Raw genomic sequence first — 113866 nt, 5'->3', positions numbered from 1 at the left:
GTGTGTGTGTGTGTGTGTGTGTGTGTGTGTGTGTGTGTGTGTGTGTGTGTGTGTGTGTGTGTCACCCTGGATTCTCAAATGGTTGTTCTGTCCTGCAGCTCAGGGTGTCCCATTCATCATGTTGAGAGGAAACGGAGAGGCCTGGGATATGAGCACTGCTTTATTCCTCTCATAATCAAAGGTCATATTGGAGTCCAGTGTTCAAATTGCTTTACCTCACTGAAAAGACAGACACACACACACACACACACACACAGAAACACATACAAATTAGTCGTTATGCCAATGATACCATGCCAAATATGCTCTGCATTTTCCAAAACAATCTGGTGTAACACCTGCACAGTGACCTCTAAGTATAATTTCATCTTTAAATCTCCATATGCATCGTTCTAACTTTATTGTTATAACTCTGAACTGTTATGATTAAAGGTTTTCATCCAACAATGTGTACTTCAATTATGTTTTTACTAAATTCAAATTCTTTCTGAGACACATGCTTGCTGCACAACCTCTTTAAGAACACGAGACCCAGTGCTGCTTTTGCACACTAACCAAAATTTATATTCATGGATGAGGAGGGTGGAGGGGCTATTTGGATGTTTATTATACTTTAAAATGAAGTAATCCGCATTTCGCTGCCTGCGAGGTAATTAATGTGGGGAAATCTTGAATTAAAGATGTAAATCCTGACACTTTGGCAGGGGGGCCGGTAAGGGACAGTGGTCTCCAAGGTCTAGATTATTCTTAGCGTATACCAATTAACACCATGTATCTTCTTTTATGTTCACTTCAATTAAGAGCCTTTACAATTTTTAAGTTCTTTTCTTCTCAGTAGTTAGAATGTCAGAGAGACTGATCAAAGGCATTAGCTGCCGTCCGCGCACCATAGGTAATGCTGTTTTGCATAAAGAAATCTGCATATTGCTAAGAAGGTTTTCATTTCATTTTGCATGAATTACAGAACCAGGGATGCTGTAGTAGATGGAGATGGAGAGATATGATTGTACACATTCACCAAAAAAAAAAAAAACAGAGAAACCTTTCAACACAGAATTGCCAAACTTTGTGAAATCTTGGAGGATTTTGACTTCAGCATCAAGGTGCCACTGTCGAGATGAAACAGACCAACACCAGTTGAATGCATTACTTCTTTTTTGGTTTGCTGTTGTTGTTCCACCTCATTCGGGTTTTGCAGGACTTCTGTTAAAATCTGTTCCTCACTATTAAGAGTGTTAATAAGTTAAAGCGCGTGCACAGCAACGTTAACACCCAATAACTCCAGCTCCTGAGGTAATCACGCTCTGATTTATGTGGGTGATTTTGGTTCAATTGTCTTACAAGGTTCCGCCTGCTTTCTAGATGACCATCTTTTAATAGGCCTGAAAATCAGGCTGTGTCCAATAGCTTTCCCCTCCATCGGGGATGCTTTTGTTTTTCCTGCTCTTTCATTTCTCTTTCTTTTGTATTACCTAGTTTTTACCCTGTCTAATAATAAATCACATAACATACATTGCACTTTGAGACCTTTCTCATTTTGTTCAAATAGTTCAGTAGGACTTTGAGTTTTCGTAGATCTATTTACGTGTCCGTAAGCACGTGTGTAATCTTTCACCTGTGCACAGCTAGTGCTGAAACTCTGCAAACAGATGCAGGAAGAACAAACAAACAAATAACCTGTTTGCTTGTGATAATCACTGCTACTTAATTCCATTACACTGTCAGCTACCAATAAATCAATGAGCAAATGAACTGACCGGCTATGAGGAATAGCCATCTATTGCTCGTCTGTGTTATTCTATTGATGTTCCACCAACGGCCGTCCTGGAGATATTGAATGCTCTTTAAGCGAAGTGCTGACATCATAATAAAAGGCCACCATGAACTGGCCGGCTGTGTGGTTTGGGAGCTTCAGGCTAAAGAGACGGACGGCCTCTGAAGAAGGAAGAAATGCAATCTTCAAAGTCAATACAACCAAGTGCTCTATGTGGTCCCATTTACTGCACATAATGAAACTACAAATAGCCTCTTAAACAACGCAAACAAAGCACATACACAAATGGCACTGCAGTCAGAATAATTATACGATAACTGGAATGATAAATTATGTGTTTGGTGGGTTTTTTGACATTAGCATTACCTCTGACTTGTTTTGAAATCTGTCAGCTTAGTTGAAGTCTTTCCTAAACCACATTAAAAAGATCGAAATATGTGGAATATATATTAGAATTGACATCGCATAGAGTTTATTTTTAAATGCACTCAAATGCACTTTCACCTCCGTGTGTGCGAATCTGCAACTGACTTTTTTGATGACAGTGTATTTAATCCATTGCTCGTGACATCATAAAAAAAACGAAGGGCTGGCAAATTCAAACATCAAAACATTAAGTTGGGTGCTGTGTCTGTGCAGCCCTGTGTTTTCATAACCCGAGTGTCTCAAAGCATTATTAACAAAAATCTTTTGCTCAGCCTTGCATTTCTAAGGCCAATAAAAAGCAGCATGAAGAGGCTGCACTGGTGCTGACACAAGGCATACACAGCACAGACAGCCATCTAGTGTTGGAAATGAGCACATGCAGGAATCAAGTAAGGAGGAAAGGCACTTTACTGCATCCTATACGCTATGTTTACACCTCCATTTAGTTTTAAGGGCCACAAATGATGGATATTTTAGTTAGAGCAGACAAAGGGAAAAATATTTCAATGAACTAACAAAGACTGGATTAAGCGCCGAGTTATTTGTTGTGTGTGTCGTCATTACACCCACAAATTGGAAGAAAAACTCTTATGCGCTTTTGTACTCTGCAACCAGGAACGGGAGCTACGCTAATGGTCAGAACTCGTCTTTTCAACCCACACAGAACACAGCGCACCCTGGTTTAGCCTAATAGCAAGCCTACTGCAAGAGCTTAAACTCTCCCATGGATAGAACTGAAATAACAATGCATCAGCTCTTGGAGACTGTGTCCACCTCTTTCGCGAGAAACCTTTCCTTACCTTTTACCTCCTCTTTGAATTACAGCAGCACGAAATGGGAATTTGTTAATGTATGCAACCCAAATAAACAAAGATTATAAACAAATGTGTTGCATATTGCTATTGTGTGCATACTGGGAGCATGAATATGGATTTGCTGAGCTTTCAAACAAAGACACAAAGGGAGGCCCAACCTGTTGTCGGCTCAGCCCCTTTTTTTTCCCCTGCTGTGAAATCCCTGCTCCCTTAATAATCACACATCATTATGACAATAGATGTTAGGCAAAACACAATAAGCCGCACAAGGAGACAGAAGCAGACAAACGCACATAAATACTGTACTACACTAAACAGATCGTCACAGACTCCTTCAGCCTTATTCACTTCTTGCATAAAGGCTGAAGGAGATATGTTTATTCGCTCACTCTTCTGGCTGTTGTAAAGGTCTTGGCCCCTGCAGTCATGCGCACGCAGGCCTGCTCCTGCAGACTTATCATCTAATTGCTTTTCATTGATCCTGTCTGATCAGGTGCCTAATGTTCATCCTTTTCCTGGCGCACTCTCCCGAGAACTTCTGCCAGTCCTAATCTGAGAAGTGTGCATCCTTTTCAATGCTTATAAAACACCCAGGCACAAAAAAACTGTGAGACAACAGAGGATTGTTTTTCATACTGTTGTACCGCATACATCTACAAAGGACTTGTGTGTGTTTATGCGCTGGCAGCACGCATGCTTTTCTGAAAAGGGATATCTCCTGGCTTTTTGTCAGTTCCCATGCACAGCAGATGAGGACATTTGTGTTCACTTTGCTCTTTTAATTATTTTCAATGTGGATGGGCAGCAAAGTAGAGAGACTGCTTCACCTAAAGACAGGCAAAGAAGTCCGTGTGCCTTGGACGAGAGAGAATACAATAACGCGTCTGTTTATTTTGGATTAGAGACAAAGAGGCTCGTCCTGTAAGGTGAACCAGATCAAGGATTTGGGATAGAAACTTCAAGCTCCTCCTAAAGATTAAATGATGTCAGCATCAGAAGCGAAGGCCAATGTGTGTTGGCAGGCGCTGAGCTGGACTTCTGAGGGATATTATGGTGTGTATGACTATTAATGGACAACAGCAAACGCTGAATAGGTTTTTTCAGCTTTTTTTTTTTTGTAATAATCCAAACCTGGACCGCAGCCACGAGCCCACTAAAACACACATGCACCGAATTCATCCGTCTTAAAGGAGATGTATCGCAGCTTTGGTTTAATATGCAGGCCAGTTCTTGGTGGTATCAGATCAATCGAGAGTTTTAAGTTAGACACAGCCAGTGAGGCAGACAAAAGAGACCATCTTTGGCGCACATTAAGAGAACACTTTTCTTCCCCTTAACATCACAGTTATTGCTTTTTCTGAAGGAGGCATTGAGTAAGACTCAACTGTCTTGTGATGCCCATTAAAAATATTAACTTTAAAGGTGGAGAGTTTTTTCCCCTCCAGATTGTAGGTTTGGGTTATTTTGAAAGTAATAGCCTAATTAAAGTAACTTAATGTATTGTTATACTCGCATGTCTCTGAAAAGATCTGAAATAATAACCTTGACTTCTTAGAGAAACTAAATCTGCTGTTAATACTTGCCATTTTTCCAAGAATAATCTAATGTGATTTAATGATACAAAACAGCAGCACATTTCACCCACTTGGCTCAACTCTTGCTTATATTTTCCATCTTCTTGGTCTTTTTTGATGTAAGGGGACAGGACACAACATTTAAGTGTGATATATCATTTAAAAAAGTCAACTAAGCACTCTTACTCTACTGCATGGCCCAAAAACAGCCCACCTACATTCCAGTTTACCGTGAAGCAAGATTCAAGACACTGATCTATTTACCTTGCTTTGTGTGCACCCTAACTGTGCCATATATATGTATAGTATAAGGAGGCAATCATCTCTTCTGTTACAGACCCCCTTTGAGCCTTTCCCTGCCTTCTCCCGTGCATTATTCAGTCTTTTCCTGAAGTAACAGCCGCCCTCTACACGCAGACAAGTCGACCACTAACACACCACACTAATGTGATGTAAAAATGAATGATGAAATTCAAGCAGGCCAAATGAAAGAGAAACCTACGTGTGTTTGCCTGTGTATATGTGTGTGCCCGTGCATGAGCAAATGCTGGCTCTGGTGTAAGCCTATGTGTGCATGTGTGTGTTCAAAGGTGAGGCCTTGGGTGATGGAGAATAGGATTCTCTTACCTCCTATAAGTACAGAGGAGGATAAAAGCCAGATGTAATGACCTTGGTATAATGAAGGCCTTGCTGATTTCCATGATTTTCTTGCTTTCATGCCACGAATTTGCTTGTTCCATAGGAGGGGCAAGAAGGGAAAAGACGGAGCTCTGTCTGGCCAAACATTAGCGACCAACAACATCAGCCCAGAATCGAACACGAACTCTCGTTCCCATGTTCAAGCCATTATTGAAACGATTACTATCTCGAAGCAAATTAATAGATGAAACACATTTTTCTTAATGGGCTGGTGTTTTACTTTTTTTTTGTTTTTTCTAGGTGACCAATTTACTTGCAATTTTCTTCATTTGTAAAGTTATTTAGAAAGTGATGTAATGCTTGCTTCTTTTTATCTTGAAAGCAAAGGCAGCATGTTGTCTAGGGCTGCTCAGTGCAGCTAATATGGCACAACGAAATGAAAGGCTTCAAAAGAGCTTTTTCACTTGGAGCTGATGTAGTGCTGTGGCCGACCTCCAAATATGATTAGACTGCAGTAAACACAACAATAGCAAACAATAAACAACTGGTAATTGGTGTGATCCTCTGTTCCAACAAAATCTTCCTTGATTTGCTATGAATTATGAGCATTAATGTGTCTGCTCACCATGCCCCTCTGAGGATATCAAAAAGCTCCCGCTCCGTCTTGATGGGCCTGTCTCATTAAAGGAGAAATGGAGGCCAATGTGAGAAACTGATGTACGGTGCATTCAGCAGAATAACTGGCATGAACTCACCTCTGATTCATGCTGTCTGTGTGCCTCATATAAGATCATTACACTTGAGTGAATTGTTTGTGTATGTATCTGTGTCTGCTTAGAAAGCAAGTGAGAGGAGTACAGCCCTAACACATCCCAAGTGAAGTGCACCCTCTACAGGCAACTGTTACACATTTTACATCCTTGTATAGCATCTGCAGAACTAGACTGAAGAAAATTTGCAAAGCATTTCACCTGAGAAACAACATATAGTATACCAAGTTGATTAGACACACTATAGACGACTCCATTAAATATATCTATATATCTGTCGACTCTCTTTGGTATGCTCAAAACCAGGTTTTCCTGCTTAAGCTTTGCAACTCCATACATGCACCTCTTTCATTAATATGTGATGAGAGAGAAAATCTCCAAAGGCCCCAATAGGCAGATGCATTGTTTCTCTTTTAAAGTCATCTCAGATGGAAGGAGTGAACTTCAGAGCCTCAGTGAAGTGTCTAATGAAAGAAGTCTCCTCCTCCGCGGCTCCATTTCGCACAGCATATTAGGAATCTAAATGTTGACTGAAGACAGTTTGATTCTGCGTCTGTGATTTTCTTAAGGAATAAAAACAGCGTTGCGTGTTTACAGTGTAGCCATGAAAGAGCTACGAGAAGGCTCATCACTACCCGATGCCATTTTGGGAGGCGGAACGTGAGGTTCATACCACAGTTCATTTGAAAGCCATATCAAACAGAGGATTGTTTAAGACCAAGATCAAAGCGATTTCTGCTCAAAAAATATCACTAGACTATAGAAACATCCTTGTAAAATTTCTGCTTTATGCTAACAATTATTTCAGCAGTGTCTGGAAATAAAACAAACACAGTGCACGATGGGCAGAGGCAAATAAAAATGACATTTCAGGACTGTTGTGGTAACTCGTGTACCTTGTTTTGTATTACATGCCACAGGAATCTGAGAGTTTAAATCACCCTGTCAGCCAGAGTTTCATCACTTGCTGTGCAACAACAACAGCAAAAAAATAAATAAAAATTCTTATAATTAATCTAATAAAGGCTAGTGAGGATGGGAGCAACTTTCTGATTATATTAATGCCCTTCAGAATAGAAACTTTGTGCTTAAAATATTTCCAGCTAAGTGAGTTCCTGAGTAGTTCCTGCATTTAAACAGTTGCAACAACAGGCACTGTGATCATTAATCTGCTCGTAAAAATAGTTTTGATTTAAATCTAATGATTAATCACGTCAATACTACTCCTACACTGATTTACATTCATTATAGTCCACCATGTAATTTGAATATACAATCATTTGGACTTTTAATAAGACCTCTAACATTAAAAAATGTAAATCTACTCTTCTAAAATGTTAAAAGTCCCATCGACAGGCAGAGAGGTTGAAATGTGTTTTTCCAGCGCTAACACTGGCTCTTGGTTCAGTAGGATTGTATGTTTTTAACTAAAGCAAGTACACTTGTGTTTTCTACGGAGCGCAGATAAAAGAAGGAGATGCCTGGGGGAAGATAAACCCATATATGTTGCTCTAAATGTTGAGATATTGAAAAGAAGCAGCGTCTGTATCAGCATTAGTTTTTACGCATCTACTGCTTACTTTTACTCCTGTTACTCCAAGCTTAAAATCATTTCTTATGCAGTTTGCTGTTTTCTGCAGCACACATTTGACAATGTATGTTGAAGCAAAGTCTGCTTGTGTGTCGCTGAGGAGAACAGTGCCACAATGAGTTATATTAAAGGTTAAAACAACATACGCATAAATTGCAGCTGAACAAATAGTTTAACTACATAATGAAATACAGTTTGTAAGAAAGCACTTTCTACTAGTTTCTGTTGTGTTTGCAAAACGACTGGGGAATAATATCACCGTAACTTAACAGTAACTGCATATTATTTCCATTTCACAATCAAAATCTTTTCAACTCGCTGTTATCATGTACTTATTTAGTTGTTATATATTCAAAGTCATAAAACAGAAAAGAAAATATTACATTGCTATTCCACATATCTTCTGGGAAATATGTTAAAACTATTTGGGTCATTTTGTCAAATTTCAAGCAGATGGAGAAGTCATTTGTTTGTCTGATTGGGCCTTGTTCTTATCTCTGCCTTGTACAAAAATGTACCAAATGAGCTGGTTTAAAACAAATGTGCAACAGAGGTTAAGACCACTTAGAAGCAATTGAGACAAAGGTGGCAACGTTGCTCACAAATTTGTCACTGTCTTGACTTTGCGTTGTAAACGTCCCTACTGAATGAAAGCCAAAGTCAAAGGTGAAGATGTTTGGATTGGTATCAGATCCTGTAAGATGTTCAAGAAAAAACAGCTTGAGAGAACTATCAGATTTTCTTTGAGTGTAAGTAAAAGCACTGTAGACACTGTTGTCCGTCTACAGTATGTTTTAAAGCCATTTTTACACTTTTACACAAGAAAAGTTACCCGTACATTACTTATTCAAGACTGCTCTCTTTCTATGTAAGTAATTTATGTGAAACTTCAGCCACAAAAAAATCTCACATTTCAATCTGGATCTTTTAAATGAAGAGAAAATAGTAGTAGCTAAACGTACCAATGTCAAACAAACTTAAACCTTAAAATAACCATGGCCCATTGCCTTTTCTAGTATGTGAGTACGGTATGGTCCAAATATTTCTCTACAGCACATAACTACAACACAACACTTTTAACTTTATTCACTCCCCTTATTAGAGCAGATTGCTTATCGTCTACTTCACAGAGCGCCCATATAGCATAGCTGACAGCAGTAAGGGCGAGCTGCACACATAAACCCCTCACTAACACTTTCCTACGCTAACCAGCTGTCCCCCTGTGGTTTCAGACTCGGCCAAACCTTTGAAATGTCCTTCAAGGCGTGAAAAAACAACATGCACACTGCTTTGGGTAAAATCCTATTTGTACACTATAATTACACTTTGAAAAGTTGCAAAGTCTAAAGTTTCAAGACCTTGACTTTTTCTCTTCTCATTTCGGATATTGATTGGGCTCTAAAACACATGTAAGGTTCGCTGCTCTACAGAACAAAGAGGTTTCTCATTACGTGCCGCGCCTCAGACAACTTTGGATGTTTCAGATTTGATTTACTCGTGTTATCAAGGGAAGCAATCAGAGGAATTCAGTCGATATTTTTCACAACTGCGGAACCGCCGTTAATGCGCTCTTAAAAACAAAGCTACAGGCACTTTGAATGTTCTTATTAACGAGATAGAGGTTTGGAGTGATAGGTGTCCCCAATGTCTTTCATGCCGAAAAGAAAGAGAAACATCAGTAAAGCCTGTCAGCATACCACTGCGGTATGGGTTCCATCAAAAAGTAACTTTTTAAAAATTCAAAATCACCTTCGAAAATACATCCGTCATGTCAGAAGTCATAAAGCTCCAGTGAAGTAAATTAAAGTCATTAGAAACAAATAATTACACACAGGGGCTTTTGCCAAAAAAACTGGTGTTTAGAAAAAATGTTTACAGGCATAATCAGTCAATGCCAAAAGAGAAAGATTAGTCCAGACAAAATTTGTTCTGTTGGCTGCATAATAAACATAATTACCCAGCAACATTGTTTTCACAGAAACAAACAATAACCAACATGTTAGTTTTGGCTGCAGCGCTTGTGTAAATGAGAAGAATTCCACGTGAAATTGGTGTACCATTAGTACCGACCCTGTGATCATGAAATCAGTTTTACTAATGTAGACAAGACTCAAGTACAAAAAAACCAAACCATTAAATCAGTGGTTGAAGCCTGGGTCTTAGGTCTGTTATAAAGCATGCCTTTCTGATGAAAAAAAAATAAAAATACTCCACTGTGCTTTCTTTTATTGCAGGTGTCATATATGGTATCAATAATCTAAACTGACCTTTTCCTGTGTTGCTTGTTTTCTATGCTGGGGGATGCAATGAGGGAGCCAGATGTCTGGGGCCACTCCTCCGCACAGTAATCAATAAGTATGTCCAGCTCCATATACAGCAGGTGCTCAGTCCAGCTGCTTTGAGTAGACAGAGTGAAATTGGACACACATGCATCATTGTTATTCATGCACAGTCGGAATCAGGTTTGTACGATGCTAAACTGGACACACAGGACTAGTTTCATGGAAATGAGTAGTGCACTGATGAACAGCTCTCGCTGGACATCATACAAACCGACCATACATTATCAAAGGGAATGTAGATGTACAGGTTAAATGAGAAAAAGACTGAATGAACGCCTGTATTAAATTAGTGTCTCAAGATGCACAAGCAATAATAGCAACCTCATACAATTTATACTAATCCACAATATATCGTAAACTTACTATGTATTATATTACATGCTTATATATTTTTTATCACTATAATACTACATACTACAGTCATAAAAATGAACTTATTAAACTTAGGAGATGAAATCATTGGACGTTAATAAGTCCAAGTCGACGGGCTACGGCCTAGTTTCTTTGAAAACACTTCTAATACTTACTGAGACAGACTTGGCAGTAATGCTTTTGTTGTTATTTATAAATGAGAATTCTACAGTGTTAGAATAGGCTTATGTAGCGGGGGAAATAGAACCATTATATGAGAAATACGTCCACACTTCTATATTTTAACAGGTGTGCGTCAGCTCAAGTGCTTACTGACTCCGCGAAGAGTGGACGATCTCGCGATAACGCTGTGTGGTTACCAGGGGAACGAGAGCCTGAAAAGTTGTTCCTGTCTGCTGTGTTTTCTCCCAGATAAATGAATGTCACCGGATTTTCGATGGTGCTTTTATTTTTGACTGTTAGCCGAACGTACGCTGAGTATCATCGCTTATGAAGGAAATGTAGAGTCATATTAACGTGTTTTGCTTTGCTGTCCATTCACGGCAAGGTGGGTGCATTTATTGGCTAGTTGGCGCTAGCTGCTAAAGCTATAGTAGCTAAACCTGTTGTAGTCCCCGTTCTTCCATAGAAGGATAGGTTTAATTGACAGAAGCTTTTGAAATGTTTACTTTATGCAGCCGTTTTTGACGTGTGGTGGGTTAAAATTGGCTGGAAACATTATTGAAGTCATATGGGTTTTCCACTTTCGCCTATGGGCTAAAGCATTGACGCTTCGCGCTAAATTTCAATAACACGAGTGAGTGTTGGTTTGTACTCAAAGCAAGGGCTACTGCTCGTGTCATGTTTTTTTGCTCAGTGACCTACTCAGCGCCGCTGCTCTGACAGTTTCGTGTCATCTATGGACGTTGTGTGGGAGGCAGATATTGGTGGTGTGAGTTTAAAGATGCTTTTAATTCTTCGCAGGTACGGTCATCAGAGGAAGCTTTAGACGACATTGCCCAAGATGCCGTCACCACAAGTTCTCCAGCCGGTTCTTAAAATGAAAGTGGACGAGCTATTTCTCAACTGGTTGAGTGATCCTACAACTCAGTCAATACTCAAAGATTATCTTGATCTAATCAAAAGTGGACAGCCTATTGAATTAGGTACTGGGGACGCTCCTGATAAAAGGTCGTTAAGCTTCAATGAAAACAACAATGTGGCATCACAGAAGAACCTGGCAGAGAAGAGGCCTGCTCCCTTAAGTACACCTTTCGGCACCCCATCTACCAGTACCCTGCCTTCCCGAAGTAGCAGTAACACCAGAATGACTGGACCAAGTGGAAGAGTACTACGGAGATCTCTCAGCACAAAGAAGGTAAACTGTGTATTCGAACAATAACTCCAAAAAATATTTTCCATGTTTTTTAGTAAGCATTTAACTAATTGTTGAAAAATTTAGCCAAAAGGTCTTAAGGTGCCACAGGAAAAAATCCACAAACATACTAAGATCCACTAAACAAGGAGTTCTGCATTGTGCCAGCTGTTAGTCCGTTTTTGTTTTGTTTTTTTATCCTAAAGGCATTACACTGCAGACAGTTTTTGATTTACTAGTATGAAAAACAAGGTGTGCCACCCTGTTCTTTTTCTTCCTGAAACCACCTTGAGGTACTTGAGGGTGTGTTGCACAATGATTTGAATATTTTAAACTCTTTGCATACCGATAGTAAACATGTATTTAAAAGTCGAAAGGGGAACCTCTCTTTGCTTTCTGGTAAGCCAACTATAAAGCAATCCTGGCTTGGCATTTTTTTACACAACAGCTTATCAGTCTGGTAAGTTTATCTTTATAGTTTTAATGCACTTATTTGTATGTTTAACTGGCAGTTTATCTGCATATCTTTTTAGTATTGTGCAATCCATACAGTAACCTGAAATTAAATCCATATTTGCACATTTAAACCAAGGTCTTCGTGGCACAGAATGGGCCTTTTGGTGGGGCAGCAGCAAAGCGAGTATGATGTGGAACAGGAAATGCAGTCACTATGTGTCACCTTATTTGATAGAAAACTATGGGTTTTCTTGTTATTTCTGACCATTTTAGGATCAAATAATGTTTATCTGGCTCATTAAACTCTAATTAATTAAACTAGCTGAAATCATAAACTGTTGATTTTCCAGTCAGTAATGACCCAAACAACTGCTATGCTATTGTGAGTTAAATGAATGACGTACAAATTTAATGTACTTGCAAAAAGGACAAGTCTGAGCTTGAAATTCTGGGTCAGTGTTAAAAATGCTAATTTAGCCAAAAGTGGTAGAGTTTTGGGGGCCTTTTTTGTTGTTGTTATTGTTTAGTTTTCCTTTTTGCAACATGGAAACAAGGGAGAAAAAAGAAACTTCCCTCTTCATCACACTTTATTAAACAAGATCTAAAACAACTTTTAACCAGTGCAACACTGATGCAACACACTAGATAAACATTTGCTTCTGCCACTGATAATTTACTTTAGCATCGAAATATCTCACATGAAAAGTTCATAAACATTAATGTTATCCTCCTCCTAGTTACTTTTTTCCAATCTAAAAAAAAAATTCTGTTTTAGTCATAAGTTGAGCTTTGTCATACAAAGCATACATGTCCAGTTTAATGCTACTTCTAAATGGACATAATGTGGATTTCACTTATATTTGCTTAACATCTGTCTTTGCAATGTTTTTTTTGTAATTCTTTTTTCTGTATTAACACTGATTTAATTGTCAAGTTTCCCTTACTTGTATGTTCTGGGATCTCTGTTTGCTCTCACTGGCCACAAGAGGATGCTGAGTGACCTACAGCATCAAAGACATTTAGAGGCTGTCCACTCTACCCAGTCACAGTGGAGCCTTCTTGTCTGTAGGCGTATGTAGTGATTATTAGTCAAATACTTTCCAAATGTTCAGGCCTCACCCACGAATTAGTGTGGTATGAGAAGTGGGAGTGTCTGAACCTAGCCTGTCCCTGGCGCTCTGGTTACTTCTTTCAGTCTGTGTGCTGTACTTCTTACTGTGCTGGGTCCAAGGTGCTTTGCTTTGGATTGTTTAGATTATGGCCTAAAAACAATCTACACAAAATAGTTAGCTGCCCGTAAATATTTTGTATATCTGCTCAAGGACTCATAATCTGTTAGGATGAGAAGTGCAACGTGAAAGCCTAGAGTAGTGATAGATTGTGGACATTAGTGCATGTGATGACAGTGAGACAGCCTGAGACAGCTGGAGGCATACGGTCCTCAGGACCCCACCTCCTACATGTTAGTGACATGCTAAAGAGGTGCATGAGGAGATCTTCAAGTAGACATGTAAAATAACAGAGCAGGAGAATGAGATCTAATGTTTGTTTCAACTTACATGTTTATATATTAGAAACATGACTAGCAGGACCAGTTGTAGCACTAGTGGTAGTATGTTATAAAATAAATAACTATGCTTAACTATGGTCTTACAACTTACTGCACAGCCTTATAGGCACAGATAAACAGCGTATTTCAATAGAGGACAATAAAATGAAATTAACTAATTAAATGTCCATCAGTTTTATCTATTATAAATTTTGGGGTTGAGGTAAAACCTCATTCTTCATAGCTATAGTTGATTATTTAATAGCCTGACCACAAGAGGAAGTGTGGATTGTAGAGTCACTCTTTGAAACTAGAGTAATCGATTATCTTTAACTGTCTATCAGGGGCTTTCTTTGTTTCTGTTCTTTATCTTGAGCCTTAATCATTTGAACAGTTGGAGGGTTGAATCTAAACTTTTGGATATTTGCATACATACACACACACACACGCACTCTCACACACCACTGTGGAATTTGCCCGCTAATGCCCTCTCTCCGCTGATCAATCAGTTATAAGGCAACTGCTGGGCAGTTTGTATATTCTGCTGTGATGTGTCATGGCATGTGGCCACACTGTGTCACTCAATATTAGAGGGATTGTGAGGGTGAATAAATGCAATACTTCTATTTTAAGACAACAAAATGAATTCCTGCATACAGATGCATTCTTCAAAGGATTACTAAAAAATTCGATTTATGTCACACTGATGCAGCCTGGAACAGCTGGTCTGACTTTGACATCAGACACTGATATAGATAGCCTTGGTTCCCTTGTGCTGGCATTGGATACCCAGAACTCTGCCAGTGAGATGAGGTGTGGCAGCACATTCATCTTCTGCGTAATTTCCTTTGAAACTGCTTCCATTAGATGCTGCTCATTGTCAGGATATGTAGTCGCAGGTCTTTTATTTACACTATGTACAGTAAATATCAGCTCTCCCGTGAATGCTTGGCTTTCAGAGCTGCTGTGTAGCTCAACATGTAAAATAACTTCAGTGTTAGGAGTCCAATTGGTCAAACAGTGAGTTATTGAAATATAGGGCAGTGAGAGCACATTGCATTTGAGAGTTTCACTTTTTTTCTGTTTTCCGCATCTGCATTTGGTATATCGTGCATTTCTTAAGACATCTTTTTATAACATGCTTGGTTGCACTCAGCAACATAGAAGCTATTTGAAGCAGGGGGTCTGGGGTCACGTTATCAGTTGTCTGACCTGTCAGAGAGCACCAGGTGTTAAAGTGTTTCCCGCAAGTGCTATTATTTTGGAGTCTCAGTCATTTGTGCGTCAACGTTGTACAATAGCAAATGTTGTTTTTAACTAGTACTGTGAGCTTTCTGTAAAACTACAGGATGCATTTAAAGCATATTTCTTCAGTGGTGGCATCTCCTACTTTCATGGGATTTGAATATCTTGATAAAAAGTGTAATTGTTTGACATATTAATTCCTATTACCTAGTTATGCCATTAATGTCAAAAAAGTACGGTACATCAACATTTTATCATCCTGCTTAAATATCTTATGGTGCCAATAGAAGAAAAAACTTTACAAACTTCCTTTACAGCCTAATCTTTAAACAGACTGCAGTGCTGTTATACAAGTACCGGTGTGCCTGTGTCTCAGCTACAGTTTCTTCCTTTGCTGTTACAGACCCTTTGCTCTACTTCTTGTTCATATTGGTTACATTGATTTTCATTCAAATATCTAGGTTAGACTGCTATGACATTTGTTACTCACATCATGTTCTGTCTGTGACCACTGTGTTATCAGTTACTCAGTTGAATGTCTGACAAATATTCACATGTATCCCAAATCCCCATCATAGATGGTCTAACTCAAATCCCAGTTGTGGGGATTTGAGTTGGAGCTTTCTGGATTTCACTGCAACACTGGCTTTGTTCTCATTCTGTGAACAAGCTGTGGCTCTACCAAAGGGTTGTGATGGTTTAAGTCGCCACTGATTGGATGTAGAAATCATGTCACTGTCAGATAGGATTGGTGGGTTTGGTCTCTTGAATATCATAGTTGTAGAGTATGAGTCTGCTGAAGCCCATCTAAAATCCACCTTCATCTTGCCATCTGAGTGCTTGAAATGCTAACACGTAGATCTGCCAGAGGTCTCTAACAGTGAACAGTGTGTTTCATAATCTCATCTGTAATTCGGTTAAGTCAACATGACTTAACATATTGTTGTGTACAAATCAGATTTCACAGTTTAGAGATTGGACACATTATGGGGTCAGCTTGAGTTTTCCTGCTTTTCTGTTTACTAAGTGACCCATCAGCCCGGGGATGTTTAGCAGCTTGTCTGTAAGATAGTTGCCTCTCAAGGTGCTGTTCAGACAACTTTCCTGGAGTGGCCCTAAGATGATTTAGTTTGTTATAGCGCCTGCTGGAGCTCGTCTTATCTAGTTAATTAAAAAGCACAAACTTTATACAGAACCTGTGCACCATCACTTCTCACACCCATGGGGTTATTTTTACATGTGTAAAACAACACATTGTTATCCCTGCTGTGTCGTGATGGCTCTGTTTATGGAACAGACTTCACATTTTGTTTGCTTATGCAAAAATAGACTGAACAGTAGATGAGAGTTCAAGCTTGAATCTGGTCAAGGGTTTGTTGGAGTGTTTTTGTTTTGTTTCTTTTGGTTGTGCTTTCCTTTCTACGTTTCATTTGTATTGAGAGCATCAGCAAAAGGCAGCTGATGTGAAATGAATGTATACAAACAGCTTATCAAGCAGCAGCAGCATCCTGTAGGGAAGACGCCAGGGACTGGGACTGAGCAGAAACCAGTGGAAAACTGTGGAGTCCTGTCATCTAAAAATACAGTGGGTGTGCTTTTAGTTTCTATGGACAATGCCATTAACAGATACAGGTTTATTTACATAGTCTTCTGATGCGGACATTTCTATGACATTTCTGTTTGATTAGCTACTTGCATGAGAAGGTGTTTAGGCGTTGGGCTTTGCCCTGTCTACAATCTCTGCAGTCAACGCAACTCTACAGCTGTTAGATCAGTGCGTTTATGGAGAATTGATGTAATTGCCGTTATTTCAGGATAACAGCAATCGGAAGTAGATGTTTGTTTGAGGACTAAAGATACACTCATGTTTTTCCAGATCTAGTTTCTTGGATTGCCCAAACAGTGCTTGGTGGTGCTTTTAATAGGCCCAGACTGGTTCGGTCATCAGTCTTTGAATTTGGCATGTCCCGTTGCCTCGCTCTGTTGCCCATCAACTATAATAAGATGTGGAATGGCTGGCAGCCTAAGCTTGCGAAGGGAAGGCAAAAAGAAAACACCAGAAGACAGCATGCAGAACGTATGGGAAAATGTATGGCTGTCTAGATATGATCTGATGAGTGGACCCTTGTTTTCTGTCATTAAATAGTAAATACCCTTCTTATTTACTTTACATACCCATGCATCAGTAGCTTGTTCTGGCTCAATCTCTTTTTGTGATCTATGCTTGGAGGCAAATTTAGTGACAGTAGAAGTAATATGCAGCTTTCATTATATTCCATCACTTCAGGGGTTTATTCTGAATTTTCTCATTAGCACCCTGATGCCTTTTAAAGAATAAGGGGGTCAGTTTCCCAAGTTTTTTTGTTTTGTGGAAGCGTTCAGAAGGAAAACCAGTTAGCTTGAACAGTGTGACATTGTCATATGGAGATCCATCCTGTAGTTGAACTCTGGCGACTGCTAGCTGCAACAACAGGTCTGTCTCTTTACATAACCTTCAATGAGTACTCAGGAATGCAAACTGGAAAGGGCAGATCCATTGAACCCCCTCCCATCCCACACATACACTAGGTGACTCCCACACACATGCACCCAGTTCTTCCTTATCTCCCCAGCAGCTTTGAGGCAAGGGCTCCCTGACACTGCTGCGTCTGTGTGTGTGCGTGTGCATGTTGGGTAGAGGCTGGGACAGAGCAGCAGGCTGAGCTGAAATTGTGAGACCAGATCTGGAATGGGAGAGAGAGTCACAGTAGCAGCTGCTCTCATGCATTAAGTGGCTCTCACTCAAACGGAGGACAACCACAGGGACATACGCACAGAGAAGCTTCACTGCTTCCACTGCCTTTTAACTTACAGTGGTGACTGCATGGTCAAGGGGATAACGCTGGATTGAGTGTTGTTTATGTTTATGTGTTCCTCGTCCTGTGTGGAGCGAGGATGAGGATGAAGGAGCTATCCCTGCGTCAGGACCCTGACCTGAGGAAGGAGCTGGCTCTGCTGGCACGTGGATGTGACTTTGTTCTGCCCTCTCGGTTTAAGAAGAGGCTGAGAGCCTTCCAGCAAGGACAGGCAGGTGTTTGTGTGAGTGTATGCTGTGTCAAACAGGCTTTGCTGGCCTGTCAGTGAGGGGACAGGTCTATTAATGTTGACTGGTATTTATGGGCTTACTTTCTTGGTATTCAGATGTCACTGTAGCACAATTACATATTAAAGTACAATAACGGATTAGGCAAATAAAGGCAAAGTAGTAGTTAAGTCTTTTTCTGGGCATATTGTAAACTTTGCTTTCACGCACAGCTGTGTCATGTGAAATGTTGTTGTGCAATCAGTTCTTCTTTTTGTTTTTGAGTTTAGAGTTAATGAAGGTATTCTTCATTTGTACGGAGATGTAGGGAATTTGAGCGTACTGGATGGTGTTTCATCTTTTGTGGTATGTTATGCACAGCTGCCTCTCTGTCCTCTTTCAGACCACATCATGGGGAATATGTAAAATGTCATGTGGCTTAGCAGTTGTGCTCAAGAGCTTTGCTAGCGGTTAGCATGAAGTGAGAGAAAGAGGGGACAGTGCGGGGCAGGGCAACGGGAGATGTTTATGTCCTTTTATAGCCATGACTCACACCAACACAGAGGACAAGAGCGGAGGATCAGCAGCATTCATCATTTATTAGAGTACAACAAAACATTTTCAGACAGTACTAACAGTAATATAAGTAGAAGCTGGCAAGGAAAGATTTACCATCCTGTTATGTTTAGATCTGTAATTTAAGGCCTTTCTAAGCTATTGTTGAATGTTTTATTGTTACAGTCATGATGTTACATGGAGACTTAGTCTAATAAACTTTGGGTAGAATACATGTTTGACCAAAAGAAACAGCAAGATGTTATTTTTGGTGTCTTAACTGAGCAAAGTGTGGGTGTGTTTATGTAGTTATTAGAGGCCTCACAAAATGATTCGGTTAGAGCATTGTTGACTCATTTGAATAGTCTTTGAGAATGACGATTGAGAGCAAAGTATAGTCTGCTCAGGCTGTATTTAGTAACTGGGTTTTTGTCTTGTTTTTTAAATGTAACCTTTATTTATACAGGTAGTCCCATTGAGACTCACTGTCTCATTTACAAGAGAGACCTGTTTCAAACAAACATTAAAATTACAACAATAATAAAATGGCAATAAAATAGCAACAATAAGAAGTAGTCTAATGTTTACACAGTCATTCAAGTTCCTAGTGATGATTTTACAAGGTAATTTGTATGTCTTTTAAAGTCTGCATAGTGATAAGTGCAGCATAACAACTCATTTGGCACTGAGCGCGTTGTGTCTTTTTATGTGTAAGGCTCATAGCACCGTGTGAGTGACACAGTGGTCATTTTTATCAGTGAGTTTGATATCTTCCTAATATGCCAGCTATGCTCTGTTGGTGTGGTCAGTTGGATTCACTGTGACATTCCTGGACATAATATTATGTCTCCATTGTTAGAATAGAGAATGTTATTTTCCATAGTCAGGAAACACATGTTTTCATGGTTAAACAAAGCATAAATGAACAAAATAATATTATACAGCACAAGCAACCAAGCTCTGACAATAAAAAATGATGTTTTCTGCCTGGGATCATAGTAATAATAACAGACACAGACGTATGCAAGCTCCAACATAAAGGCAGGTTTTTATATCACTTAGGAAACTGCACAAACACAAGCATCGAAGGTGAATACATTCATTTCAAGCCACTAGCCTCTGCTGTGTTCAGAGTATATCCCTGACTTAATCCTGTTTCAGTTTTGTTTCTTGCCTATAATATCCTGCCAATAAAACAAATAAACTTTATTTGTATAACATTTTTTTCAAGACATAACTCTAAAGTGCTTCGTAGAACAGAATAAAATAGATCACAGTCAATAATAAAGAAGAAAAATACCCGCAGCTAAAACAAAAACAAATAAAAAAGGCAGGCTTTCATTTTTCTGTTTTTAAAAAGCTGTTGCTCTCCTTTTGAGGCACACATTCATAACATTGCAGTCCGAAACTCATTTAGTTCCTCAGCTGTGTTTCCCTCCACTAAAGACAACCATAGTGGCCGTAGACGAACTGCACTCGTTTAAGTGATAACACTGTCACTCGTGATTTACTTGGGTACTTGAAAGAGCCATCCATAACATCTGCCATGAACCATGTTTGATAGTGTGCCTCTCCATTTACATGCATTTATTAGGAAGCTTGTAGTAAAATCTTGCAATTATTTTTTTCACTTCTCTTTACATGGATCCTAACATTTAAGATAAAATCTTGAAATTCTGTGTTTTCCTTAAGTGGAAACAAAAGTAGAGCAGTTTTAAAATGAGTTATTAAAACACACTTGTTGTTTTAAGTCACCATGTTTACATCTGAATCACAGTGCACAAAGATTGCAAGACTAAATTTAGTATAATACCCTATTGTAGTTGGTCACAGGTAGCCTGTAATCATTATTCAGTACAAACTGCTCATTCTCCATTAAGATTTCAAACAAAACACCCTTTAGACAAATCATTTGACTAATGTAGCACAAGTTGTCCACATCATGACTATAGACTTCTACTATCTGCAGATTGCTATATCCAGTCTAAAGCCCTAAATTCTTAAATCCTTTTGACACTGTTTCATAAATAAATGATTATAAGTTACAAACACTGGTAGATATTATTTATCTTTTAGTGAATTTGTATTGGAGCAAAATGTCAGTCGCATGAATAATTGTGATTGCTGAGTAGTCACAACTCTTCCCTGATGGCCTTTGGGCTGCTGAGAGGTATAGTTACATGAATGCCAGCAATGTGTAGAGTTTGTGTTCAGACGAGCCTCGAGCTCATGCTGGAATACTTGAGCTGAGTGGTCTTAGCCTTTGCTAGCATCAGCCGCTAACTGCTTGTTTCTCTGTGTTCATCCCAGGCTCAGGTGAGGACGGAGGAGCCAGTCACCACAGCACTGAGTGAAAGCATTCCCAAGTTTTACTTCCCACAGGGCCGCCCCCAAGCCAACCTTAACATTGACGGCCTCATTTCCAAAATTGAGAAAATATTTTCCCAATTCCCAAATGAAAGAGCCACCATTGAGGATATGGGGCAGGTTGCCAAGGTGAGTAGATAATTTGTAGCATGGAGCTGCCACACAGCAAATTATTTTCATTAGTGCCATTTAGCTCCTGACTGTACGAATGTTTGCTGATGTTTAAAACCTCCTGGAAAAATATTATTTCCGTGACCTTGAAGAAGGTTGGTGATGGTCAGAGGGGAACCTGAGTAAAGAGAGCAATGACAGCTAGGTTTCCTCTGGGAAGTCTTTAAACCGTGAAACACTCATTCTGATTCTGATGTCTTTTCACTATTCATTTCTGCATTAATGGTCACATGTGTTTTGTGGAGTTTGCATTTCTATTTAATCTTTCTCCTCTATCTTCTCTAAATCCTGATCACACACTACCCCGTTTCTTCTGCCACCTTGTCTCCATAGGCCTGTGAGTGTCCCCTCTACTGGAAAGTGCCATTGTTCTGCTCAGCTGGAGGCGACAGGACGGGCTTCGTGTCCGTTCACAAGTTTGTGGCTATGTGGAGAAAGTAAGACAATAGCTTCTCTTATTGTCACTAGACCACTGGTGCATTCACTCACAGCCAAATGGCTTAAACAATCTCCTTTGAACAATGATGACCACTCGCTGGGAATAACATACACTGCTATTATCTCTGCTGTTATTGCATTTTCCTTTTCATTCCTAAACAAAAATCTTTGCCCTCATAAACATCACAAGGGGAAAGACCCTCTGTATACATACAGTGTATAAATGAAAACATCCTTTCAGTGTCTTTCTACGTGAAACTGAAAGGAATACCAAGGGGCTTTTATACTGGTGATTTGCACTGAATGTGGTTGTGTGCAATAGGCATGCTCTTGTATTAATATCTTAAGCCTCCAGAGAACTGGACAGACTTGCCCTTTGACTTTAGCTCATGACTGAGCCATTCTTAGAAGAGGCCACAACAGACACTCCCATTATTTTTGAGTTGCTACCATAACACTCCATGCTTATAATCACCCAGCAGCGATACAGAATCTTAATTTCAGAATGTATTATACTTTCACATAAGCACTTTTTAGTACAACATTGTCAAACTTATGTTTTTGAAGGAATGATAAAACAGACAGAGGCAACTTAACAGCCAAAGTGGGAGTAACCTTGTAACCATCTGTTCTCTCTTTTCTCCTCCAGAACTCTGCTGACCTGTCATGATGACGCTTCTAAATTTGTGCACCTCTTGGCCAAGCCTGGCTGTAATTACCTGGAACAAGATGACTTTATTCCATTCCTGCAGGTACTGGCTGTAGCACACCCAGGGAGAGGGCTGGATTTGGCAGTGTGGGATGGCAAAATAGCATTGGCTTGGGTGGTGCAAACTGGACTTATGTTTTTAGACTGCCCTGCTGAGACTGTGCTTTTTCATGTGGCGGAGGACTAATTCAGCCACCTTACTGTAAGCTTGGAATATAGTGTTATGAGAGAAGAGTCCCCTGATAGAGATGAAAATGTGGCTCATGTTATAAATGCATTATGGTACTAAAATAGTCACAAAAACCTGGACTTATGGTTCATTTATTGTCCTCAAAAGAGAGATTTAATTGACTGTTTGGAAATTCTTACCATGTGGACCTGCTGTGGCGGCTATTTGTATTCGCATCCCAGCTGACAAGCTGTTGGTGTGCCACACACGCCCCACCCTACACCTGATTCATTTTCATGCTGGCAGAAGTGGCGATCTGAGCTGAACGCCCGTTAGCATACCACCAGAGATGCCTTGTGGCTCACGCCGTTTAATTTGTATGGTTCCACTCAGCGAATCGCCTTTGACTGTTTTGATGAATGAAAGGCGGATTGCAGTGGAGTAGATTTGACTGTCCCCGCCTGTTTCCTGTGCCCTGTGATTTATGTGTTTCTCTATGATTTAATTTCTCACAGTAAGAGTCAAAGAGGCACGACGACTGCCCTGAAATAAGGCCTTTTAATTTCATTGCCGCCTTCACATTTATGTCAACAATTCTTTCCTCCAGTAGAAAGACGGGGAGTAGAATAAAGAAGCGACATGAGGGAGTTTCACGGCAAGAATATAGCTGCAGTGTTCACTTGAAATGCAGCACCCTCACTGTGACTTTATGGCGTTAGAAAGGAGAGAAGGTCACTCAGTAAACATATTCTTTTTGGCCTTCCTAACACTTTGTTGTCAGTTAAAAAGGGCTCAAGCTCATCCCAAAACAAGTTGGACGAGAATTTAAAAAAAAATTGTAAATCAAAGAAAATTCTGACTTCCTAAAAAGGAGAATTTCTTTACATAGCACTGTTTATAAACTATAAACACTGGCAGCTACTGATGTGTGAATCAGTTTTGTTCATTTTCATTCCTTCTTTGAAAGTCATGTGCTTTGTATACCTGTAAAGAAAGACAGATGTTGTCTGTCATTTAGCTGGTGCCTGGAAATAACTGCAGAATTTAACTGAGCGTATCTTTTTGTTAGTGCAGAAGGCATAGCGTGTCATCGGAGTGATCTTTATCGCTTGGTTGTTTGTTTATTTTGTTTTTGTTTGGCTTTATAAATCAAGCAGAGTAACATCAAAGTGAGCTGGTTTGTTCTTTATGTTCCCAGGATGTAGTGAACTCACACCCGGGCCTGGCCTTTCTAAAAGAGGCACCAGACTTTCACTCGCGATACATCACAACGGTATGCCTTAATTATACACCACTGCACTTTGTAGTGAAACATGGAAATGGCATTATCTCAAAGATAAGACTGTCCATTGTTTTTCAGGTGATTCAGAGGGTATTTTACAATGTGAACCGGTCATGGACGGGGAAAATAACATGTTCTGAGCTCAGGAAGAGTAACTTTCTCCAGGTATTTATTCACATACTCTGCTTTTTTTTTTTTAATTTAAACAGATGTATAATAACCATTTCTCTCAATTTGTTTGGACTCTAAAACATCTAATATGTTTTTTTTCTCTTTTCAAAAAATAATAATGAAATCACATCAATATGGAAATGCATATTAACTTCAATTTTTGGGGGATGGGACTTTATAAACTGTTAAAAGAATCATTGTCAATAGTAACTGGCCTATAATCATAATGAGAGATTTTTCTACTTTCTGCTGGGTAGAATGTGGCGCTGCTGGAGCAAGAAGAGGATGTGAACCAGCTGACAGAGTTCTTCTCCTACGAACATTTCTATGTTATTTACTGCAAGTTCTGGGAGCTGGACACCGATCACGACCTCTACATAGACCAGAAGGACTTAGCAGGACACAATGACCAAGGTGCACAAACACACCCCTGCCTTTTTTAAATCATTAGTTTGGTCAATATAGTTTTTTCTTTATGTCCCATCAACATGTATTTTGTAAAAATGCATACAGAAGATAGAAGAGGAGTGCTCAGCCTCATCAGAACCAAATGAACTCTGCTTAAGTCTTGCTGCCAGTGGCAGCACAGTCAGTAGGCTGAAACTACATAGAACAAAAAAAGGCATTTGTAAATGTTATTGGGTCCGTCCGGGCTTACTCCTCACAAAACAAACACACAGCCAGGAAAAAAAGATTTGTCTTTGACACTTCCTCCCCACACACTCCACACCACATGTTCTTGGTTGATGGTCTGTGAGTGAAGCAGGGGAAATGAGACACGAGATCAATAAGAGAGCAGCATATATACTCGATTCCAATGACGCCAAGTCTGGAACAATTTCTAACACCGTACAGTCGAAATGATGACCAGAGGATTTATAGCATTGTCAAGCTAAAAAAGAGCTGCACTAGCCAGTCTGGATTTACAGACTGTGAGAATGGATTACATGTGTTGTGAAAAAGTTGTATAGTAACTGAAGGAGCTGTTGCCTAAGAGGGAAAAGAGATATTTCTTCCAAACACAGTGGATTGGAAGTGACCCCTTTGTGTATTTGTTTTCCAGCCATTTCACAGAAGATGATTGAGAGAATATTCTCAGGAACAGTAACAAGGTAAATGTAATCAAGTTTAAAAAGATGGAAGTCTTATCTAGTCTCCACTGCCAGCTTTAATACTAGTTTTGTGTGTTTTCCGTCAGGGACAGACGAGTGTATAAGGAGGGGCGGCTGAGTTACGCTGATTTCGTCTGGTTCCTCATCTCTGAGGAAGACAAGAAGACTGACACCAGGTATCTTGACACTCAGCCACACTGATTGCATCATCCTTTTGCTTAGAGGTTTCATCTGCGCTCATGTCTGGCCCCTCCTCTTTCACGTTATCTATGTCTGATTAGCATAGAGTACTGGTTCCGCTGTATGGACCTGGATGGGGACGGGGTTCTCAGCATGTATGAGCTGGAGTACTTCTACGAGGAGCAGTGCCAGAAGCTGGAGGCCATGGCTATTGAGCCGCTGCCCTTTGAGGACTGCCTCTGCCAAATGCTTGACCTTGTCAAGCCTGAGGTCGAAGGTCAGACCTGTTTTACATTAATACACACTCAGACATTCACATTGTAGTTTGCACGCATGCCACAATCACAGTGGCATGCGTGCACACACATTTTGAAGCCAGGTCATTGATCATTATCTGAGGGGACACTGATAGATGAGAGACAGCTGCTGGTGTTATCCACAGTGTGATAGAAATTCGCTCCATCACTTTGTTTAAGTCACCAAGCAGCACAGCTTACTTAGGTGAAATTAAGTTTATGACCTGAATTGCTTTAAAAAAAAAGTTTTGTTTTCAGATTTCTTCTTTCTTAATTTAATATAATCAAACAGGAAAGTAAACATTAAGTATAGTTTACCTTTTAAAGTATTTATTGTCCAAATAAGCAGTAGGGAAATTGTTATTTGCAGCCAGAGTTTGAAATATTGTCACCAAAGCCATACTCTGTTTTAATCTGCGGACAAAACACCACGCCCATCCCTCCCTCCGCCCCAAGATGAGGCAAACCGTAAAAAGACTTAGTAGATGTTGTAGCTGGGTTACCAGTACTACTTCCTAGGCTAAACCTCATATAGAAAGATACAAGTTACCTAATATCATAAACATAAATGTTCCATTTGAAGTAGCTGATTTTTGTCGTCCAGGTAAGATCACTCTGCGGGATCTTAAGAGGTGCAAGATGGCTCATATCTTCTTTGACACGCTCTTCAACATCGAGAAGTACCTGGACCACGAGCAAAAGGACCCGTTCTCTGTCATAAGGGTGAGCAAGATTGAATTCTGACTGGATGCCACCACATTTGACACAGCATCGTGTCTCGTTTTCCTGCCAGTGGATCATGTAACTTGTCGTGTTTTTAAGGAGGTGGAGACGGACGGACAGGAGCTGTCAAACTGGGAGAAATATGCTGCAGAGGAGTACGACATACTGGTAGCCGAGGAGGCAGCCAATGACCAGTGTAACGATGTGTAAGTGTGATGTTACTCACAGGTCTGTCAGAAATGGCAGCAGTTACAACCCAAGGTTCAGTTTTTCTCAAACATTTAGTTTTTCTTAAGCAAAGATAAAAGAAAAAAGGATTCACTTTCATGTCCACTCGTAGTCTTAAAAAAAAGTTCTTTTCTTCTTACAAATTCAAAATGCTTTTACATTTAGGACGGCACCAGAGGTCTGAAGTTTGATGATGAATAGCTGATGCAATATGATAAATTGGAATATGGTAGCTTTAGCCTCCTTGTTTGCAATTGGATGTTTTTTTTGTTCTCATTGGTGCAAAAAATGAGAATAAAACTGGGATTGATTTTGCTTGCAAGCCTGAACAACAGCAGCTGAAAGTCGTAGTGCCTCCAGTTTAATTTGAACTTTTCCCCTTTGAGGCAATTACTGATTATTTTATCCTTATTTGAGTATTATTAATGCCATCTGTACGATGGTTCTTTTAATGTAATCTGTTCACATAAGATGGAACATGAACTGTGGCTATTAGTAAGCATATATCTGATTACTTAAAGTTGTTTTGGACAGCAGGCACGTAACCTTAAGCTTGACTATGTAAATCTAAAATTCATCATTATTATCAGTAAAGTCATTTTTCTGTGTGAAGAGTGAAAGTGTGCTGTAAAGTATTCACAGATGGCATAGATAAAGTCATAAGAGGAGTGAGAGTGCACTGTGTTGTTAAGTTTTCAGGAGTCATGGCTCAATGCCGCCCTGAGAGCGAGTTTGTGATAAATGAGACTGTTGACAGCTATGTTGTGTGGCGGTTTTAGGAACACTACCGACTAAATCTAAAGCATGGCTGCTAACCAGAGCAGGTAAGAAACTGAGGGTGCCACCAGGGTTCAGCTGTTCTCCTCTTCTTCCTCTGGGAAAGTCTAGTCCTAAACCCACTCCTAGCGTCTACCTGTCCCATCACTGATCTGAGCATAGGGCAGATAATTGTAATGTCAGCCAGCAGGGTGTCATGATCGTAGCCACTGCCTGGACCTGGGAGTCTGTTTTTGAACCGGACACCTTCTGTTTTTATCCTTCTTCCTCTTAAAATAAGGGAATGAACTTTTTCCACCTCTGTTCATGCCTTGTGCTCCTGTTACCCAAGTTACTGAAAAAGTACTTTGACATTTTTGGGGAATATACTTTCTTGCTAAGAATTGGATGGGAAGACTTGTTTCTCTAAATAAAGATCCAATCACCCTCACCCCTAAAGCTAATAAACTGATAAACTTTACAACTAAATCAAAGGAAAAATAATACAAATTTCTCGCTTGTTATATTGATATCCTGGTACATTAACTTCATCTAGCTCTCTGAAAGAAGGCAGATATATATATCAACCATGTCTCCAACGTTTCTGTAAATGTTGGTCAAATTCAGTTTTATTCTTGAATGACTTTGAATGACTTCTATGGGTCGAGGCCAGTATAGAAGCTGTGAAGAAGGAACAGGTGGAGGGGAAAATTGACTGGCCTCAGTCAATGTCAGAATGCATTCTGACGTTTTTAGAATGGAAATATGAGGCTTGATCAGCTGTTCTTTCCAAAGTTTCACTGTCACTGTTCTAAACTTTGCCTGTGAATTTTATCCCACATTGCTAAATTTGAAAGAACAGGAGGCCTGACAGCAAAGAAAAACTGGTCTGACTACTTCTGACTTCTGTTTCGTGACGGTTTAAAATGTGTTAAAGTATCTTTTCCCTGATGACACTGAGTGTTTTGTCTGTGTGTATTTTTGTTTAGGTATGAAAATCCGCTGAGCCCTTTAGGGCAGCACATCTCCAGTGAGCTGGGTCTGACAAAGAGACACTTCTTTGAGATCCCCACCCCGCACTGCAACCTGGACTTGGATGAATATGAGTATGATGATGACTTCGAATGATTTTTGTTTTTGTTTTTTGTTTTTTATCCTGCAGTGTAGCTGCTGAGCACCTTCCACTCTCAGAAACACAAGTCATGCACCTGGGTTAGTGGACAAACATCACCAAACAGAGTAAACCAGAAAGATGCAGTCAAGCACTGCCAGAGTGCCATATTCTTTTTCTGCAAACAGATGGAGAAACGTGCATGCTGACACAGATTTGACAAAGAAGTCGTTAAAGTACAGACAGTAGTTCAATACTGAACCAGACGTTTTACATTTTCACACTTACAGTAAACAGCCCGGCAGACAAGATGTCACGAGTGAACACGTTAGACCTTTGCTCCCTCCCCACACATTAACAAGTTGTTTTCTGCATGTAATGGTTGGTCATCAATAATGTTTGGGGCAAGTTTTGTTTCATCTAAACATAAATGTTTTGAAATCAGTCACATAAAAATCACACACTGGAGCTCCGGGAGTTTTGGTTGTTTGTTTGTTTTTTTTCATTTTGTTTTGTATTTTGGACAAAAACCATGCTGATTGGATTCAGATATCGAACTTATTGGCTAGTCTTACATTCCAGTGATCACAACAAAGTGTTTTCTATATTGCTGTAAACTCGTCAGTGCAGTTAGAGGTTGCTGTAAATGCCAAACAAGCCACCGTTAAGCCTTCTGGACACACACACAGGCACACACACACACACACACAGCATCTGTTGTACAGACCTATATTCGTTATGACTTTAATGTGTGTGCGAGATGGGGTTATAATTTATTAGAGATGAATTTATAAATTAATGTAAATATTTATTTTGTGCTTGCTGTGCTGTAAATGTGATTTGAGCAAGTATTTTAGACCTTTTTTTTCTATGTCACAGAGTACTTCAGTTGACTACTTTGACAGAACAAAAGGAACCATTTTCAAATGTTTTGTGTTTCTTTAAATTAATAATAAAGCCTTGGTTAATGGAAGACTAAAGAAAACAGAGTGTGCAGTTTAATGTGGTGCGTGATGTAAAGAAATGCTTTTTGTTACGTTCAGTGTTGTACTTTATATGAAGGAAACATTTTTCCAGTCATCTGTTGTCCAGTTTGGGGGAGGTTGTGCAAATCATAGCTAGTTTTAGCTGACAGGAGTGGTCTTCTGCTGCTGTTCACAGATGCTTTTCTGCATACCTTGATTATAACAAGTTATTTGCGTTACTGTTGCCTTCCTATTCAAAGCAGTGTGGTCATTCTCTTCTGACCTCCGATATCAACAAGGAAGTTTCGCCCAGAGAACTGTGACTCACTGGATATTTCATCTTTTTAAGACCATCTGTAAACCATAGAGACCAGCTAATACTGGCACCAGCCTGTCTGGCACCAACAACCACGCCACACTCAAAGTCACTTAAATCCTTCCCATTCTTATACCCAATTTGAACTTCAGCAGGTTATCTTGTCCAGGTCCTGCACACACCGAATTGCTGATTTGGAAATTTGAATTAACGTGCGGTGAAAAAGATGTAGCTAACACAGTGGCTGGTAAGTGTATCTGTACCAGCTGAAAATTATCTATATCACATTTCAAGTGTTTGCGCTGTTTGTTAGTGATAAGAGAATATCATTTACTAGATTAACCAATGTTTCTGTGCACAACAATACATAAATGTACAGCTGTTTCAAAAAGTAACAAAGTGCTTGTTAACTTATTCCAAGTATAGAATATATTATTAACTTGAAGGCAATATTTTTTTAATTTACATTAATTGATATTAAATACATAAGTAGCAGGTATCAAAATAAAAACTACAATTCTTAACTGACCCTGTGTCCAATAGGAAAACTAAAAGAGAAAGTATTTAGTGTCATTTTTAAAAATCAAGTATTTTTTACAGTAAAGCTGTATGTTTAAAAATAATAATAATAATAATAATCTATGCACATACTGATACAAATGGTCCTCAAATTAAAGTGGTCTGTAAATCATAACACCAGATTAATCCTGGTGTTGGTCATTATTTTTCCATTAAAAGGCCAAAACCAACAATTTGTACTTCTGGTCCCTGAATCAGCCAGTTTGTATCACTCCACTCAAATCTCATGTACAGTTTCAGAAAATGTTCCATCTTTTTTTAAATTATCCCAAATTGGATTATCTTTTTTTTTTTTTTGTAAGACAACCTCAGTTGTTTACTATAGCGCTATATAAATAAATTTTACTTACTTACTTACTTACTTAAACATCTGGGAAGTCCAGTGTTGGGGAAACTTTACTGAAACAGCAGTTTGTTGGTAATAATATAAGGAACTATTTTCAGCTGTGGATTAAAACACATTTGTTGTGGTTTTGGTCTTTGCATGGCAGAATATTGCCACCTTTATCCTTTCTGATCACATCCTTCTGAAAACATGACATGCTGCATGATCACTGTACAAAAAAACCCCACCAGTTTCTATCCACACACAGAGGACACTGGTAACAAGGTGCATCATAAGTAAAACATCTGTTGAGGTCTCGTCATGCAGACGGCAGCACCGATTCTCCCGACCTCCTCACACTCAGAGCTCAACCTCCACGGTACCATCACCATCATCTGGCTCCTTGGTGACACAGATTACAGATCCCTCAGCGTGCAGTCTTTTGGGTGGAGGATCCAGAGGGACAGAAAATGGATCTGTATCAGCTGCTTTCTCCTGATGGCTGATGAGAGAGGTCAGGTTACAGTGATTCATGTGAGACCTGCTTCGTAGCTGGTTTGAAAACACTTCACTTGGGCTCACCTTGGGCTGCAGCTCGGTTTGCGCACCTTGCTGACTTTGGACTCACCAGGGCTAAACAGACTGGGGGACTTTCTTCCTGAAAATAAAAAAGGATACACACCTGAAGCAGCTGGTGATGGTGAGGAAATCACTCTGTGCTTGACTGAACTCTGCTCTCCTACCTTCCCATTTTTGTTTGGAGAAGGGCAAGCGATTGGGCAGGTTGGCCTTCCTGTCCGAGCTTACGTAGGATATGGCGTCCTCCCCCTCGGCTACAGCCAACAGGGATGCGCGATAGTAGATGAGAGGCTGCCAGCACTCCTCCCTGAGGTCAATAATGTGCTCAGCAGTGTGTTTTTGAAGGTAGGAGAACCTGCACAGACATGAGCAGCCTTCAGAGGTTTTTGTTTTTCTTTAAAAACCATTTAAACTCCTGCTTGTTGCTTTCAGCACTCACACTGCTTTCTTGTCTGGTCTGAGCAGTTTGCTGGAGAACTCGCTGAGGATAGTCAGGTAGGAGAGGTACAGTGGTGTAGATGAGTCTGGAGTCTGAGTAAAGTCTTGGAAGACAAACTCGATGCCGTTCCTAAACATGTATACACACAGACTTTAGGAACAAAAAGGAAAAATATCAGCAAAAAGTAACACAAAAAGAGAAATTAGGTCACGTGCCAACCTGTGGACCAGGACGACACACTCACGAAACTTGACAAGGTCCCCAAAGGTGAGGGCGAATCGCCTGGCTAGCTCTTTAATGCTGGTGAAAGTCTGGACTCCTGGGTGAGGCCTGCCGCCGCTCTCTTGCTCCTGCTTAAGGCGCACAAACAGCTAGGAGGTGCACACGACAGCACATCAGTATCTCGCTGCCTTCTAGTGACAGTTTGGGGCTGAAGTTTATATTTTTCAGTGACAATACCTGCTGCAAACAGAGCACCAGTGTGCGAGCACTCTCTATTTTATCCATCTGCCTGGTGCGATACACAGTCTCCTTGATGATGTCTCCAAAGTCATTGTAATACTGCGGACAAAGAGGGAGACGATGACACTTGACGTTTAATCCAAAGATCTTTAGTGAAGCAACAGCAGCAGCATTAAAGCGCTACATTTGATTAAGGCAACCCAAACATCCCTCCATAAATAAAAATGGTTTTTAAGTGCACCTTTATGTCCTGATTCAAGTACCCAACCATATTCATCTTTTGTAAGTCACAAAACCACATGAAGCTAGATGGTTAAAATAGTATTTTGGGGATTTATTGATCATGCATTAGGAACACAAACTGAGGCTGAGTTGAATATCTTAGCACAAAAACAGAGGGAACAGCCTTGGTGTGGTTCAAAGGCAATAAAATCCACCCAGCAGCACCCTTAAAAGTCTCTGTTTAACATGTTATATCATGTTAGTTCAATACCCACAACGATTTGTGTTTTTTTCTAGTTATGTGCTAAACTACTTCTTGGATAAGTTAGTAGAAAATCTTCTTACAAAGTCTAGACTGTATATAAAAGATGGATGCCACCCATTGGTTTGTGGATCATCACTGTTTTGATGGATCAAAGTTAAAAAAATTTGGCTAGCACCAATTTCTTTTTTTCCAACCAAATTTGCCCAAGAGGATAAAGCAAGGGAGTTATTGCCTAATGCTGCCACTGGCTAGTTAGCTTTGTCAGCAGATGATTCCCTGTGATATTAAATGAAATGCTTATTTTGGCTAATATGAAACAGGCTTAACACAAAACTAACTGAAGAAACTGAAAAGGTCCTTTAGAGGGTTTTAAACCCAAACCCATCTGGCTGCTGAACAAGGCCAAACAAACCACAGATATTCCCCATAATGCCACACTACTCATTTGAGGAGTTCACCTTTACCTTCATGTAGTACATGAAGACCTCTGCTGCCATGCTCATCTCCAGCACTCCGTGTATTATCAGTTTGCAGTAGGCTGCGAGCACATTTCTCCATTTGTGAAGGTCCTCCAGTTTCTCCACTTGAGAGTTTTCACTGACTGAGAGCCCAAAAGCAGGCAGGGCGTGCGATCGGTCGCGAAGTGGTGGAACGCCAAAGAGTGATTAATGATGAGAAGTCATATAAGAGAAAGAAAAGAACAAAGCAGACACAGGAAAGAGTGTTTTAGTTGGTTTCAGGACAATGGCTTTAGCAGGTGGATATCAAAGATAACATAACGCTGGAGTTATGGTTGTGACACCATGTGGCTTCAATCTTTCACAAGGCTAATAAAATAGGCTCGGAGGTGAGCCAGAGTTAATGGAATTTTCTCACGGAAAGAGATTGCCCTGATTTTATGATTTAACTCAGTGCCCTTGCCCTCCGAGTGATCTCTGATCCAGCAGCTAATAGAAAACACTGTCTATAGAACAAAATCGTTACCAGGCAAATCCAATAAAACAATAGCTTTTTATTACATGTTCAAAAACCAATAATCCTGTATCGTATTTGGTTGAACATTTAAGAGATTCCCACCAGGACAGTTATTGACTTCTCTAGACTATCCCCATATTTGGATGCAATATGTCTCTGAAAGCAGACGCTATAGTAAAGATAATAAAATGTTTTAGATATAGTGAGCTGTGGATGAATTCATAAGTTTACTTGCAGGACTTTATAAAAGGGAAGAAAAAACTATGTATTTCCAAGATGTCAATCTTGTTTTTTTCATTTCACAGCAGACATGAGCGTGTCGCCGTCATCCGCTTACAAGCTGCATCGCTTTGCATAACAAAGTCTAACATCCCTTCTTACAAATTAGTCAACCCTGTTTCAGTCTGAGGACATTAACAAGGCTTCTTTTCTAATTGAGGGTCAATTGTCAGGTCAGGTTGGAAATCAGACCCCATTTACAGTCAGCAGGCGGCTCTGCAGCGACTTATTAAGCCAAATGTGTGGCCGTGCATTTAATATCTACATGTTTTTACCACAGCGGGGCCGGCACACTCAATCAGCGGCTCGCTCAGAGCAGCGGCAGAGTGAGAGTGCCATCTACCGCGCAGCGCTGCAATGAGCACGCTTCAGTATTCTGTTCTTTATTCCAAAAACCAGCTGTAGTTACTTTTCTTGCCATAAAAACGAACATTAAATCCTAACTTTGTATTGGTTAGAAGAAAAATGAAAACCAATGCCTTAGACACTTTTTTGGCTTTTTGGGCCCCCCTGCCGCTGGCCCCCTTGTCGTGTTTCAGATATCCATGAGTTGCTGAGCCGTTTCACCAGAGAGTCATTTCCCCTTTAAACTTCTCAGATGGTTTCACTTAACTACATGTTCGAGACCCAAAGAGGTCAAATTATCCATTGCCTTCCATCCGCTGCATCGAAGGATTAAAGAGAAATGAATACAAATTTGGAGCATCAGATTTTTGTTTTCTCCTCTTTCCTGACCCATTAATCCTTTTTTTTACGATCCCCAAAGATTCATGCTGCGAGCCTTCAGAGGAGGCCTGATTAAAAGTAAACTTCGACCAGCTAATGCTGCTCAGGCTTTGATGCATTAGTATTAACAATCCAATCATGCCATAAATAATACTCCATCACCGGGAGAGTACTTAAGCTTATTTTGCTAATGATACTTTTATTCCTCTGCTCGGGTCACAATTTTTAATGCAGGACTTTTTGCTTTCACTTCTCGTACTTCTTCATTCCCCTTCTCTCTTATTTCCTCTCTGCTCACAATCAAACATACACAGAAATCTTAAAGCCTGATTTAAGGTGAGCACAGAGAGAGCCACCCACTGCCTGTGGACTTACATCATTCTGAACAGAGAGGCTAAAACATCCTTTAAAGTGAGGTAAGGATAAGAAAAAATAAAGCCACTTAAACAGGCTGGCGTCTCACCCCTGCTCTGGCTGTCATAGTCTGAGCCGACAAAGATGTGCAGGCACACAAAGGTCAACAGCGCCCTCTGCAGTTTGGGGCTGGGCGTGTAGAGCAGTGGACCGAAAGAGGTGGGATCCCACACGCGTAGCTGGTAGGAGTGAGCCGTCAGGACGTCACACACACCCAGGAAGGCCTGAAATTGGAACAAATGAGAAGACGTTAGAAAGGCCTGAAGAAGAAGAAGAAGAAGAAGAAGAAGGAAGTGTCGAAATGGTTAGCAGGCGTACCTGCTGCCTCACACTGAGGTCACCGTGGGACAGACAGTGATGACTTCTCTCGCAGAAGAGACGCAGCTGGAGCCTCTGGGCTTGCGCCTTCTCCTAAACACAAACAGTGTTGACTGATTAACTGACTGATCATTTCAGCTCTAATTCTTCTGTTTCTGGCTGCTTGTAATAACTTGTAAATGTGATTTTAAACTTCTATTGATTTGCATAATAATACAGTAATAATTAATGAAAACTTCCTAAGGTGTTGTTAAGATGTGAAACTGTCAAATCAAATTAAATTTGTTCCTGTTTTTGTCAAGAAATTAGCATTACTGTTTAAAGGTTCAGGTTCATTTAAAAATGTCATTTTTTGAAAGAACATTTCTAAGAAATAGATTATTACATCTGCGAGATTGCTACTAGACTGCTACAGTGTGTACTGCTCCTTTTATAGCATTAGCATTTTGCCTTATTAGCAGAAGGTAAAACGATCAGCTCACAAGTACATTAGGGCTTGAGAAACTGACACATTACTGCTTCATCACATTTTACTCATAGAAGCCAGGAAGTAGTACACACGGTTGTATAGAAACTTCTTTTTTCAGCAGTTTCCTGCATGGTATAACCTTCAAACCCTCAGAAATGTATTAAACCCACAGAGTTTGATGCTACAGAGTCTCAACAATGCAGATTTTATTATTTTGTGATCAGTAAAACTGTTTCCAGCTGATAAATCAGCCTTTCAAAAGATAATCCTGAATTAGGGAACACAAAACAGCACAGAAACGCAGAAAATGAGCCTCTGTAAGCCTAGGTAGATCCATCAATCTTGTTCCATTTATCCAATTCAGGCTCACAGGGCGATTGGAGCCTATTCCAGCTGTAATAAGATGGGAGGAAGGGTACACCATGGACACAATAACAACCGGTTTTATATTATTTTTATGTTATTTTAGCTTAAACAGTAAAATTGAAATCCTTAATTTACAGGGAAAAGAACCCAAAACCTCTGAACAGTAGTATACTTTTATTTGCAGTTTATCTTCCTTCACTTTTAATACAGCTGTTCTGAGGGGATGTCTTTTGATTTTGAGTGAGAATTTTACTCTGACCCAAGCATCCAGACTCAAAAAAAACAAACAAAAGCAAAAAAGAAACACTATATATGACTTTAAAATAAAACGCGGTCTTTTTAATTATCAAAAATGATTAAAATGTTGGGAACACATAGAGTGTTTTCTGTGTAAGTGCACATACATCGCTGCTAACACCTCATCTCTATATCACTACATTCACACAGGTTAAAGACTGAGCTGTAAAGCGGATGTAGCTCACCCTGCAGGTCAGAGTTTGACTGCTGGTGCTGAGCGACCACATCATGGAAAAGGACAAACACTGCAGTACTTCCAGCAACACCTGCAAACACAGTGAAGTGGAAATACACTGAAGACGTGTGCGCAGTACAAAGACCACATTTGTCTACACAGCAGGCGGGGATGATACCTCAGGTGGAGCTCCTTCCAGGCTGCTCTCTACTGACAGGAGAGGAGACAGCACATCAAACAGACCCCACTGGCTCAGGTCATGGCAACTATGGAAACACGAAGAGAAACAGCCACATAAATCCACATCAGCAGCACCATACTCACGCTTGACTTTAAACGACTGTCAAGTCTTACTTGTTGAAAGCTCTAAGTTTCTTCAGCATGGCTAAAATCTCTCTGATTTTCTCCTCATCAGCAGAGAAACTTTCACCCTGTGTAAGAGAAGTCAGACTTCATGAGAGTTGCTTTCAGTCTCTAACATTTCGAGGATTTCAGGCGTGATGAGTAAAAGTAAAATCAGAATAGAAGTACAAGGTAATCACTCTTTTTTTTCTGGATACATGAATACAAGCCTGACACACAATAATTGCGTCCACATAAATCCAGCAGTACTCACCTTGAGCGATTCCCCCAGCAGTGCTGTCAGCCGGTCCACCCAACGCTGGACCAGAGAGTCTCTAGCAGCTCGGGCGGGGGAGCACCAAGCTGTCTCCTCGCGACAGAGAGAGAGGAACACGCGGGCCCCTCCCTCCAGAACAGCCGGGCCTGAGTGGACGTCTAAAACAGCTTCCAGTTCTGTCAACAGGCTGGACACCGCCTACAGGAGCGACACGACTCACGTTTGAAAACATTTGGTAGCAAAACTCATTTGCAGGCTTTGTGATGTATAGTGAAAGTAAAAAGCTAAGACGATAGCCCAGCTGAGTATTGGAGTAGTGTCATTTCACCATTAAGTTTACCAAACAGAACTAGTAGTAGTATGTTGAGAAATCGTGTGTTGAAAATCCCTCGCTCTGTTAAAAAAACCACTTGAAGGTTATCTTCTATTATGAATCATTTGAAGATATTCTAGTACAGCGGTGCCCAACCTTTTTTGGATCACGGACCGGTTTAATGTCAGACAATATTTTCACGAACCGGCCTTTAAGGTGTCGCAGATAAATACAACAAAGTAAATTAATACGACTAAGACAAAAACGATGGTATTTTGTGAATATAATAATAAATGCAAATTCACTGTGTAATTGTGTAACTTTATTAGCAGCATCCTGACAACACTGAGAGTAACATCCTCCTCTCTGCCACTTAATGCTCTCTGGTTGCTAAGGTAACGTGTAAATATTTCTTTCAAAATAAGACACAACTACAACACGGGAAAAGACCCAGGGAAACCAAGTTAACGACAAAAACCCTGAAAACCATAAATTTCACACCCGACCCTCGACTCTCACGGCCCAGTAGCAAGCGACTCGGCCCAGGGGTTGGGGACCGCTGCTCTAGTCCGTGAATAAAAACACATGGATGGAAATGAGCGGAATAGGCCTCCTTTCAGGATAAGGAAAGCACATTACCACATTCCCATTTCTGTATGATTAAATAGTGTAAACTGAGTGCAGGTGTGCACACCTGTGTGTTTTCAGCGTGCAGACACTCTGGGAGGAAGTACGGAGGAATCCTCATCAGGTAGGCAAGGATGTCACTGCTACTTGAAAACTGCAGAGAGAATAGAGACATTACAATATAACAACCAGAATTCAATAGTGCAGCACAGATGCCTGGATACAGAATCACACTGATTTATATAGCAACAGCTACATGTGGAATAAACACCTTAGACAGCAGCTTTGGAAGCACCGTCAGGAGATGTTCAGTGAGCTTCAAACAGTCATCGTTCTGAATCTTCTTATCTCTGGCACTCATTACCTGGAACACAACAAAATAAACACTTATGTCTTTTAAATGATGAGTTATCAGTGTGCTATCTCACATACAAAGAGAGGACAGAGATCTTCCACTGACCTTCTTCGCTCCACTCCTCCCTGCCAGCACAGGTCCCTCTGAGGCCTGACGCACCGACGCTACCAGGATCTCTACAAGCACTGCTTGTTCAGCAAGGGTGAAACCTACATACGCACACACATACTTAGAAAAGCAGGAGTTCACAGAGGATCTAACATGTTTTTTTGTGGAGGAAACAACTGAAAACCAGAATGAGGAAGATGAAGGTTGTGGATGATTTTAAACGGTCTTTTCAAGCCACAAAAAAATCTTTGGTGAGGGAAAATTATTAGGAACTGACAGCACACACATTTCCCTACCTGGACTGCATGAGGAAGAGTCCTGTAGCAGTGCAGACGTGAAGGAGGGCCAGTCCTTCAGCAAAGCTCCACCGCAGTCCCATAGACTGTCCACCAAGTACACCACGTGGTTGTGCAGCTGAAAGCATAAGCTTTACATGATTCACAACATCACAGATGTAAACTAGGTGATAACACAATAGAGAAGAAAGTCCTTTCTTAGCTCAGACTGGAGCTTCGACTTGAAACAGCCAGTCTGTGTTCACCTCAGATTCCTGGTAGAAGTGCAGCAGAGCCTTCAGTCTGGCAAATGTTTGCTGCTTACACGCTTCGTCTTCATTCGATCCATCCTGAGTATCAGATGCAGGGGCTACAGCATTGAGAAGCCTGACCGAGACAATCTATATCATATGGAAGCACTAATAAACCGCTAAGTTGTTTTTCAAGTGACATAGGAAGACATACCTTGAGAAGAGCAGCTCCCCCGCAGTGGCCGCAAGAGGGCGCTGTGAAGAGTAAACAAACTGGAGGAGGTGTTTGTAGTCTTCTGGAGTGAGCACATCGTCAGATGTCCTGAGGAGTGAGGAAGGAAGTGGATGTGAAGAGGAACAGAATGAAGACATGAGTGAGAAGATTAGATGACAGATCAAACAGACTCACTTGGAGATGAGCACCAGGAGTTTCATGGTCTGCACTGCCACTTCACTGTCCTTATCCAGGGTCATGGAGATGATCCGGTCCTGGAACACAACAGTACAAGAGCATTAAAGCACTTTGTGATGTTTGTTTTAATCAGAGCTATACAAAAAACCCTATCAGTTACTATTACTATTATTATCAGTAGTAGAAGTAGTTGCAGTATTATGAGCAGCGCTTTATTAAAAGTCTTGTCCAGATCTCCAGCTATATTGAGCTCTTAAGGCTCGAACATGACATGACAAGCCAGTGATATTTGAAGGCAGTGTAGGTCATTCAGATTTCACCGGTCCTGATGGAGGCTGGATTACCTTAAAGCGGCTGGTGAACAGGTCTAGTTTAGGCAGGAAGAGGGGATCTCCGTACAGACCCTGCAGAGCTAACACACACTTGAGACGCACATCTGGCACCTGAAAGATAAACAGCAGCCAGGCGGCGTTGTAAAAATCATCCCATGATGATTTTTTTGTTGTTATTTTGCTGCTGGCTACCTTGTCGTGCATCATCCAGCCCATGTATTTGAGGTAACTGTCGCTGAGAAACACAGAACTGTAGAGCTTCATCCACAAACCCAACTCTTCCATACAGACGCAGCGGATCTCTGGAAGCACATCACTGCACGAGCACGCAAACACCCACAAACCCGAGTTGAGTTAAAATAATAATGCAGTATAGATTAAACATTTAAATAACGAAGCATGTCAGAGAAAACTGTACCGGTATCGCTTAAGGAAAACTCCCTTGAAGATGATGTCCATCATGCTCTCGATCTCTGCTCGCTTCTCCTGCAACTAGAGGAGCAACAGGAAGGTTACACAGAAGCCACACCGTCAATAAAAGGAAAAGTCCTTTCAGTTTCGTCCTGCTCATTCTCTGTGTACCTCTGCGATCTTCCTCTGTACTTTCTCCAGCTGCTGTGCGCTCTTCTGCCTCATCGTCTTCGTTTTTTGCACCTCATACAGCTTCTGACTGTTTTCGATGCCAGCGCTCAAGCTGAGAGCCACGCCCACCAGAGAGCTCAGCAGCTTCACCGCTGATTAGAGAAGTCCACATCGAAAGTACGGGTTAGTTTATCCGCAAGTGTGTCTGAATGCTGATTCACGTAGTTTCGCTCTTACCCGCTAGTGTGCAGGTGTGTCTGAACGCTCGCACGCAAGAGTTTGACAGCTCGGTGAGCAGCGAGATGAGGGTGTTCATCAGGTAGCCGTCGAAGATGATGCCGTGCTGACACTGAGCCACCAGCACAGACACAAAGTCGCAAAACTCGGAGTGAAACCAGCGGCCGTACGGTCCAGACTGCACCAGAGGATACTCAACACTGTCCTACAGCGGAGGAGAGAAAGAGACAGCAGGTTTAGCAAGTTTAAGACCTTTAAGTATCCAAAATGTTACTGAAATGCTTTTTTCCAGGTGATTAGTATCATACAGTATATCAGATTCGTACTGAAGGTTTTCATGAACAAGAAAATTAATGCTAATAATTTTGCAACATGTATAGAAAATCATGTAAAAGCTACATTTGTGCAAGGAGTCAAACATTTTTATTGTGCTTTTTTGTCTCTTTTTTGTCTAATTGAGCAGAGCATTAGCTTAGGAAGTCAAGCTCAGCCACAGTCCCGGCAGACCGGCTAATCTCAGTGCCATACAGCCGTACTGCATCACCCCTACTACTACTACAAGACTTTTCATTTTAAACACGGGTATACGCCACTTTTAAGCAAAACCAGTTTGCAGTTGTGCTTAGAAGTTTAAATACACTCATGATTCAAAAACAAGAACTGGGTGCACAAGTTTGAATTTTATCAAATGTATACTTATGCACAAGTGCATAAGTATACACAGAGCCTCAAGTATATACCTACACTTACTAAAATCTTTTAATGAGTGGTGCTGAAGGTTCTACAATCTCTTCAAGCATTTCTAAACAACTGTAGATTCCAAGATCATCACTTCAAACTGTACGTAAGTACTTTGCCAAAGTCTAGAAGAAGACTTAAATTGTGACCCTCAAATGAGAGAAAATTTGTCTGTAAATATGCTTTTGACCCTGTGTATATTCAAGAAAATCCTAAACAAATTCAAATTAGTGCACCCAGTTCTTGTTGTTTAAAGTCATTAAAGATGCATACTGTACTGTAAGTTGAAATAAATCACTAAAGGCCAAATTGCCCTGACATTCATGCTCATGATGAGTGAAAGTAAACCTTTGACCACAACTGTAACCCTGCGCTGCCGCTGTGGTGGAACCGCTCAGTGAATTATATGTGAAAATGAAAGTAACTCAGCCTGACATGTAAACAGTATGTTATTGCAAAACAGGATTCATGCTCAGTCAATCCACCACGTGTGAACAAACGAACAGCAACACTGAACTCAAAACTTCCACATTTTGCAGGTTTATTGTCGGTGTCTGTCTGAATCCCAAGACTTCAACTTCAAAGATTCCTACATTAAAAATAAAAAACAGCATCCTTGTCATTCTGTTTTTCTTTTAATGAACACCAAGAGAAAGCTGTTCTCTCTAAAAAATAACATGTCAACACAGCTTAGGTTTGCAAAGTTCCATCCGAACAAACCACCAGACTAAGTATAAGTGTACCAAAGTGGAGATGTAATGCACAGCACTACATTCGATGAACACCAAACTCAGCATATCAGCACAAACACCTCATAGCAGCTGTCAGCACAGTGGTGGAGGCGTGATGAATTTGGTTTGTCATGCAGCCACAGGAAACAGACGCCTTGCAGTCACTTAGTGGCCTGGAACCGTATACCAAAGTACTCTAGACTCAAATATAACGCCACCTGTCTGCCAGGCTAAAACATAGCTATAGTTGGGTGACGCAGTAGGACAATGATCCCAAGAACCTGTGAAAATCTACAACAGAATGGCTGAAAAAGAAAAGAATCAAAGTGCTGCAGTGGCCCTGTCACTGAGACCTCAATCTGATTAAAATGGCAGATTGAGGTCTCAGTAAGAGAGCTGTCCATTAACGAATACCTGCAACCCTCAATGACCTGAAGCAACACTGTAAAGATGAGCAAGCCAAAATTCCTCCAAAGTGATGTGAGAGACTAATAAAGTCATACATATAACTCTTACTTCAAGTTACTGCAACTAAAGGTGGTTCTACAAGCTACTGAACCATCGGCTTTACTTGACTGATTGATTGACCGTTTTATTTCAAACGTGTGAATGTAGCTGAAATAACAACAAATATATTGGAAACAGAAGAAAAAGCAAAGTAAAAAAACACCAAGATGCCACAAATATGTCTATATACCACACTACTTTGTTTGTCACTTTGTGTTTAAAGCTGATAAAAGAAAATAAAAGTTCATTTACAAAACAATGGAAGAGCAGTAACTGGCCATTGCTGACATGAAGTGCTTAAAGTGCAGTGAGTGGGTACTGACTGTATCCATGGGCCACGTGACTGTGAGGATCCACGGAAAAGCCAGAAACTTCTTATACTGCAGACCAGCAGTCTGAAACACGCAAATACAGTTTCTCTTCCACAACATCCAAAACATGCTTCACATAATAACACGACAGAGCGCCGAGCTGAAATCGTCTTACCTCATCCAGCTCCTCGACCATCTTGCTCATGACTTCGCTGTCCTCTTTGCTCTGACACATCTCCGCTGTGACGACACCTTAAAAAAAAAAAACAGAAAGCACGCTAAAGACAAAGCCCTTTGTTGGTATGCTGCACGTATGTGCGCGCTGGCAGGTCTGCTTGCCTTTGCACCCAGAGCACTGGATGAAGAAGCTGATGAGGTCGAGGAGAGAGGAGTCTCTGTCTGACCCATACGCCTCAATCCAGTCATCTATCACCGCCTGCTCAGGCATCAAAGAAGACCCGGTGAATCATAATATTATTGTACACAATTAAGAATCTTCCATTTCTACACTGAGGATGTGGGATTTTTATAGCCTGTTATAACTGCTCAATAGCCAGGGTGAAATCAGCAGCTCTGACAGATAGCAGAGATTACTTTTTAAATTCAACAAAGCGACACAATGTGTACGAAGTTACCTGCATGGCACTCCTGCCCATGGTGATCACTTCAAACAAGGTGACGGCCTCCACGTGCTTCTGTTTGCCGTGTCCTCTTCCTGCTCTCCTCGTGCCGCTGCAGCTGGCTTTGGGACTTTTGCACTTGACATTCTCGGAGCTCTCGTGTGTTCGCCTCCTTCGTCTCTGCCGGGATTGAAAACGTGACAGGTGAAGAAAATACAGCCGGCTGAAATAATGTGCAACGATTTCCAGTCGAGGTCGAGTGAAAATCAGTCTGAAGGCGCAGACACAAATTTGCCTCCACAGCATTAGAACGCCTACGACTTCTCTTCTCCGGACTACGTATGTAGTGGCTGGTTTGTAGCCACATACACTAAACTCAATTAGGCAGAACACTGATATCCACTTGGGCCACTGTATTCATGTTGTGGGTCAACATGGCGGCTTCCACCAGCTGGTGCAAGGATGGACAAGATTACAAATGAGCTCAGGTTTAGCATTTATGAGACAAAGTTAGGAGATGGTTTGGAGATGTGAAGAGGAGGACTAATGGATATATTGGACAAAGGCTGTAGAATATAGAGCTGCCAGTCAGAAGGAAAAGAGGAAGACCTCACATGTGGGGGGTTGATGTGATAGAAAAGGATGCTAGGGATAGGTGGAGGTGGAAGCAGGGGATCAGATATGACAACCCCTAAAGGGAGCAGCTAGAAGAAGAAGAAGAAAAAGAAGCAGAAGAAGCGTTTTTCTTGTGTAAGCCTGCATGAGCATCAGTGGATAACACATACCACACTCTTTCGCCTGTTCTCATTCCCAGAGTCCTCCTCTGAATGACTGACGGCTTCAGAGGTGTCTGCCTTGGCACAAGAGCTCTTACTGGGAATTCAGAAACAGGAGAACTGGTTAACAGAGGGAAGCTGGGTTATTATAGCAGGCACTGTCAAATAACGACTAACTTTGCTAACTTACTTCTGCTCTGAGGACCTGGATGCAGCTGCAGCTGTGGCCTCTGGTATCATGATCCCCTCAGACGTTCACGCAGGGCTCAGCTGTGTGACTCTGCATCTGCAAACACAGTACCCGACAGTCTGTGGTACCAAAACTAAGCAATGCATTGGAGGGTGGGGGCAGAGGCTTGCGTTTAACTGATTTTCTGCGTGCCCCCTCCGCTGGGAGGAGCTACCGCGGTGCTTTAAAGGGTAAGTTAAAGACACTTGGGCATAGTGGCCGCTTTGGCCCCCATGAAAGTTGAACAGAGCACTTTCTTTTACTAAATCAAAAAATATAAGTAATAATTTACAGCTAGCCTAATTAGCAGTGCCTCGGCTTGCAGAATATAACAAGCACGGATTAAAACTAAAAGGTAAGACAAAGACTCAAAGGTCGCTGCTAAACTTTTCAAACTTACCCTCTTCGCATAAACGCATACGCCTCGATGTTTGTCAGTGTATGCCTTTGAATTGGAAGCTTGTCAGACTCATTTAATTCAAGTATTTCCACTGATATCCTCCGTCTTTAGCCCCAGCTCTCACAGTCAAGTTGACAGACAGCCTAACAGGTCGTGATTGGCTAACGAGCCCGAATAGAATGATGCGATTGGCTGGCGGGAAACGTCAGTGTGAATTGAGTCCCTCCTCCGGCGGCGGTGACAGAAGGCTTGCTGTACGGAGCGGTTTTCGTCAGGCCACAGCGCTGTAAACATCTGTAAGAAGAGCCTCGTCGACGTATGAACTGTTAGCGAGTGAATAACTGGAAGATTGTGCCTTTTTGTGCTACCACAAAAATAATGCAGCACATTTAGCTATCTCGCTGGTCCTGCTGTGATTTTTAATGCAATGTATCCTGCACACCTCGGTCCCAAAAGCGCTTCCCGTGTAATTTAATTAAGCACAGTAGCAGCTGTCAATTCAGAAGGGAGATGTCATGGCATTTCCTGATTTTAACTATTTGAATGAGCTGACCAGCAGGGGGAGCTATTCACTCATCTTATGTGAGCAGCTTAGCCCGCAGGCAAAGATTTAAGGACGGGAAGGATTTGAGAAGCAATATTATAAATGCAGCAAAGAATAGAAAGGCCTCTCAGAACCCCTGCATCACCTACAGCTGGAGTATCAAACATAAGGCCTGAAGGCCAGAAACACTGCGGTTTCCTCATGACAAAGATATTACACCAAATAATTAATAATCAAATAGCACAAATGTTGCTGGGTTTTTTCACTATCTACTACAGAAATGGGGGGGAAATGAGTTTCTGTCAATTAACAAAAACCTTATGTTTTATGACAGTCTGGCATGACACATTTACTTCTTACAATTTAAAGTTTTGGTGACAGATTTCTTTCCTTTAGTACATCAACATTTCTTTGTCACGTTGAAAAACTGTATGTATTGTTGAAACTACACTTTCTTTTTCTTATATTAAGATATCTCAGAGGTTAAATGTGTACTTAGATTTCCTTACTTCTGATAGAAATGTGAGTTTTCATTGGTGTGGCCCATTTAGCGTGGGCTGTATTTGCTTGACATCTCTCACCTACAGACTGTAGCGCACCCCTGCCTCTCTTTCTCTCTCTCCCTCCCAGTAAGAGATACCTGCTTATATACACGTGACATTAGTCAACAGATGGGGAGAATAAAAGCTGCTGCAGCTAAATGCTGAAAGCCAGTCTCCACCAGAGACAAAGTCAGTCAAAAACACTCTAAAATATGCACAGTTAACCACTTTTCCATTGTTACAGCTCACGTTTAGTGTAAGTAAACATGTTTCTAATTAGTAAATGTGAAATACTGGTTTGAAAGTCTGAGCTCACGCTCTATCTCATTCTCAATTTAAAAGATGTAGACTGATTGTTCTGTATGTGCTCTGACTGGTGTATTCCTGGTGAGTTTTTAATGGGGCACCTTTGGCATTTGTGTATTTTGACAACTTCTTTCTGTTAGTCCCAAGTATTTTATACTTGTAATATGAGTAACTGTTGTCCAAACATAGTGGATAGATGCCAGACTGAGGGGAAGTCACCAGAACCAGAATGTAAGTAGCTACTTCAGCTCACGATCTATGACAATTTACAGGTCATTTCCTGTACAAAACAAAAAATGTGACCTTGACCATGATCTTAAACACAATTTGGTTGAAGAACCTTTAGGTCAAGAGTGCCAAATATAAGGCCTGGGGGCCAGAATCGGCCTGGCACGACTCCAATCCGGCCCAAGGGACGGATTTGGAAAATGTGAAGCAGTGCATAAAGATTTTTTTTGTAAATTGACGAAAACTGTTTGAGTTTCATACCTTTTTGTCCAAATTTAAACATTTATCTCGCAGTTTCGCTGGTCCAGCCCACTTAAGATCAAAATGAGCTCCCAACGAACAATGAACAAAGCATTCAGTGGACCTGTACACATGATTATGTCTTAGCACAAAAGCTGAGGTGTAACCAATAACATTATAAGCATGACAACTCTCTCCGCCGCAGATCTGATGACACATAGTAGCTAGAAAGCATAGGTGTAATTAATAAAATTAATTATTGATGGATGCAGTCGTCCCACATTCACATTCCTGGCATCATCGACAGAAGTGAAACAGATGCAAGATTAATGTGAATATAACGCGACCTCTTCACTTGTTTTTGAACTTGAAGTTCTGACATTGTGTAAAATGTAACTCAAAAGCAAAATGCAATAATTTAAAGCCTGCATGTAACTGAAGATAGTTTTATGTTATTGTTTGATGCTGGTTTTTTGTTTTTGTTTTTAAAGCTTTTCATACAGCAACACTTTGTGTTTGGGTACTCGAGAGAGCAGATGCTGTGGTTTTGAAAGCCAAATGTCCTCCCACTCTTGCTTGAGATAGGATTTCATCTGCTCGCTAGTTCGGGACCTCTTTTAATGGAGTCATGCTCTTTTTACAGCAGCTCATGTTACTTTCCTGTTGCCAATTTACCTAATTAGTTGGGGTTATGTGGCCTGATATTCAAAACAATAACAATCCTCAGGGTGCACCAATGACTGAAGTGAAATGAGGGTTTTGAAGGTTTTTCCGTCTTTTTCATTTTCATGCTGTTAATAAAAACTGAAATCACACGCTCATCCAACGTGAATCATAATGTGGCTCAGTGTGTGTGTGTGTGTGTGTGTGTGTGTGTGTGTGTGTGTGTGTGTGTGTGTGTGTGTGTGGCCTCCACATGTCTGCATACACTCCCAACAATGTCTGGGTATGCTTCTACTGAGACAGACAATATTGTTCTCGTGGACCTCACAGACCTTCAGGGCATCAGTGAGCTCCTGGACTGTCTGTTGGCAGCATTGGATGCACTGACACATAACATATCAGAGGTTCTCAATTGGATTCAAGTCTGGGGAACACAAGGACCTGTCACTGACATCTGTGTCTTCATCATCTGTGAAGTTTTTACATATTTTGGTGTTGGTGAATACATGGAGAGCATGTGGTCCCAGATATTGAATGACCCACTGCCAAATCTGTTATGCTGGATGATGTAAGCAATGTAACATTCACCACCATGTGCTCTGTGGGAACTTGCTCCCATGTATGAAGAGAGTGGTGATGCCCCTCTACTGCCCGCCTATCTCTCCTCATACCAGGAGAGATGGTCTCCTAATAGGACATATTATGTGATGGCCCATGTCCTGGTATGTGGCCCATGAGTTCAAGGTAGCGTCTCATGCTATTTTTGTTACCTTTGCCTTTTTTTCAGGAATTTTTGTTACTTTAGGGTCATTTTGCATGTGTAGTCTAACGCTACTTTGTAGTCACTGTAGATGTGTGGTTGTGTGGTTTGACTTTGTGGTTATTTTGAGTCAAATTGTATCAATTTGTGGTTTTGTGTTACCTGGTGTCCCTTTATAGCTGTTTTTTGACTCTGACACTCATTCATCAATGAGTTTATCAGCCACAAAGAGCAAACATGTCATACAACTTGCGTTCATTGCATTCAGTTTTATTATTCTGCTTTAGGTTTAAAAAATGTAACATTAGTGCAAGATGGGATTCAATAAGCTTACATTCAGCTCCAACCAACCGATTCAGCACAGGGACTAACAAGGGCCGCACTCCAAAAGACGATGTACAAAAAACCTATGTGGTTCTAAACAGGTGGGCTATTCAACCCCACTATTATTCTGTAGAATCGTATTGTGTAGCACCTTTTAATGGTCGTAACATAATCAGTTGCTTTTGAAGCGGGAGAGCCCTGGAGAAGGATTCATAGATACAGAGGCGTTCCTCAGCGTGAGTCAGGACAGGAACTGAGACACGAAGGTCACGGCTTGGTGAACATCATCTGTCAGCTCGTCTGGCAGTAACAGCACCATCGATGTTAAGCTTTGAGTTATTTCTAATATCCTGCACAGAGAACAGAACATGTTTGCCATCAGATTCTTGCTGAATTAATCATCACCTCATTCACAGCTAATTATTTCAATGTAAACCCACCAGTTGATATAATGAACAGCCAGCTGAGGCTCATGCCTTGAGCCTTCCTCTACCACCAGAGACTGTTTCATCTGTTTGAAGTTGGCCTCAATATCCTTCTTTATTTCTGAGAAGACCTGAATTCCCCTGAAAGAGCTGAGGACTTGCTGTAAAACAGAGACATTAAATAGCACAAAGCAAATTTTTGTGGAATGAAACAAAATGCACACATTTTGCAAAAGGCACAGCTAAACAGAGGATGGTTATAGTTCATCACTCTTACATATATAACTGAGAGCTGGTGGGCAATGTACTTATGACTTCCAAGGTGCCTGATATCCTCTTCTAGCTGTTGACTCAGCACAAGGAGCTGGTTCAGTTTGGCAATGTGGAAGTAGTATTCTGCAACAGAAGTATCAAGGCAGCAGAACTTAAGAGTCAAAAACTGCAATAAAAGGAAAAGTCCTACAAAGAAACTCTCACATGCTTGTTTTTTTGTTTTATAGACATTGTTAGTTAAGAAGCATCCACGTAGTGGTGCAACGGATCACGGTTGATCCGTAATCCGAACCGATCCCACTCCACGGTTCGGTACGCACGTGATCTGAAGATTCGAAAAAGAAGAAAAAAAAGTATGTGTATGTGCGTGGTGGGCCTGTCAAGTGATAGTTATGGCCCGCGCTAGCGGTCCAAGTGGAGGAGCAGAGGAGTTTGCGGTATTTAAGCAGCCCTTTGCTGCCCAGTCCGACCGGGCTAAAGCTATTACAAAAGCTATTGGGGTGTTTAGCTGCAGACTTGAGGCCATATTCCGTTGTGCAAAACAAGGGGTTTAACAAGGGGCAATGATATCCCGTTGCGTGTTCACTTTAGTGGCAAGATCGTTCCAAGCATGTATGAGCAGGAAAAGATTTAAGTTATGGCTGAACTGTCCCAGGCATCTTCTGTTGCCCTAACTACTACAAATGGGTGGACTTCCAGGGCAACGGAAAGCTACGTGACCGTGACAGCTCATTATATCACAGCGGTGTGCGATATAATTAGCGGTATGTGTTAATGTAGGGTCTACCTTACAATATAAATCGCCTTGAGGCGACTGTTGTTGTGATTTGGCTCTTTATAAATAAAATTGAATTGAACTGAATTGAGATACAAAGCCCTATACTGCCCTATATTGTATCTTTTTTTTTTTTAATTATTGCTTGGAATGAGTCTTGAGTTGAATGTTTTTAACAGGCAAAAATAATTCAATAAGTAAATGTAAAATTTTTGTCTTTTTTCTTTTTTTGCTGATCCGAAAATTGATCCGATCTGTGACTTGAAACCGTGATCCGATCCGAACTGTGAGATTTTTGATCCGTTGCACCACTAGTGGTCAAGTCTCTGTTCACAGAGACTTGACCATGACCACAAGGAAAGGAAAGTAACAAGGGGATGGTCTTTTCTCAATATACTGTCAGTCTACAAACACATTAAAGATGCCTTATGCTCAAAGATTTAACAATAAATTAATAATGTTACTGTCAACATACAGGAAAAGTTACGTGTTTGTGTGTATGAATTGGAAACACGTTCCTCTCACCATCCATTGGTGGCCTTTCCAGCATGTCAACAGGACTACCTTGAATAAGGAACACCTCAACTCGAGGAAACATTGCTGACAGTCCCACCATGTCCAGGTAGTCCTGAGGAAACACATGCACCACTTGATCCTTGATATTGACAGTTACAACTCACTGTTTTAGGGGTTGGGGGCGGATAATATGTGAAGTGCTCAGTTGTTTCTAATGTTACTGTTTCATTAGGACAGAACGGTTTAAGGTCATACCTCTAACTGTGGCATAGGCTTTGGTAGATGTTCAAGGCACTGCAGCATCTGGTCAAGAATCTCAGATCCTTTAAGCCATAAACAAAATATATATATATATACAGAATATCAGAAAATATCCAAGACATCTTTTGTTCTTAGATTTCATCACACATACCTTGAGCCTGGAATGTGTCTGACTCCTCTGGACTACACCCGTGTCCTAACTGCTCCTGGAACTGTGACAGAGTAACAGTGATTAAACATCAAAGCAGTACAGACTGAACAATGTTACACCATAATTACTATTTCCTGGTGTTATTTATTGTGTTATAAACATCATCATTAACATAATAAACATCGTAATTATACATTGTTATTTAGTTTTAAGCTCGAGAAAAGCTGCTGGAAAGAAATGACGATGATGGAAAAAAATCCATGTGCACGTCCCAAATTAGGTCACAATATGTGTATGGGCATTAATTTGCTCATTAGGTCCTGTCCAGTGCACTTCCTGTTCTCTTAATACAATGATCTAAGGTCTGTGTGTGACAGTACAGAGTAATTAACCAGCTACCCACCCAAAGCTAATTGACTGATTTATTAGGTGTGTAGGAACATTAGCTGTGCATCCAAAATGACTGTTTATTTGCTGTAGACTATGGGGATCCAAGAGCACCATCATAAAAAAAAAACCAACAACAACTTGTGAAGTGAAAATTAAGTGAAGTTTTAAAGTACTGCAGTTTCTGTGTCACCAGCATAGGAGCACTTTTGCAAACTGACTCTATCTTGACAAATCAACCAGATTTTTAAGATTATGCCACAGTGGTCTCACCTAAAAATCCTAAAAAATGTATTTGGTGACACAGAAAAAGTAGTATCACAAACCTTTACTTACAGTTTGGGAACTGCTGCTTGTAATTTTTTTCAAAATATATTCTGGGATCCCTGACCTCCTCAAGTCCTTACCACATACCAACATGTATAAGTTATATTTTTTCCCATTTAGATTAATTGATGACACATTTACTTTTGTGTTTAATGATGTGTGTGTTTTATTTTATTATTTCATTTTGGCACTTTTGGCCCTCCATATTCTCACCAGATTCACATTTGAATAATGAAATGTTTGATGGAACATCTGACTGAAGTTTCACTTGAAAATTGATGAAAACTAACACAAAGTTGAGGAGACATACATCTACCTGCTGCATCTGTGCCCTGATGAGGAGGTCCAGCTGCCCACAAAGACACAGCATCTCCAGGCCCACCTGCTCAGGACTCAGCTGGACAGGCATCAGAGGTCTCTTCACCTGTAACTCCACTGACCACAGAGCAGTCACATCACTCCATGACATTTCTCACATTTGCCGGAAAAAATAATCTCTTAACAGAAGCACACGGGTGCACCATTGCAGACTATAAATCAGTGCGCACATGCTGTCTATTCTACAGGTCCAAGGAAGGATGGTTGATGAGGACTGAAGGGGAGTGGTCAGTGGGCTGTAAGGAGTCGGAGCCTGCAGGGCGCACTCCCCCGAAGTGAACTTGAAACGCCTCAAAACGCTGCATGAACCCGACTAAAAAGCGTGATGCTGGGACTTACCTTTAAATGCTTCATGGTAACCGCAGGGCTGACAGAGCGGCTCCGATATCCTCACTGCCATGGCTCGGACCGGCTGTGTTATATCACTCCTATTCTCCTGATTCGGTCCCGCTAATTAAAGCCATATGAAGACAATGAACGCAATGACAACTTGCTAGAGTGGGACTAGATAATAACAGATCAGATCTGTCGGTTTATTTTATTGCATTTGGTCGGAAGTCTCTTTCGCAGGTGGTGCGTTCGAGTGTCAAACGTTCAGGTGAAACACTGTTTCTTCATCCTTGATTCGCCGCTTCCTCTTAGATGACGATGCCCCCACGCAACTGCGCACTGATCAATAGAGCCTCGTTCATGCAGCCGCTGAAAGGTTGATGCAACGACGGTAACAATAAAAAGCCCGCGCCCCTTTTGCAACAACGGCGGCGCAGTCACAGCCCGTGATTTGCGGCAGTGAACGCCCCTCAAGCGGCACGCGCGCAGAGGACCAGCCTTTCACAATGATGTCATGCTTTAGGGATGAGGAGCACAGCATCACTTTAGTGAGGATGCAGGCAGAAAACAGGGTTTTTTTCCCCTGGGAAACAAACCTCCTTTCACGACCTGGATTGAGTATTTGTGTTATTTATATCCACAATCAATGTTCAGAAGAGGTTATTGCACACTAAAAAAATCTATATAATTATTGTATTTTTGCAAGTGATAAATGATGTTAAAAAAAAAACACTTCCTAAAACCTGAGGAGTCCAACAGACCATAAACTGATAATAATCAGTTCATAAATCCCATAACAATGTAACTAATCTTAAAAACATAATGAGATTGCGGAATAATTTTGGAAAATAAAGGACTGAAAACAAAACCGCAACATGGTGGAGCAGTGGTTAGTCCTGCTGCCTCACAGTGAGAACATCAGGGGTTTAAATCCTCTGTCTCTTCTTATTGTGTGCCGTATACATGGGTTCTCTCTGGGTACTCCAGCTTCCTCCCACAGCGGGGTTAGGTTAAATGGTGTGAATGGGTGTTTTTCTATGACAGGTTAAGTGTACTCCACCTTTGACAGCTGGGGTATGCTCCAGCTGGGAGACATTGGATGGAAAGCAAAGCCTTGGCCTTTTATATTTAAGTAGGCCATCCAGTGGCTCTTTTACTTACTGTGGGTCATTTTTTGGTGTTGTTTGGGTCCATTGAACTTTTATCCTACAATGAGAATTTTCTCCCTCAGTGGAAGTGATCTCTCAGTGACTCAGGGTCACTGAATGGCTTGATGAGCAGGAATGACACTTTTGGGGAGATTTGGGACAGATTTTTTAAGACCGTGCTCTCTGTCACCATGAAAAAACACCAAATGGAGGAAAAAGAATAAATAATGCAAAGTTTTTCTTTTAACACTGTTTTTTTGTTGTTGTTTTGTTTGTTTGGTAACTTACCCGATTCTTTTCCATTTCTGGTGCAAAATCCTCAAACCACAAACCAACTCAGAATTTGGTTAAATAAAATACCAAAAGTCAGAAAAGATGTCTCAAATCCTTTAATCAGGACTCCAAATGGTTCTTAATAAAATACAACTGGCTTATAAAGTTTATCACAGTTTTTACAGTATCCAAAGTGTACGTCTGAAATTAGATTGCAGAGGAATGACAAGGTAAAGGCAAGAAGCCAGTTAAATAGTGTGCTAAGGAAAATATCTCCTGATACTACAACAATATCAGTTTTTACCAAAAAAAAAAAAGCAAGTCAGCGGTCTAGCAAAAAGAAAAATCTCTCACCTCATTCTTTTAAACACTTAAATATACATATTTCTGTAAAAAAAAAAAAACCTCAATATATAAGTTTTGTTTACAAGTGCACCTGGAGGAAGAACAAACGAACATTTATATCCATTTGCATCCAATGTCGTCCTTGTTTTAAGGTCTACCTGAATGGCAAATCTTAAAGACCGTCTCCAAGACTGTCAAAATTGAATCCCCTTTGAAATCATCCATCACATCAAAGTCCAGTGGCTGTATCAAAGGGGACGCAAGCTGGATTTTGACCTCTCGGGACCACAGCTTTTACACTCATGCGTCGAGTAAGCTTAAGGGTGAGGTTCATCTTCTGTCTTTAAAGGGACTTGGGTTGAATTTCCGCTCTGGGTTTGACGTCATCGTTTCTACTGACGGGTGCCAGGGGGAAGGGTGAGGCTGGCCATCAGGTCGTGAACAGATGCAAATATGGTGCACTCGCCTGGGAGGAAAAGAATACAGTCAGTGTTAGCAAAGCTGTTTTACATCTAATTAGAATATTCAGTTGGAAAAGGTTTAGGTACAGTAAATTATTCAGTGCTCGTCAGCTGAGGGAGGGCAGAGTCTCACCCTGTCTGGCAGGATGCAGCTCATTGAACCTCTTGAGGATATTAGAGACCAAGAGTGCTGCGGCTCCAGAGGAGCTGTGCTGTCTGGGGATGTCAGCCTGCTGAGTGAGGCCTGTGGCCATGTCGTACACAATGGGTACGATAATGCTCACTGGTTCCTGGGGTACCGGGATGCGCTGGGTCAGCTGCAGCTGTGGGACAAAACAGACCAAATACAAAGGGTGAGGTGGCTTCAACATATTCATGTTTTTTTTTTCTCTTTTCCATCAAATGAAAATGAAGTACATGTTTCAAAAAGGTAAAGCACTGCAGTGACTTACAAAGAAAAGCATTTTAGATTTAAGCACCACAGCAATGGTTCCAGGAGGAGCGATGGGTGGAGCGCTGGGGGGGATGGTGAGGCAGAACTGGACATTCCACTTCAGCTGTGCAGCCTGGTCAGGGAACTGCAGGAGAAGAAAAGGCTTATTCATGCATTACCTTTCAAACGCAAAGACTATTAAGTGGGGGTTAAAGGGGCGGTCCAAATGTGCAACAACACTCCATATAAAAGAAGTTCCTCACCAATTCAAGCTTCATGATGCGCACACAATCTCTAAGGATATTAGTGGGTGCACCCAGCAGCTTAGTGAAGGCATTCAGAGTGTTGTACTTAAAGGGAGGACCAGCAACCTAGAAGGGAGGACAGCAGTAGATGGATTAATGATTAATGCTGGTGTCTGTTACTAGTCATATATCATATAATATTCAACCTATGTTTTAATGGATACAAAATAGCAAGGGATTGTTTACCCATTTTTATGATCAGTTCAGGAAAAATCAATAAATAAAAACATGAAGACTTACACGGGTCTCGAAGAATCTCTCCAGCACCTGAAGTTCTTCCTGGGACCAGGGACCTGTGTTTTCTGGAGTGACTTTGAGCTGCAGCGTCTGGTAGTTATTTGGGTTGAGAGCCACACGGCACTTGAGCACTTCAGTTTTAAACATGATCACCCCCGGCTCGTTAGAGTTCACGATAGTTAACTGGAGGAGAGGAAAGATGATGCAGTGATTACTGCACTGGGGAGGGGAAAAAACCCCCAAACAAAAACAAAAAAGCCAATCGGGCAGTTGGTGAATTTGCATATACAGACTTCTTATAGCCAACATGACTGAATTCATATTTCAGTTTAGTCTTTTATGTGTCATCCTATATTTAAGGATGTTTAATCTATTACAATCCTTAGGTATACCAAAACACTTTACAGAAAATGTTAATTTAACATAAAGACTCATGTTAATCTATAAAATGAAAATGATCCAATTACAACTGAGAAAACTCATGTTGGCTAACATGGCCTTGCTGCGTGCTTCCATAACTTTTTCAGTGCACAGTGCAGAAAGGATATCATTTAGGAAATGAAAGACAACAGACTGATTTTTGGCTCTGCTCGTCACTCACATTGGCTTCCTGCTGGATGATCCTCTGTAGGTGCCGTCTCATAATAACTGAACCCAAAAAGCGCTCCAGAGGTGAGCAGAGGTAGCTTCCTGCCAGGCCGGGCACATGGCAGGGAGTGGGGGAAGGGAGCAGAAGCACATGCAAGGCATTGTGGGTGAGGATAGTAGGAATGGAGGCAGCCCAGGGGCGCTGAGGTAGCTTGCGGGGTGGAGGCATACTGGTAGGCATGACTTGTGAACCTAAATCAAAGACAGAGACACATGTTAAAAAAAAATAATAATAAAAATAAAAATAAAAATTATATATATATTTAAACTCTATTTTTTACAAAGTGTTTGTCTTTAAATACAAGGATACAAAGACAATGTGAGGCAGTACTTACTGGACCCAGCACGTGGAGAATTCGGGTCAGGAATGGGTGAATTCAACGAAGGGTTGCCAGGGGACATGCCGTGGATCCTTGCCCCAGGAGAAGGCCCTGAGACCTGGGGTGAACCTGGCCACTGGTTCCTATTGGTGGGAGACACCATGGCATATGGAGAGCTGGGGTCTAAAACACCTAGGTTAAAGGAGAGTCAGTCATCACCATCACATTAACACTTCTCATACAACAATAAACATAATCAGATGAATGAAAAATAAACCACTGTGTGCCCGTGCTGTGTAGACCATTTGTCATATGTCTGTTAATGTCTGCAGCCTAGAAAAGATATTCAGTCCAGCCCGCTCCAGCCCATGCCCAGCAGAACAAAATTACTACCAGGCCAGTATTTATCCTGCTGCTTACCGTGGGGACTGGCAAAGCTGGTCTGGCCCATGGCTATGCCCAAAGAAGACGGGGACGGGGTTGGCCCGAAAGGAGAAGGTGCCCTTAGAGCTCCACTAGGGGAGCCAGAGGCATGGATGTTCCCTGCACACATCCGCACAACACACACACGCACACACATCAAAGGGCTCATCAGACTAAAGATGACAAGTACTCTTTACACACACTCACTCCATGTGCACACAAGCTAAAGCTGGGCGGAAGGGCTGTAGACTCTGGCTGGCGGGCTGAGATGGAGGGGAATGGAAGGAGCGTGACTAAACGCATGCTTTGTTCCCTTTTGGCTGCGAGGTGTGCATGTTGCAAGAGAAACAACTGATCGCATGGTTTCACAAAATTAAAATGGGCACACATGGTTGTGCAATCGCATTCTTTTGGCATAATTTGCTATTGCAACAAATGCATAAGTCAGCGGGGTGGCTGATGACACAATGTGTGGTGAGAAAACAATGCTGTATGGCAGCTTAACAAGCTTATATGACACAAACACTTTACTGCAACATTCACACAGGCACAATTAAGCAATCAGTGTACGATAGGTCCAAATACCTGGTGATGGGGTGGGCATCATGGATGGTGAGGGAGTAACGTTAGCATAATAATTGGGTGGCGGTGAAGTTAGGGGAGGATATACTCCTCCCGGACCACCTCTCAAAGTCTGTGGTTGTGGTTGAGGCTGCAACTGGTTCATAAGACTGTCCATAACATCTACACCCACAGGTGAAGGCGGGTTGTCATCTTCATTGACCGATCGCCTGCGAGCATCCTGATTGCTGTCTACAAACATGTTTAGGAATGTCTAGAAAGAAGAGAGAGAATAAATTAAGTAGTAAGTACCTGTACACTGAATTGGATCCATTTTAATGTCTCAATCTATTTTAAAGTCATTCAACATCTGGGAAACTGGCTTATTTGTGTGCTTGGCAAGAGTCAGACAAAAACAGTGATAATTTAGCGTATCCCTGCAGCAGAGCTGGGCTGGGCATCCTTTTCTCTAGTCTTTACAGTAAGGAAAGCTAATATGGTCCAGGAAGTGGTTTAATATTTAGCACCCAATATTTAGTGTCTGGCATACCTTTAATCCTGGAGCAGGATGAAAGCCCTCTACAATCTTAGTGTTGTCAAAGAGACTGTAGGCTCCATCTCGGATAGCAACCACTCCGCGGCTTCGGCAGTAGATGTCGATGCAGTACATGTTTCGGAACGCCAGTCGGATGTGTGTGGGTGACTGGGGCAGGATGGAGAAGCACTGGTAGGCAGTGTTGGTGCGCTGGGTGAGGCCCAACATGGGCACCGTAGGTAGCTTGTTGATTGCATTCAGAGGAGCCTGTGTGTCTGAAAGGACCTGGAGAGAAAGAAAATGTAAAAATTAAAAAAAAAATTTCATTTAAACAAAAAGCAAATACATTAATTTCAGGTAATTATTCATCCGCTGCCACTCGCAAAATTCAGTTCCTCACACGTAAAATCAGGACGCAAAGCAAGTATTACACTCACGAGAGTGTCTACTTGGCTTGTGCTGCAGGTTTCACTTTCACCAGCAGCTCTGCTCTCAAACCTGAATTCTCCTCGTCAATGACTCTCACCTGACAGTTTGAGGGGCGTCGCTCAAAGAAGGAAGGGAAGTAATGTGAGTGGTCACTTTCAAAGTAAGTGTTCTCTGATTGGCAGGTTGAATTTTAACTGCTAAATTCAGTTACACCATGTCAGCAACGTGGGCACTGTTTTATACAGTATAGGATTACAATTTGGAAAAAAAAGTTTGGAGAATCAACGGCTGATTTATTTAAAGGTGTATCAGCCAAAGTACTGAGAACTGGCAGTGGATTACTTTAATGCTGAAGAAATCTTAAAATAATAAATAAATTAGAGGATCCTAATAGGCACGTTTTGAAGCAGCCCCATCCAGTCACAGTGCATGCAGTTACCTCGCTGAAGACTGGGCAACTTTTTTTGGTAGGTAAATATGCCTTTGTTTTGGCTGTTATTCTAAAATCCTAGATACTGATCCACCCTTACTCTCCGGATCCTCAGTTTCTGTTCTATTTTTTTAATTAAGTATAATAAAGTGTGAGATATTGTACTACAGCCTAATGGTTCAGGAGTGTGGAGGCTTATCGCACAGATCTTTTAACTTGAATACAATTCCATAAGCAAAGCAGTGTCACAGTGGGCAGTGTGGGTTTGGATTTTAATCGGGTACGACTGATAGAAGAAATAAATATGGTTCAGTCTGATGTATTTCTCCTCCACCTGGACTAAACGCACAGCTTTTGAAGGTCTGGGTAAAGCACTGCAACTCAACGGCACCACAGTGCTGCATGTAATACGACACTGCTGCATTCACTAAGCCACACCCGATGTTTGAAGCAATCCAATCACATCCTTTTGATTTTATTTAATTTCTTATCGTCCCTTAATCCAGCTCCAAAAAGTGCATGTGTTCATTCCGTGGTTACATTTTGTAACTGGGTCACAGTGTACCTGTAGCAGCTGCATCACTTGTGGGTTTTTGTTGAACATCTCTTGAAGCTGATGGAGGATGATATTATGGCAGTTGGAGCAGCCAGAGTTAGGCCCCACAGTTCCCAGGGCGAGGTGGAAACGCTGAGTGCTGGAGTTCCACTGGATGGTGACAGAGCTGCCCTTGGTGGTGCCGTAGCACAGCACCAGCTTACGGTAGTTATACAGCCGCACCTCTGAGAAGGTACTCAAATGAGATGGCATCTCTAGAGGGGGGGAATCATAATGTGCAGCTACGTTAAACAGGTGTACATGTGACAATACAAATCTGGGATTTACTTTTCGGAAAAAAACATGCACTCACCTGGCAGTGCACGAGAGAAGGTGAGGACACACTGGTAGAGCTGACTAATGGCATTCCAGTCGTTAAGGAACATCTCAACCACTTTCCGCCCGCCCACTGGCTCCGACAGAGGGTTCTCATAGGTCAGATACACGTGTCGCGTGGAGGCTAATACAGCAAAAAACATGGGGTTGTTTAGAAGCTGGTATATGAAGAAAATACAGATTCCTTGCTCTCAAACACTAAACACATTTTATTCTTTTTTGCTCCAGTTTAGAGCCTTTTATGGAGTTACAGCTGGTGTCTTTGCCATCTAATTTGGACACAACATCCATAAAAATACTAATACTACAGTTGTTTTAAGACTAAATCAAAGTATATAAATAAGACTTTGTAAATGCTGTGCACCTTGCTCCTTACTATGGGTGCTGTTAAGAGGACAGTTAGCCAGCACCAGTTCAGCCACCCAGGTTCTGTTGTTCCTGCCCTGCAGGCGGAAGGTGCAGTCCAGTAGGGAACGCTCTAAAGCTCTCCTGGTCTCCTCTCCTACACCTTTACAGGGAGGAATCCTGTAAAAGAAAGCCCAATAAACCGTAGAGTCACTGTGGAGTTTTCACTTTTTCTACAGTTTATAACACTTCAATTAAAATAAATTGTGTCAATATGTGTCTCTATTATAATTACTTTATTAGACGTATTGCATGACTGCTGCCATCTCCTTCCACTTGGACGCCCTGATTTGGAATCTCCATGTTGGACATCTAAAAGGCAGAGAAAGGGATCCAGCATCAACCAGAAAACACTAAACTGGGCTTGTCTAATCACCACATGTGGGAATGATTCAAAGTATCCAAGCACTCTGAAGTACCTCTGCTCTAAGGCCAATAAAAGGCATGTTGATATCACACATTGCAACTAGGTGAGCCAGCTCTTTGTTGAAGGCACACATTTCTCCAGACCGTTTAGGCTTTTTTGGCTCTGGCTCCCCTTGGTCTCCAACAATCTACAGAATAACAGAAACAAAATAAATAAATAAATAAATAGCCCACACTGAAAGGACATAATTGCAGTTTTAAGTGTCCAACTGACCACAAATGTTTTTCCCTAGCAATGCCATGCCACACATAAGAAAATGAGTGTGTGAGTGGGTGATGAAATCAGTCTGTGCAGCTACCTTTCTCTTAGTCCCAGGCAGAGCCCCTCTCCCTGTTGTCGAGTCCTGCACAAGGTGCTCCAGATTGGGTTTGAAATGCTGCAGAAGCTGCGCGCACATCGGTCCATCATCTCCTTCCAGCTGAGACACTGACAGGAAAGAGTACTTGTACTGCAACGCTGTGGGAGTGCTAGGCACTTCAAGCATCTCCACTATCTAAAAACAAAACAAAAAAAAAAATAGATGTGAGGAAAAGATTCAGAGTTGGAAGGAGGGTATAAAAATCTAAGTAACAGAGTTGTTCGAGCTCAACGTTTGTCGGTAATGTACTGGCTGAAAAACTCACTATGTAGTACTGCGGTAGCCGCGTGAGCTTGATGAAGAGCCTGTGTTTTGACAGGCTGCCGATGGGGTGAGAAGCTGAGTTGGAGAGGTGAAGGACATCGGTGCACACAGTGGGAAGGTGTTTCACAGACTGCCGGCAGCGCTGCTCTCCCAACCAGAACCTGGCCAGAAAGAAAGAAAGTGTCAGTCTTCATGAGAGCTGAGTTGCAGAAACTGATACTCACTGACCAATCACTGTTCACTCGTGCAAGACTCACAACACAGACAATTCATCTCAACACCCATCATCCCACCAGCTGAGCCAAGTGTTGCTACTGACTGCAATTAGTCAACTCTGACAAGCTACAGTCAGCCGTCAGACTCTATCTCCTACTACTGACTCCTTTGTGCATTTGCATCTTTAATGTGTGCTTACAACACTTTGTTCTGTTAGCTGTAAAGATATACTGCTCTGACTTGTATCTCTGTTTGATGTGGACTTACTTCAGTTGCTGAAGCCATGAGATGATGCGCTTCATATCATCGTTGATGGTCTTTTCAATGTCATCCAATATGGACTGATCTATAGAGAGAGAGAGAAAGCACACCTAGGGTTTTATCTTCAACAAAGGGTTGAAGGTGTAGGCTCATTCTAATAATGTGATCCACATTACCATTAAATAAATACATGTTCCTATTGTAATACAATACAAACACAAGCTTACCTAACCCATACAGCATTGGCTGGAACATGCCCGAGTGCAGGTCTACGAAAATGTGTAGACACTCTGAGCGGCCGCAGGGCTCAAGTATTGGAATAACAAGTGTAGGTAAAGCAGTCTCGATGAATGCTGAAATAAACAAACAAACATTTAAGTGTACGTCTTTTCACTGCGAATGACTCAAAGGACTGGTTGCAGATACTAGTTGACAGAAGGAGAATGAAGGATGTGTGAACGACAACATCTCTAAGTTTTTTTAATTCATGACCACAAACACTCATCAGTCTTATCTGCAGCCTGCTGATTAAGTCTGGCTGCAGTTGATAGAAGGAAACAGAAGTTTGAAAGGCTTTGCTAAATAAACACGTTTGAAGGGATTAAAAATAAATAAATAAATAAAAAATGAGGAGTGGATGCATACAGTTGTCGCTGGGATTGCTGGTCTTTAGAATTGCCTTCAGTTCCTGCAGCTTCTGATGTGACCGGGCATGCACACTGTCAATCAAAAGCTTCTCCACTGACAGGTGATCAATCTAAAATGTAAAAAAAAAAAAAAAGTAGAGAGGGGGAAAAGTTATACTAAACTGGAAGGTAATTGTACTGTAAAACAGTGAAAATACTGATATTTGTGTGCATTTCACCTTCATTGCTCTGTCCATTAATTTGGAGTCACAGACAGGGAGAGGGGGCTCATGAGAAATTTGTAATGGCTTCGATCCATCTGATTCGTCGATCCTGATAGTGACCTTATGTACTGATGCTGTACCCGTTTTCCTACCCAAAACCTGCTGACTGGAGAAACAGTAAAAAAAAAAGTCAGCTTGAGCCTCTCTCTGTGTGACTGTTCATGTGTTCACGCATGTGAGGGCCGCTTATAAGCTCTTACTTCCAAACAGAGAGTGTGAGGTATTTCGCTGGCACGTATCTCTCCTCCTGCACCAGGTCTCCCCAGCGCTCTCTGATCAGCATCAGAGTCTGAGAGTGGAGCACTTCTAGCTGTAGCGACAAACAGAAGGAGTCTGGCAACAATGAGGTTAAAGAAAACACACCGTGGGAAAATACCGGGCCAGGTGGGTAGAGGTAGAGTGATGTACCCATCTTCCCATTAAAATTCAAAACACACAGTCCAGTAGTAAAAGAGGTATCTGTGCCTCATACAGACTGCTCTTTGACAAGCTGGGGGGGAAAGGCGGAGCAGAGATGTACTGATTAGCATTGTGATAAGCACAGTTGTGCTCAGCTCGCATGCTTGATTAAGGACTCTGATTAAAGTGAATACTGCTCACTAACAGTTTTTTTTTACCTCTCTCTGCATTTAAGCTACACTTAACCAAAGACTTACAACTGTCTGACACATGGGAACAAATCGGCACTATTACAAGATATCATCTACACATATGCTCGCTCAAGTGATTTTCAGGTTGACAACATAATACTTGTATTTTGCAGAAAACTGAACAAAGAAAAGGACTATTTTCTTCACTGTGACTTTAACAAGCCCACATCTCTCAGGGAGGTTAAAATACTGAAGCACCTGACCTGGATGGGTGACCTCGCTATAGTCAGAACAGTGCTGCTCTTTCCTTGTCATTAACAAAAGGCTGTTTTAGTGAAGGGGGGACTACACAGGATTCACTCCTGCAGCTGTGTTTCTCATTGGAATTCTACACTCATCTGCTTGACCGGTCAATACTCTATATGCTCCGACACACACTCCCGCCCTACTGCAGCAGTTGAGAGCAGACTGGGATAAAAGCCAAGTGGATGCAGGCAGGACATACACACGCAAACACATTTTCTGTATGTGTAAATGTGCATGTGTGTGGTTAAATACAAAGGAAAAAAAGGATACGCAAGCAGTTGTACATGTCTTGAAGAGGCTTTTCATCAGCACAAAGACGTGCCTGGACCAACTCGTGGATGAAGTTCACCTGCAAACTGTGGACCAAGGCTCGGCCATCTGTTACAATAGAGCGGGAAGGGGGATGTGACAGAAAGACAAACCAGTTGAGTCCATTAGCACTCGAGTACATTATCAATCAGTTTGTGTTGGAGTGAGTGAGTGCCCCCCTGTCCCTTTACCTCCAGTTTCTTTGTCCTCCACCAGAATATCTAACTTCAGCAGCCTCCAGGGAATATCAGGGTCATCCCCCATCACGGTCAAGGTGGCCTCGAACTCTCCTTCCACACGAAACTTTACGCGCCCATTAGCTACATAAACACACACACAAGATCTTTTCAGCACAGATGAAAATAATCTGATTAAGACATGAGAATGGTGCCAGTTAAAACACCACACAAACTGCTTACCGACTGTGAGATTTGCTAGCTGAGGTGGCAAGTCTGTGGTGACAAGGCGGTGTCGTAGAATCTGATTAAGCTGGTTCAGAGTGGTCTGCTTCTCTGCCTTGGTGATGGGGTCTGGAGGAATGATCTTATCCTAAGCAAATAGACACAGAAACAGTTGAGCTCACATACCAAAAAGCTTCAAGAGAACAAGTTTTAGCTACATCCATCATTTCATGCAGGGAAAGAAGTCCAAGACTTACTCTTATGCAGGTGGGCAGACGCGGGTACGACCCAGTGGTGAGCACATCGATGGCAAAGGGGATGGCAAAGCTGGGCAAACGAGCATGCACCAGGGCCTCTCTGGCCAGTGATGCCAGTCTATCAGCTGTGTCTACAAACAAGATGGTCTGCTGGTCCAGGAAGCTGGAGATCATCTGTTACCATGGAGAGTTCAGCATAACTTAATTTAGTGCTCTGATGACCAGAATGAATGTTAATAATAATTGTACTAACTAATCCACACACACAACATACCGCACACTTCTCCACTTTTCCTGCATTGCTCGCCCACTTCACCAGCGCCAGGAGACGGACGAACAGCTGCCTAGTCCGGCTGGCGAACTGAACGATTTCGATTTTCCTAAGGTGGGAACAGCAGTCTTTTGTTATGGGTTTTAAAATATGACACAGTAACTGAATGTGTGAGTGGATAAAGGAGAATGAATGAATGAAATGTGAGAAAACAAACATACCTCTCCATGTCTGTTTTTCTGGGCAGCCTGGAAGAGCAACAAAAGAGCATCATTTATTAAGCTCTTGAACTCAAGACCTATGTCCTGTCAAATGATCAAATTATGTATCCTTGCTCTTTACAATGAAAACATTATTCATAATAGTATTTCGGTCAAAGGGTACTAATATATTAACTCTATGGGAGCAATCAGATATTCATCTCCAAACATAATCACCGATCCTGGCTCTATATTCCTATAGCCATGTATTGTTTACATGTACGCCCTTAACATATCAGCAGTTACCTGTGCTGCTGTGCTAATCGTCTTTACTGTTAAAGCTTTTTGCTCTTTTGAATATAAATATAAAACTGTTGGTCCCAGTTTGATGAGCCTGTTAGGCTTTCTTTTAGCATCTGGAAGACGAACATCCTCACAGTTTACTCAAGTTAGAAGGTTAGCCCGCCAGGTCAACATTACTTAGCTCTGAGGCCTGCAGCAGTAAATGCTACTCACAGTTCCGCCAGTGTGGTGATTTCCTGGTAGGTCCTTTGGAGAAGAAACTCAATAAGCATGCTGAGTCGGACCCCCGGTGTACCCGGGGCACCGAGCGCTGGTGCCTGTGGACCCGAAACAATCATACCTCCGACGTGAACGAGCGGCCCGTCTGAGCCGATCTGCACCGGAGCCATTTTACAATGACGAGACAGACTCGTTAGCTACGCCGAAGCCAGAGCTGCTACACCAAACTGCTGTAGCAGCTAACTGCTTCAGAAAAGAAGCTTTTCTGTCCCTCAAAATGTCCTTGCCCAGATGAGGTTCTCCGCACGGACTCGTTTTTCTTGTCCAGAAGAAAACTCAACAAATAGACAAAATTTGGTAACTCATTATAGAGAACAGTTAGTGCCGCTCGGCCGCCATCTTTTCTGTCGGGTCTGATCGCCTAGAAGGCGGTCGGACAGAAAACCCCGACAAGACCTTAGAGGAACGACAAACAGGGACACCGCACAGTCTATGCGTTTGTTTCCAGAGCAAAAGCACGAGTTTGACATCTGTTACAATACTGTGAAAACAGTGCACAATGTTTGGTGTTAACAGGCTCAACTTGAAGGCAATTCTTTGTCTCGAATTATTATAATTAATAATAATAATAAAAAAATATTAATGACAAAGAAACGCATTCTGAACAAGTCTCCCTTTTCTGTTTCCGACAAATTCTACTAAAACAACGCTGTTTAATACTACTCATTTAACCTATTAAACTCGTAATATCTGATTGATAAATAGAGTCTTCCTAATATCTATTACATGAACTTGGTCTGTCAATAGCTTATTTATAGCGGTAATGCCAAAATTATTCTGCTCAATTCTCCTTGTTTACACCCCTCAGAAATACAAATATATTTACATAACCTAAATAATCTCATATTTATAAATGTATTTATATATTCTACGTTATGAACATTTCACAGTCTTTAAATGTTTTAGGTAATGTGCAATATTCTCCTGTTTAACTCTAAATGTTTACATATCCAGATGTTTATATAATCACCATTTTTCCTGTACATTTCATAGTCTGCAGATGTGCTAATGTGCAATGTCCTCATTTACAATCTTATTGTTTACATCCTTTAAACGCAAAAGCACTTTTATACATATGTACGCATATGCAGTATAGGTGTATCTGTTATCTCCATGTTGTTGTTGTTCCTACATCATCATATAAAATGTTGGTCCAGGATCAACGTTACAACTGACCAATCGTGTTGTTGTGATGTCATAGCTTTGAAATGTGGTGGGAAAATTAAAAAAAAGGAAAGAAAGAAGCTTTGTTTACATAAAACTATCTTCTGAAACAAAATGTACAAAATTTAAAGCGTTATATTTATCAATGTATGCAATTTAACAAATATATTATCAATTTGCTGTTAGCCAAATTTAGGTTAATCCTGTAGCTTTTCTAGTTTTTAATAGCATTAGCTTACTTCTTGGCTAATGCTAACCGAATGGCCAGACAAACAACAATGCTGTGATGAAGTAGGAACAACATCAGGGGATATCTGATCATATAATTGTATATGGATAATATACATGTATATGTTATACTTATAAACATTTTATAAATGTCAGTATATTTATCTGTTCTTCTATTTTGTGCACCATCTAATTGAGTATAACTGTTATTTATACTCTCTCACATGCATACAGCCCCTATATAAATTAATGGTCACCAAAATTTGTATCCACAATGACGTTTTCTTTAACTCATCACTAAATACAGAATAAAGAATCTGAAGAAGTTGGATCGCATATTTAATATACTCTGTTCTACTTTGCAATTTAGTCTGTTTGTTTATAACAAACAGGTAGCACTGTATGAGCACTCTGCATCAAAGTTTGAGGTGCATATGCATGTAGCTATTGAACCTTATATGCCTTATCCCTTGCATTAAGCCACACACAGACAATTTACATATAAAGCACACAAATGTTATCAGGTGAGTCTTCAAGACGCCTTGTCTGTGAAAGCCAGCTTAAACAGCAGTGAAGCAGTCACGTTGGAGGTGGGGTCATTTAAGCTGTTTCGTGCTTTGATTTCTGTGTTTTCTCTCAACATCTTCCTGTAGTTGTCAACACATCTTTCATCACTTGGCCTGTACAGCATGATAAAAAATGACCCCCTTTTTTTTCAGTTAGTGCTTACAGCTACACAGTCAAGCTGCCATGGCAACTGTGCCCTGCTGAACTGCTTTTACCCCTCACTGCTGCTTACAGCTATATTGATAATTTTATAAGCTGTCTCTGTAATTTACTGTTACCTCTCCCCACCTACTTGCATCTACATCTCTCTTACCAGGACCTCTTTTGCATGCAGCACCAGTGTGGTCAGAATGCTGCATTAGTGCACACTGACCAAACAGAAAGAAGTGTGCTGTTGATCAAACTGGAAACAAACCTGTGAGATTTGTTTGCTGTTTTAGTTAAGGTTAAGATGTTAACAAGGTTGACCCTCACCATGGAAAAATACCATGCGGTGCTTGTTTGGAGTATATCTTGCTATCCCATTATTGGCACTCGAATGCAACAGTAAAACTGTGATGAATGTGGTGCTTATATTGATAAATTAATTTGTTTATTCAAATTACTATCCTGCATATTCGAGGCTAACATTTAAAATTATAAGTTCAAGGAAGAAACCTTTCTACTGCCTGCAAATGTTGCTATTATGATTTTACATTGTAATATAGCTATAATATAACTTTTACTTATGTGAGGGATCTGAATTTTTCTTCTAAATTTGTAATTTTCCATCTCTCATGCTATTTAACATGACATCATGTGTACTGGGGTGGAGGTAATCAGAGAATTCATCGGCTGGTCTGGTGCCTTGACCTTTGAAAGACTGGCCAGATAATTAAACAGCCATATTGTTATTAGACCAAGGGTTTAAAGATGACATTTCAACAAATGTAATCCCTGTTTTGCTCACAATGCGGGCTGTTAACTTATACACAATCAAGCTTCATTCTTCAGTGGAGCTTTCACAAGAGATCTTGTCTTGTGCTAATGTGTTGTTCACATACACATTTACGATGCAGGGCACTGTAAAGGTGTATGAGAAAACCTGTTCAGTGTTTTCCAACTCAATTTTCAGTCCTGTATTAATTTCTGATAGATTTTTTGTTTAAATTTCCTTCAGACTCCTTTTCACTGGTTCTTGGTCCCTACCATTGCCATAACATTTAAAAGATCCTGGAACCAGGCCTGAATATACTTTAATATATGAAGTATGCATTTGCAAAAATGTTTCTTGATTTGAATTCTCTTCAGTCACAGTGTACTGTGTATAAGTCTTGAGCCACTCCACATATTGTCCTTCCAAAAAGCCTTGTCATTTTTAAAGTGGTCTTAAGCAATAGTTCCCCAGGCATTCTGAAAGCCTTTCAATGTTTGTAGTTCTAAAACTTGCCATATCTAAGCTTGCTATGCAGTGCGTCCTTCAAAAAATCTGGGGAAAATGGACAAGTGGAGTACAAAAGAAGAAGTGTCAGGCCTAAAAATATCTAAGAAAAAGATCCAGCAAAGATCTGACACAGGGCGTGAGAGATGCATCTGACCTTTCAGTTGATCTGTCTACTGTTTATTGGAGCCTCATGAGAAATGATCTCAGTTTATGTGTGGCTATCAAGAAGCCATTCTTCATGAATGGAAACAGGAAGAAAAATTACACTACAACTAGAAATCAGTGGCAGTGGGTCGTATGCAGCGATGAATCCAAATGTGAAATTTTTGCTTGAACTCATCACCAGTATGTACAGAAGAGGTCAGGAGAGACTGAGTGTCTACAGCCAACTGTAAAACAGGGTGGAGGCTCTGTCATGGTTTGGAGACTGCATTTTAGCCAGTGTGCTTAAAGAGCTTGTTGCAATTGATGGGATAATGAAGAAAAGTACTATTAGATTTTGATCCGCCATGCAATATCTAATTGGCTTAATTTTATTAGCATGACAGTGATCCCAAACACACTCCCAATGCAGTAAAAGCATACCTACATAGACAAAGGCACAACAGAACACTATCAGACCTCAACAGTATTGAAGCAGTGTGGGATCATCTTGACAGAGAACAGAAGAAAAGGCAGTTAGCATCTAAAAAAAGAGCTTTGAATGTCCTTCAAGATGCCTGAAGAACTATTCCCGAAGTAGTTTTTGGGACTAGGTCTCCAGAAAAGACAGAAATGACATGAAAGCTTGCCTTAGACAGTTCAGACTGTGTCGAAGAATAAAAGTGATCACACCAAATATCGACTTTCAAGCTTGTTAGAACTAGTTCAAGACTTTTGCACAGTACTGTACCTTCTTTGGTAAGTGCTCAAGTTTGAATTTGCTCGCATTCTGTAATTCATTGTCATTACTTTTTAATTGATGACCACCCCAAGCGATAGGAGGCGATATAGTCAAGTGCATCGTACCGCTCGGCTTTTTTCCGCCTGGTTTTGTTCAAACTATGGATCGGATATCAATGCTGGAGCTGGAGTGAGTTATCAGAATCGAGAAGGGGTTTTATTCGCTTTCCATTCAGCGGGTGTTGTGTTAGCTGAGCTGTGCTCGGTTGTGGTGCAAACTAGCTTACAGACATCGCTGACTGTTGGAGTTCACACAGTCGTCTAGTCTGTTTTAGTGAGCTGCATTTGTGTCCGACTGCGCTTCCGCCATGTTGAACTGAATCAAGTTGTGACTGACTGCTGGGACCGAAGTGACAAGCCCCAGAAATCGGACTAGATAGAGTTAGGGGGGCTGTTACCGCGCCGGTGACGCAGGAAAAACACCCAGAAGCAGAGGAAAAAAACGTAGGAATTAGATCATTCTAGTAACAGGTTTGTGTCCTGTGAAACTGTCACTGATATAGGCCACGTTTATGTAATACACGACGACACCATCGTTCAAGGCTGGACGTAGCCCGTGAATAGAGGGGAAGTCATATCAAATTCCTGGTGAGTTGTTAGCCAACTAGCTCGCTGTGCTGGCTGGTGATTGTTAGCTGGCTACTGCTAGTACTAGCGTCAGCTGTTGGTGTATGAAAGGTAACATTATAGCATTTTGGGTTGTTGGTGTTATTCACTTGCTGATGGAGTTTTCTCTGTTAGCTACTGCTTACTGAATCTTTGACAATGTCAATGCGATTAAATTGCAATTCATAGTCCTGACAGTACGTGCAGGCTGCCTAGCTCATCCCGCTAGATTCACTGAAGTCAAGCTAGCGCTAGCTACCTGCAAATGGTCCTGTTTAAAGACTGAGAAGGAACATTTCCTTTAAACGTCTAATGTTTACATGTTGGCGAATTTAAATTTCATCCACCCAGAGTTGTTAATTGTTTTATTACAGCGGCTTTATCAAAACTACATTGCAGCTAACCTGTTCTATAACCCGGGCCTCTGATATGTTATTTTCAGTTTGTTTTAGCTAAGTTAGAACTTAGCGTTAGGCGATACGGGTCAGAACAGTGAGTTAAATTTCAGGAAATAGACGCCTCCACTGTCACTGACATTTTATGCGTTATCCCAGAAAGCTAAAATGGCCACGAAGTGGCATTGAGTTGAATAGGAAAATTATAATTTTATGGGTTGAACACTAATTACTTGTCGAGTCATCTCAGCAAGCCGCTTGTCAAAACAGAAAGGTTAGCTACGGTGAATACATTTACTTAAACAGAAGCTAACGGCTGGCTAACATTAACTGTTTAGATTACTTCTTATTAGCTCGACTAATGTACTTTGCAAATGGCGTTATGGTAACACAGATGGTCGACAGTAGTGAGGACAAACGCGATATTCTCTCAGTATTGGTTTTAGCTATTTAACCAAATTCTCTACGTATTTAGGCTCATCGGCTATGCAGCAGAGGTTTGCAAGAGAACTATAACGTCAGGCCTGAGCGAATGATGAGGCCTGTGTTTCTCAGCGCAGTGGGCTTTGGACGACCAGGCCTTCACTGCTGTGCTGTCTGGGCGGATCGCCTTGCAGGCTAACCATCGTTAGTTGCCGCAGCTAGCTAGCAGCCAGGGTTATTAACTAACTAGACCACCAGCTGTTAGTAGTAGTTGACGGCGCTAGTTTGCGACGACAGTTACGTAATGTCACCGTTTACTTCATCTGCATCTGGGCTGTGTGTCATTTTGAACATGTTCCATCTTAGAGCATATGACATTACATGACCGATTTACCCGTTAATAATGTCGCTAAATAACACCATTATTTCAAAGCCGGGCGCTCCAAAAGGCCCCAGTTGCACCTAGCATAGAGAGCTAGCGTTAGTTATGGCTGTTGTTAAATTTGTATATCACTTTGTTTTACTGTGGTTAAAAAACAAACAAAACATGATAGTATGTTTTTTTTTTTCTTCGTGCGTCATGAAAGTAACCCACCGTCCCTGTTTTGGCAGATAGTTAGTTAATAATGGCTGGCTTTACAGATAGCACACTTGGCTAAATGCTGTGACATTTAGTTCCCTGCAAGCTAAAGATACTCCTAACGTTTTGCCTTTATTAATAACTGTTATGGACTGCATGTTATGCTACCTGCTGCACCATCAAAATGTTGGTGGTGCAGCAGGTAGCATGTAAAGTGGAATTTGCGCTAGTTTCACCTCTGTTAAACCAATAAATATTAAATCAGCTATTTTTCCACACCCATGTTAACTTGCTTTCAGATAGTTGGTATGATACAAGGGAGCAGAACAGCTGCAGTTTATGTGTATCTCGTTTTGCTTGTTTGTTTTTTGTATAATGTACAACCAGCACTCTGTTTCAATTATGTTCTTAGTTCTAGTCTTATATTGAGCTGCTAAATGATGTTTCTAAGTTGAGCTGCAGTTTGAGTATTTGCTTTGTTAGATTTTATACCACGCCAGCTGCTTTCAGCTGGTAAAATGGTGTAGAGAATATGTTGATATTCCCTCTTTATTACAAGGGAATTGCAGAAGGGACTAAGGTTCTGGGTTCAGACCTTGTCAGTAAATCTCTCATATCTGCTCCTTCTTGATTTGTGTGGGGAAAGAAATTAAATGGAAAACACGTTCACTCTGAATAAGAATATATCCTAAGTGCTCATTTTAATAACTGAAAACCTAGAAGGTTTGCTCCAGCAACATAACATTTTATTTTGGTAATTTGAATTTTCACTTATTTTTTGACTATTGTAATGGGAAGACTTTCTAGTGGTGGTTTTAGGCAATGTGATAAATACAAAATATTTAAATTAACAATTGAAATTGGTTTTCTTTCTGTATTCTTTTGAATATGAAAAAGTGATGAGCTTTAGACTATTTGATGTAATGAAAGTGATCTAAAGGTCTGATGGTTTAGAACTGAAATCCAGGGAGAAGGTTAAATGACATTTATTTTCAGAAATATGTGGTTATCGGTGACCCCACACACAGTGCCAGTGCTAAACTGGTGTCTAAAATTGCTTACTGATGAGCATATCTGACCTTAAAGGGAATATATGGTCCATTTATTTTGTGGTTCTCATTAAATTCATTGCTGTGATGTGTTCAGTCTATGGTACTGAACAAAATAACTCAAATTGGTCAGGGAATTTGATTTAAAATGTGAATGAAAATTGTATTACCCAAGCTCTATTTGTTAGACATCCTTGACAGTTTACAGGAAAACTTCCTGGCTTAACTTTGACCTGCTCTTCTCATCACAGTTGCACATGGACACATAGTTTTGCAGTGCAGTGAGAGAATTTTACTGACATAACAGGTTTTCCGTTCAAGTAAAGCAACGTGATTAAATAATCAGGCCAGACTGCCTTACTGTCTAATCATGAGCTGCTTGGGGTTCTTGTCCCATTGAACTGTACCATTTAGCAGTATCACCAAGGTCGTTAAATCTCAGAAATTACTTTGGCAGGCACACTTGTATTGTAATCTAAAAAATGATTGCTGAAGAGTAAGAAACAGAATAAATGTGAACTAAGGTATTGTGAGCTAATACATGACAGTGCTCAAAAGGCGTTTCATGATGGTGTAAAAGCTATAATTTTCAGTCTTTAATGGGAGTATAGTTTAAAACAAGGGATCAATTAGCTGACAACTAATGCAGTAGCACTAAATCTGTTTTTTCCTATACAGTCCATTGTTAACCCGTTCCTTCATATACAATCGGATGTTTATGTCTGCATTTGAGATGATTATTTTTTCTTGTTGTGGGATTCAGGCAGACAGCATCTTCTGGGTTAAATATTAGAATTAAAATGAAAACTGGCTTTTGGATGATGACTTATGGTTTGCCTCATATTGGCTAATCCCAGGGACATATATCAAAGTGTTACAATAGTAGTTTATTTTTCTTTATCTTTCTTTTCTTATTAAGTTAGTAAGGGGTAGTGTTATTACTTTAAGGCTTGATGGGCTGAGACTGAACTCTCCAGTTTTGTCCTTTTTGGCAAATCATCTTCCTTTCTGAATAAAAGAGAAAAGAACATGTAGGTAGTCACTGAAAAACTGAGTGATACAAGCTGAACTGAGCTGACAGGCACAGCTCAGTTCAGTTTATTTTATTTTAGATTTAAACATGTATTTTAGATATTACAAAGTCTCCTAACCCATTCAGCTTTTACATGTTAAGCAGTCAGCTGATAATTCTGACCTTTGCCCCCTCTTCTCTGCTCCAGGTTATGCAATGGTCTCAGCAGCACACCCAGATCTCCAGGTGCTTGTGTCCCTCTCTCGTGTGTTCCGGCTCTCTTCCCTCTGCTCTACAGCTGAGGTGGCTGTGATTTCCCTCCTGGCCAGCGCTCCCTAAGAGGTCAAGATTGCCAAGATCTGCCCCGTGGCGAGCATGACGGCCACCACGCGTGGCTCTCCGGTGGGGGGCAATGACAGTCAGGGCCAGGGCCAGGCTCCTGATGCTCAGAGCCAACCCCCACTGCCACAAAACCAGGTCAGCATCATCTTTCTAACACTCGTTTTAGATAGGTGAAATGAAGAAAAGGAAAAAAACCCAAAAACGGTTATAGGAATGAAAAAAGATATTTGTGTTTTTGTTTTGTTTTGCTTTTTTCAGTCAACACAGCACAGTTTTTTTTTCTTTTTCTTTTGCTGATATTGCTCGTACCTAACCACACACAGATGCCCAGGGAGATGAAGAGAGAGGGGAGGTGGGGGCGGAAAAGGAGGGAGAAAGGGAGAGAAGGCGAAGCATCAATGAACAGAGCCTCCTGAGTGATGGATAAAGGGTGTGTGTGTGCGTGTCTTTGTGCGTGTGCAGGCCTGTGTTGGTTAGAGATGAGCTGTGGTGAGACGTGAGAGGCAAGCTGCCTATGTAGGTCAGCCAAGCAGAAGGAGCCTTCACCACACACCCCCACATTTTATATTTCTCAGTTATGCATCTCTTTCCACGTTGAGTATCCCTCCTTTACTCTTATACACAGCTGCTCACACCACCACCACTGTTGATGCGCACTCAAAAGATGAAAGAAAAAATAAAGTGGTTAAATGCATATTCATCGATGTGCATTTTTGATTGCATTTCTCAAATACTCTTACTTCCAGTGTAGCCCTAAGATTCACCCACATACTAACACATTTATACGTCACCCATGTCAACTCTTATTATATTTCCTGTATGGTGAAATGAGTAATACTTCATATTTAAAGTATCAGAGTTATGATCACTTGAATGACCTTTCTTTTTTTCTTTTTTTTTTTCTTTTTTTTTTAATCAAGCTTTTCACCAAAACTAGCGTAAGCAGGAAGTTAGAAAATGTCTATAATAGGAGCAGGTGGTCACAAACTAGCAGATCCATTTGGAGGAAAAAAATCCCTTTACATGTGAAAGGTTAATGTTTTTTTCCAGTCCTACCTTATTTTTGGGAATCCAATCTTCTCTCATGACAATGCATGCAAACTTCAGTATTTATTGCCTATTGACACTATCTCATCAAGCCAAACAGTTTAAAATCTGTTTGTCGGTTGAAAGCTTTTGTTTCAGTCAGTTCTCTTGGAAACTGTATGTAGTGCAGTTTCTTTTAATTGCACCCCTACTGGGAGATCCTTATGCAGCCTCTCCAAAGCTGACCCTAGTTGTTTGTTTAGTGTAGGATCATGGCTGTGCTAGCCCATATCTACTAACAAGCATTTTTGTCATGGCATTGTTAGGCTTTGCCATAAGCCTCTCTGAACATATTCCACTTGTTGATATTTTGTTGACTATGTAAAAGCCATGCAGATTACAGAAGTTGAAAGTTGGCTTTTATGTAGGTTTATAGCGGCTGTATTCTGCTGCCAGGAGTACACAGAATATATCTTAAAACAAACAAACAAAAAAACTTGTGTTATCAAACCACAGTCCAAAACGAATAAAATGGCTGTTTTGGCTTGTAGGAAAAATACTCTTAAATATTTATCATCACATGAGGTAAATCATTCAGTCCCTAACACACTGGTTTTTGTATCTTTAGCTTATTTGTTTTAAGTTAGCTGTAAGTGTTTTTGTTGTTAGGACAGATTTTTAAACAAAATGTGGGACTTCTTGTCCAACGGCTTTAGCCTGAACTAACATATTGTCTTGACTTGGCCACTGTGTCTGTAAAGGAACAACCTGCACCTGTTTCACCTTATCAGTGATGAAACTCTGAGACACACACTAATGTAATATCAGTAGCGGTACAACCAGCATTAGAGCAGAACATATTTCCTTTTCTAAAAGCAGAAACAAAAAGCCCCTGTTTTGAGCAGGTCTTCTGGTGCATCTCCAGCCTTGCTTTTGGTTCTTGAATGTACCTGGTTGACACATTCCCGCCCATTGTTATGCTTTCTAGCAGTACCTCACAGGTGATGTGTAAATCTACCATTTTGTGGGTTTTCATTTTTTGATAAAGTTATAAATGTGATTAAGTAAGCTATGCAATAAATGAGCTTCCTTTGTGAGACGTAACGCATTCAGTGATTTGTTTCTATATTTTGGTAAATTTCCTCTTTACTTGCTTTTTGTGGTTGAAAATTAAGCTCTAAACCTCAACCCAGTCAAAAATACAAAAAAACAAAACAGATTTACACTTGCCTGAAAAAGTAAATGATCCTGAGTGATAGTGTGACCTTCAGCTATACAAGCTAAGGCTTGAGTTAAGCATTCCTAGAGACCAGTTGGTGGCCTCTGTCAACCGTTGCTCATTTTGGGGGAGTGTCTTGTGTGACCGGTCGGGAAGTGGTTGTAGGCAGCACTGTAAAATTGATTGCTAAAGCCCCAGTCATACAGGCCTAGAAATCAGTCAGTCAGTGGTAATCCCAAGTTACAAAGGAAAAAAAGCATTATTCCTTCACTGGTTAGCTTGTGGTTCCTGGGTGATGTTAGCAGACACTCTGTGAAATTGGTCATAAAGAGAGAGGGTTTTTTTTTTTTTTTTTTGTTTGTTTGTTTTTTTTAATCAAAGGCATGTGGATGTGTTTAAAAAAAGAAGAAAAAAAGATAGGGGTGATATTTTATGACTTCTGTCTTTTGCCCACTGAGCTAAAAAAAATGAAAGATAACTGACTGTTAAGTGAACTGGATTTAATGTAGGTAATTGTCAGAAAAGATGAGAACAGTGAAATTGTTAGACAATGCTGCTTTTAAAGGTTAGGGTGTTAAAGTTTAAATAAACTGAGGAAAAATGAAAATATAATTAGTTGGCCACTAACACTAGTTAGATGTTTTAGTAAAAACAAAGGAGTGAGTGTGCTGGAATAAAGCCATTGTTTTCCAAAATGCTGCCCAGGTGCAGGTCTTTTGAAATGAGGCATACTGCACATCGAGGGCCGTGCTGTCGTGTGTTTGTAAGCTGGTTCAGGCATTTTCTTTACATCAACTTATTGTTTGGTGCACTTTTTTGGAATTGGTGAATTTATTTGGATTTGTAGAAGCTAGGAATTGTTAATGTGTGAGTGCATTTTTTTCAATTTGTTTCTGTATTCGTAATTAAACACATATATATCATTAGGTTTTTAGTTTGGATTTTAAGCTACATTTGCTTTTGATACTTGGTCTGCCATTGCATTTTTTTCCTTTCATAGCAGCATAGACCTGAAATCCAGAAAGATTATTACATGAGATCTGATTTTGATGGTCTGCATTTTTTCTAGACGTCATCTCCTAACTCATCTAATGAGAACTCTCCAGTGAGCCCACCAGATGAGCAGGGCCAGGGGGATGGTCCCCCTCAGCTGGAAGAGGAAGAGCCAGCTTTTCCTCACACTGACCTAGCCAAGCTCGATGACATGATCAACAGGTAGGTCACATTTAAATCTCAGCTATGACAGAGAGTAAACTCAAATTGTTTTGTAAGCATACATAACTTGGTTAAAAACATTTTTTAAATTGGGGGGATGGGAGGACCCATGTCTCCTGGCATACTCTGCGGAGTCCATTTAAAGTTTGCTTCGTGTTCAGTCTGAACACATCACACCATTCACACTCTCACAGCAGAGTTGCCTAACAGCAAAGTAAATATAGCTCTTTGGGGTGCAGGTAGACAATATCAATGTAATATTTATGCATTTTACACAGGTGAATATTACAAATATTGCACAGTATCCTTTAGGGCTGCTCAATTAATCGAATTTTAATCACGATTACGATCTGGGCTTTCAACGATCATTAAAAATGACTGAGCCGATTATTAGCCCCTCCCTAATTTATCCGTGACACCTTAAAGGCCGGTCCGTGAAAATATTGTCGGGCATAAACCGGTCCGTGGCGCAAAAAAGGTTGGAGACCGCTGATTAAGAGGACCCGAGGGAAGCTCGGAAAGCTAAGCAGAAGTTATTTGGAGAGTGACTGCCGTTGGTTGAAAGAGAGTTAAAAAAAAAAAAACTTCAGTGGTGTTGCACACTATTTTATATTATTTTTTAAAGTCATTGTTAACCCTTTAAAGCCGGTCAGAGCAGCACGCTCCGTTTTGCGTAACTATTTTTAAATCCCTGTAGAACCTGAACCGCGTAAGCTAGCGCAATAATTTGTTTTGCATATGAAACCGGAGGAGTTGTACTTACATCTGATGCCATCAGCTTGTCCTCGGTCACGGTTTCGTTCCACATATAGCTTTGCAAAAATTGCATAAAAAGCGCTTGCAGGAACAAAAACATAATATTCCAGAAACACGCTTTGCCGTTCCTATCAGCTGTTCGTAACACTTCCCACAGTGAAATGATGCACCTGCTGTTTTCTTTGCAAATTTGCATCATAGGATTGTTTTTTGTTTTTCCTGCAGTATATAAAAATTGCTGTATCTCCAAAATAAAACTATGAAGACACTCAAAATAAATTTCCTGTGGTGGGAAACTATTTTTTGCAACTTTATTGTATTTAAAGTTTTGAGCGATAAACCTCTTAAACTTCTCCAAGTAGAAATATATGTAAACAAAACAAAAGCGATTTTCAATTTTTTTTGTAGTTTATTGTACTTTTTTGCAATTTATGTAATTACTATGGACTTAATGCATACATATTATTAAAATATGGGCTATAACAGTTGTATTGATGTATAGCAACTTGAAATGCTCCCACAAATGGCACTACAGCATGTAAAAAAATAATATAAGCTCTGGTGGACTTGGTTCTATGGTAGGTCTTAAAGGGTTAAATAAATATCGTCAAATAATCGTGATCTCAATTTCAGTGAAAATAATCGTGATTATCATTTTTGCCATAATCGAGCAGCCCTAGTATCCTTTTCCTCTTTTTTTCTGGCGATTCATGTCTTTCTGTTCTCCTAGGCCTCGTTGGGTTGTTCCAGTTTTGCCAAAAGGAGAGTTAGAAGTCCTCTTGGAAGCTGCTATAGACCTGAGTAAAAAAGGTGGGAGTGCACAGAATGTTCTTTTTCATAGAGGAGCTTTGTGGCACTGACATCCTGCAGTCTGTGCTTATGGCTTTCACTGGCTAGTTTTTTGTCAATATAATATAATGTGAAACATCTAACAGATGTAGGAAATCTCTTTCCTTTGAGCTTGTTAAATAATGAAACACTCAGTAGAATATAAAATAGTCAGTGATTTCTTTTGCCTGTTTTACTTAATTTTCCTTGCGTGCTTTGCACATCAAGAGTTCCTGGATGTGTAAAAATACTTAAATAATTTACAAAGACATAAAATGGAATATTACAAAATCTTCATGTGTAGTTGTAAATTTCAGATGCAAGTGTTTTTGTAACTTTTTTTAGAACTTCATCATATTGATTAATTGATTAAAAAGATTAGCATTAAACTCAAACATTTTCCCATTTGGTACTTGGTTTTGTACTTTTTGTTAAATACACATAACCTTTACTTTTTACTTAATCTGCAATATTGACATAATTATGTAAAGAGAACAGTGAAGAACTGGCCTTGCTATTGCAGTGTAGGTGTTCAGCTCTGTGCTGCCTATAATATTGCTAACAATTACCTTTTAAATGTTCTTTAAATTGATCCAAGATTTACAGTTATGCAATCAAAATATGTTGTTAACATATGTTTTGTATTTCTTATATGAAGTATACCAAAAGGGCTTAACTTTTAAATTGCATCAGTGATGATATTAATCTCGTGCATATAGGGCAGTTGTCTCTTTTGATGAAATCCACCAAAGTCAGTGAGGAATCAAAAAGAGCGAGTTGTATACAGAGACATTTTTTGTACTGGAGGTGCCCATGACCTCCTTAGCAGAGGCTTCTCTCAGGTGCTTGTTGTTGCTAGGTTACAAAACCGTCTTCTTTAAAGTTTTCTCCTCTGTCATTATTTTTAGTGTTGCTACTGTAAGTTATGCCCCTTCTGATTGGTCTCTAAGAGAGAAGTGACATTGATGAGAGCAGGAGTATTCCCAAAACTGACCTGTGTTCAGCTGAGAGGCCTGTAAAGCGCAGTGGAAAACTGCTGTGTGCCTGAGGGCATTTTTTCTCTGAGGACTATGAGTGGTATCAGTGCTCAGCTTCATAGGATTTCTATAGAAAAGATGTGCTGACAGCACATAAAACTGCATATGGACACGGGTCCTTAGTTAGGTTCTTATTTTATGTTTATGTTAACTGAACAAGTTTATTATTCTTAGGCTTCAGACTCCTCTAAACACTTTTTCCAAGTGTTTTTCTTTTTCTACTGTTTGCCCTGGATAATGTCAGAAAGAAAGGAAATCCTTGACTCTCCAAACGTTCTGTTTATTAGAGGCACCCAATCAGAAGATAGTCAACTCAAATATGTTTTTCACTATATGAATGCTTTGTTGTTGTTGTTGTGCCTCTCATTCTTATTTTTCATCTCCTTTACCTTGCTGCTATTATTATTATTATTATTATTATTATTATTATTATTATTATTATAATCTAATGGGTGACTTTTCTTGCAGGACTGGATGTGAAGTGTGAAGCATGTCAGAGGTTTTTCCGAGATGGTTTGACTATTTCCTTCACAAAAATCCTCACAGACGAGGCAGTCAGTGGTTGGAAGTTTGAAATCCATGTGAGTTTTTTTTGCTTCTGCCTTACAGTTTGGTTAGATTTTTTTTTAAGATGACCATGCTTTCAAATAATCACAATAAAGAACCTATATAGTATATTTAAAAGCAAATTCACATTTTTATGAGATACAAAATCGTTCTTGTATGTTAGATGCTTTTCTAAAATTTGATTTAAAGGTCCAGATTGTCCTGATGAGGGATGGCGGTCTGTAAAACCTGTTTCTTCATTCTTTGCCTTTATCTCATTAGATACATCCATTGTTCAGATCTTAGGTTGGTCTGCAAAGTGAGTTGTTGTGTAGTTTTTGTAGATTTAATAGAAAGAGGCATTTCCAGCAGTGATCAGTGATCTTTTTTTCTTTTTTTCTTAAGCTCTTGTTCTTGAAATTGATCTGTGGAACGTACTTGAAATAAACCAGTAAGACAGATGTGTGAGGATTTAAAGGCGGAAAAGGGTTTTTTGTTTCTCTTCCTCACTGTGGATTCTTTTTTAAAATCTAATCTTTTTCAGTATATTAAACATCATCATGCTTGTCACCTGCAGCTCCTTTTAAAATGAGACACTGAGAAGATGAAGCAGTCAGAGACTTGTAAAGTCTAAAAGCTTGCTGGGAATGCTGTGATGAGTCAGTCCTGTATTGATTGCTCATATCTGGTTTCTACAGACATGTGAACTAGCCAGGAGCCATGCAGAACAGCCTGGTTGCTGGAATTTGACCAATGGCGTGACTAGCAGGAGTGCTTTTCCTTTGTTTGTGTGGAAGTGTAATTTCTTTTGTTGACAATGTGGAATCCTGATTAAAGGCAACAAAATGTGGGTGTAATGAGTGAAATGTGCAATTTTTCTCTAGCTTGGGAGTTGAAGAGTTAAGCCTGTCAGACTTCAGGGTTACTGGGGAGAAACCATGAATAGTAAAATGTGTGTTGTAAGGCTGACCAGAAGTTAATCACAGCAGCGTCGAGGCTGGGCTTTTTCCAGTTCTTGATATTGTTCTTGTGATCCTGCCTTTCTTTCTTTTAAACTCGGGTTTTATTCCACAGAGGTGTATCATAAATAACACACACCGGTTGGTGGAGCTATGTGTGGCCAAGCTCTCTCAGGACTGGTTTCCTCTACTGGAGCTGTTGGCCATGGCCACCAACCCTCACTGCAAGTTCCACATCTACAATGGCACACGGCCCTCTGAGACCGTCCCTGCTGGAGCACAGCTGGCTGATGATGAACTCTACGCTCGACCACCAGACCCTCGATCTCCCAAGGTGACTCAGTACAACAGTTGACCATAAAAACTGTAAAATGACTAGTTTATAATCTGATTCGCATTAAGTGATCCAGACTGATCCAGTCATGCGTTTTGTATTGTATAACAAATCCTTAGGTGTATGGAAAATTGTCAAGATATGTCATGCAGAAGATGAGCTTTGAGTTTTCTTTCTTTTGAGGAGAGTTAGCTCGTCTTTCTTCCTCAAGACAAACTCCATCAAGTGACATTTTAGTCTCGCCCCGAAGACCCTTTTGAAATAAAGAATCCCTCTCTGGAGCTGCCTGATAAAGAATAACATGGACTTCACTGTCCCTAAGACATTTAATGCTTATGTCAGAAAGCAGATTGTATAAAAGGGAAGGTGGATACACCAGAGAATAAGAATTGTACAGTAAAGGAGTGATGAATGCAGTGTGGGCACAGGGTCAGTAGAAGCAGTACTGCAGTATTGCTTGCCTGTCTGGCTGTCTATTGGCAGGGGGCCCAGGACTACTTAGTGTTTTACTGTGCTGTTACGTCAGAGATTATTATTATTATTATTATTATTACTATTATTTTTAGGAAATTTAAATCAAATTACTCATTACTAAATATTTAACAGCAGTGCCAAATTTAAAGTTAATTTTTAGCTAAAGGAAATGGTAAATGGCCTGTATTTATATAGCGCTTTACTAGTCCCTAAGGACCCCAAAGCGCTTTACATATCCAGTCATCCACCCATCCACACACACATTCACACACTGGTGATGGCAAGCTACATTGTAGCCACAGCCACCCTGGGGGGCACTGACAGAGGCAGTGGAAGACCAAAGGAAGACCAGCTACATTAAAATAAGAGTTGAAGTTTGAAGCTTGTTCTCCTTAGCAGTGTGCCTCTTTCACAAGCCATGCATCTCAACTGAGAATAAATATAGAAAACCAAAGAATAGATATGTTTCTTCAAGCTTGCCAATAGGAATTTAGTTTGAGAAGTTGTTCATTTACACAGAGAAAACAATTTCTGTTGTAGTTTCAACCTAAAGTCTCTGAATGGAAGCTGATGATAGTTTAGCCTGTGTAACCAACCTGACTTCACATTAAAGGGTGCTTATACAGTTTGTTTTTGTCCCTTGTTTATTCTGATCACAGGGTTGGTTGGTGGACTTAATAAACAAATTTGGCACGTTAAACGGGTTTCAAATTTTGCACGATCGCTTCATGAGCGGCCAAGCACTGAACGTCCAGATCATCGCTGCACTTATCAAGTAAGTGCTGACACAACACAAGGTTTTACACCACGTTGCAAAGTGCTTTTGGTGCAATGGTCTTGTTTCTGGAACTGACTTTCTGTTTCTACTTTCTGTTTTACAGGCCTTTTGGCCAGTGTTATGAGTTTCTCACATTGCACACAGTAAAGAAGTACTTCCTTCCAGTCATCGAGATGGTTCCCCAGTTTCTAGAGAATCTCACAGATGAGGAGCTAAAGAAAGAGGCCAAGAATGAAGCCAAAAATGACGCACTGTCCATGATAATCAAGTCTCTGAAGAATCTGGCTTCTCGTGTACCAGGGCAGGAGGAGACCGTGAAGAATTTAGAGATTTTTAGGTTAAAAATGATTCTTAGGTAAATATCAAATTCAGTCTTCTCTGATAAAGATTTTGTTTAACTTTAAGTTTGATCAGGTTTTAAACATTTTATTTTTGTTTTTTACCACCAGGTTATTGCAAATTTCTTCTTTTAATGGCAAAATGAATGCACTAAATGAAGTTAACAAGGTCATCTCCAGTGTGTCCTACTACACTCATCGGCATAACCCTGAGGAGGAGGAATGGCTGACTGCAGAGCGTATGGCGGTACGCTCAGCTCTTAACATTTGTGTTTTACATCAGGGATTTTAATGTCTGTTAAATTCATTTCTCCTTTACACATCTCATCATGGTGCTTCAGGAATGGATCCAACAGAACCACATCCTGTCCATTGTGCTGAGGGACAGTTTGCATCAACCACAGTATGTCGAGAAACTGGAGAAGATCCTTCGCTTTGTTATCAAAGAGAAAGCTCTTACCATGCAGGATCTGGACAACATCTGGGCTGCACAGGTACTCTGCAATTGATCATTTAAAAAAAATAAATAAATTATAGCCTAAGAGCCCTTACTCGTGGTTTTATCAACTACTCTTATTTTCATATGGAGGCAAAAATCAAAATTAGATAAAACCTTGCAGATGGTTGAACAGATGCAGCAATACAGCACAGTACGGCATTGTTGCAAGATTACAAAACATGTTTTATGGGGCTTTGATCCAGGACGTGGTACGCACTGTGCTTGACGTTCGCGTTCAGTGCACTGTTTCAGGGACCTGTGGCCAAAGGAGCAAAATGGGCACTTTCAAAAACTTGTGCTAGATGTCAGTCATCTAAACTATTAACCCTTATTGCGGATATGCAGCAAGCTATGTCACTGTTAAAATGCATACCTGGTGCAGCTCTTTCCAAGAAAAGAATGCAGTAAATGCAGTACAATGGTACAAGCATACATGCACCAACGCACAATATCAAATTTTCCTCCCTTTTGTATTTGCTGTAGCAAAGGCAACTTCATTCTTCACAAGAGCTCCTGAGGTCTATGCTTGGGCTTTGCTCTGCATGGCGACAGACTGCCATTGCACAGTACAAGTCATTAAAAACGATGGCTTTCAGATTGCAGCGTGAAAGCACCTTTTAAATGTGTGGTTTTGTTTTGTCTTTTTCTTTTTTAGAGAGAGAGATTTTACTAGTGGTTTCTAAGAATCCTGAAGATTATAATTGTTTTGCACTGGCGCCAGCTTTATTGGACTATGTTTTACAATTTTAAGATTTTAAAGATTGCCACATTCTTGTCAGTAGTGCGGAACAAATAATAAATACATAAAAAGATGTGTCCTTGCCCAGGTATGTTTTATAGATTTGTTTTTTTTCCAACCTCAACCCTGTTTGTGAAGTATCCGTACAAACTGTGCCTCCATGATGTGATCATGGCACACAGCTCTAGATTTCTGCAGTGCTCACACCTATAAATCGCTGAGAATGTATACGTCATCTTTCAAATCTGTCTTACAAGAAAGAGCTGGCAAAGATTCAAAAGAATACAATCAGCTGACAGAACAGAACAATAATCAACGAATCATTAAAAACAATTGCAAGGATAATTAAACCTGTTAGCAATGATCACAACTTTAATTTAAGGACAGGTTCGACTTTATTCTAGTTGAAGAGTGCGTATGTACTTGACATGCCAAGTTTGCTGCTTGCATTGGGGAATATTGAAGGTTATGTTTTTACTGGGTTTTGAATTGTAGTTAGAAAATTTAAAGAGATGAGAAATATGAGGAGGATTGGGAGCAGTAATAGTCTCTTATAAATGGATGACATGTACAAAGCACCACTACTTATTGGCTAAAAGCAATTGAATCCAACCTTTTCAATACATAAGTTTAAAGTTTTTCATAACTTTTGAAGTGTTGTATTCTATGGTAGATACTGATGTAGTTTTGTTTTGCAGCAGGACACTAAAATGTATGCACATAGTCAAGGACAGACATGAAGGTTGGACTGCATGATATTTTTTTAAGCTGGCAAAATACAGACATCCTTTTATTCTTAGCAAAAAGGTTAGATAGTATGAGATGGAAGGTGAGTCGGGGCTGAGCTGGGGTGGAGCCTGAAGCATGTAGAACACTGTCATCACCAAGAAAAGGACGTGATTTGGAAAGTAAACTTCTCTGGGCCAGACTTCACGCACTTTCAACATTCTAGTAAATTGACTTAAAATGATCCACTGTTAATAGGGATTTTTCTCTCATTTAAACAAGCAAATTAGAATATACTTTTTGTAGTGTCTTTATAATAGCCAGAGTAAACCCTTTATCACAAAGTTTCTGTTAGAATATAAATATTGTGACCCTGACAGCTGAACTGTTCTGTGTATGTCTGCAGGCTGGTAAACATGAGGCCATTGTTAAAAATGTCCACGACCTGTTGGCTAAGCTGGCGTGGGACTTCTCGCCTGAGCAGCTGGATCACCTTTTTGACTGTTTCAAGGTGAGTAAGACTTGTCCTCAGTAGTTACAGGCGATAAAGGATTTTTGTCCACAATGTATATTTTTCATTTGCTTTCAGCTGAATCGTGCTGCAGTGTAATTGTTCCACTGATACTACTGTAACACCCCCCCCCCCCAACTTCTATAGGCAAGCTGGACCAATGCCAGCAAGAAGCAGCGTGAAAAACTGTTGGAACTTATTCGCCGCTTGGCTGAGGATGATAAGGATGGTGTGATGGCCCACAAGGTCCTTAACTTGCTGTGGAACCTGGCACACAGCGATGATGTGCCTGTAGACATCATGGACCAGGCTCTCAGTGCTCACATCAAGATATTGGACTATAGTTGCTCACAGGTACATGCTGCGGTTTATGTTTGACTCCAAAAATATGAAAATAATAGGCTGGTCTTTCTTAACTCTATACTGATGATGTTTAATTTTCATTCACAGGACAGAGACACCCAGAAGATTCAATGGATAGATCGCTTCATAGAGGAGCTACGAACCAATGACAAATGGGTGATCCCTGCCCTTAAGCAAATCAGAGAAATCTGTAGCCTCTTTGGAGAAGCTCCTCAAAACCTCAGGTAAGGTCATGGTGGAAATATATTCCTACATAAATGCACAAAAAGCACAGTTCTAATACTGGCGATTATTATTATTTTTTTAAAGGTATCATTTACTGTACTTTTAATGCTTTATAATGAATTATTTATATTTATTTTGCACAGAATGCCTGAACACTCATAAAGAAAACATAATTTTCTGTGTTTGAGCTGAGCATTTATCCCAATGGCTGAGGCGTGTCAATTTTGCATTTCAGAAAATTAATGGCATTGCAGTTTACATTTTATTACACCGCTGTAAGATAACATTTTTTGTCTGCAACTCATTCCAGTGCACTAATTATCCATCAGCACTAACCAACAAAGCTGGACAACCTGTTTTTTTTCCTTATTTGTTCAATATCTCTCAGTAAATCAGTCAAGCAGCATGGGTTGGTGAGCATTGTTTTGTTTTGAATACACTGGAAAGAGCTGAAAAGCTGCACTTTCCGCTTTAATTCGGACCAAAAGCTTTTACATAAGATCGCATCATGCCAGTCAAAATACACAATACTTTATAGACACGATACTAGTTCTGTCCAGTAAATAATATTAGTTAATTAAGTTCATCTGAGCAACTTTACAGATCACAAATATACCTTAATGGAATTCAGCCATTATCAATTTAATTATTAACACTTGGCTTTTTCCCAAAGTGTAAGTCAAGCATACATTAAAGCTTGTTCTGCGAGTGAATCAGGTTATCGTGCAGCCCCCCCCCCCCTTCTTTTTTCTTTTTTCTTTTCTTTTCTTTTCTTTTTTTTTTTTTAAGCTGTAGTACTCTAGCAACTCAGGGTCTTCAGGCCCCAGAGTAGCATTGATTTAAAGTTACTATAATAAATTTAAGTTTGATTGTGCAACATTAAATTGTTTAGACTTGGAGTAGTGTTTTTCTTTAATAGTAACTGTAGAAAATATGTAGCACACATGCCTGTTGTTTTTCAGAAAGAAAATGCCAATTTACATACAAACGAGCTTAGCGGGGTAAGTTTAATGCTAATTCCAGGGCTCTTCCTATTTCTGTGTTACGTCAAGTCTAACTTTCTCTTTGACATATTAAAATGTATAAAAAATGCAAAATCCCTGCCGTGAATACGCTTAAGCAATTCCTTCATGGGTTTCATCTCAAATGACTTACTGCTTATTCAAATTCCTTAAAGTTTGTGCATGTGTAGGTCAGGCAAGATTAGGACAGCTCTAAATTGCATTAACTTTTATCATTAATGTTGTGTTGTTTGAAACCTTGGTGACCCAGGTGGCAAGTGTTTGCTTAGCTGTCAGGTTGTTTATAGGAGCAATTCCCCTTAAGAGCAAAAATGAGTCCTACAGAGAATTATAGCTTATATACCAAAGTTGCATCAGTTTGTTTCATAATTGTAATTGATGACTGTCTTTAGTAAGGATTTTTGTTTTGAAGTCACATGAGGCTTCTAACAACTTAAGTGTGACAGGTCTGTGGACTGCTTACATGAGTAACTAATGTTATGCTCTCAGATTTGAACAGAATCAGGGTAATCTCGGTATTTATGGTGACATTAATACATTCAGGGTGTGGTTGATTCTTTCAAAGCAGTTACTCAATGATGTAAAATGTAGTTATTTAATAGGTGAAGAACAGCCATCACTGGATAAACTCTAGTGTGTTTAATTTCTCTAGAGACGCTTGGTGGGAGTTTCTTGGTGGGAGCCATGGTGCATACACAGCATTTAATCTAGTAGTGAGTTGCACAGCTCAATGAAAGGTCCTTTGAGATGGAGCCCGGCTCTTCCTGATGCCTTTCAGCTCAAATCATTCAATGCAAAAATATCAGGGGTATTTCATGCCTTGGATCCACATGTCTCATTTATGTTAACATGTTTTTTCCCCCCTTTTTTTAGTGTTATATATTTTTTTTAATGTTATATTTTTTTATGAATTCAAATTGATAATTGGTGTCATCACTGTACTGTTTTTTTTTTTAAAGTTGTTCTTATAAGACAATATAGCTGATGAGTATAATGGGATGGGGGAAAAGAAAAAATATTAAAATTATTTTTAAGTATCTGCTGATTCTTGCAGGACTCTTTATGGTTTATACTGGCTCTCAAAAGTACAGGTTTGCAGGCTTATTCATTTTCAGACCAAAACATTCTTGTGGAAATAAGGCATGAAATGGCCTTTATTGATATGACTTTCTTTGCTGGTTATTCTATAGCATACATACACACACACAGATGCAATAAAAGCTGCTTTATTTATGCCCCTAATACAGACATATGAGAAATCAGTCTTGCTATGTTTTCTCAATCACAGTTGTATCACTAAAAGTATGTAGATTCAATTTCAGGCTGGTCAACAGTCTTGTGTTTTTACTCACTGCTTTAAAACCGCCTATATCCACCAATCATCCTGCTGTTCTCTCTTCAGTCAAACTCAGAGAAGTCCTCATGTTTTTTATCGCCATGACCTGATCAACCAGCTGCAGCATAACCACGCTCTGGTGACGCTTGTGGCTGAGAACCTCTCAGCCTACATGGAGACCATGAGGCAGTTGTCTAAAGGTACTTTGGTCAGACCAGATATGGTCCTCTATATTAGTTGTGGCAGTTGAATTGTGTACAACCTGCTGTGTGACTCAACATGTCTCTTTTTCAGAGGAACAAGCAGAGTTCGACCCACAGACAGTTAGACCAGGAAGCCGCTATAGCCATGTCCAGGAAGTCCAGGAAAGGCTCAACTTCCTGAGGTACATTACATTGGGCATTGCATAGTTAAATATATAAAATGTAGTAGTAAAGTAGTACTCCTTGGAGGGAAAAAGAAAGAAACAAGGTAGGATCCTGTGTAAAAATGTGCAAATATGATACAAGTCCACATATTGCGTCAACATCACTCTGACCTTCTGGCCACCAGGGTCCATTTAAATTTAAATTTGTATGTACCAGGTTTCTGCTAAAAGATGGCCAGCTGTGGCTGTGTGCCCCGCAGGCCAAGCAGATCTGGAAGTGTCTGGCTGAGAACGCAGTGTTTCTCTGTGACCGTGAGGCTTGCTTTAAATGGTATGGCTCTATTTCTCCTTGCCTATGGCATAATTCGTTTCTTAATTGAAATTTGATAATCACAAAGTATGCTTTCTGAACGATGTGTTTCTTTCCCATCACTTAATAGGTACTCCAAACTGATGGGTGACGAGCCAGATCTGGACCCAGACATCAATAAGGACTTCTTTGAGAACAATGTTTTGCAGTTGGATCCCTCTCTGCTGACAGAAAATGGGATGAAGTGCTTTGAGAGGTTCTTCAAGGCTGTCAACTGCAGGGAGGGGAAATTGGTAGCAAAGCGCAGGGCCTACATGATGGATGACCTGGAACTAATAGGCTTGGACTATCTCTGGAGGGTGAGGAGAGAAGTTGCAACAGGCACACATGAACATTTTATTTTTCTTTAACATTTATTTTTTAAGGTCATGAGAATTTGATATAGGAGAAAAAAATTGTACCTTGAAGATTGTAATCACGTTCTCTTTTTTTTCACCTTTCTTGCCACTTTAGTGCCCCAGAGCTAAGATGTCTAACTTACAAATTCTCTGTTTAGGTGCTTTAATAAAGATTTACTGTGCATGCTCTGCAGCTTTGAAGCTTCACACAACTACCTGATGTTTGGGTTGTTAATGTTTTCACATGGCCTTTAAAGATGAGGCTGCTGTGCACTTATCTCAGACATCCACACACATGAATGCATTAAAGACTGACTTGCAGCTCTTCTGTTTTCTCCCAGGTGGTGATTCAAGGAAGTGACGACATTGCAAACCGAGCCATAGACCTGCTGAAAGAAATCTATACCAATCTGGGACCAAAACTACAAGTTAACCAGGTACTGTGACTTCATTTGCTGTTCCAAATTGTTAGTTCGCATGTGTCAGTTAACAAATGTACTATATACATTAGTAATATCGAAGTCTTTGACCATTTTTTTTCTTGTCTCCCCTTTTAGGTTGAAATTCACGAAGACTTCATCCAGTCATGTTTTGACCGCCTGAAGGCATCCTACGACACCCTTTGTGTGTTAGATGGAGATAAAGACAGCATTAACTGTGCCCGTCAGGAGGCCATCCGCATGGTACGAGTTCTCACTGTGCTTAAGGAGTACATCAATGAGTGTGATAGTGACTATCATGAAGAGAGGACTATACTGCCCATGTCAAGGTACTGTCGCAATTACATCATTGATTCAGTTATCATAAATGCCCATATCTCATTTGTCGAATGTCATCCGATTGACAAATAAAAACATGAGACATGAAAACAAAACTACAGCACAAACATTTTGCAACATTTCTCTTCATGAGATAAGTAAGGTGTTGACATTACTTTTACTATATTTCAGTTATTTGAACCTCTTTACTCTTTTCTTCTTGCAGAGCTTTCCGTGGGAAGCATATCACATTGATTGTACGTTTCCCCAACCAAGGTCGACAGGTGGATGATTTGGATATCTGGTCACACACAAATGACACAATTGGCTCGGTTCGGCGTGGTATTCTAAACAGGATAAAAGCAAATGCTGCCCATACCAAGATCGAGCTCTTTATTGGTGGAGAGGTTGTTGATCCAGCTGACGACAGGAAGCTGATTGGACAGCTCAATTTGAAGGACAAAACGGTGAGAGAGTGATATTCTGTTGGACTGACAAAAGAATCACTCTGCTGAAGCTGCTGTACTGTGATAATTTTTTTTAATGTACTCCTTATATATTTATTTTTGCTCTTTATTAATAATGCATTAATGCTGCCTATACCAATATTAAGACTTTGAAATAAAAATGTTTCCTTGCACGGTAACTGTTTTTATACAGCTTATCACAGCCAAGCTGACCCAGGTGAGTGCCAATATGCCCTCGAGTCCAGACAGCTCATCTGACTCATCCACTGGCTCTCCTGGTAACCACGGTAACCACTACAGTGATGGCCCCAACCCTGAGGTGGAGAGCTGTCTTCCGGGTGTGGTAAGTAAAGTGAATAGATTCTGCATAAGCTGCACATGCAGTTTCCATGTTCCATATATATTCCATATACTTGTACAGCACTAACAAGTGCTAGTTGATAGTTAATCAGACCCCTCTAAATATGATGCAGTAATGCAATTATGTGCTGCTCAGTATGTAAGCAGACGTACTGTAACACCCTCTGCTCTCTTTTAGATTATGTCGCTGCATCTGCGCTACATTTCCTTCCTGTGGCAAGTGGCCGACCTGGGGTGTAACCTTAACATGCCCCTGCTTAGAGATGGAGCTCGAGATCTCATGAAACTCATGCCCCCGGGTATTACACACACCTGTGCTCACAATATTACACACCTAGGTTGCTTGGTGATAATGTACTCCTATGCTAATGCACACAGACGGTGTTATTTTAAGTGGTCTTGTTTGTGCGGTTTCTTTGTCCTTAGATAACACTACAGTGGAGAATCTGAGAGCTGTTTGTCTGGACCATGCCAAGCTTGGTGAGAACAGCCTGAGTCCTTCTCTGGACTCACGCTTCTTTGGCCCCTCACCCTCACAAGTGCTCTACCTCATTGAGGTGAGTGTCACTGTGCCCTGCCTTGTTATACATTGTGTTCCCTTTTATCTATATACCCTTCATTATCAGATTTGCATAATGTATGCTGCTGTACATTGACCAGCAGTGGAACAACCCCAATGGCACCTGTAATTTTATAGTGTAATCTGTATTTAATAGGAATATTACACAGGAGTGAGTTTTGTTAGGGTTTTTTTTTTTTCCCCCAGCCCTCATTATGTTTTTAAAGAACTTTTTTTCCTCCACTAATAGGGCATGCAGTCACTGCCTATGGGGAGTTGACAAGCAAGGGAGAAAAATGAAATAAACATACATTGGATGAATATGATTTTTGCTGAGAATGTGTTTTTAAAAATGAGTTTGCTGAAGCTGCCATGCTGGTTGTTTCATCCAGATTAAACTTTCAGTCCCAACAATTGACAAAGGCTGTGGGGTGTGGCTTTTGAACCTGTTTGATTCTTGGATGTGGGGCGTGCTAGAAAAATGTAAGATTGATTTTTTTTCTTGTGTGCGTTCCAGGTTGTGTATGCTTTGCTGATGCCAGCCAGTGCCACTCTGGGCGAGGATGCCAGCGACTTCCAGTATAATTTCTTGAAAAGCGGTGGTCTGCCCCTGGTTTTAAGCATGCTCACCAGAAACAACTTCCTCCCATCTGCTGACATGGAGACACGGCGTGGAGCTTACCTCAATGCGCTCAAGATCGCCAAGCTCCTCCTGACTGCAGTAGGCTTTGGACACGTGAAGGCTGTTGCTGAGGCCTGCCAGCCTAATGCAGAGGGAAATATTCCTGTCTCTCCGGTTAGGTCACACTCATGATGCACACATAGACAAACCTGTATTACTTGTTTGACACTAGCACATATGCTTGCCATACTCTTACGTGCCTGCTTCTTTCTCAACACCTCTCTGCAGATAAATCAGGCTACTCATGACCAGGCACTGGTCCTCCAGAGTGCCCTGCAAAACATCCCCAACCCTGCCTCAGAATGCATGCTACGAAATGTAGCCATTCGCTTGGCCCAGCAGATTTCTGATGAGGTAAATTTTAGTGAGATAAGTTAAAGGAACTGATTTCTTTTTTTAAATTGTTTTTTGTTTGGTTTTGTAGGGAGGCCACGGTATCTTACCTTTAAAAAAAAAAAAAAAAAAATGAAATAAATAATTATTTTTTATGATAAAGGCAAATGTGTTTATAAGCATTAAAAGGGCTGCGATTAAGGGCTGACATAAGTAGGTTGATATATAGTTATAATTATTATATGTTGATATGAAAAGCATAAAATATATTCAAGCAAACACTGGATGAGTAGACCCATTTGAGCTATTATGTCTGTAACAGTAGATTTTCTGGAACTGTTTTTTTCACTAGAATTTCTTCCAGGCATCGAAGTACATCCCGGACATTTGTGTGATCCGTGCTATACAGAAAATTGTGTGGGCATCAGGCTGTGGTACAGTGCAGCTTGTTTTCAGTTCCAATGAGGAAATCAGCAAAATCTATGAGAAGGTAAAAATGACTCTGAATGCTGATGTGTTTTGTTGACTGTGTTCCAGCAGCACTTTAAACTGTCTGCCATCAGGTGTTTGATGTATGAGGAAAGAATGCTAAAGCTTGATCAGCAAAAGTCTAAATCTATATGAGGTTTTGATCAGCCTGGTGACCTTTATCTGTCTTTGTTTTTGTAGACGAATGCAGCAAAGGAACCAGATGGAGAGGATGAGCAGGTGTGCTGTGAGGCCCTGGAGGTGATGACACTGTGTTTTGCCCTCATGCCCACAGCTCTGGACACACTCAGTAAAGAGAAGGCGTGGCAGACCTTCATCATAGACTTGCTGCTACACTGCCACAGCAAGTAAGGATACCAGTTTGCATTCTAGCCACCTTCTGAGGCATGAGATTTAAGCTTTGGGTGGGGGAGACATGATGCTGATTTTGAAATCTGTTTTCAACAGATCGGTGCGGCAAATGGCCCAGGAGCAGTTCTTCCTTATGGCAACTAGGTGCTGTATGGGCCATCGACCCCTTCTCTTTTTTATCACCCTCCTCTTTACTGTACTAGGGGTGAGTGGCTATATTTCTTTTGTATTTTAATACCATAACATTACTGCAGTCCACACAACAGAATCCTAACTTAATCCATGTCTGTTTCCAGAGTACGGCCAAAGAGCGAGCCAAGCATGCTGGGGACTACTTCACGTTGCTCAGACACTTATTAAACTATGCCTACAATAGCAACATCAACCTGCCAAACGCTGAGGTGCTGCTCAACAATGAGATCGACTGGCTGAAACGAATACGGGTAAAAGAGCCTTTTAATCATTGTTAATGATTTGTTTTAGCTGTGCAAAATGTGTAAGGAATTATAATATATGCTGTTGTTCAACTAGTTATTTAAGGCAGAAGTGAGGCTGTACTGTATGTTTTCATTTGCCAGGACGAAGTGAAGAGGACAGGGGAAACTGGAGTGGAGGAGACGATCTTGGAGGGCCACCTTGGAGTCACCAAAGAGCTGCTTGCCTTCCAAACCCCAGAGAAGAAGTATTACATCGGCTGTGAGAAGGGAGGAGCAAACCTCATTAAGGTGAAACACACATTCATGAAAACAGTGCTACTATAATGAGAATATGTCCATCCTGTATTTTTCTTGTTTCACATAACATCACTAAGAAACCATATCTTCTTCTTCTCCTTTTTTTCCTGCTTGATTTAGGAGCTGATTGATGACTTCATCTTCCCAGCATCTAATGTTTACCTGCAGTACATGAAGACTGGCGAGTTCCCCACAGAGCAGGCCATCCCAGTGTGCAGCACTCCTGCTTCCATCAATGCTGGTTTTGAGCTCCTCGTGGCGCTGGCTGTTGGCTGTGTCCGCAACTTGAAACAGATAGTCGACACTCTGACTGACATGTACTATTTAGGTATGGAGATTGCTTTGGCTTTAGAGATGACGCCGCCCAAGCAGCTTGTAAATTACAGTATACATGAGGGTGTTTTTACTTTGTTCTCCATCTAGGTTGTGAGACGCTGACAGAGTGGGAGTATTTGCCTCCAGTGGGGCCACGGCCCAACAAAGGATTTGTAGGTCTGAAGAACGCTGGGGCCACTTGTTACATGAACTCTGTCATTCAGCAGCTATACATGATCCCTCCTATCCGCAATGGCATCCTTGCCATTGAGGGCACGGGGACCGATGTGGATGATGACATGTCGGGGGATGAGAAGCAGGAGAATGAGGTACAGTGAGAGTTTGTGTTGCAAGAGATTTAGTCCCAGTTTTCATCCTTTATCAGCATCCAGTGACTGACAGACTGGCCAACTATAAGCATGGAGGTCATGTAGGTAGAGCTTGGAGCTGAGGGCAGCATAATTACAAGACCAAATAGCAAATCACTTCACACAGTGACTTTCCCTCCCAGTTCTCATTTAGCTGCTATGATTTGTTTTCCCAACTAAACAGCAGCAGTTAAAAACGATAAACAATTTTAGATTTAATGACACATGTGGATATCAATATTTCACCTGCGTATTTTGTTTCCACAGAGCAATGTAGATCCTCGTGATGAGGTGTTCAGCTATCATCACCAGTTTGATGACAAACCTTCTAGTAAGTCAGAAGACAGGAAAGAGTACAACATCGGGGTCCTGCGTCACCTGCAGGTCATCTTTGGCCACCTGGCTGCATCCAGACTGCAGTACTACGTCCCTAGGGGATTCTGGAAACAGTTCAGGTATTGCAAAGACTCATTTGTTTTGAGCATCAGCAGTTTGCCTAGTTACCTGTTCCTGAAGTCTAGCGGGCTCTTATACCAAATGTTCTCGTCCTTGCGAATGGGGGATTCCAGAAGTTATGTCAGATCTCCTGCCACAGGCGGCATTTTTGTGTTGTTTTCAGCCAGCCGTGGGTACCACAGCGGTTGAGTTGAAGACGCAGTCTATGATCATGTCCGTTTTTACCACAATGTCAATGCCACATCAATATAGAAGCTTAGCGTGTCCCAGATTATACAGTTATTCTGAAAAGAAAAAGACGTCGAAAGGGGGGAAAAAGAAACTTGTTGATTTCTTTGCTTCCAGCTTCAACGTCTTTTACTCCTACACCAGCGTCGAAGTTGATGTTGTATCTGAGTGCCTGTGCCCTCAGCACTGCTATAAATGCTTTCAGAGCTGTGGTGGTGTCAGTGTTTGCTAGCAAGGCGACCAACGTAGCAACCATAATGTATCCGTGTCTTCCTGTTTTAGGTTATGGGGTGAGCCAGTTAACTTGAGGGAACAGCATGATGCACTGGAGTTTTTCAACTCTTTGGTGGACAGTTTAGACGAGGCTTTAAAAGCACTGGGCCACCCTGCCATGCTCAGTAAGGTGCTGGGAGGATCTTTTGCTGACCAGAAAATCTGTCAAGGATGCCCACACAGGTAAGTACACATACTTTGTGTTTGGTGACTGAATATGGGCAGCAGTTTAAGACACTGTATACTTAACCCACAAAAAATGTGTTGTCAGATATGAGTGTGAAGAGTCGTTCACAACACTCAATGTAGACATCAGAAACCATCAGAACCTGTTGGACTCAATGGAGCAGTATGTAAAAGGAGATCTGCTGGAAGGAGCAAACGCCTACCACTGTGAGAAGTGTAACAAAAAGGTGAGAAGTTGGTGTCCTTCTGTTTAGTATGTGATGCTTGTAACTAGGGGTGGGGGAAAAAATCGATACTGTGTAGTATCGTGATATTTTGTTTGCTAATAATGTATCGATACAGGGACAGCAGAAATCTATATTTTGTTACAAAAAAGGTTTTTGTGGGCTGGAACGTGCTCTGACTTCAGAGCATGTTAATCCTTTTTCTGAGCAAGAATCCTGACACTGTCCAAATGTGTTTAACTTTTTTTTTGGCAGCAATAAACATGACAGTGTACTTATTTTAATTTAAGACATGTTTTATTTTAATTAAGTTTAAAACTTTTTTATTTAATGTAAAATTATATTTTGTTTTAATTTACTTTCAAATTCTTCAGTTGCTGAAGGGGCTGCATAGTTTTCATATTGCATAGTTCAGAATAGCTATAATTGTACCAGATGGTTGCATTCAGTTAAGTTGGACTAGACTGTAATACAAACCGTTCAGTTTGTCAACAATAAAACTGACTGAAATGAGAGAAAGACTGAGTGTGAGACTTTGATATTAGATAAAATGAATATTGAAAACGTTTACCTTCATGTACAGAATCTGAATATCGCAAAATATTTTAAAAAATTGCAATAATATCGTACCGTGAGTTAAATATTGTGATAATATCGTATCGTGAGTTAAATATTGTGATAATATCGTATCGTGAGTTAAATATTGTGATAATATCATATCGTGGGATGTATGGTGATTCCCACCTCTACTTGTAACTGCTCATGGGAAATTCACGCCAACTTTTACCATCATTTTCACACTGAATCTAAACAAACTTTGTTGTCCTCTGTTTAACTTCTCACCAGTTCCCTTTTCCTCACCTGTTTTTATGCTTTTTGCTTTAAAGGAGCCGTAGATAATCTGTGATGCTTGTTCTCCCTGTCAGGTGGACACAGTGAAACGTCTGCTGATCAAGAAGCTGCCTCCTGTCCTCGCTATCCAGCTGAAGCGCTTCGACTATGACTGGGAGAGGGAGTGTGCCATCAAGTTTAATGACTATTTTGAGTTCCCTAGGGAGCTCGACATGGAGCCGTACACGGTAGCAGGTGTGGCCAAGCTAGAAGGTGACGACGTAAATCCGGAAAACCAGGTTATCCAACAGAATGAGCCCTCTGAACCGACGCCACCAGGCAGCTCCAAGTATCGCCTGGTGGGAGTGCTGGTCCACTCAGGCCAGGCCAGTGGCGGACACTACTATTCGTATATAATCCAGAGGAATGGGGGTGATGGTGAGAAGAACCGCTGGTATAAATTTGATGATGGTGATGTGACTGAGTGCAAGATGGACGATGAGGAGGAAATGAAGAACCAGTGCTTTGGAGGGGAATACATGGGCGAGGTTTTTGATCATATGATGAAAAGGATGTCGTACAGGAGGCAGAAACGCTGGTGGAATGCCTACATCCTGTTCTACGAACGTATGGACTCAATGGACAAGGACAGCGAGCTTGTCAAATACATCTCGGACTTGAATATCTCCTCCACTAAGCCGCATCAGGTCAAGATGCCTGGTGTTATCGAGTGCAGCGTCCGCAAACAGAACGTCCAATTCATGCACAACCGAATGCAATACAGCCTGGAATATTTCCAGTTCATTAAGAAACTTCTGACCTGTAACAGTGTCTATTTAAACCCTCCTCCAGGTATGCATCAGTTTTGTGTGTGCGGGTAAATTCAGAGCTAACTCTTTGGATCCGAAAAAACGAATGACTCTTTTTAGCTAGAGTTTAGTTTAGTGCTAGTTTCTTTTTGCTTTATGTTTGCTCAGACCTTTTGAGACATGGTTCCAATACTGGAAACATTAACTGTAGCAGATGTTTACAAAGCCATCTGCTGCCAGATATCATGCTGGTAAATCATGGTTGCAAACACCAGCTAATATAGCTGTGTTTGATCATTTTATTAATCAAGGTAAGGTCCATGTAATCTGGAAAGCCTCTTAAGAGAGGGAGACCTGAACAAGATGGCAATGAAAACAGGCAATCGATAAAGTGATACCAGCGAGAATAAAATAAACAATACTCAGATAAGACAGTCCAACCATCCACTCATGTTGACAGGTTGTATGAAAAATAATAGCATGTATTTCATTACTGATGCACAGATTGTGTTGTTCCTCCAGTAATGGCCGTGCTCTTAAATTCCCCCTGAAACCTACTTTGATCTTTTTGATTAATTCCTCATTGTATCTGATCTGTGGGTTTCAAAGCTTCTCTCTTAAAGATACAGCTGCTGCCAAAAATATTTGTATCACTAATCTATGCCTAAAAAAAAAAAATATATATATATATATAGATAAGGCAGGCAATTAGAGATAGATAGATATCTATATATCTATCTCAGTCAACTCAATGTTATAAATAAAATTCTCATGGAGGGGGGAAAAAATTGATGTTTAGTAGCTCAGCACAGACTGCTTAATACTGCACTACCTCTGTGTTAGGCATTACAAAGCTCTGATGCATTATTATTTGAACCAGAGCCCAGTGATGCCACTACCCCAAAAACACAGAATTTGTTCTGATCATAAGAAAATAAGAAAACAGTGTCAGTTTAGGTAGTTTCACATTTTATTTGATCTTGCTCTGAGCCTTTAAGTTGCTGCCTCATTTTGTGAGCCGACAACTTCCCATCTGCTGTTTCATTATGTGCATTTCATGTTTCATCTAACTCCAAACAAAGGAAATGTCTGTTTGCTATTTACACACTCCAGTGGAGTTGCATATTTCACTTCCTTTGTGTGTTTCTTAGCCAGCTCTGTTGATGTGCAGTAGTTACTTTAAGAAGAAGTAGTTGGGTGAAGCCTTAGTTGCATGTTTAAGCACTGAAGAATTAGCTGCAGTTACATGGAATATTTTCTTTGTTTTGGTAACCGCTACTCTTTCTTTTAGGACAAGACCACCTTTTGCCAGAGGCAGAGGAGATTGCTATGATAAGTGCTCAGCTGGCTGCTAGGTTTCTCTTCAGCACAGGTTTTCACACCAAGAAAGTAGTACGGGGTCCTGCCAGTGACTGGTGAGCCTTGCTGTTTCTTTTTTCCTTTTTTTTCCTCCCTCAAGTGTTCCAGCCCTTGTTTACACATGTTTATCTTGTTTTCCCCTCTAGGTATGATGCCCTTTGCATCCTGCTGAGACACAGTAAGAATGTACGCTACTGGTTTGCACACAACGTTCTGTTTGCTTATCCTAACCGGTTCTCTGAGTACCTGCTCGAGTGCCCGAGCGCTGAGGTCCGTGGGGCATTTGCCAAGCTCATTGTCTTCATCGCTCACTTCTCCCTGCAAGATGGCCCCTGCCCCTCCCCCACTGCCTCGCCTGGACCCTCAGCTCAGGTTGGTGCCAGGCTTGCATCTCGGCACTGGAAAAAGGACTTTAATTCGCTCTGTCTGGCCTCACATGTTAACACGATGCCTTTGATGGACTCCAACTGATTTCATGTTTGTGTTTTAGGGCTGTGATAACCTCAGTCTAAGTGACCACTTATTGAGAGCTGTCCTCAACCTGCTCAGACGAGAAGTTTCTGAGCACGGCCGTCATCTGCAGCAGTACTTCAACCTCTTTGTCATGTACGCCAATCTGGGTAAGGAGCGCATAGAGATTGTTAAGCTTTTATGTACATTTGTTCCTCAATGAATTCTACAAAATTTTATGTAAATTATAATTCAGTTCTTTAATAATTAAAGTTATTTGGTGCTTGGAATGCTTTTACTTTCTTCTGACCTGTCATTACTCCTGCCACATGCAGGCCTGGCTGAAAAGACGCAACTGCTGAAGCTGAATGTTCCTGCCACGTTCATGTTGGTCGCTCTGGACGAGGGGCCTGGCCCTCCAATTAAGTATCAGTATGCTGAACTGGGCAAGCTCTACACTGTCGTCTCTCAGCTGGTTCGCTGTTGTGACGTCTCTTCACGCATGCAGTCCTCCATCAATGGTGAGTTGTTGGGGTTCCCCCCCCCCCCTTCTCCTTTTAGGCACAAGTTGTATGAGCTCAGTTAAAGTGAACAAGTGATTGTGTGAAAAGGGTTAGTGAGAGCCCAGTGAGGATTTTCATCCTTGCTCAGGATCTAGTGACTGACAAACAGCCACTCTGAGCCTCTGTGCTGTGTAGGCACAGCTTGGAGCTGAGGGCTCTCAAAGATGATGAATGAGGGACTTTGCTAATATCCGCCTGCATTTGTAGGATAGTCCATCTTAACTTTTGTTTTGTATTTCCTGCAGGTAATCCCCCTCTTCCTAACCCATATGGGGACACCAACCTGACAGCTCCGGTGATGCCTGTGCAGCAGCTGGTGGCAGAGATCCTGTTTGTGAGGACGAGCTACGTGAAGAAGATCATTGAGGACTGCAGCAACTCTGAAGAGACAGTGAAGCTGCTTCGCTTCAGCTGTTGGGAGAACCCTCAGTTCTCCTCCACTGTGCTCAGTGAGCTGCTCTGGCAGGTAAACATCTAATGCTTCTTCAGAGCAACATGATATTCAGAACTCCATAGGTTTCTTACTTATAAACGTCTACAAGTGCTTGTATTTAGACTGTACACATTGTCTGCAGGTGGCGTACTCGTACACCTATGAGCTGAGGCCTTACCTGGACTTGCTGCTACAAATCCTGCTCATCGAGGACTCCTGGCAAACACACAGGTCAGACTTGATTGCTGAGTGCAGAAAGTTACAATTTTTAAACTTGAACGTGGTTTTAAATTTCTCCTTTGCTTCTTTTTGTGTGTGTAGGATTCACAATGCGCTGAAGGGCATTCCCGATGACAGAGATGGGCTTTTTGACACCATCCAGCGCTCCAAGAACCACTATCAGAAACGAGCTTATCAGTGCATTAAGTGCATGGTGGCCCTTTTCAGCAACTGCTCTGTGGCTTACCAGATCTTACAGGTAAACAGGCTGTCTCTCTTTAACTAATGCAGACCAAAGTAAGCACTAAGTAGCATAACAACAAGAAAGAGGTATATTGATGTGCTTTGGCATGTGAAAAGACTGGAAGCTTTAAAACATTTAAACGTTTGTTACATTTCTGTGCTTGTCTGTACAGAGTAACGGTGACCTGAAGCGAAAGTGGACGTGGGCAGTGGAGTGGCTGGGCGATGAGCTGGAAAGGAGGCCATACACAGGAAATCCACAGTACACCTACAACAACTGGTCACCTCCTGTTCAGAGCAACGAGACCTCCAACGGATATTTCCTGGAGCGCTCTCACAGTGCACGTATGACACTGGCCAAGGCCTGTGAGCTCTGTCCCGAGGAGGTAATACCATTAACCTTGTACTGTACACACCCACAGATTCTCTTTAACACTATCTTGCAGTCTTAGGGAGAGGTAACAGAAAAAATATTGTAAGACTGAGGCTGAATGTGAATGTGTATCACATCACTTCAACACAAATAGCCCAAATGAATGGTCTAACATGACCAGCATTTAACATGTGGATATGTATGAGTACTAACACGGCGATTAATCGAATATTAAGCCGATCAGAAAATTTGTAATTTACCATTTTCTCTACCTCTTGTAGTTACGCACGAAATGTGTTGTGTATTTTTAGCTTTGTATCCTGATTTTTTTTTAAACATACAGAGAGTAAATTATCTGGAATCTAAGTGCTCAGCTAAAAGAAACTGAGCTTGATTAAAGTACAGCTTACCATGTTTGACTCTGTGTTGTTTACATGGCTGCAGTTCACAATACACACAGATATGATTGTGTTGTTTTCACTTAAAATGCGTTACTTGTATATTTTTTTTTTATGAATGGAAAATCCAGTCAAATGACACACTTCTCCTGTAATATTCCATACACAGCTCAAGTGTACTCAGGGAAGCCCAGGGAAGGTCAGTATTCCAGGCACCACGACATAAAAGAAGGAAGTGAGACAAAACCTACCAAAAGAATCAGCAGAGAAACAACAGTTTTAGCTTCCATCACATTTAACACTAGTTTAAATCGAATTGCACAGCTTTGAGTTTCTTGTAGATTAGTCAGAGGCTTGAAACACTATGACGATGAGCCTTTTGCATGTATTTTCAATATAAATGTCATGTAAATAATTTAGGATGTGCAGTTAGAGTAAACTACTCCAATTTTGTACATGTCCACTCTGCGTAGGTAAAGCAGATTGTGAGCGTACATGATATTTTATTTAAAAAATAAAATAAAATAAATCATTTCTTGGCTGTTCAAGTAAAAGGCAAGGTGTACTGGCCACTGGTGAGATATGAGATGCTATGTAGTGTAACTAAGCATGAGAAGTCATGTTACGCAGCTGCACACAGTGAACAGATCTTTGTTCTCTTCCTGTCCTGTTGCCCAGTCTCAGCAGCACTGACATAGCCAGTCTTCAATCTCAGTCTAGTGCTCTTTTGCCAGTTTTTGCTTCCTCCCCAACTTGCAGTGTGGTACGGCCAGCCACCTGCATCTCCTAGCCTCAGCTGTACTTGAGCATTCAATGCTAGTTACAGTATTTTAACTGTTAAGCCGTTGTGCTTTTTTAGCCGCTGTTTTGCAGATTTGTACATTTCTAGATCTCAAAGGTTGCACATTACTCTTAAAGGCGTAAGCAGCCCCTAATGTGAAGCTGTCAGTTTTGTTATTTGGATCAAATCAAAAGCCAGAACTTATCATATTCATAGTATTAAGTTTTAATCTGTGACAAAATAATGAACAAAAGCTAAATTGAAAAGTTTATAAACTCGTGATGTTTCAGATAGCTTTCAGGTCCTGTCCGTTACATCATGTTGTAATGTTGATGTGTACTTGACCTTGCCTCAGAGATAAGACTGTAAAACGATGAGGCTGATGTTATTCGATATAGCATGATAAAAGTACAAATGCCAATGAGCCTTGTCCTTTAAAAACGACGCACTGAAATTACCTCCACAGTAGAGGTTCATGTGCACCTTCTGTTAGCTCCATTTTTCATGCTCTCAGCTGTAGACGCCACCCACACACATAATTCAATCTCCTAAACCTTATTTACTTGACAACACAGTAGGAAGTTTGACTTTCCCACACAAGCTACTCTCTGATGTCAGACTATTATACTTTGTTCAAATAGATGAGCACATTTCCAGTTTTTGTCTTGATATGTGATTACAAACATATATTCATCTCTTTTATTCTAGGAGCCAGATGAACAGGAAGCACCCGATGATCAGGACTCCTCCCCACCTGAGGATACGTCTCTGTACCCACATTCTCCCGGAACAACCCAGTTTCAGCAGGTAGTGTCTCAGAGGACAGCTTACTGCCCATTCCCATCAAAGGATGTTCTATCTTTCTAAATCATAACATGTGAGGAAAAGAACTTGCAATAGAAAGCAGCCTAAGCTTTTAGCAGCATAACTAAGAGAGTATCCAGCTCTTTACTAAAGAAAAAAGGATAATCTTACAGTACAGTTCAAGTATTTGTCTCCCATACTCAAACTGGGAGCTCGGTCCACAGCAGAGGGGCCTGCTAGCTGAACATGGGGTTTCTGAACTTTGGTGTGTGAGAGGAAAGACTTTAAGATGAATTCTGGATTTAACAGGGACACAGAAATATGACATCTCCTAGTTTCTGTTTGCCAACAACTTTTGCTTAACTGGAAACTTTTCAGGGAGGGGTTACGACACCTGATTTTACAAAAATAAATAAATAAATCCATCCCAGAAGTGCGGAGCTTGTGAAGTGTTTTTTCAGTGTCACTCTGAGACAGGATGTTCTCGAGTTTTCATATTGCACAGGTAAAAGAACGCAGTCTTAGACAGTGGTTTCCATCCCCGTAGCGAGTCTTGTATTATCTGTTAATGATGCTGGTAACCATGGTGAAAAGTGTTTTTTCCTGAGTATTATTTCGTGCCCAAGCACTCACACAATCAGTGACTCAGGTTTGTCAGTTTGTGATAATGCTGCACTGCAGACAACTTTGTGTGCTTCCCCGAGTACAAACTGTACTTGAGTTCATCCCTTTACACTGATTTAGGCACGTTTTGTCTGTGTATTCAGTAATTTACCACACCAGGCTCATTTCTTTCATCAGAAACACTTCATCCGTCTTTGAGGTCAAGTGCAAGTAAAATGTAGACAGGAAGCGGCATGTGGCTTCACCTTGAGTGACTCTGTGGCTGTCAGGGCATTTATCCCTACTGAAGACATACATTACTAGTCATAGATGGGGATTTTTAAAAATTTTTTTATAGGTTCTGCTTCGTGAAAGGCAGGGTAATTTCCTGTTTAGTGCATTTACAGCAAGCAAACACGGACTAAAAATAATCTGTGGTGCACATGTTGACTGTAGTGAAGAAATGTGGCTCTGATGTTTTTACTGATTCAGCAGCAGAGGTGAGGTCTGTCAGTTTAGATTAGTTTGGAGTTATTGGCCCCAGCAGCGTTGCACGTGCATAAAACACGTGGCTGTGGATGCAATTAAAGCATGTCATGTTTTCATTTGAGTGCATTTCTTATATGATGTGCTGATTTTTCTCCACGCTCTCCCCCCGAACAGAACAACCACCCTCACGGGCAGCCGTACACCGGGCCTGCTGCTCAGCACATGAACAACCCCCAGCGCCCCGGTCCGGCCTCCGCTCCGACCCCAGCCCCGACCCAGACTTCCGCCCCTGCCCCTGCCCCCGGTACCACTCCAGGAACAGGCCCGCGAGCACAAGAGAACTGGGAGGGCACAGAGGAGGTCGCTCCCGCCCCCACCTCCACCCCAGCGCCCGCCCCGCCTAAGGAGTAACCTCCCCCTCCCTTCCTCTGCTGTGCCTCGAGCCTCCATCGTCCCACTCTCTCCTCTCGCCGGGTCCCACCTTTCTCTTTCTCTCTCTCTGGCCCCAGGGCAGGGTAGAGCCTGGCCACTTCTCTCTCCACTGTCCCCACTCCCCCCGACAGCCTGCGGGAGACGCTCTCCCCTGACCTGAGGCCGCCTGACTGTGCGACAGGGGCCCGTTCTCGGCTGCAGAGGCGAGGGAGTGGACAAGAGTTCTAATAACGAAAAAAACAAATTTACCTGGAGCTGACGATGCTGATGCGCTTGTCTACACGACGAAAAGGTGTACATAGTATGTTAATGTTTTTGACTGTTCAGATTCCCCAGTAGCATAACTCTGTGTGGTTTGCTGTTGGGAGATGTTGCAGATGTTATGAAAAACAAAATGGATATTATAAATAATAAAAATTCCCCCCCAGAAAAAAAAAACTGTAAGAAGACAACAACTCCTTTGTTTTATCACCCATGCTCAGCAGTAAAACTTTGTTCTGCCATCGGACGGTTTCTGGTCATTCACCTGTAGAAGGACGCATTGTTATCATCATAATTATATTCTTCTTAAGCTCCTTGGCAACCTTACGACCCACGCCAAATCAACCCGCGAGCTGTGGTTGCGTTTTACTGCGAGACGTGGAATGGTTGGGTGGACTTTAATGGTGTTTGGTTGATGTGAAACAGCATTGATGCAACATTGTTCTGAAACTCATTGCCTTTCTCTCACTTTTGTCTTTTTTTTTCTTTTTCTTTTTCTTTCTTTTCTTTTTTTTTTTTTTGGTTCTGGTAATTAATTCAATCCTTTCTGAAGCTCTAGTTAATATGCTGTAACATTTAGCATGGCTTCTCACCAGAATAGTGTAGCCCATGGGAAGACTTGTGATCATAACAACCTAAAAGCTGTTCTTAATCCACATCTCCAGAGGGGTGTTGTTTCCCTTTAGGTTGTCTTTTTTTTCTACTCATCTACCCTGTCTACAAAGAGGGCGATACTTTTTTTTGTTTTTTGGAACCAATGTATGAATAAGTGGCTTTTCAATTGCACATTATAATCCTCCAACTTCACATTTGGCAGTCAGTTTCGGTGGGTTAGACAACTTTAGCTTTCATCTATAGGAAAATGAACACATATGCAACAGAACTGCTGTACTGGGCTTTCTGGTGTATAATAGACTGTGTGGTTTGCTTCTGTCTCTTCAATAGAGCCTAGTCGTAGACAGACTTTGTTGCCCATCGGCCTCCTTTCTGCCGTGGAGCTGGTCAGGTTTGGCATCTGGCTGCGGTTTGGGATGATGTGACTGATCCTGAGCAGCAGCAAGCACCCACCCCACCTAACCCCACCCACCCCCACCTTTGAGAGTAGGTCCCACAGCAGGGTTTTACCGTAAGAATAGCGGCTGGTTAGTCATGTTGCAACTTGAGCTAACTTGTGATTATGTAGGAGTAAAGGTAAACATCAGTAAATACTGTATTTAATTGGTAACTTGAATGCGTGTAATTTTCTTTTTTTTTATTCATTTTTTTCTTTTATTTTGTCAAAAACATACCAAATACTCCTGCAAATGAAAATATTCTGCCCACCGTATTATATTTAAATATTTTGCTCTTATTTTATAGAATTTATTTTGTTGTATTTCACTAAAAAAATAGAATTTGATTTAAGAGGAACATTTTTGTCCTTGTGTTATTTTTAAAGAAGATATTTGACTGTACAGAGTTCTGCGCCCTGTTTTTTGCCGACTTTTGTTTTGGCCATGGTGTGACGTTGAATTCTGGAGCTACAGTCGCGATGTGGACTTTCACTTTGTGAGGTTTTTTGTGCACAGAAATATAACAAAAAAAAAAAAGCATTGCGCCCTTAGCAAATAAAGAACATGGAATCTTGCCTGCGTGTCATTTTTAAGCGTTGGACAGTTCAGAAGATACTCGACTTGTTTTCGATTCTGCAGTGCAGTGTGACTTTTACTGAATCTGTGCCTTAATAAAGGCCCAACTTCAAGGGAGTCATACTTTGAAAAGCACATAGTATTTGTTGAAAGTGTGAATCTTACATAGTGGCCATAAGAGCAAAATAATTAAGTCTCTTTAACAAACTCTTGCCAAGCACGTGGCTGTTTCGCCTCCATCAAGTCTCCAGTCTGTTTTCCACGTACCCTTCACTATTACTGATTTCTGGGTCACACTCAGAAGGCTGAGAGCAGGGATGAATTACTAAGGTCAGGCTATTTTATTGCTTATATACTTCAATGCATTGAAAGTTCAATCACCTGCCCAATAAGATGCCCTCTAGTGTTTAGAAGTGGTCACTACACTAAAGCAGCTAAAATTGATTTTGTTTTCCAAAAAACCCCAAAGAACTTTTGAAATCTTTCAGATAAGGGAAACACATTCCGACCCTCGCTCCTCAAAGAAGACCATAACCTAAAAACAAAGATTAAGACAAAGGGATTTGGTATAACAAGTTATTCCTGTCACCAAACAGTAAAATAATAACTGGTGACCTCAGTGTGATTTGTTTTCCCCCAGTAAATCTGACTAAACCTGATGCAAATTCTAACTTGTATACAAATTGTTTCAAATTAAAAACTAATTAGCCTTAACAGGGATAAAAAACATCTGAGTATTTTTTTTTAAAAAGTGTGTTAAAGCTTTGCTGGTGTGACAGCTGAAACACCTGCTCCTGATTATCACAACTCAGGAAGAACCCCCCCCCCCCCACTATATTCCTTTTTTTTTTAAACTCCCCAAAGTTTGTGCATGTTGAAAGCTTGTTGAGCAAAGTCAACACTGTCAAATATAACTTAAGATTATAATATCACAGCTTCACCTTTAAAATTCTGCAACTACTCAGTTTCACACAAGGAAAACCTGCTCATCTAAACACCTCACTGAAATGGGGTTCATTGTTTTGTATGTGGTGTGGACTCTGGAATGACTTCAGCCAATCAAATGTTTTGGAACAGGTTTTTATTATCAACACGGTCAGATTTAGTTCTCCTTCTCCTGGACGGTCTTTGTTCCGCGCAGTCTGCCTGTACGACGGGCAGCAATAAGACCGACCTTGCGACCAGCAGGTGCATCCCTCCTGATTGTTGAGGGTTTGCCGATGTGCTGATGGTTACCACCACCGAAGGGATGCTCAACAGGCTGCAGGAGGACAGTAGAGGGGGGGAGAAGCATCTTTAGTATGAGGACTTTCAAAAGGGAATCCATCCTCTACTCTTTTCTTCCTCACTGACTAATTTAACAGCAAGCACACAACCAGGTATTGTGATAAACATCCTTTCACCAGCCTCTTAGCTCTGAGAATCAGAACCAACAGGCCTTTATTTCATATGTTTAATAAAGATTGTTTTCTTTGTGACCAGAAAGGCTCAAACATGGACTTTCTTCATGTGGTTGGTGCTCTGACAACACAGGCAGCACCATCTAAAACCTCAAAGCAGGTTGTTCCTCTAAACGTTTTGAGATTCGCCCGCCCACAGACTCGTTGCAGTGTGTGTGAGTTCTGCAGACTCTTCTGGAAACCCATTAGGGTAACTGTAATACCGAGTGATTAGCTATTATCTTCACCACCTCTGAGAATAGGCAATCATCTGCATCAGTGCTGAGACTTTTTATGGGGCTCCATATTAAACTTTTCTAAAGATTCAATGCCCAAAATAACAGTCTGATTATCTGCCTACATGACATGTCTTTCAGTTCAATGCATAAATACATGCATCTGTCTGCTGCTCTGCCTGCAGTCCTGTATGTGTTTCTAATCGCAGCACAGTGCCGGTACGCTCATGTTCACTTACGTTCATAGCCACACCACGGACACGTGGCCAGCAGTTCCTCTTGGCCTTGTACTTGTGGTAGGCACGACCGGCCTTCAGGATGGGCTTGTCAATACGTCCACCTCCAGCAACGACACCTTCACCACAGAAGGAGGGCAGACACGTTTAAACGCTTTCCTCAGTCCAAAGACTAGATCAAATGCGCGGCTGTTTCGTTACGCTTTCTTACCAACGACGGCTCTGTTGGCAGAGGCGATGACCTTCTTGGCGCCTGAGGGCAGCTTGACTCTGGACTTCTTGGTCTCGGGGTTGTGGGAGATGACTGTGGCGTAGTTTCCTGAAGCACGGGCCAGCTTGCCTCGGTCACCGGGCTTCTCCTCAAGGCAGCAGATGATGGTTCCCTCCGGCATTGTGCCAACGGGCAAGACATTACCAATGTTCAGCTGAGCTGTGGGACAAGGGATGAGAGGACAAGCTTCAAACTTCCATCTGACAATCTGAAAACAGTGTCACCTAAGCAACAGCTCTGTTCGCGTTTCATTGGAGGCTGACTGAAGACAGGCAATCAAAAAATGTAACAGAAACACGAGGCAGCAGATAAGCAGGTGCTGCACAGCACAAAAGCAAATAATCGCCCTCTGATTACACCCTAGGATTCTTCTGCGCTTTTCACGGATGCTCATCTTTGCTTAATGAGCTAAATAAGACAATAGTTCAATTAGAACCAACACAGACTGAAAATTATTATTAAAACATCTTGTGGTTCATTCAGATAACTTTATCCATCAAGGACCACCAATGGAACAGATTTATTTTTAGACCAGAAAATATTTAACCATGCAGATGAAAGCTCAAACATTACACACTTCATGGTTAAAATTGCTGTTATCATGTTTGTCATTTAACAACCACAACTTAAAAGTCTCAGGGGAAAACAGAGATCCCCCTGAAGTGGGCAGTGTGGCTGAGGACAGCTGAAGTCCTGACCTATATATCAGAATAGAGCTGCTGGTTCCAACCCCATAACAAGTACAGGAGGGCAACTGTCACCATCTTCTACTACCAAACACATGGTACTGGGTGCTTCTTCTGTCCCCACAAAGCACAAGTGTGGACCAGAGCCCCAAAACTACAGATACCAAGTTAAAAAAAAAAGTGTGTAAATGCCTTCAAACTGTTGAGTTTCTGTCAGCAGATATTAAAATAAAAAACATCACGGCAGTCCCAAACAGCTGACTCTCTGCACAACAGCACCATTATCAATGAAGGAAATGCTGATTTTTATTCATGTAGAAGGAAATACAAATAAAAGTAATCAAGTAGTGTAATTACACTTTGACTAAAGCTAAAAAACAACTTTAACAGCTACATCCTGCAAGGACTTTAAGACTTATGAGTGAAAACGCAGAGAGTGAAGTTGAGATCTCAAGTGTGTCCAGCACTAACCCAAACTATGAAAGAGCAGAAAACATTCAGGCAGCTTCTTGTCAAGTTGCTCTGTATGTTGCATATTCTATCAGCTCCTATATCATATATGATCATTACTCCTGTGACTAACTTTATGACAGGAAAACATTAAATCATATCATTACATGGCTCCCTGGAACTACTGCCACCTCTGAAGCCACTCAATCTTAACAGGAACTTTAAAAGAGAGTCTGAGTGAGACAGAGGTCCAAAATTCCTTCTCAAGCTTGATTTAGACTTCTGTGGGAAATCTATGTCATAACTTGCATAGTAACCGGAAACTACTTTCATCCCTACACCTCAACCTTCCACGCCATTCAAGTCATCTTTTTATGTGTCGACCTGATGTTTAGTTACATTTCTCAGGAGATGGATGCCAGATTATGTAGCAGGTTGTGGCGTAAGGTTAAAATGGGGATCCAGCTATGGTGTAAGATCGGACGCAGAAATATAATTCATGCATTAGCGTCACGTTGTGGAAAGATCCATGGCAACAGATGAAAATCTAAGAGCAGCTCATACACCCTTGCTCAGCGTCTTACCCTTCTTGCCACAGTAGATGAACTGTCCGGTGTGGATGCCCTCGGCAGCAATGAAAAGCTCCGTCCTCTTCTTGAACCGGTATGGGTCACGGAAGGCCACTTTGGCCAGGGGGGCACCACGGCCAGGGTCGTGGATAATGTCCTGCAAGGGGAAACCAGCAGGAAAGACATTACAAATCCGTCCACCCTCACCACTGCCCAAAACAGCTGGGATTTATCATCAAATTACCTTCACAATCCCCTTGATGTAACCATGGCGTTCAGCGAAGTCAATGTGACGGAGTTTAGCAGCACCTTTCCTGTGCTTGACGTGGGCTTTAAACACAGAGCCCGCACCTTTTCTCTGTCCCCTGATTACACGTCCCATCGTGTACTGAAAAACAGAGCATTTAATGAAAAAAAAAGTTACATTCTAGTGTCTTGTTTAATACAGGATAAAATTAAATCCAGCATCTCCATCAAACAGGTCAAAACAGAGAGAAACATGTGGCTACCCCTCTAAGCAGACCTGTGTAGTAATTACTAAAGCTAAACCTCATTGAATGGATCCAACCTTAACTTATGATACATAAAAACACTTTAAAGCAAACATTTAACCAGTAGCAAGTTAAAGAAAACGTTTCAAAGGCCTGAGTTTAAATGTGGGGATTTAATGAGTTCCACTGGTTTTTAAAAGCTTGAAACAGACACGTATCTGTCGGCTTGACATATGAAATGCTAACAGGGCTGCTACTAATGTAAAGTCACATTAAGTTTTCCTTTATGGGAACTTTAACTTAAAGCTTATGAATGTTTGTCGGTATAGTGGCTGAAACACTACACAAAGCGAGTGTGGCTTCTCATATGCAGTAATACATCTCTCATAATGCTAGCTGTCGTTAGCCCGCCAAGCTAGCCTCCGTTAAGTCAATTTGTTAAAGTAACGGTTCAGGTTTAACACAAATTTCCTTTATTCCAACACTTACACGAGTATATACAAATTTAATTATTAGCAGCCTGCCAAATTTGCTCATATGAAAGGCTGCCGGCCTTTTAGCTACCAGCACACCGCTGTAAGTGCGCCATGTCGCCCAACAGGGACACACAAGCACGAAAAAAAACTTAAAATCAAAAGTCTGTCGTTAAAATGCTCGTTAGGTCTTAGTCTTATACACTTGTTCGGTATTTAGAAATGTCTTTTTAAAGCGGATGGCCTAATTAAATCTGGATTTAGAACAGATTTTTAGGACGGGGATCAGAAAGTAGACATCCTACCTAAACTCCGTTGACGGAAAGAGGAAGTGCAAAGGAAAAAGCCAAGGTTTTCTTCCGGAGAAATCACCGCGGGGGCCGACGGGAAATGTAGGCTTCGTCCTCGTTTTCTTAGTTTAACTCGGAAGTAAGCAGCGATTGTCGCAAATAGAAGAATCGCAGCACTGAGGTATTAAAACTCCATATGTGTTAAATGATGGGAGCACAATCTTAGCATAAATACAGAATAAATAAACCTAAACGCTACCTTTAAGCAATTTGGATTACAAACATTTTCACACATTGAATGGTAGAAGATAGAAAAATAACAAAAAGAAAAATTTTGGGGGGCTATAGGGATGTTTATAGTAGCCTATAATGAGTTTCTTTCTAAATTTAGCTGAGCATTACACAAAAAAAGTATACAGGGATCTTTGAGTCTTTACTGAGGAGTATGATGACAGAAGAACAGCCCTCTTAAAAAAAGAAAAAGAAAAAGAAAGACTGTGGGAATAAATGAACTCCAGGAGATGGCAGCAAAATAATGTCAGAGTGGTGTTTATGCTCAACAATGAAATAATTGCCTGAAATATTTTTGAAAATTAAAGCTTCTGACAATTTAAAAAACATATTAAATATGAATTTGCATATAAGAAAACCACAGCTTGCTAAAGCAGAATCGTGACATTTGTGACATGTGAACTACTAAGCAGAATTTTTGGCCTGTGTTAAATAATGTTGGTAATATGTTTTAGGGATATTATCAGTACTTTTAGTGTGAAATGTTCTTGCACTGTCATTCTAGTGATGTTTGGTAAAGTCATCCCAGTTATAAAAGATCACGTGGCCAGTGGCGTGTCTAGAAAATTTTTGTTGGAGGGGCCAGGTAGGGGCACAGATTTGGAGAAGGGTTGAAGGTTGAATTGGCAGATAATGTTAAAAACAATTCTACCCTTCTGTTGGTCTTCCATGGTCTCTTGTGTTCTGGGGGCCTCTGGATGTCTGGAGTTTTGATCTCCTCCATACCCGCTTCACACCCTGG

General features: G+C 40.9%; 6 protein-coding genes across 19 annotated transcripts; 2 read left to right on the top strand and 4 right to left on the bottom strand.

Annotated features, from left to right (window-relative positions):
* Window positions 1-10628: 10628 nt before the first annotated feature.
* Window positions 10629-28711, top strand: ppp2r3b (protein phosphatase 2, regulatory subunit B'', beta). 3 transcript variants are annotated; one of them, XM_005733775.2, is made up of 14 exons: window positions 10629-10850; window positions 11267-11660; window positions 20834-21019; window positions 21395-21498; window positions 22149-22251; window positions 23576-23650; window positions 23738-23824; window positions 24088-24244; window positions 24894-24942; window positions 25029-25118; window positions 25224-25399; window positions 26023-26141; window positions 26241-26347; window positions 28115-28711. In XM_005733775.2, exons 2-14 carry the CDS (start codon window positions 11307-11309, stop codon window positions 28251-28253), a joined length of 1746 nt encoding a protein of 581 aa, XP_005733832.1. In that variant the 5' UTR covers window positions 10629-10850; window positions 11267-11306; the 3' UTR covers window positions 28254-28711. The 3 variants fall into 3 exon arrangements, with proteins under 3 accessions (XP_005733832.1, XP_005733833.1, XP_013766522.1); XM_005733776.2 differs by lacking the exons at window positions 10629-10850; window positions 11267-11660 and adding an exon at window positions 17523-17973; XM_013911068.1 differs by lacking the exons at window positions 10629-10850; window positions 11267-11660 and adding an exon at window positions 17523-17985.
* Window positions 28712-30379: 1668 nt separating this feature from the next.
* Window positions 30380-45376, bottom strand: LOC102197955 (cohesin subunit SA-2). Its single transcript, XM_005733774.2, has 32 exons — window positions 44831-45376; window positions 44392-44487; window positions 44211-44298; window positions 43441-43605; window positions 43145-43241; window positions 42981-43057; window positions 42818-42889; window positions 40519-40723; window positions 40282-40433; window positions 40118-40191; window positions 39892-40015; window positions 39712-39810; window positions 39365-39444; window positions 39170-39277; window positions 38971-39091; window positions 38726-38843; window positions 38427-38530; window positions 38238-38330; window positions 38034-38120; window positions 37024-37224; window positions 36762-36838; window positions 36586-36673; window positions 36418-36498; window positions 35101-35193; window positions 34832-35006; window positions 32853-32989; window positions 31899-32000; window positions 31659-31810; window positions 31440-31568; window positions 31165-31355; window positions 31004-31079; window positions 30380-30923 (listed from the first exon to the last, which is right to left on the bottom strand). Exons 2-32 carry the CDS (start codon window positions 44439-44441, stop codon window positions 30782-30784), a joined length of 3558 nt encoding a protein of 1185 aa, XP_005733831.1. The 5' UTR covers window positions 44442-44487; window positions 44831-45376; the 3' UTR covers window positions 30380-30781.
* Window positions 45377-48374: 2998 nt separating this feature from the next.
* On the bottom strand, window positions 48375-52702 carry LOC102197480 (uncharacterized). Of its 3 annotated transcripts, none has more exons than XM_005733772.1 (8): window positions 52270-52702; window positions 51863-51987; window positions 50839-50899; window positions 50682-50749; window positions 50436-50538; window positions 49140-49258; window positions 48878-49023; window positions 48375-48787 (listed from the first exon to the last, which is right to left on the bottom strand). In XM_005733772.1, the coding sequence occupies exons 1-8, from the start codon at window positions 52328-52330 to the stop codon at window positions 48679-48681; spliced, it is 792 nt and encodes a 263-aa protein (XP_005733829.1). In that variant the 5' UTR covers window positions 52331-52702; the 3' UTR covers window positions 48375-48678. The 3 variants fall into 3 exon arrangements, with proteins under 3 accessions (XP_005733829.1, XP_005733830.1, XP_013766493.1); XM_005733773.1 differs by having other exon boundaries at window positions 51869-51987; XM_013911039.1 differs by having other exon boundaries at window positions 51863-52308.
* Window positions 52703-54041: 1339 nt separating this feature from the next.
* med14 (mediator complex subunit 14) lies at window positions 54042-65896 on the bottom strand. 3 transcript variants are annotated; one of them, XM_005733769.2, is made up of 29 exons: window positions 65431-65896; window positions 64936-64962; window positions 64718-64823; window positions 64444-64617; window positions 64205-64334; window positions 63977-64105; window positions 63747-63854; window positions 62781-62913; window positions 62536-62686; window positions 62316-62427; window positions 61898-62023; window positions 61677-61755; window positions 61195-61354; window positions 60870-61064; window positions 60564-60698; window positions 60380-60456; window positions 60104-60264; window positions 59717-59863; window positions 59374-59618; window positions 57965-58234; window positions 57439-57688; window positions 56851-56973; window positions 56446-56622; window positions 56064-56302; window positions 55466-55645; window positions 55184-55291; window positions 54940-55065; window positions 54621-54810; window positions 54042-54492 (listed from the first exon to the last, which is right to left on the bottom strand). In XM_005733769.2, the coding sequence occupies exons 1-29, from the start codon at window positions 65604-65606 to the stop codon at window positions 54419-54421; spliced, it is 4308 nt and encodes a 1435-aa protein (XP_005733826.1). In that variant the 5' UTR covers window positions 65607-65896; the 3' UTR covers window positions 54042-54418. The 3 variants fall into 3 exon arrangements, with proteins under 3 accessions (XP_005733826.1, XP_005733827.1, XP_005733828.1); XM_005733770.2 differs by having other exon boundaries at window positions 60116-60264; XM_005733771.2 differs by lacking the exon at window positions 56851-56973 and having other exon boundaries at window positions 65431-65895.
* A 3939-nt stretch (window positions 65897-69835) lies between these two features.
* On the top strand, window positions 69836-107352 carry usp9 (ubiquitin specific peptidase 9). Of its 8 annotated transcripts, none has more exons than XM_013911042.1 (48): window positions 69836-69950; window positions 74094-74362; window positions 77542-77687; window positions 79174-79253; window positions 80777-80889; window positions 81929-82147; window positions 83281-83396; window positions 83503-83754; window positions 83849-83984; window positions 84079-84231; window positions 86108-86212; window positions 86360-86566; window positions 86663-86799; window positions 87763-87801; window positions 89225-89358; window positions 89453-89543; window positions 89743-89856; window positions 89966-90194; window positions 90575-90670; window positions 90791-91002; window positions 91218-91458; window positions 91652-91801; window positions 91997-92117; window positions 92245-92375; window positions 92895-93173; window positions 93288-93413; window positions 93745-93882; window positions 94062-94228; window positions 94329-94437; window positions 94529-94675; window positions 94811-94957; window positions 95087-95294; window positions 95390-95610; window positions 95917-96104; window positions 96616-96789; window positions 96878-97019; window positions 97943-98699; window positions 99948-100071; window positions 100162-100387; window positions 100506-100635; window positions 100801-100986; window positions 101274-101494; window positions 101604-101692; window positions 101783-101939; window positions 102097-102309; window positions 102864-102893; window positions 104184-104282; window positions 105546-107352. In XM_013911042.1, exons 2-48 carry the CDS (start codon window positions 74261-74263, stop codon window positions 105780-105782), a joined length of 7839 nt encoding a protein of 2612 aa, XP_013766496.1. In that variant the 5' UTR covers window positions 69836-69950; window positions 74094-74260; the 3' UTR covers window positions 105783-107352. The 8 variants fall into 8 exon arrangements, with proteins under 8 accessions (XP_013766496.1, XP_005733820.1, XP_013766495.1 ...); XM_005733763.2 differs by lacking the exon at window positions 69836-69950 and adding an exon at window positions 69958-70408 and having other exon boundaries at window positions 93757-93882; XM_013911041.1 differs by lacking the exon at window positions 69836-69950 and adding an exon at window positions 69958-70408.
* Window positions 107353-108756: 1404 nt separating this feature from the next.
* Window positions 108757-112004, bottom strand: rpl8 (ribosomal protein L8). The gene is made up of 5 exons (XM_005733762.1): window positions 111824-112004; window positions 111595-111736; window positions 109815-110033; window positions 109607-109722; window positions 108757-108953 (listed from the first exon to the last, which is right to left on the bottom strand). The coding sequence occupies exons 1-5, from the start codon at window positions 111959-111961 to the stop codon at window positions 108795-108797; spliced, it is 774 nt and encodes a 257-aa protein (XP_005733819.1). The 5' UTR covers window positions 111962-112004; the 3' UTR covers window positions 108757-108794.
* Between the last annotated feature and the right edge of the window lie 1862 nt (window positions 112005-113866).

The sequence above is a fragment of the Pundamilia nyererei genome, unplaced genomic scaffold (genome assembly GCF_000239375.1).
Source record: "Pundamilia nyererei isolate P.nyererei 1_Seehausen unplaced genomic scaffold, PunNye1.0 scaffold00055, whole genome shotgun sequence".
In the NCBI taxonomy this organism is placed as follows: Eukaryota; Metazoa; Chordata; class Actinopteri; order Cichliformes; family Cichlidae; genus Pundamilia; species Pundamilia nyererei.
This window is presented reverse-complemented; position numbering and strand designations above follow the sequence as displayed.

What these genes read in the sequence shown, in the direction of transcription:
- ppp2r3b (XM_005733775.2), top strand. Translation starts at nt 11,307, where the DNA reads ATGCCGTCACCACAAGTTCTCCAGCCGGTTCTTAAAATGAAAGTGGAC. An exon ending in AGCAGGACACAATGACCAAG is followed by an intron (nt 24,245 to 24,893) that starts GTGCACAAACAC and finishes TTTGTTTTCCAG; the next exon opens with CCATTTCACAGAAGATGATT. An exon ending in TGTCAAGCCTGAGGTCGAAG is followed by an intron (nt 25,400 to 26,022) that starts GTCAGACCTGTT and finishes TTTGTCGTCCAG; the next exon opens with GTAAGATCACTCTGCGGGAT.
- LOC102197955 (XM_005733774.2), bottom strand. Translation starts at nt 44,441, where the DNA reads ATGATACCAGAGGCCACAGCTGCAGCTGCATCCAGGTCCTCAGAGCAG. An exon ending in TGTTCACCAGCCGCTTTAAG is followed by an intron (nt 39,445 to 39,711) that starts GTAATCCAGCCT and finishes GTTGTGTTCCAG; the next exon opens with GACCGGATCATCTCCATGAC. An exon ending in TCTTCATGTACTACATGAAG is followed by an intron (nt 32,001 to 32,852) that starts GTAAAGGTGAAC and finishes CTTTGTCCGCAG; the next exon opens with TATTACAATGACTTTGGAGA.
- LOC102197480 (XM_005733772.1), bottom strand. Translation starts at nt 52,330, where the DNA reads ATGGCAGTGAGGATATCGGAGCCGCTCTGTCAGCCCTGCGGTTACCAT. An exon ending in ACCAGCTCTCAGTTATATAT is followed by an intron (nt 49,024 to 49,139) that starts GTAAGAGTGATG and finishes TCTGTTTTACAG; the next exon opens with CAAGTCCTCAGCTCTTTCAG. An exon ending in GCTGTTCATTATATCAACTG is followed by an intron (nt 48,788 to 48,877) that starts GTGGGTTTACAT and finishes TTCTCTGTGCAG; the next exon opens with GATATTAGAAATAACTCAAA.
- med14 (XM_005733769.2), bottom strand. Translation starts at nt 65,606, where the DNA reads ATGGCTCCGGTGCAGATCGGCTCAGACGGGCCGCTCGTTCACGTCGGA. An exon ending in CTCACACTCTCTGTTTGGAA is followed by an intron (nt 62,687 to 62,780) that starts GTAAGAGCTTAT and finishes CTGTTTCTCCAG; the next exon opens with TCAGCAGGTTTTGGGTAGGA. An exon ending in CACCCATAGTAAGGAGCAAG is followed by an intron (nt 59,864 to 60,103) that starts GTGCACAGCATT and finishes TTGCTGTATTAG; the next exon opens with CCTCCACGCGACACGTGTAT.
- usp9 (XM_013911042.1), top strand. Translation starts at nt 74,261, where the DNA reads ATGACGGCCACCACGCGTGGCTCTCCGGTGGGGGGCAATGACAGTCAG. An exon ending in TCCTCTTTACTGTACTAGGG is followed by an intron (nt 94,438 to 94,528) that starts GTGAGTGGCTAT and finishes GTCTGTTTCCAG; the next exon opens with AGTACGGCCAAAGAGCGAGC. An exon ending in GGATTCTGGAAACAGTTCAG is followed by an intron (nt 96,105 to 96,615) that starts GTATTGCAAAGA and finishes TTCCTGTTTTAG; the next exon opens with GTTATGGGGTGAGCCAGTTA.
- rpl8 (XM_005733762.1), bottom strand. Translation starts at nt 111,961, where the DNA reads ATGGGACGTGTAATCAGGGGACAGAGAAAAGGTGCGGGCTCTGTGTTT. An exon ending in TGCCAACAGAGCCGTCGTTG is followed by an intron (nt 109,723 to 109,814) that starts GTAAGAAAGCGT and finishes TCTGTGGTGAAG; the next exon opens with GTGTCGTTGCTGGAGGTGGA. An exon ending in TCCGTGGTGTGGCTATGAAC is followed by an intron (nt 108,954 to 109,606) that starts GTAAGTGAACAT and finishes GTCCTCCTGCAG; the next exon opens with CCTGTTGAGCATCCCTTCGG.